The following is a 124,370-nucleotide window of genomic DNA, read 5'->3' on the forward strand; positions in this document are numbered from 1 at the left end:
AAAGTAGAACAAAAATGCAAAGATGATTTTGACGTAAGAAAATTAGAGGATGCCGTCAGGGATCTGGGACATCCAGCTGATAGCAGTGTCAGAAAAAGCAGGATAAGGACAGTGAGGAAGAAGTAACTGAAGAAATAATACATGGAATTATCCCGGCACCTTACAGCGTGAGCTTTCACAGGAAGGGCCGCAGAGTGCCCAGCACAGCACTGACAAGCACTTAGCTAAAGCACACCATCAGGAAATGTGGAAATACCAGGGATCGAAAGAGGAGAAAAGCTTCCAGAAGAAACAAACAGGCTAATTCCAAGGATTGGCAGAGTGCCACCCGCTTCTCAAGCAGCAATGGGCCTAGAGACCATGAAGAGATGTCATAAAATACTGAGGAAATGCGACTTCCACCTTGGAATTTTTATACCTAAACAAACCAGCTGTCAAGGGTGCAACACATAGACATATTTGCATGCAAAGTATAGCAGACACACATCCCAACCTTCTTTCTTACTCGCAGAACCCTGTTTTGTTTGAAACAACAATGTGTACAGCTATTTCCTTTCCTATCTTCCCATGTGGGTAGCAGTGGCCCTGTGCCACAATAAGGCCAAGAGAAAAATCTGCTACGAAGGTTTCTGGAAATGTTCTTATTCTCCCAATAAAATAGATTTCACTGACTCTGATTTTTGCCTCTTCTGCCCTATTACTGCCTGGAATACAGATATAATGCCAAGGGCCACAGCAGCCATCATGACACCAGGAGTCAGTAAGCATAAAGGCAAAAGTCAACATGTAAGTATGGCAGATGCAAACAAAAGTAAGATCCTGGGTCCCTGCTATTATCAGATCCTGACTCACTACACCAGCTTCCACACTGCTTACTTCACAACTGCTTCTCACGGAAAGGCAAAGAAAAAAAGGAATGAAAATTGCTGTAGTCAGGTTTTCTATTATTTCCATTCGAAGTCATTCCAAACAAGTTATGAAAAATTTTATCTCCCACACACTTCACACCTCAGGTAGTTACTAGAAGATGTGCTCCACAAAATTAAGGAATAAATTAAGAAAAAGAAAATTATGATGCTCAGAAAACAGGTGATGCAACTCAGAAAGGACACAGAGGCATTCCTAGCACCTCGGAGAGAGGGCAGTCCAGAGAGGGCAGCCGTATGGCATGCCTGAAAGTCCCCATTTTATATTGGAGCAGGTGGATAAAGGGCTCCAGGAGAGAGACTGCCAAGGAAAACAGATAATGGGTAATTCCCTGTGTGTCTGATCACACTGAAAAGAGTTTAACAATTCTCCCAGAAAGTGCAGAGGTAAAGATTGGGACACAGGAAACAAAGCCAAACAGGAACAAAAACAAAAACAGAAAGCAATTATTAACTGTAGGAAAAACAACAAGTTGTAAGAGGGATGAAATAGAATTATAGGACACTGCAGCTCAACTGTGAACAGTACGTGCAAAGTGTTCAAGTGCAAACATGGAACTTTGTTTTTTAAATTGTGGCAATATTACTCTGGAAAGTTGGAAAGAAGAGAAGCCAGTGTGGCTGGAGGAGAATGAGCAAGGGGGAGAATGGTCAGAAAGCAGATCATAGAGGAGAACAGAGACTGGGTTATCCAGAGGTTTGGATCACCCTAAGAACCACAGAAAGCCACCGGGGAGTTTTAAACAAGAAACCGGCAGGAGTCAACTCATGATGGACAATGATGACGCTGGCTGTGGTGCTGGCAAGAATGCGCTGGGCAGGGCAAGAGAGAAAGCCAGCAGGCCAGTTAAGAGGATACGACAACAGGGGTAAGAGGCTTCTGCAGAAGAGAGGAAAAGGAAAAAAACGTGGCCAAGATGGGAGAAATGGGGGCAGGTGGGTAGATAGAACACATTTTGGAGGTTAGTGCCTTACAGAGGGAAAGGGGAGCCTCCCAGGGATGGCTTTCCAGGTGTTATGAGGCAGCTTGAGGAGGCAGAGGACGTTGTTACTGAGGTGCGAATTCTGGGGGAGGAACGGGTTCAGGAATGGAGGGTCTGGAATCCAGTGTTCTGTTTTGGACCTGTTAGGACTGAGATGCCACTGAAGGGCACCAGGCAGGCGAATGTTCTGGACTCAGGGTAACACACAGAGAGACAAACCCAGGAATATGCTCTGCCTTCAACAAGTAGCCTCCTCCCTTGTCTCTGGCCAACATGAAGAATCTCTCATGAAATGCTTGGATTCTGAAATAATCTCAGTGATACAATCTGGTGCACTGACTAGGAGCTGATACTGAGAATCCAAGTGAATCCCGGGATGTCACAAACTGTGACCCACTCAAAACGTTTAGGCCTAACTGGTTTTCTATTTCGACTCATATTTATCCTAAGGGAAAGCTCTCTCCACCAAAGCTGCAGTCGTAAAATAATAAAGTCCCCCTCTATGAAATAATTTCCCATTATTAGCTTGATTTAGTAAACATTGGCTCTAACAGATAATACCGTCCAGGGTCAGTGGACTTCTGTTTACACGGAGAGCTTGTGCCCGGTTGGAGATCCCTCAGGCACACTCTGAGATTCAGTTCCAGGTTTTGAAAAGGTCTCTCTGAAAACACTTTCAAAAGGACCAATTTGTAGAAAAGTCTTTCAAAACACTTTGGACTACCACTATTTCCATTTGCAGCTCATCGACTTCTTTGATGGCCAGCGGTATTCTTTCTTGGCCTTCTTACTGCTCCTTCATTACTTTGTGCAAGTCTTACTTAATCATTAATTCCCAAATGAGTCTTCACTGCCCTGTGGATTTTAATGAGAGCTGGGTTTTAGCCACATTACTGTACGTGTGGTGGGGGCGGAGGGCAGCAATGGCAATTGCAAAATAAAATGTACCATAAAGTGGTACAGTTCGCGACTGAGGCCTGTCGTTGAAAAATAAACGCCTGTTACATAGAATCACAGAAATTGAGAGTTGGAGGCCAAAGCAAGTCATTCGTAGGTAGACCGACAGCGCCTCTAGCGGCAGAAAGGCGATGGCGGCGGTGGCGGAGATCCAGAGAAGCTTCTGAACTTTTAAAAAGGCACCTGCTGGGTCAGTGCTCATTATGCAAAAAGAAAGGATCCACGGGTGCCCAATTTTAAGGAGATACAACTCGGGAAAATTTAGATCTATAAAATAGCTATAATAGCCACACTTTAGTTTAATTTCGAAATGAGCTGTGGCTTTACACAAGGCTGATTTGACTTTATAGGTGAGAAACTGATGGCGTGGAGGGAGGCGTGAAAAATCTGCTAAATTTGGCCGCCACAGACAACTAGGGAGCAATTCGGAATTTAAAAAAGAGAAAGAAAAACTAAAGAAGTCGACCAAAGTGTCTATTTTACAAATAGAGAGCGTGGAACACACCTGGCATACCTGCGAAGAAGGGGACTGCTCACCTGCGTGGCTACTGCGCGTCCCCCAGGTGTATCTCTGGGGGAGACAGGGGTGGAAAGGAAACTTCCAGAGGGCCGACCCAGAGCCTGGGGGGCGGGGCGTTCACTCAGGGACAGGGTCAGTAAGATGACCCGAGGAGCATCAGCCAGGGCAACACTATAACTGTCAAGACATAGACAGACACCCTAGCGAATGACCCCCAGGCGGAGGGTTGGGAGGCGATGGGGCAGCAGCCTCGAGGCTGTGCCATCCGGCTACCCGCAGGCAGCTTCTGGGCCCGACCCAAGCGCTCCTTCTCCCGCCGGGAATTGGCATCTGGTGGGGGGCTGTCCCCTCCGCCAGGAGCCTCAGGACCCCCAGCTGCGCCCCAGTGCGCCCCCTCGCGGGGCAGCCCCGCCACTTGGCGTCGCCCCAGTGCTGCGAGTGGTGCCCCTCGGGGCGAGGTCCCCAGCAGCGGACGATCCCGGGCGGCGGGCGGGAGAGGAGAGCTGGGCGCCGGCGGGGAGCCGCCTGGGCTCGGCGACTTACCTCGGGCGGCGCGCTCGCTGCCCTCGTCCCTGGCCTTCAGTGCCGCAGCTTGCGGGCGGGGAGCGGGCGTGGGACCGAGGGATTCCCTGCTGCAGGGAGTCAACTCCAACCGCTCCGCAGCCCCGCCGCCGGTGAGCTCGTCTACGCCGTCATTTTTTCAAAGCTTTCCCCCGTGTGCGCGCGCGCTGTGCTGGCAGGAGCCAGCCTGAGCCTTAGGCCGGGAGGAGGAAGATCCCTGGTGAGAGAAGGAGGTCAGTGGTCTGGATCCCCGGCCAACAGTCACCGGCCTCATTACCAGGGGCAAACGATCGTCTCCCACGCACCCAGCTGCCGGCGACGTCCCGCGGGCTCTAGAGAGGGCACATGGTCGCGCCCGGGGCGGCTGGGGGCGGGGCTCCCTGGGGCGGCGCGCCCAGCGTCGCAGACGTGGCTTGGTGGCGGCGCGGGCGCCCGGAGCGCTCGCATCCCACCCCGGAGGATGCGGCCGCGGGGGCGGGCGCCGGCTGCCAGCGGCACGGTCCGCGGCCCGGCCCAGCTTCCCAGTCGGAGGCGGGGAGCGGTGGCTCACGGATCCCTCCCCCACTCCCGGCGAACCTGCAGGAGGCGGGTGGCGGGTCTGAGAAGCGGTCCACCGCCCACGTCTCAAAACCGACCCCGACGGCGGCGGCCTGAGGAATCAGCCTGGACTCAGGGGCGGGCGGCTCCGGGCGTTCGGTTCTGACGCAGTGCTTCAGGTTTCCGGGGGCGGGTTGACTCCCGTTTCCTTCCCATGGCCTGGACCCAGGAAAGAGCGCATGGCGATGTTTCCCAAACTTGCCTGATCCAGAGAAGCATCTGGGTTTGTGTGTGAGCAATACAGATTCCCGGGCGCCCTCCCACGCCCTTGGAATGGGACTCTCCAGGCCGGGGACCCAGGGGACCGCTGGGGGTGGGGGTGGGCAGCATGCCGCGCGTGGAGGGCCCTGCCCTCAATCCTGGCTCCTGGCGTCCCCGCCTCCTCCACTGCAGCCTCCCTGAGCTGTGAAGTCAGGACTCCAGTGCCCTCTGGGGACCATCCGGAGCTCAGCGAGGGGGTTACGCAGACTCAAGGGGCTGGCTGGCTGTATCAAGGGGGGCTGCGACCCACCTTGGGGGGCTATGGCGATCCCCAACCTTGGCGACTTATTAGAAGGAAGCGCGTTGAGATAAAACCAACCCACCCAGATTAATTAACTCGGAATCCCTGCAAATGGGCAGAGCCTGAGTCAAAGCCCCAGGTGCTTCCACTGTGCAGGCAGGCCAGAGGACCAAGCGCCCCGCCGCAGCCTGTCCTGTGCCCTCCCACCCAGTCTCAGGGGCCAAGAGCCCGCAGTTGAGGAAACCCCCTCCCTCACCATTCCTTCCTACTGGAAAGTGGCTGTTGCTCCATCTGCCTCCTGCCCCCACGTGTCTGCAGTGCCCAGGAACCCTCAACCCTCTCAATAAGGCGCAGGCCTTCTTCACAAACCAAAAGCGGGACCCACTGGCCCAGAGGCCCCCGTCAGTGCCAGGGCATCTCAACACTCCTGGAAGCAAGGCTAGGGTCCAGCCCCAGCTTCAGTCCAGCCCTGCCACATACCCGCTCTGCACAGCCTTTCCTTGTTCATTCGTTTGCTCCATCAGCAATTAGCAACGCTGTGTTAGGGGCTTGAGAAACCCGACTAATGAGAACCCCCGCTTGCCTCAGAGACTTTTCTGTCTGGTAGGACAGACTGACAAATCAGGACTATCAAACGAACCGTGTGAGCTGGCTACTTAAACTTTTTAATAAGCATTCAATTGTTTGTTAACTGCTACATCAATTATTATGTACTTCAAATAATCGTAGGATTGTGCTAAAGTGCTTCCCATGCATTATTTCATTTTAAAATCCTGACTATCCGAATGAGAACCTGCAGCACAGAGAGGTTAAGTAGCTTTCCCATAGTCACACAGCTAGGAGGTACGTCAGAGCCCCCACCAGAGCTGTCTGCAGACACAGCCTGTGTGTTTCTGACTGCCAGACTTCGGGGACACATCTGTTAGGGGAAAGTAAGAGGCAAACCTTCCAGGGGGCTGTGAGCATGGAAGGCTGATGTGACGCCTGAGCTATGGTGAGAATTCCCGCCCTGGCGTTTGCAGTGGCGATTCTCCCTAGGAAGGGTGGCCTGAGAAGGACAGTTTCACTGGGACTGGGGCGGTTCTGATCCCTGTGTTCCAGAGAACTTTCAGAAACGCTGCTCCTGAAACTTAAACACTGTTTCCTTTGAAGTCAAGGGGACGGACCAGCTTGGGGACAGTCCAGCTCCGGCCCCTTGAATCCTCCTGACTGGTCACCTTGTCCGCTCGTAATGGACCTGGTAGGTGCTGGGCATTACACACTTTCCCTCCTAAAGACCCACTTCTTTTCCATCTTTAATATCCAGCTGCTAGCCTTGACTGTAGGAGTCCAATTTTCTTTTTTTAAACCTGGAAGTTGCAGAGCTCTTTCCAAGGGGCTAAATGTGCCCCAGCACTGACCTTGGTTTGTTCCTGATGGAATGAAACAGAAGAGCCAGTGCAAGGGGAAGAGGACAGGAAGGGAAATCCACCCGCAAGCCCTGGTTCCTCAGCCTTCTAGTCCCCGTCTCCGTGCAGCAGGGAGCCCGGGCTGGCGCTATGTCCATGAGGACTCCACGCTCCTCAGTAACAGCCAGCGGGGCCGAGAGCAGACCTCCCCTGGGGCAGATGGTGGGCCCCTGCGTGGGAACCACCTCCTCGCTCACAGTAAGTGAGAGCCGGCATGGCATTCGGCCCTGGACTGGTAGGTGACGGTATGGGTCGGAGGCCAGGATCTGCTCCCTGAAATCTCAGATAGGTGGCTCCTTGTCCCTTCCTCTCCAGAACTGCCCTGTGCCTGTGTGCTATTTTGTTCAACAGCCTGGGCATTCACCACGAACAGGGCACTGATCTCTTACCCAAGCTCACATTTGGCTCCATCTGCTTTGAGTACCAGCAGGTGGAAAATGGAGGCCGATTTTCCTAAGCCAGGATTTTCCAGGCAGCCGATGCTGATCTCTGTGTAAGTGAAGGGCCGGCCTCCTTGTAGCTCCACCTGTTGATGGAGCTTCAGACATGGGCTCCCAGAACAGCTTTGACCTCTCCAAGCACAGCTCCCAAGGCTTGCTGCAAAAGGAAATGGACAACCCCCCATGATTACCATTTTGGAAATCGTGTCAATTCCATCTGTTGGGGAGATTGAGGCTCCTGATCCTCGCACCCGCTTCTTTTCCCAGATCTTCTCCCTTCAAGAATCCATGCCTTCACCTCCTCAGAAACCTGCTCCTGAGAGCCTCCTCTGGGCCGATTAACCCCTCTTGGCTCTGACACCTCCGTTACCACACAGCACAGACTCGGTACTTATGTGGCCCATCCAGATGCCAAAGTAAACATGTTCCTGGGGGGATCAGGAACTCATGGATGCTCTCGGTCAGGAGGGACACGGGAGGTCGCTTAGGCTAAATCCTCCCCATCTCTACTTATCTGTGTCACCTGCCGATTGACCATCCCACTTCCCCTTATATACATACCGTGATGGGGAACTCATTACCTCCCAAGAGAGCCCATCTTTGAAGTACCCCAAGTGACTGAAAACCCCAGGGAGGAGCGGAGAGCCAGCGTGGCCAGAACAGCAGCTTCTGAGACAGCCCTCCTGGCTGCACACGCCCGTGCTTTCCCGGGGTTCCCTGGGGCAGGCTGAATGAAAAGGCAGCGCTCGGAGAAAGGCAGACAGGAACTCACGACAATGGCCAAACACTTGAAGACTGTGTTTCATTCCACAAGGAAAGCTTCACCTCCGTGCCTCTTAGTGTGGGCTGGGCTCAGTGGCTTGTTCTAATGAAGGAAAAGTGGCCACAGTGGCAGTGCATGAGTCTGAGACGAGATCAGGACAGGCCTAAGGGACTCGGGTCACTGTCTCTGGGGACACCAGCAGCCCTGTGGTGAGGACACTCAAGCAGCCCCGTGGGGAAGAACTGAGGGAGAAGCCGAGGTCTCTTGCCAAGGAGCCCCGAGAGTGCGTCAGCTCGGAAGTGGACCTCCCAGCCACAGTCAAGCTTTCAGATGGTGGCAGCCAGGGCAGTGTCTGACGGAGGCCGACGGTCTGGCTAAGCCGCTCCCGCATTCCCCACCCACGGAACCTGCAGGACATCATGAATGTGGCTTTGAGCCACTAATATGGGGAAGTGACTTGTTAAGCAGCAATAGATAACTAATACACATTTGATAAAACAGATGTTCCTTTTCTGTATTTTCTTCTAGCTTCCAAGGATTCCTGAAGAATTTCAATACCGAGGGCACCTCCCTCTTATCTTTGAGCTTTGAATATGAGTGATAGATTGTGTGGCCATAGGTGGCAGTTTTGTTCTAGCGTGATTATCAACAGCACCCCTCCTTCACTATCACAAGTGTCCTGGTTACTAACAAACTGCACTGTTATCCTGTCTGTGGGTAAATACGTCTCCTACGTGGTGTTTTGGGGGCGGGGGGAGGCAGGCCCTCAGGCTTGGTTCTGTGTCTTGACTCGGTTCCTTCCGTGAGCAATGGGTGGCTGAGGGACTGAACTCCCAGTGGTGGACAGTACACGTGAGCCCGGTAGCAGCCATAGCCAGCAGAGCAGAGCTGCCCGGGAGCTGGAGCCTCCCAGGGTTCTCTGAGTATCTTCACTGTGCCGGGAACCACACACACCGATCAGACCAAACTGCCACTTGCGGAAGGTGTAAGACACTTCCTACCAGCTGCCAAAGAACCTGCAGGCACCTGCTGTTGGCTGTATCTCGAACACAGCAAAGAGAAAACGGGATTAAAGTCAGGCTTGTTCTTGGATCGGGAGCCCCACCAGGGGAAGCACAGATGCTCCCATGGTCCAGGCTGGCCACACCCTTGTCAGGTTTCTGCTCTGAAGAGATGCCAGGCTCCAGGCGCCAGGAGAGCTGGGATTGGTGGGTCTCTGGAGACAAGCCAGGGCCTCATATCTAGTCTCCAGCAGGCTGCCCCCAGGGAGAGGGGACAACCGTATTTGACATTTCCTCCAGGGCAGGCCCTTCCAAGAGGTACAGACATTTGTGAAACTCCTTCTTTACCTGATCTCTCTCGTGGCAAGTTAGGCCATTTGCCTGTTATTCTGTACTCTTGAAATTGGGAAATAACTGGACCCCGGCCCCTCTTCATGAATGTGAACGCCGTTCCCATTTCCTCTTTGCTGTTTTAGGCAAATCAGCCCCGGTTTCGTTAACTTGCCTCGTGGGTCCTCTTCTCACTCCCTGGATCATGTTTTGCTCTCCTTTGGCTCCACTCCAGTCCCTTGATTTCTCTTAGACTGTGGAGGCCCAGTGTGGCCGTGCAGCTCCGAGAAGGGTCTGCAGGAGGCCGTGGGAAGCAGCGGCTGGTTTGTTGCGTCTGTTTGTTGGTGGTGGGTCTCTGTGCGGTGGAGACTTGGAACTCCTCTTCAGAGGCTGGACTGGCTTCCCCTGTGGGGGTAAAGGAGCAGTTCCCAGTGGGTCTGCAGAGGCTGACTCCTCTGACATGGGTGTGTTGGGCCCCCAAGCCTCGCTACACAGCCTTGCTTGTGGCGTGCTCGGCCTTACTCCTTCACGGGAGTTATTCCAGCCCGCTTCCTGGGTCTCAGTGTTCTGTGCTGCTCTGATGAGCACTTTCACACAGAGCCCCTTTCTCCCGTTAACTCCTCGATGGACTTGGGCAGAAAAGCCAACTCAAGTTCCCAGGGCCTGGGGGTCCTTTGTTCTTCCTCCTGCACTGAGCTCTGGTCTAGGATCTGATGTAGCTTTAAATTTGTAGCAATTACCAAGCATCTGACACTTTTTCTCACCACCGCATCCTGACCAGCAGCATCCCAATGCCATAAGCCTCCAAATCCTCTCAGTGGGAACGTCCCCCACTGCCTCCCTGGCATAGACCCTGCCAGCATTCCTTTCCCTACTTTCAACAGTACTCATCACAGGCCCTCTTCCCATGACCCACCGGTCCTGTGACAGGGCATAGCTTTGAGCCTGCCTACAATAATCCTCACAGACAGCCTCCATCCTGCCTCGGATCTCTCTGCCCCAGGCCTCCAGGATCTCATCAGCTCCCACCGAATCCTGTTCATTACTCTTCTTTAAGGAACAAATGGAGGCTCTGAAAAGTGACCCGCCCATGAATGCATTACTTGATAGCAGGACAGCTGGGGTTGGAAGCTGGGTCTGTCTGGTTCCAAGGATCTCCGTTCCATTCCCCCCTGCTGATGCTGGCCCCAAACCCAAGTCACACCTGCCCCTTCCTTTCTCTCTCTCTCAACCAGGCCCTTCTGATTGGGTGTCACGTCCTGTCCATTCCACCTCAGAAATCCCTCCTGAGTCTGCACCCCTCAGCCCTGCCCCCCAATCCCAGGGCTGGGAATCCTGGGGCCTCCTCTTGGTGATAGTCACAGGCTCCTGAAGCTTGTTTTTCTGTCAGTCCAACTACTGCTACTGCAAGAGCACTTTTAAAATGAAAATCTGACAAAGCCTCACTGAATCCCTGTTGTCTCCACTGACATATTGAATGTCCTTCAGAGACATATGAGGTATGTGGGACCTGACCACAGCCAGCGTTCAAGCTGTGTCTCTCTCCCACCCCGATACACAGCCCCTCCTTTAGCCATCTGGGACAACTCGACATGCAAAAGTGTTGAACATTCCTGGTTTTCCACAGGCTTCTCCCGATGTCAGAATGCCCTCTACTTCTTTCCACCAGCTGATCCACCCTTCAGGGCCCAGAGTGGGGCCATTTCCTCTGTGTTGTCTTTTCTATGACTCCAGGCAAATTGGAGACTTCCTTCTTTTGCTTGCACACTTCTGTGTATCCACTGCTAGTGTCAGGCTCCACACTCTGCACTCTAATTATTGTTGTGTGAGCCTGTCTGCCTCGCTAGACAGGGAGTCCCTGGTGGCAAGGCCCCTTGACTTGCTCACGGTTATGTCTGCCGACCCATGCCTGGCCCAGAGCCTGGCAAAGAGAAGGGACAGCAATTTCTGGCTGAGCGTGTTCCCACTTGGGTCTCTAAGACTTCTCCTCTCTGTTCAGCTTTCCATTCCAGGCTCAAGAACAGTGATTCCGTGCGTGTGTGTTTGTGCTGAGGTGGAAGAGGATACGTAGACAATACTTCATTCCTCTCCCTGACCATTCTCCCAATAACCTCCATAATTGTTCCAACTAAGGCCTATCACCATTGCAAATGAAGTTAGAACTGGTTTCCACAGAGCTAGCAATCTGTACTAGGACATGTTTTATTTTCAATCTTTGACTTTTAACTAAGTCTGTTACATCTGATACTATTTTTAACTTGAATGGAATAAAATAAAACTCTTTTAAAACTCTGAACAATCTCTAACTGTGTTTTGTTCTGGGAATCAGACAATGGATGAGCATTGTGGTGACTGGGAGATATTACCAACAATGGGAAAAATAAGTAAGCATGAGTGAGAATCATCTGAAACCAGAAGTGTGGGCTGGTACTTACTCAGAAAGTCACATGGAAGGGACTGGGTCACAAAATCAAATTTGAAGGTTTTTTAAAAATTATCATCTCATGTACTAGAGAACCCCTTGCACCTGGTAGAGTGCCAAGTAATGTGACAAAATCTAATCATGGGAAATCAAAACCCTGTCCCCTCAGGAAAATGCTGTCTCTCTTGGGGGCAGGATGCAGACAGTCTTCTGTGCCGTGTGGACAAATGACCCACCGTGGTGAGCAAGCAATGAGGCAGCAAAGAGGAGACTGTTGAAGTCGGGTGGAAGCCGTGCCTGCAGCCCGAGCCGCTAAGGCACACTTCCAGCAGCCCAGGGAGCTGCAGCCTCGCTCTGGCTGGGCTGACGTGGAATTGGATTCCATGTCCCATGGCACTGCGTTGGAACACCAGCAGCAGTACCCAAAAGTGTGGTTTTGCTGTTCAAAACCAGCCACTGCTTCACCTGCCCGTGGAAGGAAGAACGTGCCCTGCGTCTTCATCCCTGAGCAGCATGTTGTCCCCAACCCCATGTTGAGCTTCCTAATGACCATCAGGCTTACATCTGCCAGTGTGGGCCCAATGGTGACCAGCAACACGATCTCCATCCTAGAGGTGACCATCCTGGGGAGAGAAGATGCATGCAGTCAGCGCTGAGACAATAGAGCATCTGTGTCACCCCCCAAATTGGTCCCTTAGTCCTTAAGAGAACAGACGCCAGCAGTCTCAGCACAAATTCTTTTACAGCTGAACCCCGCTTCCTTCTGGTGCTTATACTTATGGCAATTGACCTATTTCACGCTTCTTTCACCGACTTACGTTTGAGTTCTATTTTGGGAAGTGACACAAAAATCTCTTGTATCCTTGCAAAAGAGGAAGAGGAAGAAACACACACAGGCACACACATACACGCTCCCCAGAATTCTAGGCTGTAGTAATAGTCTACAAAGGAGCATTTGTTTTCTGTCACCAAAAAACCTTGTCAGAAAGCACTTAAAAAGTGTCAACAGTCCTTTCAGAAATAAAACATATATATGTTAACTTATTAGATGCTTATCTGGTAAGATGTCTGCGGAGTAATGTCAATACCTGTTGGTGGAAAGTCCCATCTCAGAAACAGGGCCAGACAGTGATGGATGAGTCCCTGCAGGTTCAGATGCCAAGGGCCCTCAGAAAGCCCCCCACTGTGGTGGTGTTGGTGCCCTCCACGGATGCCCACTCCCAGGGCACCCTGTGCACAGCAGAGGGGAGCCCTGCCTGGGGCCGTTGTGCTACCCTCTCACCTTCTGGCACTGTGTCAGACCATGCTTCGTGGCTAGCCACAGGGTTTCCTCTACGTAGTGTCACTTTAATCAGAGGTTGGATATCAGAGTACTGACCTGACAATGAGCCACTGGAATAAAAACTACATACCTGAGTATACAAGACAATTACATTCCGGGTGGCAGATGACCAGACACCCAGTTCCCAAGTGCTATCTTAGGCCTGACAGCACTGACACTATGACAATGGCAGTGCCCATTTGTTGAGTATATATTACAGTCCAAACACCTCACATATATTGTTTATAAACTTCCCTATTCCCTGTGAGGGATATTTTAGCTTACCATTTTAAAAACGAAAAACTACGCCTCAGTGATATTAAATAAATTACTCAAGACACCCCAACTACTAAGTAGCAAACCCAAACTAGGACTCGCACCCAGGTCTGCCTAATTCCAGAGACTGCATTTTCTTCCCCTAAACCAAATTGCCTCTTATAAAAGCAGATTCCTCCCAGATTTGGACTCAAATCCTGTGATCATCCCACTGCCAGTAAAGCATTTGGTTTCTTTCCCTTATCGCCTATAAGATGAGAGCACTCTTTAACCTTGGTAGATTTTTAAGGCAATTAAAAATGGAAAGACATTAAAAATGATATGGCATCCTGGATCAGATCCTGGAAACAGGGCATTAGTGGAAAAACTAGTGAACTCCGAATGGAGTCTGGCATTTAGTTAATAGTAATTTACCGATGTTAGTGTCCTGGCTTGGACACATGGACCGTGTGATTTTAGACGTTGACAATAGGGGAAACTGGGCGAAGGGTATGCGAGAACTCTCTGTGCTATCTCTGTCACTTTTCTGTAAATCTGAAGTGATTCCAAAATTTAAAAGTTTACCTTTTTAAAAAAGGGACACCTAAATAAATAAAAGGACAAAAATGGAAATGTGGTAATCCTCCTGTGGTTCCTGAGTCTCAAGATTTGCACAAGTAGATTTATCATAAGCTGAAGAGACAGGAGGACTAACAATTTCTACTTGTACATCAATGCATTGGGATTAATATACTTATTTAACAAATTTACTTAAAAACACTACCAAATGCATTGTTGTTTTTTGTCCTTGTTTATTTTATTAATCGACGAATGCCGAGTGGAACTACTATCCAATGTAAACATTTGTTTTCTAAATGAAAAGATAAGCCATAAATATTTTTAAATGATTCCATATAAGGGGAAGAAGGGATCGTGACAAGGAGGAAGGAAGAGGCTAGACTCCACTGAATATACTTTGTAGGTGTGATTTTGAAACCATGAATGTAGTCTTATACAAGTATAAAATGAAGTGAAATATTCAGGAAAGAAATCCCTAGAAGTCAAGAGCAAATTGAAATAAATAAACCTAGCCATCTACTGATTTGTGGCATGACCACAAAGACAGAAACTATTCCATGTGACTTTAAAATACTCATTTGACTGTACATCCTTAGTAAGACATACCCGAAGAACAGGAAGAACATACAAAAGAAAGAACAACTTAAAGGGTATTCACAATCGTGTTATTGACTCTATGGTTAGGGTTGTTCTTCTGAGACTTAAGATTGATGGGATCAAGTGAAATAGCTCCTGAATTTTAACCAGAAGCAGTCTGATCAACTCATTATACGTTGTATTTTAAAAAACGCTTTCCAGCTTTATGCACTAAAATGTCTGGAAACAATGACACACCCATCACTAGTGAAAGCTTCTAGTGTCTAGATTGTGGACTCCAAGCACCATTTCTCATTAACTGCAACCAGGGCTCCTGGGAGAAATGGCTGCTTCCAGGTCTGGGACAAGCAATGTAGCAGGTGAGCATGAAAATCTTGTCGTATCCAAAGATAGGAAGCCATCAAAGATAACTCGAGTCTTGTCAAAAGGACCCAGGAGTTGACCTGACTAGGCTCCCATTAGTCAAAGATGGAGCAATTTGAGCATCAAAAGTAATAACAGTGACTTGAAAGACACCAAAATATTTGTACAGTCATGCATCACTTAACGACGGGATACGTTCTGAGAAATCCATCCTTAGCCAGTGTTGCCCTTGTGTGAACATCACTGAGTGTACTTACACTAACTTAGATGGGATAGCCTCCTTCACACCTAGGCTCTATGGTACTAATCTTTCAGGACCACCAACATATACATGGTCTGTCGTTGACCTAAACGTCATTATACCGGGCGTGACTGCATTCACGAATTCACTAGGATAGATTAAAAAAAAGGCAAACAGAAAACATCCCTTTGGTGGCTCAGGATGCCAGAGAACCAACACAATCTTTGGAAAATGGGTTAATGAAAAGAGAGATTCAAGCATTTATCCTGACTTCTGTAAGAACCCTACCTTAGGGTATTCAAACAGTTGACGAGAGAAAGTCCCTTATAGAAATGGGCCAGGTAATGAATGAAAAAGGATCCATGGAGTGAGGGCATAACCATTTTGCACCCCCTAATGAAACAACAGATCTAGGAATGGTCATTGGTGGCTACAAAGATCTCAAAGAGAGATGGCCAGACATGGTGCCTCCTGATGAAAGTCTACAAATTTGATGTCTGAATCTAGCTGAGTCAATTTTAACAAAATGCCTGAGGAGCAGAAAAACAGATTCAAAGTCTCCGTGGGGACACAGCTAGCTAACTCTGGACTGTAGGAAACTAGAGCAGTGCCACCCAACGTGCCTTCACAGACCAGCATCAGCGTGATTCGGGAGCTTGTTAGAAATGCACATTCTCAGGCCTTAGGTTATTGTTAATTTTTTAAGGTATGGCGGTGCTTTGGTGGTTCTATTTTACAAAGTCCTTTCTTTTAGTAATGTGTATTTAAATATTTGTGCATGAAATGATATCCTATTTGAGATTTGTCTCTACTAATTTTGGGGTGGGAAGTGGGAAAAGAGGTGGGGTTATAACAGAAACAAGATGAGCCATGACTTCATAATGATGGAGGCCGGGTGCTGGCTACATGGCAATTCTTTCTACTCCTCTGTTTTTAATACTCAGCCTTTCCATAATAAGATGGATTTTAAAAGAGTCTAATTCAGGCAAACAATGTAGCAAATATAACAAAATGTTAATTATTAAATGGGTTGATGGATGTATTAGGGTAGCTATTACCCTTTTCTCTCTACTTCTCCATGTGCTTGAAAAGGTTTCTACTTAAAACTAAAAAGACTTTCACTGGGAAAAACTGAAGTAGGTGCTCACGCTTCAAAACATGGGAGTCACTGTAGAAAACACTGACGTCTTTGCTGTAACAATTATTGATGAAAGTGTATGTGCAGACACCATATTACACAAATTCAGATGTGATTACCTTGTTGTTAACACCAGTGTTAATCAGCAGGAAATGAGGTCCAGGGAGCTGTCGCCCAGAGTCACAGGCTGTGCCTGCGGTCAGTCCCAAGCCGATCTCTACCTATCCTGTGATCTTCCTGGTACTGGAACATGTACATTTCAGAATCACATCATTTTTCCGGTTTATTGTTGATCATTCCTATGACTTGGGGATGCTTTCTGTGTTCTAGGATATCAAGTGATAACATTCTGTGCTGTGTGTTTGTTACTTGATTTTTGACTTTAAAATGTGTCATTGGGTTATAACATACATTCAGAGAATTGCGTGAATATGAAGTATGCAGCTGCACGAGTGTCACCTATGTCTTGTGGACAGGTTTCTGGAACCCCTCTCCCTGGCCCGATGGGTGAATCTAGCCCACAAACTGCATAGGCGTTAAGTCAGTCCGATAACACCCACGCTGTGCTGCGCAGGAGCCGTGCAGGCCGTCTTCAGCCTGTGTCACACGACCTTGCGTCCCCACGTCTCATGACTGAAGACGCCAGTTGCACCTCTGCAGAGCAGGAAGAGGTGAAGGGCAGCTCGCTCTCACCCTCCCCCGCTGCATTGCTTAGAGATTGTGGGAATAGTTAACGACCCTGGTCCTCGTCTCCCTCCACACGTAGATAACGTCAGCGTCTCTGAACTTGTTTGATGTGTGACTGAAGATGCTTGTTTATGTCACCCAGATGCACTGTATCCTTTGTGACATAGATGAAATCTAGTGGCAAGTTTTTTCCCTCTTCTCCTCTTCCCTGCACGTACACTGTTGGTAAAAGAGACAGAAGCTGCCCTTCACCTCACACCCTCGGAGCAGTCCCATCAGAGCACCCTGTGGAACTGGTTCTCGGGGTCCCACTCCTCACCCCGAGTATTGAATGAACTCCATCACTAATATCACCTGCAGCTTTCTCTCAGTTGACACTATGCAACCTGTGTACCACCTCCCGGGGCAGGATGTAGAATATTTCCCATGCCTCCACCCCTTGTGCCCCTCCCTTGTCACAACCCTCCTCCTGGGAAATGGCTATGCTGAGGTCTACCACCAGAGATAGAAGTAGGATCCTAGTGGGTGGTCTTTTCTGTCCTGCTCTTTCACTCATCATGATGTCTGGGAGAGTCACACTGTTGCTGCAGGTGGCAGGAGCTTATTGCTTTTTGTTGCTGTGTAGTATTCCATCATGTGAATATACTCAAGTTACTTATCTATCCTATTTGATGGAAAGTTGAGTTGTTTCCAGTTCTCCACTATTGTGAGTAGACTGGCGATGAACATTCCCATAAGAGTCATCTGGCAGATGTGTGCAGCCACGTGTCATGGAATAAACCCTGGGTGGAATTGCTCAGTCAGAGGAAACCAACCATATGTTTACCTTTGGGAGGTCATGGGCAAAGCACTTCCAACAAGGTCCTCACAACTATGACTCCCGCCAGCAGCAAATGAGAGTCCCTGCTGCTTCATCTTCCCAGTGACACAGTTGTCACTGTCCTTGCCATTCTGCTATCAGCATTTAGGAACCTCCTCCAAACTGTCCAGTGTTCCTCTGCAGAGTCAGTGTGCCCTCCTGTGGCTCACACAGCATCTTCTCCATCTCTGCCACAGCTCTTGCCATCTCTGGTGGAGCTTTGCTTCCTCTGTGTCTCCCCTCATTAGAATCTAACTCCCCAGGGGCAAGGGCGGTGCTTTCTTCTTCTTCTTGATATTCCAGGAGCTTACACAGGGCCAGGGACACAGTCCTGGCTCAATCAGAGTTTGATTCAATGAGTAAATGAATGAGTGGATGAATGAATGAATCAGTCAATTAATCAATATTCTGAAGAAATTAAAACCTACTTACCTGGCGGGACATGGTGCACATTTTATATAAACAACTAAGCTCTTTGGGCCACGCGAACCTCTCTCCAGAGCTGTACACACAGGGAGAATTTTTGGCCTGAAATTCAGAGAGCGCTCAGGGATGGGGAGAAGCTTTCATCTCCAAGGCCTCATTTGCACTGGGCCTGCAGCACAGAGGAGCAGGACTCGGTGCCAGGATGGGGCTGCCCAGGCTGTGCTGAGCTTGGATAGTGTGGATCCGCTTTGCAAAGCCCACCTCTTCCCCTCGAGCGACCGGATCCCCAGGATCCCAGGAAACAGCATGTGCACGCCCTTCCGTTTCTCAGTCGCTGCCGAGACCAGCAGGCTCCTCCGTGTGCCGGCTTGGTGGGCTACAAAGGCTACGCCCACCCTGGCCCCACCTCTGAGTTCAGGGATTCCCAGCCGTGACCTCGGGGTCTAGACGCACGTGCCCAGAGGAGAATGATCATGGAGATGCAGTTTTGGTCTCCTCTAATAGACAGGTCTGCCTGTCTATTATGTATAATTTATTATATTTTTATATATATAATATATAAATTATATAAATATAATTTACAAATTATATTTATATAATTTATATAATATATATAATTTATAATATATAGTAAAATATAATAATTTATATATAATATAAAGGCTGCCATTTGTATAATGGGAGATTGAGAGTGCCCTGCTGTGTTACAATAACCTGAGAGCCTGTGGAGACAATTCTAACCACCAACAATTCAAAGGCAAAGCCCATCGTTCAGGAAAACATTTGGTTTTCATTGAACTTCTGCATTGTGATTACCCCAGTGGACTGATATCTGCGACTTTTGTTATGAGCTGTTTAGGAGCATTTTGACATGTAGGGGGTGCTGCCGAATGGAAAACAAATGTTCAAAGAGATGAGCACTGAGAAAAGCAGAGTTCTGAGAGAGAGACCGTGGGCACTGGCATGAACGTCATTCTAGTCTCACCAGGGTTTCTTCAAGTCACACCAGCCTGGAGGTGAGAAGAGGCAGAATTCTTACTGCATTTATCTAAGGGTTTACTGCATTGTCTCTACTGGCTCCTGAGGGCACAAGACTCAGCCCTTTACTTCCAGGTGGCCCCTAGGACTGTCACATGTACAACTTGAGCCAACATCCTTGGCCTCCGTTGTGCCCCACTTCCCCTGGCCCTGCCCTCAGCCCCATCTCCCTGAAGCAGTGATCAAGGAAACGGCAGAAGTGCCCGATGCCCAGGGCTGAGCTCTGGCAGCATGCCCTGGGACAGGTGACCACAACCAGCCTGCCTGCTTTCCCAATGTCCCCTGGGAGTTTTAGTGAAGACAGCAGCTGTCAATTCAGCCTGAAATGTCTATCACAGTGGCATACTCTCATGCTTACTTCCCCTGTTCCCCCAAGGAAAGACGGTCCTGTGTGGCTGTCCTCATTTCTCCAGGCTGCTGGACCATTTCTGCCAGGCAAATTCCCAGCTTTGTGTTACAGGAGGAGAGGATGGGATGGGGACGGCAGGAGAGAGGCCAGCGAGAGAGGCGAAGCTTCCTCCCGAAGTCCATTGACGCGATTTGTGTCCCAAAAAGAAGGTCTGGACTTCCTGTGGGTCTGCTTGTGGCTTTTGAACCATGCTTCTTGAACGTCACCCCAGCTGTGGCCTGAGTAGGCCCCATTCCAGTCCCCTCTTCTCCTAGGACTCAGACGTGAACAAATGTAAACGCGAGGCAGCCTCAGTCCTCAGAACAGCCCGTCCTCTTGGGTGACCCAGGCCCCCCGAGCAGACCTGCAGCCTGAAGGGCTGTCTCTTCTCCAGGATGAGTTCCATGCAGGAGGCTGCCCGCCTGTCTGCCCACCCAGGTCACTGCCCCCAGGGAGCAAGGCTGGGGGTTAAGCTGGTACGGGAGTAAATGGCCAAGAAGGGCTTCCTCCAGCAGCTCTTCCCATCCCCTCAGGCTGGGTCCTGCAGCAAGGGGCAGCGGACACACCCCAGGAAGGCCGGAGTCACTGTCCCCAGTGACAAATGTAAGCAATCAAAGCTCACCCCCTAGTCAATTATTCAGATAAATCTGAACAACATCAGATGGCCCATAAAGCTCTGTTTGTTTCATTTTACCCCAATTAGACTAGATTTATGGCACTTGGATTCATAGGTGCACACATCCATCAGTGTCGGGGAACATCTACATGTGGCTGACCAGGAGTGAAATTGTGGTGTTTGAAAGATGTTTCCAAGTCAGTGATGTCCTACTTTCCAGAAATAGTTAATGACAGGAAACAGTGCTAATTAGTGGTAATGAGGGCAAAACGCAAGACTTCAATTACATAACATCCTATAAATTCTGCATGCGTTTCTATCATCTTCCTGTTTCTCACTCTGTCTCTCACTCTCTAGCTACATAACTAATAAATGTAAAAATGATAGAAAACACACCAAAATATTCTCACTGGTTATTTTGGGTTGCTGGAATTGTTGGTGACTTTTCTTTGCTTATTAAAATTTTTTGCAGTTTCAAATTTTTCTTCACTTTTATATAGTTAGCCTTTGTTGTGTAACAAACTACTCTAAAACTTAGTTACTCAAAACAAAAAACAAGAAATATTATTTCTGACAAGTCTGTGGGTCCATGGGGCTGGTCCCTGGATCCAGGCCTGCTTGTTGGGTCTCTGCGGTCAGCTGAAATGGAGCTTTAAGTTTAATATATTTCATTTTCAATGATTTAAGCAGTATTTTTAATCACTTTAATGGTATTTTAAAAATCACTATTGTGTTCGGATCCCCTCTAAAACTGATTCAGGATATATTCTTATCACATTCTCACAAAACATTTGGTAGTGGCCTAGATTTATTACTATTTTGTAACAATTCTAGTCACATTGGAATCCTGCAAAAGATGTTTCAATAAGCTAATATTTAGAAATATTTAAGACTGTCCCTCTGTTAGGAGAAAATGTCGTCAATCACGGCAATATTCTCATTTGAAAACAAGATAAGCAGAGAAATGCATTTTACAAATAGTATAGATAATTTGTCTTTCTTGAAAGCCAGGAATGTAAAATTATAATAATTTCTGATTTTGATATATATAAAACATTGAAAATTAAAATAATGTTTATTAATACATCTCATCTTTATCTTTCAATATATTTTCAGCTACTTCCATGTCATAGGAAATTTAGCATTAACAATTCTTGCAGCGGATGTAGGATTGAACATTTTTCCCTTTCGCCCAGGAATTCTGTAGTCTCCAGGCGTGTCCTGTGTCCCCAGCTCCCTCCCGGGAAGGCCCAACATCTTGCACATCCTTTCACGAGGGCACCTGTGTGTCTGAATCTGTGCACGATTCCTCCCACAAACCTCACAAGCCTGTGACACAGCACAGCGGGCTGTGATTGCCCCATGAGCCCCATAAAGGGCGATCCTGTGCACAATAGGCCTCAGGAACACACGCCCTGAGGGAGTAGAGAACAAGCCCCAGGAACAGTCCAGACCATGCAGCTCTGTGCGCATGACCGAAGGAGAGTGTCAGAGGAGGCACACAGGCCCCTGCTGGGCCGGAAGCGGGCAGGGAGCATCCTCTTCCCGAGGGAGCGGCACGTCGATCCTGGGGACAGGAAGCTCTTGTCTCACTGCGGCCAGGAACCAGCATCCATGGGCAGCACACCCAGCACCACACCCTGGTCTCTGGGGCCCCGGTCAGAACAAGGCGGTGGTGTGAGCCCTGTGCCCCCGGCCGGGGAGCAAGCTGGCTACCGCTAAGCAGGGACTCCTAAGCTGAGGCACAGCAGCTCAGTGGTCACACTGTTCAGTCCCTTAATTTCTGAAGTTCAAATGGAATGGGCACCGTATCACAGGCCTTGATGAGAGTGGATTATGATAACAAGAAGTACAGGTCAAAGTGCAACACGTGGTGCGTATTCTCTGTGCTGCTAATGAATGAGGAGAATTTAAAAGAAAAGAAAATACCCTTCACAAAAGGGTACAAAATCAAAATAAATAAAATCCTTACATAAACATCTAAACAAGTAAAGACAAATCTGTATCCAGAAAACTACCAAATGCTGTGAAAAGCTAGCAAAGAAAACCTACCTAATAGGAGACGTATTTCACTTCCACGATCAGTAGACTCAGTATAATGAAGATGTCAGCTCTTCCCGACTGGACCTACAGAGTCAACACAACCCCAGTCAATGTCCCAGTCAGACACTTTGTAGATATCTACAAACCGTTTCTGCACCTGGAATATCCTGCACAACACTGAAGAGCAAAGTTGAGTAAGCCGCACTTCCCCATTCCAGGATTTAGAAAGGTACAGGGAGTGTGATGCTGGGGTAAGAATGTGCCAGGAGATAAATAGAAAAGAACACAGAGTCCATAGATAGACTCACAAACATGGGCAACTGATCTTTGTCAAAAGATCAGAGGCAATTTGATGGAGAAAAGTTAGTCTTTTAAACAAATGGTGATGGCACAATCGGGTGACCATATGGAAAAAACTTAACAAAGATGCCAACTTTTCACATGACACAAATATTCACAAAAATTGTTCATGGATGTAAACACAAACTGCGAAACTATCAAAATTCTAGAACTAGCAAAGGAGAAGATATGACCTGAGATTTCATAATGACCTTTTATCTTCAACATTGAAAGAACGAGTCTTCAATGAAAAATCCAGTTAAGGTGGACTTTGTTAGAATTAAAATTTTCTACTCTGTGACAATCACTGTTAAGAGAAGAAAAAGACCAACCCTAGACTGTGCGAAATCTTTGGAAGAAGCCTATCTAAGAAAGGGCTGGTATTAAAATGTACAAAGCATCATAAATTTAACAATAAGAAAACAAACATTCCAATGAAAAATGGTTAAAGATCTGAACAGACACCTCGCTAATGAAGGTGTAAGCATACAATAAGCATGCAAGAAGATGCTCAAAATCACTTATCATTAGAGAGAAGCAAGTTGAAACAAAGTGAGACGCCTCAACACACAAATAAACGAGATCAATTCATGGCTGGGGGGTAGGACAGCACAGACTCTCTGTCGTCACTGCTGCCCATGCCGAGTGGTGCGGCCACTGTGGAAGACACTTGGGCACTTTCTTACAGAGCTAAACATCATCTTAACACGTGATCCCTCAACCATCTTCCTAGGTATTTACACAATGTTTTCAAATAGAACGTCAACAAAAAAGCCAGCACACATATATAGACTGCACCTCATTTATACAGGCAGGGAACTTGAATGAACAAAGATAACCTTCCATAAATGAAAGGACACCCAAATGAGGTACATCCATGCAATGTAATGCTATCAGGTGCCAACACTGAAAGAGCTATCAAGATGAAAACACATGGAGGAATCTCAAATTCACCTTTCTAACAGAAAGAAGCATCTGTGAAGGCCAGGTAGAGTACGCTCTCATTGATATGGCATTCTGCAAACACAAAGCTATCAATTTGATCCACAGATCAGCTTCCCAGAGCTGTGCAGGGCTGGGGTCGGGGGAGAGGAATGAAGAGGTCAGGAAATCCGTGGGATGCTTTAATGGCGGATACTTGCCTCTCTGCCTTTGACAAAATCCCCAGATTTTTACAGTGGAAAGAGCAAATCTTGACTTACACAAATTAGTAAAATGATTTAGGTGGGTGGATCCTTGGATGGCATGCAGATGAGACTAGAGAGTCTAACCGTATTGAGAATGGAAGAAACAAACTCACTTCGAGTGGTGGGGGAAGTGGTGTTGACCTAAGGACCTTTGGAAATGACTGGAATCTGTACAACTACAGGAAAAGACACCGAGCAAGCAGAGAGCCCTACTTGACAAAGTTCTTTCTCAACAGTTACTGGTTAATAACTGTGAGGCCCCTATGCATCTAGACCGGGATTGGAGAAAGGACTGAGTGGTCGTCAGACGGCAGGAGCCAGGGTTCCACTACTGCAGGGGCAGGCTTCGGGGAGGGCAGGGCGCGGGCTGGAGGGCTCCATGTGGCCATGCGTTCGACTGGGAAGCCGTGCTCTGAACTGACGTTGACCTTAATCTAAACATGGCTATTTCCATATAGACACATATACAGCAGACAGTGTACACACGGTAAGGTCAGCACACCAGCCTAACTTAAGCATCCTGCCACCGAGAGGGCCAAGAAGCAAGGACACCCCGGAGCAACCAGCACACTGAGCTCACAGATGCACGTTTTTAATGCCATGGTCTCATACAAGGAGCCAGTGCTCCTTGAGGAAAAGGCTGATTCCAGGCTGAGGCTGAGAAGGCGCAAGACAATGCTGCAGAATCCTGTAGAAAAGTAAGGAGGCGTTATATCCCCAACTAAAATACACAGGCGCCATAGTTTTCCATCACATTTATGTCGTAAGAATATTTAAGCATTAAACCCAACCAGGCGGTGTAGTGGCTGAGTCAAATGCTTCATTTTGTCTGCCCAGGATTCACAGGTTCAAATCCTAGGCGCAGACTTATGCCCTGTTCATCAAGCCATGCTGTGGTAGGTGTCCCACAGACAAAAGAGAGGAAGATTGCCACACATGTGAGGGACGCTGGAGGCAGAAAGAGGCAGCGGAGCTCCGTCGGGACAAGGAGCGGTCTCATGCCCGCCAGCGTGGCTCTGAGAGTTTGAGAAAGAGGCCCCTTCAGAATCAGTGGGGGCATCAGTTGGACATTTGTTTAGTTAAGAAAATGGTCTATTCAGCTGAAACACTTCAAAATCAGAGCGATGTGCATGGAGCAAAGATAGTTGGTGTTGGTTTCTGGCCCGTGTGCGCTCACGCCCCCATCCATTCGCTGAGTGACTGAGCTTCTCCACATGAGCCGCAGCGGCTCCTGGGCCCTTTGCACTTCAGGTTCCCCATACAATGCACAGGTTATCATGGGATCTCTGTGCCTCCTTCCAGCTCCGTCTGCCTCATTGCTACATTCACATGAGGACACATTCCACTAGGGAACTATTGTTGCCGTCGTTAGGACACGAAAAACTCATCCTGGGCCCTCCTGAGAGGTGCTGCTGGGCCTCACATGCCTCCTGGATGCAGGGTTCAGTGTGGTTGGCATGCCCTCTGTGGGCCATGGTCACACCAAGCCCGTGCTCAGCAGCTTTTCTCACATCCCGGTCCCAGGCCACAGGGCGAGGAAGGGGCAGCAGGCCAGCAGGGCCTGGGGCCTGAACCACTCAGCAGGACAGCACTCCCGTTTGAATCCACGCTTGGGGTGGACACCAGGGAACAAGCACCCTAGGCTCCCCTGGGCTCCTGAGGTGTTTCGGGTGCCCCTTCCCTGCCCCCTTGCTCCATACCCCATGCCCTGGGAGCCCTTCCACCCAGGACATCAGGAGGCTTAGCCCCTCCAGCCTGGCTATGGGACCCCCGAAGCCTCGTGGTCATGTCCTCGTGGCAGGGAGCCTCTCTTTTTTCTGGAAATGAACTCCAGTCGTGCTGGCTGAGGGCTCCAGCACTGTTTGTTTGAGGCTCCATCCGTCGCCCAGGCTGCACGCCTGCTGCTCTCTGAGACGGGGCCCCGTTTTCCTTAACGTGCCCTGTTGTTCACCACAAGCTCTCTGGGCCTCCAACTCCTGCCCGCTCCAGGCTGTGTACTGTCTGCTCCCACCCCTCACACCCCTGTTACTGGGCTCTACCTTCTGCTGGGAAGCCCACCAGTTGGCTTTGACTCGTCTGTGGACACTCAGCACTGCCCTGGCCTCTGTTCACCTCTGTTTCCATCACGGTGGACACCCAGCTCTGTGTGACAACCTCACATCCTTCCAGCCATCCTCAGCTCCCAGGAGTCCTGGTCCAGCTCCTTCTTTCACACCTCCTACCATCCAGGATGCTTTTAAACAGCCTCTGAGTACCACAGCCAAGCTGCCACTCCCCCAGGCCACCTGCTCTGATGCTAGCCTAGGTCCCTGCATCTCGGCTGCTTCCAGGAGGAGGTGCCTCCTGGGCAAGGCCCTGAGTGACCACCTTAGTGTAGTCATGCTCAGAAACTCAAAACCAGGTCCTGCTTCCTGTGAGCTCGTGAAGATTCTGGAGACATGGTCGGAGAGCTGACGCTGACTTCCCAAATCTGCTCCCAGGCCATTCCAAAATGTCTGCCCCTGAGAGAAGGCCCGACTACCCAGCAGTTGTCCCCTGCAATGGGGTGGGATGGCACTCATGGCACGAGAACTGCGGGGAGCAAGGACATCTCCCATGGTCTGTTTCACTCTCTTGGCAAAAAGACCACAGACCAGTGAAGAGTTCTGATGATGAAACTTTGCCCAGTTCTGACTCCCACTCTCTGTGGTCAGGAGCAGCCTTGGGGGGATGCTTGTTAAGAAACAGCTAGTGAGACTACACGGCAGAACTTTGTGTCACTGAAGAACATCGTAAAGTCTCACACCAGGACCATTTAACTGTGTGACGCTATTCTTCTCTGGCACAAAATGTGCCCCCAATCCAACAAGATTCCAGTTGCTCCTTCGTTTCTGGGCCTGATGGTGGGTGGGATAGAAGGAAATTCATGACTTCAGCCTCTAATCTGGTAGGACAATCAGGCACACACTTAGCTCTCTCTGTCTCTCACGGCCAAGGGAGGGGGACCAACTCGGAACTGACCTGGGCCCTGGTCACATCGAGGACAACAGGTTCCCTGCGTCAAGATGGAGTCCCTGGCTAAGCCATCTGTCTGAGGGGGCAGAGATGCGGTGGGCAGGCATTCTAGGTGCGGGCAAGAAGAGCGGAGGTGAGGGAGCAAGAGAGCCCAGGCATGTTTGAGGAGGACAGGCCAGATGGTGTGGGTGACAACGGCCAATTACTCCTCCTTTCTGTGCTTCCTCTACGTTATTAAAAACCTGGGATATTACCCACAACACTCCAAATTATTCTGAGGGCAAAATGAGTGGATACGCACAGACTCTTAACCTAGACCTCTTGCCTTCCCCGGCCCTGCTCAGCCCTGGGTCCTGGCGCTTCTCTTGCTCTTAGAGGTAAAGGATGGTCTGCCGTGTAGCCAGTCACGTTCTTGGATGGCTGTGCCCTGTCAGGGAGGCCGTGGGCAACCAGGATGTGTGCTCCATCCCTGCTGCATGCTGAAGGCCACGCTGGCAGAGGCCAGGCCCCCTGTGTGTCTGAGGGCCACTGGCAGCCTCCATCCAGAGGGGAGAGCTCTGAACCGCTAAACAAGTCATCTGGGTGTTGCTGTGACTGGGTGTTTCCGTGGGAGCACGTTCACAATACTCGGCGGTGACCCCTGAGCTGCTGATCACCGGGTGGGGACTCTGGGTGAACTCAGCGCAGTGGCTCTTGTCCACCCATACTGCCAGCCCTTCAGGATTTAAACAGGCAAGGCCGTGTCCATGGATGCCCAGAGATCATAGTTGGGTGGCATTCCCCTGGAGGACATCCCTACACCTGCCCCTCTCAGCCTCAGCTTTCAAAGACCCCAACAGAAATGGCTCACACAGCCCAGGAGGTAACCACAGCACAAGACTGCGGATGAGAGCACAGCCATCCCAGGGGCAAAGGTCTATGGGCTCGGGCCCAGCCAGAACGCAGGACAAGTCAGGAATAACATGACTCAGGGTGTGACGGATGGAGCTCCTAGACCAAGGACGTCAGCACCACACAGACCCGGAAGTCACCTTGGTCAGCAAGGGACCGAGTGGGGGTTTCGTCTGGCCAGGTACATGGACCCTTATCCCGCCTGTCAGAACCCATCCTGGTCCATCAGGCCAGCCAGGAGTGGCTGTGAGGCACCTGAGGGAGGGTGGGGCCTTGAGGGGACTTCTGACTTGACAAGAGTGAAGAAGGAAGTGCAGGGGCTGGGGTCCTGGGTCACAGGGAGCAGGAGGGTGTCGGGAACGGGGCCCAGCTGGAGCCTGGACGGCTGCACCACAAGTGTTCCCCTGGAGAGGAGACGAGCAGGGAGAGGACTTCGGAGCTGGAGACAAGTTCCCAGCAGGATTCCAGGCCAGGGAAAGGGTGAGCATGCAGCCCCAGGGGGACACTGAGGAGGGGAGGTCCTGCCTGCCCAAAGTCCCTGCACAAATGACCTTCCCCTGGCCTTGTCCTCTCCACACGCACGGTTTGATCTCCTTACGTGTTTTCCCCACTTAGAGCTGATGCGTTTCCAGAGGCTGAACTAGAAAACTACAAGTTCCCAACATGGGGTCCAGAGACACGTCCACAAGAGACGCAGGAAATGTTTCCTCTCCCTCCAGAGTGTGGACGGGCAGCCCCACCCCTGGGGCACAGATTGGGCCTGGCAAGTGGTGGCTTTAGGGCCCCCCATATTTCCGTGGTGGATGCTCGGCCTGAGAAAACACCTCGACCTCCCATCTCAGGGGTCTGAGGGGCTGTCTCTGCTCCTGGCCCAGCTTCACGATGCTGACACGGACCTGTCCTCTGAGGAGGGGCACTTAGGGGTCTCCTTCAGCAGCCAGGGAGGGGCTGCACCTTCCCCCCTCTCCCACACACAATAATCGGATGACTGCAAAATTTCTTCCTCCAGTGAGGAATCTGAGAGTCTGGACAGCGTTTAAATTAGCACAGAATGTGAAAGAACCACCACTCCCAGGCTCTAAGAGAAACAGGACTTTAATACAACAGTCTGCAAATCTGGCATGAACTATTTACAAGCAGTGATTCTCACCCCTACAGAGATGGAAATTGGCCTCAGGAAGGGGTGGCAGGCGGTGGGGCCCTTGCACCCTGAGTGCCCCAGCTGGCTTCCCAGTGCTAAGGAAGAGGACATACGGCCACGGGACACTCACTCCCTCCTCAGCTTCATGATGGCCGTGCTCTCTGGGCCTGGAGAGATTTGCTGGCCAACTAGGAAGGGGGCTCCAGAAGGAAGGACAGGATGTAGCTACAGGACAGAGTGGCACCTGTGAGCCTCCCACAATCCACAGCCCAGGTGTCCCTCCCAGCATCTGCCCAGCAGCTGGAGTCCAGGTGCCCTAGCCATAGCCATGGGACAGGTCAGGGCTGACAAGGGAGCCATGGACTCAGGCTCTCTGGACTGGCCAGCAGGGAGAGTCCACCTGTTCCTCCTCATCTCCTGTCCAGCCTCACCTCTCATCCTCACTGAGCTGCTCCATGTCCCAGAACCAGGACCTGAATAGCTCCTGGGGCTCTAGGTTGTAATTCTCTGCAGCCTCCTGGAGCTGAACGATCTCAATCATCACGCTGTGTTCCTGGGACCAGAGAAAGGAGACGATGCCGACAGAGCCTGCTGGGGATGCTGCAGGGTCTTCAGGGGGTGAGGAGTGGGGCAGGGGACTTGTCCTGGGTCCTTGCTCCCTCCAATTCCATGCAGGTCCTACCTGTTCTCAGAGATGGGTATAAGCCCCTCCTGCACAAAGTTTCGCTTGATGCCCACCGCAGCCCCCACCCCCCTACTGGATGGGTCTCCTAATTCTCTGTCATCCAACACTCTCAATAAATGTAAGACACAGGGGGTGGAGCCCATGAGAGTTCTGCCCAGGGGTGTCTCTGGTTTCAACACCCCTCTCCTCCCTGACATGGAAGGCCACAGCTGCTCACCTTTTTCTTTTTCTCGTGGTTGATCTCATTGCCCTGGAAGGCAGACAGCGAAAGTCCATCAGAACGAGCCCCCTAGCTATGACAAGCCCCCGGGTGCACCCCTTCTCATGGTGCCCTGCTCCAGGTCCAGGAGGGGGCTGGGCATGACAGAAAACAGGACTTGGACCCAGGCCAGGCTCTGGGCTCCAGAGAAGGGAGGACATGGGGGCCGACACTCAAGTACCCTGTAGCCCAAGCCTCTCTGATGACAGACAGGGAGGCTGAGTCCTCAGGCAGGAAGGGACAGCTCCAGCAATGTGCTGCCTGACTTGGAGGCCGACTTCTCTCTCGCCTCCAACAAAACCCATGCGGCTCTGCAGGCGGGCAGCTCTGCTGCTTCGCCAGCCTGGGGACCCGGGACCGGCTCCACGTGGAACCTTCGTTCCCTCATGCCTAAGAGGGGCACACTGTCCCAGCCCACAGGGGAGCCTGGGAGGCTGTCATGACAGGAAGTTACCACATTCTGACCACTCAGGTCTTGGTGCTGTGACTGTGTCTTCCCAAGTCCCAACCTGGTCACCCCCTTCTGGCACCCAGGCTCACTCACATTTACATAATCCTCCATGGCAGTGTCGAGCATGATCAGGTCAGTTAGCATGGTGCCCAGGAAGGGGACGATGCCCTGTGCCATTGGGATTAGATGGGATGAGCCCCTGGTCTCAGGTGTCCCCATGACCCTCCCCTGAAAACTCCTCATGCTCAGCCTCCTGGCCCAGCCCGGGGTCCCCACATGGAGCAGCCTCAAATCCTTTATAGCCGGCCCTCAATCCCCACCCCTCACCCTCCAAGAACACCAGACTCCTCCTGGTCACCTCCCAGGGCCTGCTTTTGGCTGGTCACAGGGCCTTTAATCCTTGGCCCCTACACTCTCCCGACCCACCCTGCTGCAGCTCCCCAGGCCCTCCTCCTGGTCACTTCTAAGGGCGGGTGTCAGGCTCTGCGGCAACAGGAGGAGGGCTGCAGGAGGAAGGCCCCCTCTCTGGATTGGAGCCCCCAGCTGGGAGGGCAGAGTCCCCTCCTCTGACCTTGGAGCCCCTCCCCACAGGCGCACTCACCTTCTGCTGCTGCCTCTTCCGGCCTCTCTGCAGGGTCCTCAGCAGGGTGGCAAACTTGGAGGGCTGCTTCTGCCAGGATTGAGGACAGGGTCAAGGAGGCCATCCTCCCCTCACCCCACTTCTCCTCAGCCCCTCTGACCTCAGCCCTGGACGTCTGAACCAAGTCAGCTGGTACCCATGCTACTCCATCCTCCAGCACACTCTGATTCTAGAACAATCCTAGCTCCAACACTCTCGCTGTGTGACCTTGGGCCGAACGCCTGTCCTCCTTGAGTCAGCCTCCTCATCTGGAAAGTGTGACAACTCCCCCTACCTCGCAGGGGCTCCTGAGGACTCAGCGTCAGTCTACATGGTTCTGGCTCTCACCCCACCCAGCGTGAAAGGGTGGGGCGGGGCTGAGAGGACACTTCGGTTTCTCTTTCATGTGGAGCCTATGAGGTCCACTCAGGAAAGATCCACTGAGCACCACCAGTTTCCTGGACACTTCCCATAAGCCACCTGGGCACCAGTTACTGCTGACTAGGACCCAGGTGAGTGTTCCTGACAGGGACAGACTAGCAGGGACCGTGGTAGGGCCAGTGGGGAGTCACACATGCACAAACATCTGTCATGCTCCAGTCATTCAGACTCAAGGCTGGGCAGCCCATTTGTCCACCTGGCCTGGGGGAATGCCTGGCAGTGCCCATCCCGAGGGCAGGCAGGGTGCCCTCCTCGTGGAGAAGTGGTGAAGACAGAAAGAGCAGTGGGGGCCTGGCTTCCTAAAGACACACTGAGCTGCTTCAGGGAAGAAACATAAGCCCGTCCAACCCATCCATGCAACAGCCTGGAAGAATCTAAGTGCTGACAGCGTGGACCAAAATGAAAGGCAGCCCCTGCTCAACCGGCCAGCTCAGCATCCCCTCCGGGATCAGCCCAGACACCCCCACTTCCTGCCATGACCGGGACTTCCCACCCCACAGACACCTCCCCCACCTGCCCATGGACCAAACATACCCCATCTTCCTGTTCATCCAGGGAAGACTGGAATTGTACACAGAAACTCCAAGTGAGAAATGACCGTCCACATCCTGCCCCGTCCCCCTTCCACACACCCCGCCTCTCCCTCCACATGCCAGCCTCCACTCTACCTTGATGAGCAGCTCCCAGCTAAGGGAGTTGTCCTCATCACAGAGCTTTTTAAATTTTCGGCAGCTCTTCCTGAGGGGGGAAAGGAGAAAGGAGAAACTCAGGAACAATGGGGCAGGGGGCATAAGTGCAAGTCCCTTCTCTATGAGAATCTGGAAAATCCAAACTGCCTGAATGAGGATTTTCGTGGGGGTCCTCTGAGCACTGACGTCACCATGGGACTGCAGAGGGGGATCTCATGTTGGTCACCTGGGGCTGCCACTCCCTTTTCTATGCAGCAGCTGTATTTTGACCAGTTTGGTTTTCCACTGGGCACAGAGTTCTGCTGCTGTATGGCAAACACTTGAAAATCTCCACTTTGGTTCAACCTACTATGTGACAGCCAGGGAACCTGATTCCTGAAGCAGAACTGGGGGCCTAAGTTGCCAGTGAGGATCAGGGACACTGCACACCCACCCAGGCCCTGTGCCCAGGGCTTACTGCCACCCAGGAAGCTCCAGCCTACGAGAGGGCAATGGCAGACACGTGGGAGCGCCCTCCTCCCCCTGGTCCTCCTGTGGAGAGGCCTCCCCACCTGGAGACCTTCCCCCAGGTCTTCTTCAGTCTGTGTATGGGCACGCTCTGCAGAGCCGAGAGGACTGCGTGCAGGGAGGAGATGTTCCTCAAGGCTCGGCACTCCTGAGGAGGGAGAGGAGGAGCTGGGAGGGGGAGCAGGAGCCCTGTCTGCTCTGGCTTCAGTCCCCCTCCCTTCCACTCTCCCCTCCTGAGTGGGACAGAGGGCCAGGGCGCCAGGGTGGGCACAGGTGGACCAAAGAGTAACACTTCCAGGAGGAGGAATTTCGCTCAAAGTAGGAAGGAGCCAGGGAGGAAGTGAGCATCCCACCACTGGGACATGCGAGTCAAGGTCAGTGTGCCCTTGACAGGAAGGACCTAGCGACTGTGCAGGGGCTTAGAGTGCAGCCTTCAGTCCTGAGAGCTGATCAAGGAGAAGGGGCAGTTCCACGGCTCTGGAGAGGGTCTCCCCCCGCCTACCCTGGCCACCTCGATCCACCGCTCCAGAACCTTGGCCCTGCCCCGGGCCGTCACGTTTGGGTCCCCAAGGCAGGACGTCATGACACACTTTACTACTCTGTTGAACTGCACCACTGTGGCCCAGACGGTGGGTGCCACGTTCTCATGTCCGGGCCGGTTTCTTTTGCCCCAGGTGGAGCCCAGACACTCAGAGGGCTCGACGTTCTTGAACACTTCCTGGGGAGGAGGGGGAGTGTCACTCAGCCCTGCCACAGCCCAGCTGAGTGTCCAAGCAGGAGTCCCCGGTCTAAGGAGGGGCTCAGGAAGCTGAGGATGTGTTCTCAGCGTGGTGGGAGCCCCTCGCTTTCATTGTTCTTCCACTGACAGCACCCAGCACAGGAGGACCCAGGACTCCAGACTGGTGGGGAAAGGACAGGAGCATTTACACACAGCCCACCCCCACAAACTGCAAGCTCCAGAGGGCTGCTCCGCTTGGCTCCTCCCAAGGGGGCATCTCCCTGCATCCTGAGCATCCTTGGTCCCAGGCCCCATTCCGCTGCACATTCCCCTGTGCCAGCTACACCCACAGGCTTTGGCAGGTTGTCTCCCTTTTAGTGAAGTACACGTCTGGTGCATCACAAATGCTGAGGCTGCTGAGCATCCCGAGCAGATGGCTGGACCGCCTGAGTTCCTGGCTGCACACAGTGAGTTCTCCTCCCCGACCTCTCGGGCCAAGCCCCACCAGGCTTCCTCTGTGTTCTACTTCACTCCATGTGCTCAGCCCCTCTGTCCAGCAGGGCCTCTTGGTCCCCATCTCTACAGTGTGAGGGTGGAACACGAAGGCTGGGGAGTTGCCCAGATCCCATGGTTGGGAAGTGGTGGAGCTGGGATTGGGACCCAGGTCACAGGAGCCGCCACAGGGAAAAGCAGGTCTGGGCCAGCTGATGGCATAGGGGTGGCCTGCCCCACCCCGCCCTGAGAGCCCGGGTGCTCACCGCGTCAATGGCCGTCAGCTGTTCTGCCACGTCCCTTGGGGAGAAGGCCATGAGGCTAGGCTTCCCATCGGGCTGCTTCTTCCCGGTCACTCGACAGGGGTGGGAAGCCTCTGGAACCGGAGCTGATTCTGCGGCTGTTACTGGAGCCTGAGGTGGAAATCCCAGCAGACCCCTTGGTCCCGTTGAGTCCAGTTCAGGACCTGGCACTTGGGCTGGGGCTGCTGATGGCACTCGCTCGGGGTCTGGAGCAGCTGAGGGCGCTGCTGCCGGTTCCAGCGCTAGAAGTGATGGCAGAAATAGAACTGGAGTTCCGTCCAGCTCCAGATGTGGCCCCTTTTCCACCTCTGCACCTGGCAGAAGTGCTGGAGCTGGGGCAGGAGCTGGAGAAAGAGAAAGGGTCAGCTACATAAGTTGCTTTCCCCGTGCCTTTCCCCAAACAGGAAAGATCCCACTGTCTTTAAATGAATCCCCAGTCGTGACCCACCCACTGGGGTAGTCTTCCAAGCCTACGGTCTCCCTTACCCTCTGTCTCCAACTCAGTGGCCTGGAAAAGGTCCACCTGGATGAGAAGAGGGGTGGCCTGGTGCTTCAGGACCGAGCCAGGCAAGAGGTCCTGGAGATACGCCAACGTCAGGTTGATCCTGGAGTGGCGCAGCATCTGCCACATATCCTGGGAGTTCTCCTGAGGCCGGGGGCCCCAGATGGGAGAGAGGGCACTGGGGAGAGGCATGTGTGAAGAGAGTCACAGGCCTGGCCTGCTGTTCCACACTGTGTTCCCACAGCACCTTCTCTGTGCCTGAGCCCCAGAGGGTGGACCAGCCACTCCAATCCCTGGGTGGCTGTCCTTGCACTGGAAGGCCTGGTCATCAGCCAATCTAACAGAGAGCCTGTGTGAGTCTGGTCTTCCACCTGACACTCTTTTCCCAAAGGGCCTGGACATAGCCTGCCCCATCCTCCACGCTCGAGCATCAGGACTGAGGTTGGAGGCAGATTTGTGACCAGGCTGCTCACCACCTACTGTTCTGGGCCCCAGTGGCGGTGCTTAGGAGAGGTGCATGTGCAGAGGGCAGGGAGAGGGAGAGGGAACTGTGGAAGCGAGGAGTCTCTCAGTGGCCGACTCAGCCCAGCCTCTCCTCTGCTTCCCATGGCGGGACTGGCACACCGTGAACAGGTCTCTTTGATTCATTTCCTCCTGTAGGGAAGACCGCAGACCTCAGGCCTCCCACAGAAACCCCAAGAGGTGTGAGATCCAGGGTCTGCCAGTCCATCCATAGCCACAGTCCCCATGGTCTCCTAGCCCCTTCTGTGGACACAGGAGGCCCTCCCTCTGGACCCAACACCACTCATGGTCTTAGTTGGTCCTTGAGGTCTGTCATCGTGGTCTGACTATGAGAGCATGCGTCCATATCTAGAGGAGGCCAAGAGGGTGTGACATCTAACGTCCTCTGGGCATGAATACTCACGATGCCCAGAAGTGAGCTTCTAGCTCTCAGGCTAGAATTGAGCCCCAGGGATAGTGTCTGCTTCCTTCATTGGACATCCTTAGTGTGTAGGAAAGGGTATGAATGTAGTAGGAGCTTAACATATGGTATTGAATGAATGAACCCCAACCAGAGCCTTCCCAGAATTCTGAGTGGGCCGGCGTCTCCTCTGCTGCCCACAGAGACCACTGCTCTGGCCGCACCGAAGACAAGGACCAGGATCAGCTAGATGGACTCGCTAAATTGTCTTGCCAATAGGAAAACAGTTTGCTTTCATGTACTTTTCCACACTCAGGAAGGCCACAGGCCAGCGAGGGGAGAGGCAGGGAGTCTCCTCACTGGGGACGGAAGCTGTAAGCGTGAGGACACGCAGCATGAGCAGCAGCCCCTTCTGTGGAGTCCGGCACCAGGCAAGCGTCTGCCGTGCTTTCTCCCGTGATTTCCTTCAGTGACCCTGTGAGGTTCATCCTCTTACCACCCCACTATTTGGATGAGCAAGGTGACGCTCAGAGAGGTGTGGGGACGTTCCCAAGGCACACGTTTATTAGGTAGGAGACTCCCTGCTGTGCTGTGGAGGGGTGGGCACTCACCTCTGGAGCAGCTGGTCCAGGACCTGTGGGGTCGGGTAGAAGGCCTGGTACACACACGGGAAGGTGGTGACGGAGATGGATCTGCCGTGGAAAGATGGTTGCAGGCAGCCTACCACCTTCTGCACTGCGCCTGCCTTGAGGGTCAGCATCGTGCGGGCCTCAGCCACGGATAGGGTGGGTTCCTTGGCATACCACGTGGACAAGGAGGGACACAGAGTCAGTGGAATCACCATGAACCACCAGGAGCATCAGGGTCTGGAGCTCAGACCAGAACCTCCCAGCACCTCAGGAAGTTGTGCAAGAGGGACGAGAGCCCGCCTTGAAAATGGTTTTGGACTTAAAAGTACAATTTGATTTTTAGGGGAATGACAAACACTCAGTACCTTCAAGGCATTCTGTGACCTGAGGAACAATTGTACCTCTGTGCATTAAGAGCCTGAGGTAAGAGCATTATCCCAGGGAGTCATCAATGAACATCCCCACCACAGACAGGAGCAAAGAGATGATTAGTGACCTTCCGCCAATCTGCGGATGTATGTCATGGCAGACCTGGAAAACTTAGAGTCTATTCGGACACGCTTAATATGTGCCCTGCAGTGTTGGCTCAAATGGCAACAGAATTGGGTCATGTCAAGGTCCAACAGCATCGAAAGGCTGAATCACTGTGCAAAATGTCCTCCTCTGTGGAATATGGTGAAGTCACTTAAGCCCTCAGCTCCTGACCTGAGCGGCCTACAATGAGTTGCCGTGTTCTGTGCAATGACAAGTAGCAGAGAAATGTATAGGATCCTGTAATCCCACCGCCATCCTCTTTATGTGTAAATCAGCCTAGCAAGTGTGATGATTCGTGAGGCTTGGAGCAGGTGTGCAAGGACAGTGGCGCTGAGTGCTACAGCTTCCCAGCCGGGAAGTTACAGCAATCAAAACAGGAGCAAAATGCTAAGGTCCTCATGGCCTCGTGAAAAGTGATAACAACATTAAACATTTCCTCTATGATTCCAAGAAACGTGAAGAGTGTCTTTCCACCCTACCCCACAGCTGGCTCGGGAGGAGAGGAGGCCCAGACTCCTTCAGGAGCAAGGCCGTAGGACACTCCGTTGGGAAAGCCCTGTGAGGGCCCCAGGGGTGTGCTCAGATTCAGACCTGGGTTCCAGGCCGACGCTGAACATCTTGGGGGGGGTGGGGGTAAAGACCTTCTGCTCCTGCTCTCACCTCAGACCGGCACAGGATGCTGCTGGTGGCCTGCTGCTCCTGCTCCTTGACTAGGGAGGGAGAGAAGTCGAACCCAACACATAACTCTTCAAAGATCTCCTGAGTGGAGTTCTGGGAAGACAATGCCCGGCAGACGGGCCAGGAGGCATCAGGAGCCTGCTGGACATCGCCATAGGGGGACACCCCCATGAGAATTTCTGTTCCCTAGTTCAGGAACACAGGAACATCTGCACAGACATCTGACCAGGGAGGGAACTAGATGAAACTTCTAAGGCTCGGGATTAACACAAGGGCAGAGGAGCTTGATCCCCAGCACCCACCTGCTCAGGTTGCCAGCCTGGGGTATGAATATCACAGACTCACCAGTTTTACAGCACGTAACAAACTGCTCTGATTCGAAGTGTTTTGTGAGATGACAAGGTGCAGAGAAATGTATAGAATCCTGTAATCCACGCCCATGCTCTTTGTGTGTAATCAGCCTAGCAAGTGTGATGATTTGTGAGGCTTGGAGCAGGTCTGCAAGCACAGTGGCGCTGAGTGCTACAGCTTCCCAGCCAGGAAGTTACATCAATCAAAACAGGAGCAAAATGCTAAGGTCCTCATGGCCTCGTGAGAAGTGACAACAACAGTAAACCTTTCCTCTACGATTCCAAGAAACATGTGGAGAGTGTCTTTCCACCCGAGCCCTCAGCTGGCTGGGGAGGAGAGGAGGCCCAGACTCCTTTGGGAGTAAGGCCGTAGGACACTCAGTGGGAAAGCCCTGTGAGGGCACCAGGGGTGTGCTCAGATTCGGACCTGGGTTCCAGGCCCAACCTGAACATCTTGGGGTGGTGGGCGGGGAGACCCTCTGCTCCTGCTCTCACCTCAGACCGGCACAGGATGCTGCTGGCGGCCTGCTGCTCCTGCCCCTTGACTAGGGAGGGAGAGAAGTCGAACCCATCATGTAGCTCTTCAAAGATCTCCTGCGTGGAGTTCTGGAAAGACAGTGCCCGGCAGATGGGCCAGGAGGCATCAGGGGCCTGCCTGCACATCGCCACAGGGGGACACCCCCATGAGGAATTCTGTTCCCTAATTCAGGCACAGAGGGACGTCTGCACAGACATCTGACCAGGGAGGAAACTAGATGAAACTTCTACGGCTCAGGATTAACACAAGGGCAGAGGAGCTTGATCCCAGCACCCAGCTGCTCAGGCTGCCAGCCAAGCCCCGGGGTATCAATATGACAGACTCACCTGGCTGACAGCACATAACACTCTCCTCCTGCCCAGGAGGGACCCACTCCTCACCTGCTGCCTTCCCGCACAGCGCCCACGCGTACACACGTATGGGGCTGCTCAGGTGGGATCCGAGTTGTGTCCTGCCCTACAGTGGGCTGCCCTGGGCTGCCCCACATTACCTTTGGGTACCTCCTGCCAAATTGGCCATGAGGCTTGATCCGATGTCCACAACAACACAACAGTCTCACACTCTGGGTTTTCCTGAGCCTAGAGCCTCTGAAAACTGGTACACAACAAGTAAACATGTTTTACTCCGAAGTGTCTCCAGTCAGATGAACTGGCTAGGGGTCTGTCTCTAGAATTAACTGCCTGGTTACCAGAGTTCTAAATCTGTTGGGGTCTATCGCCAAGGAAGTGAGGTCACTTTTTCAAGATTCCATTACCTGGGCTGCTTCCTGTAATCGGACCTACCCAAACCACCCCCATGTCTTCTTCTTAACTCTACATGAGGAGCTTCCACAGCCCCAGCCACAGCTCCCTGGGAATGTGATGAGGGTCCCAGCTTTGAGGAGGCAGAGCAGAATTCAGACCTCCTTTATCTTACCAGTTCTCTGTCCTGGAAAACTCATTGTGCCTCTCAGGGCCTCCCCAGTCTCCAAACCTGCACAAGGGGAATCCGCCTAGAATCTACTTGCTAGGGACATCATCAGGTGTATATGAAATAATATCCATACCACCTGTGAGGTGGTGTCAAGTGCAAGGAATGCACAAACAAAGAGATGGAAGAATTACGAGAAGGGATGTAGCATGAACACCACTCAAACCAGGCCTGGGTTCAGCAATGCGCTATTGCAACAGGCACTTCCTCTCTTGGCCTCATTTCAATGTCAGCACAAGGAGAGGGTTGATGAATGAAATCCAGACACTGTCATCCTCTGGATTCAAACCTCTCCATTGTTTCCTCTTCTGTTTAGAAAGAGACCCAAGAGCCTCATCTTGATCTGTGAGGTGGGCAGCCTTCACCGTGGCTCCCAGAGATCCCCACCCGTGGTACACACATCCCTCACAGATTCCTGTGTGACCACTGAGTGCTTAGTGACTGGCTCTCGCCAATAGAACACAGCCAATGTGGACGAGTGTCATGTCTAAATTTTAAACATAGAAAGTCTCTGACTTCTTTCTTATTCCCTCTCTTAAGTTCCGTCTCTCTCTCTTTCCCGTGCCTCTCTCTCTCTCCTGTCCCTGAGCTGTGGAATCAAGCACACACGTTTTGAGCTGCCATACACAGAGGCCCACATGGGAGAGAACCGAGGCAGCGCCCAGGCCAACAGACAGAAAGGAACCCATGCTCTGAGTCCAAAGTGCACCTCGACTCCTTTGAGTGAACCTGAGAGGAAATCCTCTGCCAGTCGAGCATCACTTGAGGCCGCGGCCGCGGCCTTGAGGCATCTCGAGCAGAAGAACCAAGCTAATCTCTGTCTGATTCCTCAACCACAAAAATTGTAAGATATGAGGCATTTGCCGTTTACAGATGCAAGGCACTGGAACCGTGATTTCAGGCCCCAGGATCTGGCCCTGCCCTCCGCCGCCTCCTCTCTCCCCCCAGGCTCCCTCCAGCCACACTGGCCACCTTTCTCACATCCTCTGGCCAAACCCCCTTCTGCCCATGAGCGACTACAGCAGGGGTGCCTTCTCCCTGACACGCCGCTCCCAGACTTGTGCAGGGCTGGCTCCCTCTTGTCATTCTGGTCCCAGGAAATGTCGCCCCAGTGAGGCCTTTCAGACCCCTACCCGGTGACCCCTGGCCCTCCCTCACAGGCCCCTGAATGTCCCCTCAGCGCTGGCTCTTTCCCCTCTCATGTCTTTGCTTTCATGCTTTTGTCCTTGTCCCCTCCAGAGTGTGAGCTCCTGACCGGCAGGGACCACTCAGTCACTGTCAGCCCTGCACTTACACCCACCTGAGCACCTGGCACAGGGTGAGTGCTCGGTGCACAGTCGCTGAGTGAAGAATTGTGAAACTCGTGTCCCCTCCTCCTGCTCTTCACCAAGTCAGACTGTGGAGAGGAGCGCTAGTACCAGGAGGAGTGAGTTCTCTCTGAGGCGGGGCACAGCCGGAAAGGCCTCTGCACAGCTATTCGCTGCTCCAGCAGCTGAGGCAGGCTGAGTGGGCGCCGTGTAAGTTTAAGAAGTCAGCACAGGGACTGGATGCACACAGCCTGCGCAATGACACCACCAGTTCACTTAACATCCGTCACTGAAAACAGAAAAGTAAGTGTTTGCTTGTGATGAGAAGTTTAGCTTCTTGGTTCTTAGCAATTTTGAAATGTACCACACAACAGTGTTAACTTAGGCAGTGCTGTGTGGCAATTACATCCCAATAGAAGTGACAACAGTGAAAACGCAACCTCATTGGGCACCACTGAAGCTGGAGGTTGCCTGCCCCCTGGTGGCCAGCACCAGCACTGCAGCCCTGGCAGAAGCCACCCAACAGGAAGTCTCTTTGGGTGTCCTCAAGGCAGAGGCTCCCCACTGTCCCAGGGGTAAAGGAGCAGGACCTGCAGGCTTCCAGGCCGTGGGAGGAACCTCAGGAGCCTCCCTCTCCCTCATCTTTCTGTCCCTCCACTTGGGTGTCCTTTTTTCTCAGGAAGCATCCTGACCTCAACCAAGGCAATGATTCTCCTCTCCAGCCAAGTGAGGACCTCGGGAGTCCAACAAGGACTGGTCTTGTCCCTGGACTCTGGCCTTAGTTCACAGTGCTCTGGCATGTTCTTCCTTATCCCAAGTTCTCATCCACCCGAACCCCCAAGCCTCTCTCAGTTCTAAAGGATCTCCAGCAGGTGGGAAAGCATTTTCTCAGGTGCTCAGAGCACAGGGCGTCATCGATGGAGAACCAAGGGCCACAGACCCTTCGTGAGCATCATACGGAACCCAGGGAGTCACCCACTGGACGCACTCCACTTGACACAGGAGGACACCAAGGTCTTCTCTCCTCTACCCAATGTCTACACAAGAGGAGAACGGCTCCTCAGAGTAGCAGGTGCCCACAGAAGTGGACTCCAGCTCCCCAGTCCTGTGCCCTCCAGGCTGGGTCAGGGATGCCCTTGGAACAGGTACACACCTAGAAACCTCAGGGATTCTTCGGTCCGTCTCGGGCCTTCTGGTCATGTAGGCAGGAGGACGGATGCTACTGTTCATGGCAGAGCTGCCTCCAACTGCCTTCTCCTCGGCGTCTTGTCACTTCCCTGGTGTCTGCTCTTTCCTGGGGTCCCTGCATGGTCCACACAGGAGAAATCGGTGTGAGTGTGCCTGTGCATGATTGGATGCGAACAGGAAGATGACCCCCCCATGGACGGGGTGGGCAGGGCTCCCCTAGGACCATGAGGTCCCTGTTTCCAAAGAAAATCCGAAGGGAAGGGGTTGAGCCTTGGCCGAGGAAGCCAGAGCCCTGCCGGATTCTCTGGATTCTGACCCCCTCCTGAGGTCTGGGTCAGTCCCTCCAACTTCCTGGGCCTCAGATTCCCAAATGGACAAAGAACACGTTTTGTAAGAGCAAAGTCAAAATGGACCCTCTGCAAATGAAACAAGTACCATGCTTTGCCCTCCCCCCACTGCTTATCCTCCAAGGAGACTTCGAACCTACACGGTGTCTATTACTGGGTAAAATCACCCTCAGCATACAAAACTGATAATGGTTAAAATGGCACACGGTGAACTTTATCAGTGACTAAATATCGATGGAAGAAGAAATACATCCGAATATATTTTGATATGACTGATAAGATTCAGGAAAGTTTACTTGCTAGAAAGAATAACACCTAAACAAAACTTAAAATGTCAGAACCTGTAGTCAGTACATTGTGATGTAAATTAAAAGAAATTCAGTCATTTGCATAACAATTAATTGATTCTGAGAAAAAATAGATTCAGTGAATTAATAACAAAATGGATACACTGGAATTGTTTTATGGTGCTTATTTTATAGCAGTCAAGGAATTAATACTACTATATTGCATTTTGAAAGTCACTAATAGCGTAAATCTTAGAAGTTCTCATCACAAGAAACACATTTGTAACTCTTGATGATAGACGTCAACCAGACTTCTTATAGTGATCATTTCACAATATACACACATATTGAATCATTCTGATGTAGACCTGAAACTGATATAAAACAAACTTAAGTTTAATATTAAAAATGTCTTACTATGTTTTCTCTGAAAAATACATGGTCACAAAAATTTTGCAGAGTTTTGTATAATTCTGATTTCAAGGTTCTCTTAGGCCCAGAATGAAAACATTTGTCTGATCAAAGTTGCCTCAGGTACAAGGGCTGAGACAAACACCAGGGTCAGAATGGAAGAGCACGAATGGAAACACTAAATCATCCTCTGCTCATTTCTTTGTATTTGCACTTTTAACAGAAAATATATTTGTATTGGCTTAAAACGCACATAATGTGAAACTTACCGTCCTGCCCATTTTTCTGTGTGCACGCCATCAAGCACATTGACTTCCTTACGCGCACCTTCAGTGTGTTGGCCACAGTCGTACGGTGGTGCAGCCATCACCACAGTCCATCTTCAGAACTCTTGTCACCCCACAGAACTGAAGCTCTGTCCCCACTCATCGGTCACTCCCCTTCCCCTGCTCCCGCCCCTGGCCAACAGCATCCGCTGTCCGTCTCTCTGAATCTGACCATTTCAGGAATGCCATATAAGTGGAGTCACACAAGGCCAGTATTTTTGGGACTGGTTGATTTCATTTAGCATAATTTCCTAAAGGTTCATCCCTGTTGTCTCATATCTCAGAATATCCTTAGTTTTTAAGGATGAATAACATGCAATTGTATATATATACATGCCCATGTTGCTTCTCCATTCATCCCTGGATGGATCCTTCGGCTGTTCCACGTTTCAGCGATCATGAACAATGATGCCGTGAACATGGGTGTTCAAATATGTCTTTGAGACCAACTTTTCAGCTCTGAGGTGTATATATCCTGTAGTAGAATTGTTGGGTCATTTAGTGATTCTATTTTTAATTGTTTTAATGAAATGCCATGCTGATTTCCACAGCAGCTATACCATTTTACATTCCAGCCACAGTGTACGTGGGTCCAATATCTCCACATCTTTGCCAGCATGCCTTTCTTCACTGTCTGTTTTTTGGGGGTGCCGTCACATGGATGTGAGGTGGTGTCTCATTGAGATTTTGACTTACATTTCCCCAGTGATTAGTCACATTAAGCATCTTTTTAGATGCTTGTTGACCATTTGCGTATCTTCTTGGAGGAAAAGTCTATTCAAGTACTTTGCTCATTTTTGATTTGGGTTGTTTGTTTTTTTGTTGTTGAGTTGAGAAGTTCTATGTCTATTCTGGAGATTCAGCCCTTGTCAGATAGATCATTTGCAAATATGGGCTCCCATGCTGCATGGGTTGTGTTTTTACTCTGTTGAGGTTGTCTTCAGAGGCAGAAAAGGTTTTAATATTCACGAATTTTGGCGTCTGTACTCTGTTTTTTATTGCCCATGCCTTGAGTGTCATATCCATGAAATCATTGCCAAGTCCTATTGTGAAACGTTTTGTCCCATGTTTTCCTCAAAGTGTTTCAGTTCTTACATTTGGGTCTTGATCCATTGAGAATTAAGTTTTATATCTGGCGTGAGGTCAGAATCCAAGTTTAGATTTTGCATGAAAATATCCACTTTTTCAGGAACCACTGGTTGAAAAGACTGTCTTTTCCCCGTTGAACAACCTTGGCCACCTTATTTCTGGGCTCTCTATTCTGTTCCGATGCTCTATGTGTCTGTCTTTATGCCCTTACAATGCTGTTTTGATATCGTAGGTTTGTAGCAAGTTTTACATCAGTAAAAACAGAGTCCTCCAACTTAGTACTTCCTTTCAAGACTATTTTAGACATCTGGGCATACTTGAGATTCCATATGAATTTTAGGATGGGTGTCTTTCAGCACAAAATGTCATTAGGATTTTGATAAGGACTGCATTTAATTGGTTCATCTCTTTGGAGGAAGCTGACATCTTAACAACAAGGAGGCTTCCAATCCACGATCACAGGACACCTCTCATTTCTGGTAGTGCCGGGTGGTTGTTCAGGTGGAGGGGACAGCACTCTTCCAAGTAGTCACGCAGGGTCCCAGAATTCCTCCACACTGTGCCTTCAGCATTTCCTCAGAACTCATCGACATCTGCATCCAGTCAAGGGAGAGAAAAATGCGTGTCAAATGCATGTGGGAAGTTTTCAAGGACTGGGTGTGGATGTAGCACACGTCTGTGCCACCCTCTCCCCTGGCCAGAACTACGCACGGAACCAGCAGACCCTAACAGTCGGCACTGCAGGCAGAACCAGCGGACCCCACCAAATTTGGGACTGTGGACTAACCAAGGGCTAGAGACTCAGTGTCTCAGGGAACCATATGCCAGCTCCAGCTGCCTGCTACCACTCTGACTGGCACTGTGGACGAACCCAGGGCTGAGACAGATGCTCTGCTAGAGCATCCTGTCAGACTACACTGGCCCGTTAACCTGCGCCTGGAAAGTCACTTAGCTCAGGAGCTCAATGCAAGGAGAGTGGAGCTGAGATGCACGAGACACTTACCCACAGCCCTCAGAGACAGCAAAAAAGATGGAGAATCCAAAGGCTTCATGGGTACCAATGTTTGTGTTTCTCATCCCCGAAGCCATGAGAAGTGTCCTTTGAATCCCGCTGCTGCCACCAAGCCGTTAAGAAAGAAAATACAACTGTGTAAGTCTAAAGAACTTCATTGCTTTATTCACCAATTCCTGCATCCGGAGGCATCCAAACTAGCAGATAGAAAGCAGCTCCAAGGAGCTGTACAGAATGAAAGACTTTGAAAGGCAAAAGGGAGAAGAAAAAGAAGTCACAGCAGGCGGGAAGATCGCTCGGTTATTGCAAGGTTACTTTCCTCAGGGGACAGCAGCAGTCTATGATGTGGAATACCTACCTAGGGCTGATTGGGGGATTCCTAATCCACTGGTTTAAGATTCTGTTTCCGGGAGAGTCGAAAATCTAATGAAGTCAAGACTCAGTTTGGTGAGGTGGGGCTTAGCGTAAGAGGTTCCTCTTGGGGCCCGCCGTCTGGTTTTGACACTTGACTCTGCTGGCCCCCTGCTGGCCCCGGGTACACCCGGGTTTCCCTTCCTGACCATTGTTGGTCACACATCCACTGCACCTGCCTCCAGTTCTCCCCCTTCCACACCGCAATCCCCGCCATGACTCCCTCTGACACTATCACGACTTCTCCCACCACACTGCCCTGCTTTCCACAAGGCCAGCAAGAGGCTTCGTAAGCACCACTTCATCAGTCCAGTGGGCTGAACGGGCTGCCCAGCATCGGGACTCAGAAACTGGTGAGCCTGTCACACGGCCTCCAATCACCGGTACCCCAGCTGAAGTGCCTGCCCTGATGAGAAACTCAATTTTAGCCAGCTCCATCGAACAGCATCTTTGCCCCAAGCTTCCCTTCAAAATACTCCACACATTTTCTGCCCCAGCTGTTTTTTGAGGAGTCATTTTGGGGGAGCCTTTGAGGCCACCTTGGTGATTCTGTGCCCGGGCACAAGCAGCTCTTGGCCCACACACGCTTTGATTGTATCACCTGGAATCGTAGAGCACAGGGAGCCACTAGATGGGCACCAATCACTGGTTTGACCACCAAGAGCCCTGTGAATATTTTAAAGTGGGAACGTCCACTTTCGGGTCTTCCTGTGGGCGCACGTCACAAGGCGCTCCCTGGTACCCCGCTCTCCCCGACATCCTCTGACCAGCTTTCCCCAGGCGATGTTCTGCAGTACATCATTGTCTCCACCGACCTGCCCCTAGAGGTGCACCCCACAGACCAGGAGTCCCTGGGTTTCCTGCCCTGACAGGCTACCACCGACCCAAAGAGATATGTCTGTTCTACTAGGATGACTGGACTGGCATAGAGGAGTGGCCCTAGCCACAGAAAAGCAGGTAACTGAGGCCACCCAGAAGTGTGGACAAACAACCCAACACGGACAGCAGCTCCATGAGACTCTATTCTACTCCTTGTAGGACAGTCGTCTAAGTCTCTGCCAAATGGTTTTAGGAAACCACCTGGCCTCAGACTATCTCTACTGGCCAAGGAAGGAGGGGTCGGGGCCCTCCCATGGTCTACCACCTGCATGTACATCAACAACTGACAAGTTCAAACCTACCTACACCAGAGGGTCCAAGAGGTGAGAATATTGTCGAGTATAACCGAGATCTCTGAACAGATTCCCAGGGCCCCCAAGACCACTGACCTATTTTCTTGGCTGGTCTTTTCAAGGTGGAGACCATGACTATGGACTGGATCTCAGACTGTTGCTTGTGTGATTTTCGTACTTGCTACTAGACCCTAATCAGATGTTTACTCTCAGGGCTACACCGTGCCTTACCCCTAATAGCTGCATGAATTACCCTAATTTCAAATTTTCACTGAAGAAAATCTGCTCAACATAAAATACACCATTTTAAGTATTTGAAAGTACACAAGTCAGTGACGTTTAGGACAATGAGAATGTTGTGTGGCTATCACTACTATCTAATTCCAGAACAGTTTTAATACCTTGAAAAGAAACCACACTCACTTCCTCTGTGCTTTGCCCTAACCCAAGGCCATGGAAGCACCTCATCTGTTTCCTCTCCCTGCGGATTTGGTATTCTGGACATTTCATTCAAATGGAATCAAAGAACCTGTGGCTTTGTGTACCACTTCAATTAGACACTTTTTTTAAGGATCATCCAGGGCTGAGCACGTCGCAGTGCTTTCTTCCTTTTTAGGGCTGTGTTATATCCCATAGTATCAATATGCCACATTTGCTTTATGTGTTCATAATTTGGTAGAAAGTTGGGTTTCTTTCACTTTTGGACTACTGTGAATACTGCTGCTTTGAATGTCCATGGACAGGTTTTCCTGTGAGTGACCATATGTTTTCCATGTTCTTTTGGAGCTGCCTCACAATGGACTATCCAGCTCAATGGTACTGATTGCTCGAAGATCTTAAGAAACGCAAGGCTATTCTCTACAGTGGCTGCATCATTTTACATTCTCACCAGTGATGTATGAGGGCTCCCCTTGCTCCTCATCTTTACCAACACTTGTGATTTTCCTTAATGTTGAATACAGCCTACATACTGAGTTCGAAACAGTAGCACATTGTGGTTTGAATTTCCGTTTCCCTAATCATGAATGACATCGAGCATCTCTCTTGTGCTTATGGGCCATCTGGATATCTTCTGGAGAAATGTCTATTCCAACCGTTTGCCTATTTTAATTGTTTTATTTCTCTTTTATTACTGACTTCTAAGAGATATTTATGTATTCTGAAGACTACATTATACAAGTTGAAAGTCGGAGAATTCAAGACCCCACTTTCAACAATGGATAGAACATCCAGACAGAAACTAAGGAAATGGCAGAAATAAATGACATTAAATACTAAGGACATTGTATTGAAGAGCAGCAGAATACACATTCTTCTCAAGAGCACACAGAATATTTTCCAGAAGAGATCATGTTTGAGGTCACAAAACAAATCTTAACAAAATTAAGACGACTGAAATTATACCAAGTATCTGTCCTGAACACAATGGCATGAAACTAGAAATCAACATCGCAAGGAAACCTGCATCATTCCTGAGAGATGGAAATTAAACAGCAGCCTCTTACACAGACATTAGGTCAAGGAGGAAATCAAGAGGGAAATTTAAATATAGCTCAAGACAAAAAGAATTAAAAACACAACAAAACTACGGGATGCAGCAAAAATAATACTAAGAGGGAAGTTTACAGTGATTAACTTGTAACATCTTAAAGAACGATCGCAAATTAACAACCTGACAACACACAGCACTAGAAAAAGGGAAAACTGAACCCAAAGTTAGCAGAGAGATGGAAGTCACAAAGGTGAGAACAGAAAAAAGGAAATAGAGGAGGAAGGCAAAAGATCAAAAGGATGAGCTAATGTTTTGAAAAAAGAAAATGGACCAATGCTTAGAAGATAGAATGCCTCAGAAAAGAGAGAAGAAGCAAGTAAAGTAAATGAGAATTGAAAGAGCAGGTCTTACAACTGATGCTTCAGAAATAAAAAGATCATAGAGATGCTTCTGAGCTCTGGCTCACTAACACAATGGGTGACCCAGCAGACTGAGTAAGTTCCTAGAAGCAACCTACCCAGTCTCACCCATGAGGAAACAGACAACTGAAGAGACCAGTGACAGAGAAGGAGGCTGAGTCAGTGATCACAAATCTCCCACAAGGAGGAGAGGGAGGGACCGACTTCATCGCAGACGCAGAGCTGGCCTGCCCAGCAGCAGGCTGACTCCTATGCACCTGCTGGTGCCCTGCATGCTCCTGCAGACGCAGGCCCCTGGCTCACCCTGGCGCACGCCAGCTCTAGTGGCCTCAAGCAGAGTCCTTGGCACCAGGGACTCAGCAGGCTCCAGAAACCCAGGCCCCCATCTCAGCCTAGTGCCTGCCATCTTCAGCAGCCCGAGGTGGCTCCCGTGACCCCAAGTTTTGTCCCTGGGACCAGGCTCCTGGTGGGTAGTGGAGGATCCACACTGTGGCTGACGCAGTGCCTGCTTTCTCCCGTGGCCTCAGGCAGCTTCCATGGCAGGGCTCCCAGTGGGTTCTGACAAACCAGGACCCCAGCTCACTTCAGCATTTACTGACTCCAGCGACCCCAGGCAGATCCCAGGGCGCCAGGCTCCCGATGGGCTCCTGGGAACTCAGGCCCATGTCTCACCAGGGCACCTTACAGGTCCAGCAGCCCCAGGCAGCTCCCAGGGAAACAGGCTCCTGGCAGGCCCCTCCACAACCAGGTCCCCAACTAACACATGTGCTTGCTGACTCAGGTGGTCCCCGACAGCTCCCACGGCACCAGGTACCAACAGCTTCCCAGGAACCCAGGCTTCCACCTTAAAACGGCACCTGCTGGCTCCTGCGACCCCTGGCTGATCCCATAGCTCCTGGCTCCCAGCTGGCTCCCAGGATCCCAGACTTCTGACCCACTCCAGCACATGCTGTCTCTCATGACACCTGGCTCTGTCAGACTCCCGTGAACAAAGACTCCCAGCTCACCTCAGCACCAACCAACTCCCATGGCCCCGGATGACTCCTGCCGCCCCCGGTTCTCAATCACCACGTGCAAACCCATGCTCCAGGGCTGGTACTCACCAACTCAGGTCCCAGCTGTGCCCAGGACCAGACTGGATGACATGCACCAAGCTTTCCACTCACCCCAGCACCGGGCTGCCCAAGGACTCCAGCAGCAAGCCTGCCCCGGGACCCCACCAGATGGCCCACATGGAACCCCAAGATGGGCTCACTGTGCCCAAGCCCGTCAGTAAAGCCTGGGAGAGGCACCCACTTCCTCAAATTTTCTGACCTCACAGCAACGCCACAAAGATCGTGAATAATCAAAGACCCATAACACCACCAAAGAGAATTATAAAACTCCAATGTCTGAAGAAGAAATGGGGATATAAGAACTATCTGACCAACGCTTCAGAACACTGCTCTTGAAAAATTCAGTCAGCTCTTGAATTCAGATCCCTACTAACGGAAGTTAGGAAAATCGTGCAAGAACAAATGAGATGATCAACACAGAAATAGAAATCATTAAGGCAAAACAAACAGCAATACTAGAGTTAAAGACACAAAGACTGCACTGAAAAATTCCATAAACAGCTTCAAAATCAGATTCAACAAGGTAGAAGCCATAAGTAGTGAAGAAGAAAACATGATGTTTGAAATCATCCAGTCAAAGGAGCAAGAAGAAAAAGCATGAATGGGGTGAGGAAAGCCGATGTAAATTATGGGATCCCATAACCAAAACAGCTGTGCATTATTGGATCACCAGAGGAAAAGAGAGGGAGAACGGAAAACAAAGTTGATTAACAAAAATAATCGCTGACAAGTTCCCAAATCTGGAGAGAGATTTAGACATCCACGTTCAGGAAGCTAATACGTCACCCCAACATTTCAGACTCAAATCATCTTCTCCAAGGCAGATTATAATAAAACTATCAGAACTCAAAAAAGGATCATACAACATGATCAAGTCCAACATTTGCAAATCAATAAATGTGACATGCCACACTAATCGAATGAAGGTGAAAATCAGAAAATTAACTCAGCAGATGTAGAAAAAGCATTTGACAAGATCCAGCACCCCTTCAAGATAAAAACTATCAATACATTGATTATTGGAGGAACATACACAAACTTAATAGAAGGTGTACACGACAAACACACACGTAAGAGCATACTGAACGGTGAAAGGCTGAAAGCTTTCTTGCAAAAGATCGAGAGCAAGCCAAGGGTGCCCACTCTCAACAAGACTTAGGAAGGCTTAATCAGAGAAATTTGGCAAGAGAAAGGAATAAAACGCATCCGAACCTCAAAGAAAGAAATATAAGTACCTCTGTTTGCAGACGGTATGATCTTATTTAGAGAAAGTCCTAAAGACTTTCCCCTAAACTGTTAGAACTAATAAATGAATTTAGTGAAGCTTCAGGATACAAATACACAAATCAGTGGCGTTTCTGCATGCTAGCAATGAGCCATCTAAAAAAGATATGAATGAAACAATCCTGTCTACAAAAGCATCACAAACAATGAAATGCTTAAGAATAAATTTAACCAAGAAGGTGAACCATCTATACACTGCCAGCTATAAGACAGTGATGAAACAAATTGAAGAAGACACAAAGAAATGGACAGACATCCTACGTTCACGGATCAGAAGGAATTAATGGTGTTAAAACTACCACCCAATGCTATCCAATGCCATCTCAAGATTCAACGCAATTCCCATTAAAATTCCCAGGGTATTGTTAACAGAAACAGGAAAAACAATCCTAACATTCTTATGGACCCACAAAAGACCTCAAATAACCAAAGCAATGCCAAGAAAGAAAATCAAAGCTGGAGACATCACAATTCCTGATTTCAAACTTTATTACAAGGATATGGTAATAAAAATGGTAAGGTACAGGTTTAAAAATAAACACATAGACCCACACAACAGAATCAGGAGCCCAGAAGTAAAACCACACACATACACTCAGCAAACAGTTCACATCTGAGGTAAGAAGATTCAAGGCAGAAAGGAAAGTCTCTACAATAATTGGTGTAGGGAAAACTGGGTAAGCACATGCAGAATGAAATTGGACCCCAATTTCACACCACTCTAAAAAATTATCTCTAAAGGAATTAAAGACCTAAATGTAAAACCCATAACGGTACCACTACTACAAGAAAACATAGGGGAAAAGCCCCTTGAAATTGGTCTTGGCCATGATTATTTGGATGGAACACCGAAAGTTCAAGCAACAAAAGCAGAACTTAGCAAGTGGGATTACATCAATCCATAAAGTTTCCTCACAGCAAAAGAAACAATCAGCCAAAAAAAGGGGGTTAATATCCACAATATATACGGAATTCTTACACGTCAAGAGCAAAGAAACCAAAAGTATGATTTACAAATGGTCAAAGGACTTGAATACTTTTCCAAAGAAGACATAAAAATGGCCAACAGGTACATGAAAAGATGCTCATAATCACTAACCATTGGGGAAATGCAATCAAAACTGTAATGAGCTATCACCTCACACCTACCAAATTGGTTATCCAGAAGACGACAGACAGAAAGCACTGGTGACGCTGCATAGAAAAAGGAACCCTGTGCACTGATGGCATGAAGGTAAATGGCTATAGCCACAGTGGAAAGTAGTGGGGAATCTTCTCAAAGAAATAAAAACAGAACTACTCTAGGATCAAACAGTTCCATTCATGGGTGTATATCCAAAGGAACTGAAATCAATAAGTTGAGGAAATGTCTGCATCCCCATCTTCATTTCAGCATTATTCACAGAGCCAGGACATGGAAATGATCCAAGTGCACACCAATGGATAAATATGTAAAGAAAATGTGATATATAGATATGTAACTACAAATATAATATAGAATGCAATATTATTCAGCCATAGAAAACAATGAAATCTGGCCTTTTGCAACAACATGGATGGACCTTGAGGGCATTATGCTAAGTGAAATAAGTCAGACAGACAAAGAAAAATACTACATGTTCTCACTTACATGGAATCTAAAAAAACTGAACTCAGTGAAATAGACAGGAGAATAGTGTTTGCTAGGGTCTGCAGGGTGGGGGAAATGGGGACATGTGGGTCAAAGTGTACAAACCTCCGGCTATAAAATGAGTAAGTTCTGGGGATCTAATGTACAGCATGGTGACCATAATTAACAATACTGTATTACATAATTGGAAGATTATAAGACAGTAAATCTTAAAAGTTATCACTAGAAAAAAAAAAGCTAATTATGTGATGGAATAGAGGTGCTAACTCACCTTATTGGGGCAATCATTTCTCAACACATACCTGTATCAAATCATCGTCTTTCACACCTTAAACTGACATATGTTTTACGTCACTAACATCTGAATAAATCTGAAAAAATTCTCCGAACAAATGAAAACTTAGGAGTAGATAACGTACTGGTGAATTCCACCAAACTTATAAGGAAATATTAACAACAAGCCTCCTTACACTCGTCAAAGAAGTGAAAGAAAGAGAATAGTTCCACACTCATTTTCTGAGGCCAGCATTACCCTGATAGCAACACCAGACAGGGACAACTAAAGAAAATAAATTTGCAGACCATTACCTCTGACGACTAGAGTTGCAAAATCCTCCACAAACTATTTCCAAACAAAATTCACCAGCACATTAAGAGTATACGATGTGACCAAGAGAGATTTGTTCCTGGAATGCAAGGATGGTTCAACATACAAAAGTTCATCAATGCAACAGGCCAATCACAAAAAGGAAGGGAAGAAAAAACACGATCATCTCCATCGATGCAGAAAAGCACTAGACAAAATACAACACCCTTTCATGATAACACCATTCTACACATAGAAATAGAAGAAAATGACCTCCACATATTAAAAGCCATATAGGAAAAAGCCGCAGTGAACAAAATACTCAATGCTGAAAGACTGAAAGCTTTTCCTGTCAGATCAGGAATAAGGCAAAGATGTGTGATCTCATCACTTTCATTCAACATAGTACTGGAAGTGCTGACCAGAGCATTTAGGCAAGAAAAAGAAATAAAAGCCATCCAAATTGGAAAGGAAGAAGTAAGACTATCACTGTTTGCAGATGATATACTCTTATACAGAGAAAATTCTATAGAGACCACTGAAAATCTACTCAACCTAATAAATGAATTCAGCAAACTAGCAGGATACAAAGATGGCACACAAAACTCAATGGCATTTCTACACATAAATCATGAAAACTCTCAAAAAGGAAGTTATCAAAAAGACAGTCCCTCAGGCCCCCGCCCATGAATCCATGAGAGAACACGAGGGATGAGAGACACAAGGCAATCAAGCAAGATCCTCATATTTATTGATGGTAAAAAACAGATCTCTATAAGGAGCTTGAATTAAAAAACATAACAAGGCCATGAACCCCATGTAAAATAGCCTTTACGTGGAAAGCAGTTGATGCTCCTTATTTCTTTAAGCCCATTTTCCCTCATGTCAATACCTTCATGAAAAATCTTCGCCTAGGGAGATGTTATTCCAAAGACCACCCAAATACTGCTTTCCTTAAGACTCTTCATACTCTCCTCAAGCCTCATTTCTATGGGCATCTTCCAGACTCAAAAAAGGTGATGGAGAAAAACCTGCCAACCTTCCTTTTCATTCCATGCAGGAGGAAGAGAATTCTTTAGATGTACTGATCTCAAGTCAAAGGGCAACAGGTATGGACTACAAGGGGCATCTCAAAAGGTACGGAGAAAAAACATCCAAGAATGACGGAAAGGAAACCACAGGTGGTACCACTAAAGTTGTGGAGGGCCATAAGCTGCCATTCCTTGAAAACAACGGCAGAGCAGGTCATGACAGCAGTAGGGAGAAGGAAAGATGACATGGGAATGACTGCAGAGGGACAGATAACACCCAAGGCCTTGCTCAGACTGTGCATTTGAATCAAGCTCACACAAGTCACAGGCAAACCCAGGGTTCCAGCCCAGGGCTGCGTTCATGATTGGCTTCCCTAAAAAAGCTGCTTCAAGTCAACGCCCAAACTGGATGCCGGACACAGAAGGTGAGCAACAGAGGAGTGGGTGTGGACAGACACCGGGAGGTCACTGTGGCATCTCCAGGTCCCAGGATGAACACAAGCGACTGGGACTGATCACTACACACGGGGCCAGAAAGATGAATCCTGCGATAAAAGCATGGAATTACTATTGTTAGTACTTTTACAAAAAATGCTAAAGCAATGAGACCAGTGAATCTTTACAATCTGTAACAGCTGAACGAGCGAGCAGCACCTGAGCCGTTCATCATGTAATGTACGAACAAGTAAAATTCGTGTTGTGTATCTAGAGCTCCCTTGACCCTCCCATGAGCACTTAGAAATGTCACTGCAGCAGCCACATGGGAGTTGGACTGAGGCAGAGGACAGTGGTTAGGGTACTTCTCCAGTCCAGGCAGGAGACCGAGGAGGACTGAACTCAGAGGGTGGCAGTGGGGCCGGGCAGGAGGGGACAGAGGAGCTCGTGGGGGAGCTGTGAGAAAGAAGTCTGCAGTCAAGTGGAGAGGGAATCAATGCGATGCTAGGAAAGGAGGTCAGATGGAGAGTCACGTGCCAATGAGAGGAAGCCTTGGGCTTCAAAGGGCGCACAAGTGACCAGGAAGAGAGGAAGATGACAGACCTGCTGGTGTTGAACGGGCTGCGGAGTGGAAGCGATGCAAATGGGTATCCCAGGTCCAGAGCTCCAGTGTCTGGGGACCCCGGGAATGGTTTATTGCCACCTGCTGATTCAAGGACCATAAGCACACACCTACAGTCAGAAACACTTAAAAGATTACTCACAAACGCAATGTTCTATGAGTTTTAACAGAGAAATTGAGAAACAAGCCATGAGAAACAAGGCTAAGCTATCATTTGGCTTTGAACACTGGACTTTGATGAAGAAAGGAGGAAGGAGTAGAAAGACAAAAAGGAACGAGAAGGACGGAGTGGGGTCAGGGACTCAGCAGCACTTGTTAACTGGGCTTCAGACCTTTAGTCAACTGCTTCAGACTCAGGCCGTCTGCTTCCTAACGTGACTGACCTGTATCCTCAAGCAGTGTCATTCAAATTAGAAGTACCATGTGGTCAAGCTATTGTAGAGGCACCTTCTCACTACACAGGGACCTTATCAGCACTGCCTGGCGCTGGTTCTGAGCAGCTGTCCTGCATCATCGCTGTGTGGCAGGATGTCCCACCAGGTGGAAAGTGCCCATCCCCATTTCTCTAGCACTTTCTTCCTTGTCCTTCCCTCAGGCAGGTCCAGGATGCTCTCTTTTCTGAAAACTGCTCCCACGCTGGGATTCTTCGTCCCATCAGATTGACTCTTGTTCCCCCTGTGCTCCATTCTCCTGTTCAAGACAAGCACAAGGGCCCTCTGCACGGTGAGGGTTTTGCTTTGACTCACTCTGGGGAGACAGACAGAAGACAACACAAAGAATAAATCTGGGGAATTGCGAAGGTCATGGAGCTGTATAAATTCCTAAGAGGCACCTCTGATTCACGTTACCATCCTCAGTGATATGGCGATTACTACGATCCCCCTGGGCCTTATTCCCGAGTGGGGTCTCATCCAGCTTCCCCACTTCACACAAAGCTCCGAAGCCATAAAATAAAAGCGTGTTCATTCTGTCTACATAAAAAATCTCAAACAGCAAACACTTCCATGAGCAAGGTTTAAAAGAAAGACAACACTTGGGGAACAAGTAACTGAAACTTCCCTACAAAGGACCAATTTCCTTAGTATATAAAGGGCTCCTGCAAAGCAATAACAAAAGACCACTCATTCAGTAGACAAACGGGCAACGGATATAACGAGGCAGTGCAGAGAAATGGGAATATGGATGGCTCTTGAACATGTGAGGTGTTCCTACTGAAGAGAAATTTAAAACCCTACCACGAGATGTCCCTCACCCCTTAGACTGGCAAAGCAGGAGTCCGGCCACATTCTGTGTGTGTGCGTGTGAGGAAACACGTGCTCTCTTACACTCCTGCTGGGAGTGTAGACTGGCACCACCTCCACGGACAGCTGTCCAGCAATATCCACCACACTACGGATGCACAAACCTTCCATTCCAGAAATCTGACTTTCAGGAATTCACCCTCCAGATATCCTCACGTGTGCAAAATGACATAGAAACAAGGTGACTGACAGCATTGCTTCTCACACAAAGGGACTGGAAACAACCCACGTGTCTCTCAATAAGACAGTGCTTAAATACTGTTTCTGCGCGATAATGTTCCTACCAGCTATAAGAAAGACCGTGGGGTCAGCCCAGTGGCGCAGTGGTTACATTCGTGGGCTCCTCTTTGGCAGCCCAGGGTTCGTAGGTTCGGATCCCTGCTCTGGACCTGCTCACTGCTCATCTGGCCATGCTGTGGCACTGTCCCACAGACAAAATAGAGGAAGACTGGCACAGGTGTTAGCTCAGCGACAACCTTCCTCAAGCAAAAAGAGGAAGATTGACAACAGATGTTAGCTCGGGGCCAATCTTCTCAGTAAAAACAATAAACAAAACAGAACAAAGAACAGAAGCTGGGGCCGCGCCGATGCTGTAGTGCTTAAGTTCATGTGTTTGCTTTGGCGGCCTGGGATTTGCAGGTTCGGATCCCAGACGTGGACCTCCACACCAGTCATCACAGCATCCCACATCAAAATACAAGAACACTGGCACAGACGTCAGCTCAGGGACAATCTTCTTAAAGACAAAGAGGAAGATTGGCAAGAGATGTTAGCTCAGGGCCAATCTTCCTCATCAAAACAAAAAACAACCAGAAGCTTATCCTAAGAAAGTGTAGACTTTGGTGGAAGTCCTAGGAATCTGGTGCAACTTCAATGCAAGGCAGACGTTGGAGAATCTCTGGAGATGAGAATCGCAAGCTAGACACGGACTATTCAGTGACGCTGTGCTAAGGAGTTTGGATGTGGTTCTGAAGGCCATGGGGAAGCTCTAGGGAATCATAAGGAGGGGCTTTAGAAAGATGCGACCACACCAGTGCCCAGGACGGAAAGGACAAGACGCAAGGACAAGATCGATGTTCACTGCACAACGTCATTCCGAGGGAGACAGGCTACCTGTCGACGACTAAGGCAGAGAAGCAAGAGGAAAACACGGGGATGACCAACCACTTACAACCTGCTCTGTGTCTGCATCACAGTACACGATTGTTTCTGAAAGGCATGAAAGTAAATTAATTACACTCTCCTTTCTAAGAAGCATGCCAAACAGCTTTTACGTTTGTAGCAGGGCTCATCAAAAAAGTTTGGAATCATTACTCTGGTCATTTTCCTCATTTTATAAACGACTCACAGGGCCTGACCCGTGGCCGAGTGGTTGAACTTCCACGTGCTCTGACTCAGCAGCCCAGGTTCAGGGGTTTGGATCCTGGGTGGAGACGCACACCACTCGTCAGCCATGCTGTGGGGGTGACCCACACACGAAATAGAGGAAGACTGGCACAGAAGTCAGCTCAGGGCTAACATGCCTCAAGCAAAAAGAGGAAGATTGGCAACAGATGTTGGATTAGGGTGACTCTTCCTTGGCAAAAAAGAAAGAAAAATAGACCCATTCATAGTGTATCTATAAGCACAGATGTGAGATGCATCCCTGTCCTCACCCTCACTAGAGTCCTTTGCAAGAAGCTGGCAAGAAACCTGGCTTCTTGCCAAATGTGCCGGGATTAGGATGAAAAAACGAAACAGGACACAGCAGAGCACAGGTAACCGGAAGGCTGACAGTTTTGTTTTCGTTTTTAGGCAAGCAAAACTATTTAAAGATGAAGAAATAGAGCAGAAAAAAATCCACTGACATTCTCCTATGAAAGAAACAGGATGGCCTTCTAAAAGAAAACAATTTCTAGGCCAATGTTGCCTGACACCCTAAGACTATTTTCCCTTAAAAATAATCTTTGGGGTCCATTTCCAGTAACATGGGGGCCAAAATCACCTGAAACTCCTCCCACAGAGTGACACACTTAGAAATAAGGACTAAAAAACGTCAGCCTCTTTAAGTAAAGCTGAGTTTGCAGGTAATTGAAGAAACTCCTAGGGGTCCACGCCCAGAGCATTTAGCAGACGTGGAGTTCAGCAGCTCTGAGGCTGGGCCACGGCAGCTTGGTCATCTCCCTAGTGAGGTCCTCAGGTTCTGGTGGCCATGTGGAGGCAGGAGACAGAGCCTTGGACCTCAGTACGGCCGGGGTTGGAATCGAGACCCCTGTGGAAAGTTGGAGCCTTCACAGGCCCACAGCTTCAGTGAGGGCGAGCTAGACAAGAACCAGCTCAGGAGCGTGGAGACAGCCTCGGCCTGGTGAGGTGGAGGGAAAGGTCCCCCATGAGGACGCGGAGCTCCAAGCCTGCTTGCACGCGGGCCTGGGCCTCAGGATGTGTCTCTCCTGCAAGGTCCAGTGATCCTCCAGGTCAAAGTCAGCATGAAGGACCCCTCGCTGTTGGTCTCCCTCGAATCCAGGCAGAAGCAACAAACACGGCTCTAGAGGGTCATCTTTCCCACAGGATCCACACAGGCAAAGCCGCCCCGAGCACGATGCACAACAAAAACTCACAGAGCACACGAGAGCACCACCACGAGCCCCTGTGAGAACCAGGAGCTGCATTCGACACCAGCCCTTCAGACAGTGGAATCATCTGACCCACAGGCTAAAACGGCCGTGTTAACACGATTAACGGTGTAAGTGAAAACAGGGAGTAAGAACAGACTTTTGTTTTTAGAAAAAGACCAAGTGGTTGTGAAAGAGAATTCCAGAAATTAAAAAGAAAAACGTTTTCAAGTTAAAAACTCAATGGAGAGGTTAAACCACAGATTGAGCACAGCTAAGGAGAAAAGTGGTGAAATGGAATACGGACACAGAACACAGCACAGAGAGAGAAACAGAAATAGGAAAGAGAGGGAAAGAGACACAGAGAGCTAAGGGAAAAAAGTCACCTTCACAGAAGCAATGGGGAGAGTGTTCCCAGACAGATGGAGTGCGATGCGAATGCTCAGCTCAGGAAGTGAGTCCTGAGCAGGAAGAACACAGCTGCCTTCACACCCAAGGCACTTAGGTGAGTCACCAGAACACCAGCACAAGTGATCACAGCGAGAACACAGCATCTCCTATGTGCTCAACGCTTTACTCAAAGATCATCCTTTTAATATGTTGGCCTATTTCCTTCCAGTCTTTCATCTATGCATGTTTAGTACACATACAAAAATTTCAGGGGAAAATAAGATTGATACAATACATATAATTTTGTATGTACTTTTTTTACTCAGCGTTTTCCCATGAGCATTTTCCCAGGTCATTATGCAGCAGCAGCGGAACTGCATCAATAAGAGCGAAGAAGAGTTGAGTTGTGGTTACGAACGTGGGATGTGAAGTCAAGCGTTCTGTGTCTGAGTCCCAGCTCACGACTCACCAGCTGTGTGACCTTGGGTAAGTTACTGGTCCTCTCTCTGCTCCCATTTTCTCATCTGTAAATTAGTGTGAGTTGCTATTTACTAAGCTATCTGCCAGGCACTGTGCTAAAGACTTGAATAATCCCATTTGATTTTCACAAAACCCCTATGGATTACATGTGTTATTGGCATTATTTTACAGACGAGAGACTGGGCCTTAGAAAGAATGTGAAGTGATTCGCCCCAAATCACACGGCTGCTGATGGTGCTTCGACTTGAATTGAGATGTGTCTGCAAAACCTGCGCCCTTGATGCCACACTCTTCTTCCATACGTTTGAACAGCCTCAGAGTACGCACAGACTGTGAAGCTGACCACGAGAGGCCCCGAGTGCTGCTCATCTCCACTTATTTCCTTATTTATGTGCTTTGTCCATGTTTCTTTAGACATGTTCATTTTTCTAATTTCTATGTTGTATAGTTATATATTACATTATGTCATACATTACAGTATATGTTATGTGTGTATATATGCATATATGTTACATATATTGTCTATTAGGTTTTATATAGTTATATAGTATAGATATTAGCCAGTTTTATCAGGAATATGTTTAATAAACTTTGATTTTAGAACAGCTCTGGAGTTGCAGAAAAGTTGGGAGATAGTAGAGCGCGCTGTCACATGCCCCACACCCAGTTTCCCCGCTGTGAACACCTTCCGTGGGATGGTACGTTTGCCGGTAGTAGTGAACCAGTACTGACGCGCTATTGCGAGCTACAGTCCACACGTCACTCTGTTTCCTTGTTCCCACCTAAGTCCCTCGTCCCAGGGTCCCACCCAGGATGCACCCCACGGTTAGCCGCCAGGGCTCCCTGGGCTCCTCTCGCTGAGGTGGGTTTTGCCTAGCATTCATTTTTGCAAATCCTCCTTCCAATTTATAATCTCCCTTTCTCATTTGTGTGTGCTGTTTCCTGATGTATATGAAAAATAAACTCTATATTCGAATGGATCAGTCTTTTGTTCTGTGGTATCTTCTGCTGGATTTATTCTTAGAACGTTCTTCCCTACATCAGAATGGCAGAAATGTTTACCTATAGAAATTCACACTGTTTCACATTTTCACTTTTTATGTATATCTAATTCACCAAACCATACGGGATTTCTTTTGGAATATGGTATGAGGGGGGTCTGATTTGCTCTTTTCCAAATAGTTACCATTCCTCTGAGCACCACCTCTTACAGAGTCCTTCCTTGGCCCCTTGATGTGTGATCCTCTGTTCCCTGTGAACGTTTGCTCTTCTGAGCTGCCCGCTCTTTCCCACGGCTATGCCGACCACTCACCCCAGTGTGCTCAGGACTGTATCAGTTTTAGCGCTGGCAGCCCCGGTCCTGGGCACTCTCAGTCCCGGGCAAACTGGGACAGTTGGTCACCCACCCACCACCCAGCCTTGCACCACTGCCATGCTGTACTGCTTACTGTTGTGCGCCTGTTGTGCTCTCCCAAAATGGGCTGTTTCTCTTTCATGAAATACAGAATATTTCACCAAATTGCAGCATAAGAATCCTACGGGAGCTGCAATCCAGGGAAAAATAATTTGAGAGCAGACAGTGTTGCAGTATCGAGTCTCCTCCTGGGAACACGCAATGCCTCTGTCCAGCCTTCTTTATGTTTCTCAGTAAGACGCAAAGTTCTCTACACACAGGCCTCTACATCCACCTCATTCCCGGGCAACCTAAAAGTTCACACTGCTATATTAAATGGCAACTTTTCCCCCATTATATTTGCTAAATAATTTTTAAAATATTCCATGTATATTCACACAGTTTTTCCTAGATGCACCAGTGTGAATATGCGCGTGCTTTATTGATCAACCACAGCCTTTTTTTCTTTTGCTTTTTCTGGGTTACCCTAAGTCTTCTCCACTTCTACCCCCGCCCCACATCTCAACAACCTAATACGTATCTTTTTATTTTCCCCATACAGAGATACACCTAGACAGACAGATGGATAGATAGATAGACACATAAAGTAGTTACGTTTTTTTGATCATTCACTGTTTGGAAAGATGAGACGTTATTATATACATCTTTAAAATCTTCAATACCTCTCACCAGATTGCTTACCATGGCTGTAATACTAAATATTTCTCCCATCAATGTGTGAGAGTGCCTGCACAGAAAAAACACTCTTCCTCCCGGGTGCCTCCTGACTCTCACTCCACTGCCACACAGCACTCCTGACGCCAGATGTGTGGGTGCTCTGCTGGGAGCCATGGCTACATCATTTGATCGGCTGTTTGACAGGGTCCAGCCGATTAACGCCGAGGGGTGCAGGGTCGCCCCTTGGTGAAGAATAACTGGCCAGCCCCTCACATAGTTCTGAAACCTGTGCTGCTTCTAATTGCCCTTCATTCCTTTTCCTTTCTTAACCTCCAGTTTTCACTCCTTTGGGTGGCTGCTTGGGAGGCACTACCTCCTAGGAAAATTAGATATAGTAAGAGAATGTGACCACCTGCAGGTAACTTTCAAGATATTTTTCAGTTAATTATTGGAGGAGCACACAGTCCCATCTGAGACAATCAGAAAGGAATCCTGCCCAGATAAGATGTCGAATTAGGTTTATGGCCTCTGTCTGCTTAATGTTTCCTTCTCCCTCCAGTTCTTTGTCTAAATATATATGCATCGTCCTTCTAAGTTGGTTGATTGGATGATCAAGAAGTATCTACATATTATTCTGGACCTTCTGCTTTCTGTTAAAATGTTATAGAGGTTTTCTCCTAAAAGCAATAAATAATAAATGATTGATGAGTAGAATGGCCGAGGGGTGCAAGAATGCCCCTCGGTGAAGAATGGCCAGCTGACACCCCTGATATTTTCTGAATTATATGCACGCTTTCTAGTAAGGTTATGTTTATACTTATTTCTGTTTTTTATTCCTGAAGATATATAGTTTAGCTTAGCTTTTCAGCCCTTTACTTTACTAACAAAATGATACTTTCTCTGGCAGTGTGCTTAAGGGACTGTTAGCTCTACAATCTAAAAGACAAAGGAATGCTTCCACCCCCTAAAGGGCACGAAAAAGTAAAGATGTTTAACTGCCCACTGAGAATGCAGATAGCCCTGGGGATAAGACACCCTGGAGTCGCCTTTTGTTCCCATTAACCATCTACACTAATGGCGTAAATGATTGAGGGAGGCAGGGATGGCTCCACCAGGATGCAACCAGACGGACTGCTGTCCTGTCCGGAGGCCTGGACCTTCTCTCTTTGATTTAACTTTGCCATGAATTACAACAGGTGTCTAGGTACCTATCTCCTTTAGCTTAGAGACAACAAACACTAGTTAATTGCGGAGAAGACTACCATTAACCTTATGCTCTATAGAATAGAATGCTAATAAATATTCTTGTGCTCGTTTTTTACTTCCTTATCTCTCTGAGAATATTTGTAGAACCATTTCTGTACTAATCCTGAAAAATATATAAACGACACTTGTGCACAGTAAAGGCGGACTTGCTAACACCAACCCAAGTCTCATGTCCTCTTTATTTCCCCCTCCCTCAGGTTTTCGCCGGCGCCATCTCTCCCGTGGGAACCTGGACTCTGCCAAGGCTGAACCCCGTCAGTGCTCCACACACCAAGCCATCCTCCAACCCCAGCTGGGTTTCCCCAATTCAACTCCGTTCTAACGCTGACTACTTAGAGTGGGCACCACAGCTCACAAGTTAAGGGCTCAGTCCCACGAGACTGGCCCCACTGAAGACGCTAGTTGAAAAGGGCCAGGTTGTCACCTGCACTTCGGACTGACCAGCTATCAACTGGGGCACACATGACCCCCTCCCTGGGTGTGACAATTTGCTAGAATGGCTCACAGAACTCAGGGAACACTTACATTTACGGGTTTATTAAAGGGCATAATAAAGGATGTGGATAAAGAGCCAGATGAAGACATTTATAGGGCGAGGTCAGGAAGGGCCCTGAGCATAGGAGCTTCTGTCCCCGTGGGTTTGGGATGTGCCACCCTCCTGGTGTGTAAACGTGTTCACCAACTCAGAAGCTCTCCAAACCCTGTACTACTGGGATTTTTATGGAGGCGTCATCACATAGGTCTGACGGACACTAATTCCATTTCCTGACCCTCTGCCCTTCCTGGAGGATGGGGTAGGACTGAAAGTGCCAAACTTCTAATCACCCCTTGGCCTTTCTGGTGATGAGCTCAGATCCTGAAGTTATTCAGGAACCCATGAAGAGTCACCTCGTTAGAACAAGGGATGCTCTTATCACCCAGGAAATTACAAAGGATTCAGGAGCTCTGTGTCAGGACCCAGGCTCAAAGAACAAATGCTAGAACAGAAGATGCTACTGGTGCTTCCATCATTTAGGAGAGCACAAGGTTTCAGGAGCTCTGTGCCAGGAACTGGGAGCAGAGGCCAAAATAGATATTTCCTATTTATTTCGGAGTACTTTTTTCCCACACACCCAGCAGCAATAACTTTTGCCAGCAAGAGTCACATCATAAAAGATTTCCTGGATAAAATATGGTGCATTGGAGCAATGGAACCCCATGCAGCTGTCAAAGGAAATGAGGAAGGTTTCCATATACTGCTACGGACTGATCTCCAGGACACACCAGGACGGGAACGAGCAAGGTTCAGGACAGTGTTACAGGAGGTACTTTTCACGAAACAAAGGGGCAATATAAGACCAGATATGACTACTTGTTTATGTTTTCAAAATAAACAATGGAAGTAGAAACTAAGACCTAATAAAAATGGTTACCTCTAAGAAGAAGGAATAGGTGGTTGGGGGTCAGGAGGGGAAGCTAGACTTCTCCGAATGTGTTTCATCATTTTCACTTTGGAATTATTTTCATAATTATAAAAATTACACCAAAAAATTCCTAAAACATGAAAAAAAATACAACAAATGACTCTTAAATATAAATCAGCTGTTGGCAGGAGCAACAGAGAGAATTATTCCAGGTTTCTTAAGGCACAGGAATTGCACAAAACTGGTAGGAGATACCCCAAAGACAAAAGGAATCCAAAAGAAATTGTAAATGACATTCAATAATCATATTTGTTAGTAATAATACTGGAATTGTTATTTTTAAACTGTAAGATATATATCGTAGAAGAAAGTAAAGAAATAATTATGTTAATGTAATTAGCATCTGAGATTTCAGCATAAAAGAGAGATGAATATAAAATTAAGGAAGTTGAGAACAAACTCTTTAGTCTTAATGTTGAAGTGGAAATATCAGAATAAATTGATTTATATTTCTCTTTCTAAAATTACACTTTTAATGTTTATAGTGGAATAAGTCTCTCCTCTTTTCTGGAGCTTCTGGGTACGTGGTCTTCACTAGAAAGACTACAAGGCGATGTTTTGATATATGTATACTTTGCGAAATTATTACCAGAATCAAGCTCATTAACATATCCACACCTCACACAGTTATGATTTTTTTGTGCTGAGAACACTGAAGATTAACTCTCAGCAAATTTCAAGGACACGATTCAGGATTGTGAGCTGCAGTCACCATGCTGGGCATTAGATCACCAGCACATGTTCATCCTACAGCCCTGGAACTTTGTACCCTTTGACCCACGTCTCCCCATTTCCCGCCAACCCCCCTAGACCCAGCCACCACTCTACTCTGCTTTTATGAGTATGACTACTTTAGATTCCACACATAAGTGAAATCAGGCAGTAGATCTATTTCTGTGTCTGGCTTGTGAGTTGTTTTTTCAGCTCTTGTAAATGTAATGTTTGTCTCATTTCCCTTTCTAGGTGTATACAGCTATAACACAGAAAATTATTCATTGTGTGTTTCTGTTGGATCTAAATTGGCTCGTTCATTATACATTTTGGTTACTAAAATCTCCTGGGTTGTCTACGTATATAAACATATGTTAACCAAAAGAGATGGATCATTTAATCTCATCTTTCATACTATACATACAGATATTCTTCTCTGACTTCATTCTCTAGAACAGCATGGCCCATGGAGTTTTCTGATGATGCAAATGTTCTACAGCTGTGCTAACACAGTAGCCACTAGGCACACGTAGCTGTAGGGCACTTTCAGTGTGCCTAGTGAGACTGAGAAACCTTTAAATTTTATTGAAGTTTAACTACTTTAGATGTAAATAGCGACATGTGACTAATAGCTACCCTATTGAACAGATCAGATCTAGAATATCTGAAACAATGTCAAATAATAATGAAATCGTAGGAAAGTCTGTATAGTCCCGGCTTTACTCAAAATAGTTTCAGTCTTTTGCTACTTAGCGTACCCTTTGCTGACAGTTTTTTGGAAACCGAGTATTACATTGAGGTATTTTTTTTTTCTATTTCTATTTTACTTAGACTTTCTATTAGAAATTCTGGCTAAAGTTTACCAAATTACTTTTCTCTATTTATTTATGTAATCGTGGGACTTTCTCCTTCATTTTGGAGACACAATGGATTACGATGATAGATTTTCTAATATCTGACTAGCCTCATTGCTGAAATAAGCCATATTTGGTCATAGTCTAACTTGATTCATGTGATTTTAAAATACAAATTAAAAAGTGACGTTTAACTGGAAATTACGTTCCAGCTTCTTCAGCAGCACCTGGCTCTTTCCGTTTCTTCCCCATGGGTGACAAGGGAGGACTCTGCTCTCCCTGTTGGGCAGAGACCACCCTCACTGCAGAGCCCAGACTTAGGCTAGGCAGTTCTTATAAAAATGCTTAGGAGGACCAAGTTAACTACAAATTCCATGTGCCACAAACACTTTTTTCTAGTGTTTCAATAGAAATAAAAATGGCTAATTAGTTCAATTCTACTGGGTAACTCCTAGGAATAAAGTAAGGAGCAGCAAAGCGCATGTAGAACATACAAATTAAAGAAAAATTTATTTTCTCTTTATTGCAGAGGTACCAATTTAAGCAATGTTAGATGGCAGGCTTTATATATGGGGAAATATTCATAGAAATATACAGTATTTTCCAAATACTCTAAAAAGTAAAATATCTCCTAGATAAAGAAAGAGGTCAGGGAAATAAAAGATCATTCTCAGCAGAAGTAAAACATTATCACCTAGAACTAATTTGGGAGTATCCACATTAGAAACAGGAATGAGAAAGATAAAGGAGCACTTATGACAATACTAAGAGGAGTCCCAGAGAAAGCATCTTCAACCTGTGTACCTGACTCCCACTCAGTCCACCCAGGGCTTGTGAGGACAAAGGCACAGGCTTAAAAACCGGCAGCCTCTCCACTTCCTATGGCAAAGAAGACATGAAGTCCACGGTTAAGTGAGGGAGGCGACTATAGACTAAACCTGGCGTGTCTGTAATATTCTTTACATAGACTACACTTCCGAAAGTTCAGTCCAGCCCACGTAAAGCATCAGAGCTCTTAAACAGAAATACGTGCTGTATACACCCTGAACCCTTACCGAACTCCAGTTTAGCGCTACCTGTTTTCCTGATGCAATAAATCCCACGGCAGCTATAAAACAAAGAAGTTCTTACTGATGCCCTGGTGGTTTTTATCATCATTCCAGTGAGCCAAGAGCGAGGTTTGTTTTTTTTTTAGATTGATAGTTTCTAATATGTTATGACCCACTAATGAAAGCAGAAAAGCCACAAGGTACAGACCATATGAAAAAGTTCATAAAGAAGCTCAGGGCAAGAGAGGAGACAAAAAATAAGGACATTAGAGGAATCTGATGCCCTGTCATGTACAGTGGCCACTACAGTAGAGACTAGACACACAGCCAGAACGCTAGCCAGGTTAACATGACACCTCAAGCTAAAGGCCTATTTACCTCAGTTTCTATTATCTGGTACATCATGTCCACCTTTCAAAAAAAACAAGACATGCTAGAGACAAGAGAGAATACAGTCAGAAGAGACAGAGCAAGCATCAGAACCGTGCTCAGATATGGCAGAGATTTTGGAATTATCAGACTTAGAATTTAAAATTACTGTGATTAATATGCTAAGGACAATAATGGAAGAAACGGACAACATGCAACAACAGATGAGGAATGTAAGAAGAGAGAGGAAGTGGTAAGAAAGGAACACAAGAAAATGCTGTAAACCAGAAACACTGTAAGAGAGTGAAGAATGCCTTTGATGGACAAGGCTGAGGAAAGGATCTTGGAATCTGCACATACACCAATAGAAACTTTCCTAACTGAAATGCAAAAAGAGAGAATGGGGGTGTGTGGGGGGAAACAGGATATGGAAAATTTTGGACAATTACAAAAGTAATACCTATCCACAATGGAAATAACAGAAGGAAAAGAAAAAGAGAGAGAAGAAGAAAAATATGTGAAGTAACAATAGCTGAGAACTTTCCCAAAGGGATGACCGATGCCAAAACACAGATCCAGGGAGCTCAGAGATCACCACAAATAACCAATACCAAAACATCTACATCTAGGCATATACTCAAACTGCAGAAACCCAAAGACAGAGAGACTCTTGAAAGAGCCAAGAGGAGCTAAAGCCTTTAGTGCAAAAAGGGTAAGAAGTACAGTGCCCTTCTCATTAGAAGACACGCAGGAGAAGAGGAGAATTCTACATCCAGTGAAGCCATCCTTCAAAAGGAAAGAGGAACTGAAGAGTTTCTCAAATAAACTGAGGGATCTGCTTGCCAGCAGACATGCCATACACAAAATATTAAAAGAAGTGCTTCAGCAGGAAGAAATAGAGAATCGGAATAAACCAATCACAAGCAAAGAAATCAAAACAGCAATCCAAAATCTCCCCAAAAATGAAAGCCCAGGACCAGACTGCTTCTCTGGAGAATTCTACCAAACATTCAAAGAAGATTTAATACCCATCTTTCTCAAACTATGCCAGAAAACTGAGGAAGGTGGAGCATTCCCTAACACATTCTATGAAGCCAACATCACCCTGATCCCAAAACCTAACAAGGACAACACAAAGAAGGAAAACTACATGCCAATATCACTGGTGAACATAGATGCAAGAATCCTCGACAAAAGTTTGGCAAACCAAATACAGCAATACATTAAAAAGATTATAGACCATCATCAAGTGGGATTTATACCAGGGACACAGGGATGGTTCAACATCCGCAAGTCAATCAACGTGGTACACTACATTAACAAAATGAGAAACAAAAACCACATGATCATCTCAAGAGATGCAGAGAAAGCATTCGACAAGATCCTACATCCATTTATGACAAAAACTCTCAATAAAATGGGTATAGAAGGAAAGTACCTCAACATAATAAAGGCCATATATGACAAACCCACAGCTAACATCATACTCAATGGGCAAAAACCGAAAGCCATCCCTCTGAGAACAGGAACAAGACAAGGGTGCCCACTCTCACCACTCTTATTCAACATAGTACTGGAGGTTTTGGCCAGAGCAATTCAGCAGGAAAAAGAAATAAAAGGAATCCAAATAGGCAATGAAGAAGTGAAACTCTCGCTGTTTGCAGACGACATGATCTTACATATAGAAAACCCCAAAGAATCCATGGGAAAACTATTAGAAGTAATCAACAGCTACAGCAAGTTGCAGGATACAAAATCAACATTCATAAATCAGTAGCATTTCTATACTCCAACAACGAAATAACAGAAAAGGAACGCAAGAACTCAATCCCATTCACAATAGCAACAAAAAGAATAACATACTTTGGCGTAAATGTAACCAAGGAAGTGAAAGACCTATACAACGAAAACTACAAGGCTTCCCTGAAAGAAATGAATGACGACATAAAGAAATGGAAAGACATTCCATGCGCATGGATTGGAAGAATAAACATAGTTAAAATGTCCATACTACCTAAAGCAATCTACAGATTCAATGCTATCCCAATCAGAATCCCAATGACATTCTTTACAGAAATTGAACAAAGAATCCTAAAATTCATATGGGGCAACAAAAGACCCTGAATTGCTAAAGCAATCCTGAGAAAGAAGAACAAAGCTGGAGGCATCACAATCCCTGACTTCAAAGCACACTACAAAGCTACAGTAGTCAAAACAGCATGGTACTGGTGCAAAAAACAGGTGCACAGATCAATGGAGTAGAATTGAAAGCCCAGAAATAGAACCACACATCTATGGACGACTAACCTTTGACAAAGGAACTGAGGGCCTACAAGGGAGAAAGAAAGTCTCTTCAACAAACGGTGCTGGGAAAACTGGACAGCCACATGTGAAAGAAGGAAAATTGGCCATTCTTCTTCACCGTTCCCAAAAATAAACTCAAAATGGATCAAAGACCTAAAGATTACACCTGAAACACTAAGTCTTCTAGAAGAGAATATAGGCAGTACACTCTTTGACATCAGTATCAAAAGGATCTTTTCAGACACCATAACTCCTCAGACGAGGGAAACAATAGAAAGAATAAACAAATGGGACTTCATCAGACTAAAGAGCTATTCAAGGCAAGGGAAACCTGGATTGAAAAAAACAAACAGCCCACGAGTTGGGAAAAAATATTTACAAGTTATTTATCTGACAAAGGGTTAATCTCCATAATATATAAAGAACTCAAACAGCTCAACAACAAAAAATCAAACAACCCAATCAAAACATGGGCAGGGGACATGAACAGACATTTCTCCAAAGAAGATATATGGATGGCCAATAGACACATGAAAAGATGCTCACCATCACTAGTCATCAGGGAAATGCAAATCAAAACTACACTAAGATATCATCTTACACCTGTTAGAATGGCAAAAATAACCAACACAAAAAGTGATGAATGTTGGAGAGGTCGCGGAGAAAAGGGAACTCTCATACACTGCGGGTGGGAATGCAAACTAGTGCAGCCACTATGGAAAACAGTATGGAGATTTCTCAAAAAGGTAAAAATATAAATACCTTACGACCCAGACATCCCACTACTGGGTATCTATCCAAAGAACTTGAAATCAGCAATTCCAAAAGCACCATGCACCCCTATGTTCATCGCAGCATTATTTACAATAGGCAAGATGTGGAAGCAACCTAAACATCCATCAACCTCATAGATGATTGGATAAAGAAGATTATGGTATACATACACAATGGAATACTACTCAGCAATAAAAAAGATAAAATCGTCTCGTTCACAACAACATGGATGGACCTTGAAGGTATTATGTTAAGTGAAATAAGCCAGATAGAGAAAGTCAAACTCTGTATGACTCCACTCATACGTGGAAGTGAACATAGAGACAAAGAGAACTGATTGGTGATTACCAAGGGAAGGGGGGGTGGGGAGAGGGCGCAAAGGGTGAAGCGGAGCACCTACAACATGACTAACAATAATGCACAACTGAAATTTCACAAGGTTGTAAACTATCATCATCTTAATAAAAAGTAAAAAAAAAAAAGAAAAAAAAGAAGTGCTTCAGGGAGAACGAAAATGATATAGGTCAGAAACTCGACTCTATATAAAGTAAAGAAGAGCATTGGTGAAGGAATCAATGAAGGTAGATAAATCTTTTCTTTTTCTTATTCTTAATTGACCTAATAGGTAAAAGTTTGTTCAAATTAATAGTAATGATGTGATTACAGCATAGGCATGAGTGAAATGAACGACAACAATTTTATAAGGAATGCAGGAGCGGAATTGCCAATATCCTGTTACATGGGACTTGCACGACCCATGGAGTAGTATAGCGTTATTTCAAAGTGGACCTAGGTTAGTTGCAAACATACAGTGCAAAGTCTAAGACGAACACTAAAAACGTTTTAGAAAGAACTATAATTGATACTCTAAGAAAGGAGACAAAATGAAATAAAATTAAATGTTCAGTTTAAAGCAGAGAAAGAGAAAAGAAGGAAGTAGAAAGCCATTACAAACGTGACAGATATTAATTCAAATGCAGCAATAACCAGACTAAATGTGAATGGTCTGAGTACACCATTATGAGATGGAGACTGTCAGAGAACACAAAATAAACTATATGTTCCCTATAAGAAACCCACTTTAAGGATATACACAAATTACAAGTAAAGGGATAGACAAAGATATATCCTGCTAACACAAATTAAAAGAAACCTCGAATACCTATATTATTTCAGACAAAGCAGACATTAGGACAAGAAAAATGATCAGGGATAAGGTATTCCATAATAACAAAGGTGTCAATACTCCAACACGTAATAATCCTTACTATCTACGTACCTAACAACAGAGCATCAAAGCGTGTGAGACAAAAACTGATAGAACTGCAAGGAGAAATAGACAAATCCGCCATCATAGATGGAGACTTCAGCATCACTCTGTTAGCAATGAACAGATCCAGCAGGCAGAAAATCAGTAACAACACAGTTGACCTCAACAGCACCATCAATCAACCAGATTTCAGTGTTATCTATAGAGTCACAAAGACCCCAAATAACAGCTAAGGCAATCCTGAGAAAGAAGAACAAATCTGGAGGCATCACGCTTCCTTATTTGAAACTATACCACAAAGCTATGGTAATCAAAACAGTATAATACCCGCATTAAAACACACCCAGAAAACAACAGAACAGAATCAAGAGCCCTCAGCGAAACCCATGCATATATGGTAAACTAATCCTTCACAAGGAAACCAAGAATACTCTATGGGGAAAGAATAATTTCTTCTGTCAGTGGTGTTGTGAAAACTGGCTAACCGCAGACAAAAGAAGGAAATTGGACCCCCAGCTTAGACCACTCCCAAAAATTAACTCCAAATGGATGAAAGACTTAAATGTAGGACTTGAAACCATAAAGTTCCTAAAAGAAAACATAAGAGAAAAGCTCCTTCACATCGGTCACGGCAATGACGTTTTGGATATGACCCCAAAAGGAAAGACAAGAAAAGCAAAAATAAACAAATGAGACTACAACTATCTAAAAACTTACACACAGCAAAATAAATAATCAACAAAATGAAAAGGCAGCTTGTAAAATGGGAGAAAATATTTGCAAGTCATCTTCTGACTTTATAAATAACTCATACTACTCAATAACAAGAAAACAAAAACAAAACAATCTGAGTAAGAAATGGATAGAAGGGCTTAACAGATGTTTTTCCAAAGAAGACGTACAAACGTCCAACAGGTACATGAAAAGATGCTCAACATCATTACTCGTTAGGGCAATGTGAATCAAAACCACAATGAAATAATACCTCACACCTGTTAGAATGGCTATAGTTGAAAACTGGTGTGGACAAGGATGTGGAGAAAAGGAGATCCTTTTGCACTGCTGCTAGGAATATATATTAGTACAGCCATGATGGAAAACAGTTTAGAAGTTCCTCAAAACATTAGAAGGAGTTACCCAGTTTCCCAGTACCATTTGTTCATGAGAATATGCTTTCCGCCATTATGTGTTCTTGGCTCCATTATCAAAAATTACATGACCTCACATGCAGAGGTTTATTTCTAGGCTACCTATTCTGCTCCCTTGTTCTCTAGGCCCATTTTGTGCCACTATCCCATTGGCATAATTTACTATAGCTTTGCAATATAGTTTGAAGTCAGCAAGTGTGATGCCTCCAGATTTATTCCTTCTCAAAATTGCTTTGGCTGTTTGGGGTCTTTTGTGGTCCCATCCAATTTTAGAATTGTTTTTTCTGTATCTATGAAAAGTGCCATTGAAATTTTGATAGGGATTGCACTGAATCTGGAGATGGCTTTGGGATTGTGGACATTTTAATAGTATTCATTCTTCCAGTCCATGAACACAGGATATCTCCCCACGTGTTTCTATCTTTTTCAATTTCTTTCACCAAAGTCTGGTAGTTTTCATTGTACAGTTCTTTCACTTCCTTGCTTAAATGTATTCCTAAAAATTTTATTGTTTTTGATGCTACTGTGAATGGGAAAAGGATAGTCTTTTCAATGAATAGTGGTGGAAATGTTGCATACTCATAGGCAGAAAAATGAAATAGGACCCCTAAATTGCACCACTCACAATATTACCTCAAAGTGGATTAGAGACTTAACCCTAAGTCCTGAGATCCTAAAACTCCTGGGAGAATACATGAAGAAGCTCCTGACTCAGGTCTTGGCAATTGCGTTTTGGATATGACATCGATAGCACAAGCTACAAAAGCAAAATCAACAATTGGAACTATAAAGCTATATAGCTGTAAACTATAACTATAAAGCTTCTTCACAGCATAATCACAATCAAGAAAATGTAAAAACAACGTACGGAATGGAGAAACAATTCACAGACTGTAGAGTGGAGAAGGGGTTAGTACCCGAAATATAAAAGGAACTCATACATCTCAACAGCAAAAAAACCAAAATAATCCGATTTAAATATGGGCAGAGGATCTGAATAGATATTTTTCCAAAGAAGAAATCCTAATGGCCAACAGGTACATTAAAAAAATACTCAACATCGCTAGTCACTAGGGAAATGCAAATCAAAACAACGTTGAGCTATCACCTCACACCTGTTCAAATAGTTGTCATCAAGAAGACAAGTGGAAAGTGTTGGCCACATTGTGGAGAATAAAGAAGCTTTGTGCACTGTTGGTGAGGATGCTGATTGGTTCAAATACTATAGAAAATAATACGGAGAATCCTCAAAAACTAAAAGTTGAACTACCGTATGCTCCAGTAATCCCACTTCCTGTTATACATCCAAAGGAAGCGAAAACAGGATATGGAAAAGATATCTGCAGGCACATGTTTATTGCAGCGAGTAATATAGCCAAGCTATGGAAACAACCCAAGTGTCCATCAATGGATGAATGGATAAAGCAATGAGGTGTATGCACACACAAGGGAATATTATTCAGCCATGGGAAAGAAGGCTATCCTGCTAATTGCAACAACATGGGTGGACTTTGAGGGCATTCTACTTAGTGAGATAAGCCACATAGAGAAAGACAAATATCGTATGACATCATCATATATGGAATCTCACATGTTGAATTCATAGAAACAGAGAGTAGAATGGTGGCTACCAGGGGCAGAGGGGTGGGGGAATTGGGGAGATGTTGTTAAAGGGTAAAAACGTGCAACTAGAAAAGGAATAAGTTCTCAAGATCCAGTGCATAGCACAGTGATTACAGGCAAAAACACTAGATTATATACTTCAAAATTCTTAAGAGATCTGTTCTTAAATGTTCTCACCACAAAAGAAGTTATAATCATGTGATGTGATAGAAGTGTTATCTACAGCTATGATGGTAATCATATGAAATATATAAATGGATCAATCAACACACTGGACACCTTTAAGAAATTGCAAGCAGAACTACCATGTAATCCAGCAAACCCATTCTGGGTATATATCCGAAGGAAACGAAATCAGAATCTTGAAGAGATTTCTGCACTCGCACGTTCACTGCAGCATTCTTCCCAATAGCCAAGACCTGGAAACATACGAAGTGTCCAGCAACACATGAATGAGAAAGACCATGAGGTATATACAGAAAAGGAAATATTATACAGCCATAAAAAAGAAGGAAATCCTACCATTTGTGACAAGGAAGGATCTGGAGGGCATTATGCTGGGTGAAATAAGTCAGACAGAGAAAGACCAATACTGTAAAATCTCATTTATATGTGTAATCTAAAAGAGCCAAACTCGGAGAAACAGAGAACAGAATGGTTTTTGCCAGGGGCTGGTGGTGGGAGTCTAACAGCTAGATCTGAAGTTAGCATGAGGGAAGCCAGCTTAGGAAAGGAAGCAATTCTGTAACCAGGACCCTGACTCACTAGTCTCTGGGAATACCTTCTCGCCTGCACGCAGCCTACGTGATTAAGCACCTCTCCCTGGTGCAAAATACATCACCTGCTCATTCTGAGACTCTTGCTTATGTACATCCTCCAGCTGTGACAAGACAACTTTGTTCTCTGAGTTCCCCAGGAACATGACAACCTCCAGAAAGAAAAATCCTGCACTGCTACCCATCATGAACGACAGACCAAAGAGATAACTCGGCGCCTTGCAGTTTGTCACACCGGATGGTCGACATCCCTAAACCCTCTCTTTCCCTGCCCATCTCCCCTCCATAAACTGCCTCAAGGTTCTGTAGGATTGGAAGGTGGTTCTTTCGGACACTAGTCCGCCATCTTCCGATTATGCTAGCTAACTGCATAAATTTTCCTTTCTCAGCCACAGGCCTGTGTGCAATTGACTGGCATGAGATTGTGGTGAGCAGAAGGCGCCCCTTTTGCTTAGTTACAGAGGAAATGAGGAGATGTTGGTCAAAGGCTACAAATTTCCAGTTACATGATGAGTAAGCTCTAGTGAATCTAATGGACAGGATGGTGACTATAGTTAACACACTATATTGTATACTTGAAAGTTGCTAAGGGAGTAGCTCTGAAATGTTCTCCCCACAAATAAATGGTAATTATGGGAGGTGATGGAGGTGTTAACTAACCTTATCATTTCACAGTGGTAATCATTTCACAATATACATGTGTATCAAATCATCGCATTGTACACCTTAAACTCAAACAATGTTATATTACATCAACTATATGTCAATAAAACTGTGAAGTAAAAAGAATTTCAAGATGACAACAATGGAGCAGGAAATCAAGGAAGGGCTTTTCTGCACGAAGGACCTTGTGTGACAGCACAGGTGTCACACCTGTGAATCTGGCAAAAACGCATCTAAAATCTGAGCACTTGTCGCCATCTCCACTGCTGACAACCTGGCCTGTGCTCCCACCAGGGTTACTACTGGTGCCCCAATGGTCATCAAGATCAAATGCAACCAGCCACCGTCCCACGAAAACTAACGACATTTAGCAAATGCTGAAATATGTGTACACATATGTATAAAACATGTTAGTTTATAATACATACCTGAAAATCACATATTATCTTATTAGAATTAGATGTAATGTAAAATGAAATTGGGAAATACCCCAGGCTGAAAGCAGAAGTGTCCTGGTGCAAAGAGACCACAGATCTGTACGCAGTTCCCATGACGGGATGACTGTGTGCAGCAAGTGGAAACTGTCCAGGGAGCTCTCAGCGAAAACTCCTGATCCAGATGGAGACGCGCCGAGTACAAGGCCGCACCCCTTGCCCACGGCCGCCGTGAGAAAGGAACTGAAATCTGCGAGAGAGACGCAGAAACATACTTTCTGATTTACACAATAAACAACAAGAAAATAAAGGAGTGAGCAAGGAAGAAGCTACAGATAAAAATATCAATTCTGCTGGGAAAGACGTTTATAATAAAAATAAGGTATAGATATCTTACTTTTACCTTTTGAATGGACATACACAAACATAAAGAAGATGTCTTCAGATTTTACATTTTTAAAGGAGAAAATCTGTTTGCAATGAATGTATCTAATTTACAAAACTGTCATTGTCTTAGGTCTTTAATATGATGAAGCTTTAAGTTGAGTATATTTCATGTTAAATGCTTTAAGCAGCATGCAATGCTGTTATTTTAAAAATCACCATTGTGCTTGGATTGTCGAAAACTGATTCATGATATATTCTTATGAGATTCTTACCAACAATTTGGTCGGGGCCTGGATTCATTATTGTTGTTTAACAATACTGGCCACATTGGAATCCTGCAAAAATGTTTCAACGAGCTCATATTTAAAAATATTTAAGATTGTAGCTCTGTTATGAGAAAATGCCAATCATGGTAATATTCTCATTTGAAAGCAAGATAAGCAAAGAAGTGTATTTTAAATATATTATACATAGTTTGTCTTCCTTTAAAGCCAGGAAAGTAAAACTGTAATAACTCCTCACTCTGATATACTTAAAATATTGAAACAATGTGTATTAATACGTCATCTTTACCTTTGCAATATTTTTTCAGCTACTTTCTCGTTACAGGAAAAATTACCCATCAACAATTCATGTAGTGCGTGTGTATCTGTACACTTTTTCCCTTTCGCCCAGCAATTCTGTAGTCTCCAGACGTGTCCTGTGTTCCCAGCTCCTTCCCCGGGAAGGCCCGACATCTCGCACATCCTTTCACGAGGGCACCTGTGTGTCTGAATCTGTGCACGATTCCTCCCACAAACCCCGCGAGCCTGTGACACAGCACAGCGGGCTGTGATTGCCCCATGAGCCCCGTAAAGGACGATCCTGTGCACAAGAGGCCTCAGGAACACACGCCCTGAGGGAGTAGAGAACAAGCCCCGGGAACAGTCCAGACCATGCAGCTCTGTGCGCACAACCAAAGGAGAAGGTCAGAGGAGACACCCAGGCCCCTGCTGGGCCGGCAGCGGGCAGGGAGCATCCTCCTCCCCAGGGAGCGGCACATCGATCCTGGGGACAGGAAGCTCTTGTCTCACTGCGGCCAGGAACCAGCATCCATGGGCAGCACACCCAGCACCACACCCTGGTCTCTGGGGCCCCGGTCAGAACAAGGCGGCGGTGTGAGCCCTGTGCCCCCGGCCGGGGAGCAAGCTGGCTACCGCTAAGCAGGGACTCCTAAGCCGAGGCACAGCAGCTCAGTGGTCACACTGTTCAGTCCCTTAATTTCTGAAGTTCAAACGGAAATGGGCACAGCATCCCAGGCCTTGATGAGAGTGGATTATGATAACAAGAAGTACAGGTCAAAATGCAACACGCGGTGCGTATTCTCTGTGCTGCCAATGAATGAGGGGAACTTAAAAGAAAAGAAAATGCCCTTCACAAAAGGGTACAAAAGGAAAATAAATAAAATCCTTGTGTAAAAATATAAACAAGTAAAGACAAATCTGTACCCAGAAAACTACCAAATGCTGTGGAAAGCTGGCAAAGAAAACCTACCTAATAGGAGACGTATTTCACTTCCATGATCAGTAGACTCAGTATAATGAAGACGTCAGCTCTTCCCGACTGGACCTATAGAGTCAACACAACCCCAGTCAATGTCCCAGTCAGACACTTTGTAGATATCTACAAACCGTTTCTGCACCTGGAATATCCTGCACAACACTGAAGAGCAAAGTTGAGTAAGCCGCACTTCCCCGTTCCAGGATTTAAAAAGCTACAGCGAGCATGATGCTGGGGTAAGAATGTGCCAGTAGATAAATGGAAAAGAACACAGAGTCCATAGATAGACTCACAAACATGGTCAACTGATCTTTGTCCAAAGATCAAAGGCAATTTGATGGAGAAAAGTTAGTCTTTTAAACAAATGGTGATGCCACAATCGGGTGACCTTATGGAAAACAATTAACAAAGACACAAACTTTCCACATGACACAAATATTCACCAAAATTGTTCATGGATGTAAATGTAAACTAAAAAGCTATTAAAATTCTAGAAATAGCAAAGGAGAAGATATGACCTCGGTTTTCATGAGGACCTTTTATCCTCAACATTGAAAGAATGAGTCTTCAAAGAAAAATCAAGTTAAGGTGGACTTTGTTAGAATTAAAATTTTCTACTCTGTGACAATACTGTTAAGAGAAGAAAAAGACCAACTCTAGACTGTGAGAAATCTTTGCAAGAAGCATATCTAAGAAAAGGCTGTATTAAAAGGTACAAAGCATCATAAATTCAACAATAAGAAAACAAACATTCCAATTAAAAATGGGTAAAGATCTGAAAAAACACCTCACTAACGAAGATATAAGCATAAATTAAGCATGCAAGAACACGCTCAAAATCACTTATCATTAGAGAGAAGAAAACTGAAACAAAGTGAGACAACCTTTACACACAAATAGACGATATCAATTCATGGCTGGGGGGCAGGACAGCACAGACTCTGTCATCGCTGCTGCCCATGCCGAGTGGTGCAGCCGCTGTGGAAGACACTTGGGTACTTTGTTACAAAGCTAAACATCATCTTAACTCGTGATCCCTCAACCATCTTCCTAGGTATTTACACACTGTTTTCAAATAGAACGTCAACAAAAAAGCCAGCACACATATGTACACTGCACCTTATTTATAGGGGCAGGGAACTTGAATGAACAAAGATAACCTTCAATAAATGAAAGCACACCCAAATGAGGTACATCCATGCAATGTAATGCAATCAAGTGCCAACACTGAAAGAACTATCAAGATGAACAGACATGGAGGAATCTCAAACTCATCTTTATAACTGAAAGAAGCATCTGTGAAGGCTGGGTAGAGTATGATCTCATTGATATGGCATTCTGCGAACACAAAGCAATCAATTTGATACACAGATCAGCTTCCCAGAGCTGTGCAGGGATGGTGTGGGCGGAGAGGTCAGGAAATCTGTGTGATGCTTTAATGGCGGATACTTGCCTCTCTGCCTTTGACAAAATCCCCAGATTTTTACAGTAGAAAGAGCAAATCTTGACTTACACAAATTAGTAAAATGATTTAGGTGGGTGGATCCTTGGATGGAATGCAAATGAGACTAAAGAGTGTAACTATATTGAGAATGGAAAAAACACACAGCAAGTGGTGGGGGAAGTGGTGTTGACCTAAGGACCTTTGGAAATGACTGGAATCTGTACAACTACAGGAAAAGAAACCAACCAAGCAAAGAGCCCTACTTGATAAAGTTCTTTCTCAACAGTTACTGGTTAATAACTGTGAGGCCCCTATGCATCTAGACCAGGATTGGAGAAAGGACTGAGTGGTCACCAGACAGCAGGAGACAGGGTTCCACTACTGGAGGGGCAGGTTTCGGGGAGGGCAGGGCGCGGGCTGGAGGGCTCCATGTGGCCATGCATTCGAGTGGGAAGCCGTGCTCTGAACTGATGCTGACCTTAATCTAAACATGGCCGTTTCCATATAGACACATTTATAGCAGACAGTGTACACACGGTAAGGTCAGCACACCAGCCTAACTTAAGCATCCTGCCACCGAGAGGGCCAAGAAGCAAGGACACCCCGGAGCAACCAGCACACTGAGCTCACAGAGCCATGTTTTTAATGCAATTGTCTCATACAAGGAGCCAGCGTTCCTTGAGGAAAAGGCTGATTCCAGGCTGAGGCTGAGAATGCACAAGACAATGCTGCAGAGTCCTGCAGAGCTGGAAAGTAAGGCGGTGTTAAACCACCAACCACAAACGGCATTTTTCGATCACTTTCACGTCCTAAGACACATTAAGCATTAAAAATAAAGAAGACACTTATACGATTGCAACCATTTCCCCTTTCACCCCAGGCTGCCATCTGCCAGTCCCCATCACTCATGATTGAAAAGTTCCAATATCTGGCATATTCACTTCACAGTCATGTAGGTTTCCCTTCTCCTTTAATTTGTATCAGAATTTCTCCCCAGAAACAATCCTGAATATGCAACAAATACCCAGCATGCTGTGATTCTGAGCCTTCCAACACCTCAATGAAGAGATACTTTTATAAAGTAAGTCTTCTTAAAACATGACTGAGAAAGTAGAGAATAAACCACGAGGGAACAGCCCAGAAAATAAAGCTTCTGTGCTGACCGTTTAAGAAAAACGTCGCGGGGCCCCGAACGCAGCCCCCTCGTCAGCCATGAGGGCCAGACAGGAGGTGTGTTCTTTCTGAGCAGGAGACCCCAACATGACCGCAGCTGTGTCTCCTCCATCCTCCTGACAAGCGAAGCACCTTCCCCGCTGAGGATGCAGCTCCTGCGGCCTCTGGCAGAACCCGCAGGCACCCCACGCTGCTCACAAATGGAGGTCCATGCGCCCCCTGCCGGACACCGGGGGCAGAGCAGGAGGCTCAGAACTCACAGCTGGAGGTGGATGGCCGCCCCTTCCGGAAATGGTGCTAAATTACTCAAACCCGAGTGCCCTAGTCTCTTTGCTGATGGTCCCGAGGACGCTCTGCTGCAGCCAGCGCTGCTCTCTTGCCCAGGACATGCCCCACCCCTTGGAGCCATGGCCTGGAGAACAAGGGAGTCACCAGGCTTTGGAGTCCTTGAACAAGACCGCCTCGATGCCACGGCACAATGAAAGCACCCATTTCAAGTCCCTAGAATACAGCCACCCATTTTCATCATCAGAGTCTCCACAGGATGTTAGGTGTTAGACTCAAAGGACTGCAGCTCTGCTTGTGATCAGACCCTCTTTGATAAACTGCCCTACAGACTTGATCACAGTCACAGAGAACTGAAGCCAAAGATGAGAGCTGAAAATCCGTTGGCTCGTCCTCATTTGTGGTCCTGAATTGTGGTCCAGAGGTGCTTCCGAGGAATCCGCAGCTCTCTGAAGCCCTGGAGGACAGCTGGTCTGCCTGAGAGCTTGTCGGGGAGGGAATCCAGCTGTGTAGCAAGTGCATCCAAAACTGATGAAGTGAGGAAGAATATTCGGGTCCTGACTGTCTCTGTTCGATTGTATTTTTAGGCACAAGAAAGTAATCTGCACTCCTACCAGCTACAAACTATCTGAAAACAAAAGAATGGTAATATATTTAAAATGTGATACATCTTTAATATCAAAAAATTGTTGGGAGAGAATGTGATTTTCGTTTTTTAAATAAACTTATGCACAGGTGGCAAATTATCATGCTCTACACCTGAAACTTATACAATAAGAAAAAATAAATAAATAAACTTAAGAATTACATTTTTAATTTACCCTTTCAGCTCTTCAAGGGCTATTTACTGTTTCCAGATTTGGAAACATATTTTTTCATGGAAAACTTGCTTCAGAACAATTTTTGTTACAGACTTCTTTAAAGTCAAGTCAAGTCATCTGCTGGCCCAAAGATAAATGAAAATATCAGTTATTGGAACATTATATAGATTTGTTTCCTGCATATAGCATCTCAACACAAGCTTTCAAATAGCAAGTGACTCTGCCTATTGATTTTCCTCCAGTCAGAGGGTCAGGACCCAGCTACCTTCAATTTGGGGATTTGTCCTCTTCGACATGTGGATTCGGCTCTGGGCGTGTCCTTGGGTTCCTTCCATAACTTTGCAAAGGGGAAATGTATGGCACATCCTGAGGCACGTTTTCATGGACTGAGCCTATACATGCAAACAGCACTTCCAGCCCATTTCCTTGCTGAACACTACTTCACATGGGCACAGAGTGAAGAGAGCAAAGAGGCTGGAAAGGAAATATTATTGTGGTACTAGTGGAAAAAGAGAGACTTTGGTCTAGAAGCCTCTTTTGGGGTTGTTTGTTTTATTTGTTTTGTTTTTTGATGAGGAAGATTGTCCCTGAGCTACCATCTGTTGCAAGCTTCCTCTGTTTTGCATGCAAGTCACTGCCACAGCCTGGCTGATGAGAAATGGGTACGTCTGCACCCAGATCTGAGCCCAAGAACCCCCCCGGGCCTCTGAAGTGGAGCACATGAACGTTATTAACCACTATGCCACCAGGCTGGCTATTGCTTTTTCAATATGTTCACAAATGCTATTTTTAGAACAAACAACCAATTTTCTTGTTTGCACACATTTTATTCAGTAAAAAGTGTGACTCAGTGTCTGATTACCCAAACTAATCACAGGGAACAAACTGATGGAACAGGACAAGGATGTCACTCATTAAAGTTCATGGCATCACTGGCTCTTTGAAAGGGTGATTCCCGTTGATTATCAAAGGGCCATTGTTTTCTAAAATGTCAGAAAGATACGATAATAGCTGTAGTAGCAGGTGTGGGTTGATGTGAGTGCCATCACTCAGTCGCGACGAGACGTCTTATGCATCCAGGATGGTCTGTGTTGCTGTCACTCAGTGTGCGGAGAGGTGGGCAGAGGACTCAATCCCTGTGCTTGGAGCACTTCGTGCTGCCCTGCAGTCTACATGTCCTCCGGTGCATGGACACACAGGTTACATTCTCTACCTTCACAGAAATTAATCCTGACAAAATGTACAAGAGGCTGATAGATATTCCTGAGAAGAAACACTTAATCGGCTTACTTCCAGATGTACAACCACGATGTGAGTGAGAAAGTAGCCAAAGTGGTCCTTTGACTGTGAGGAGGAATTCTCCTTCCAGTCTCCCAGTGCCTGGGGAGCAGCATGCCCCTAATCAGAGCCCCTGAGAAGTCAGCCAAAGTCCCGTTATGGAGAGGACTTGAAACGTAAGTATGTGGGTTTTTCTTACCTTACATTTTCTTTAAGTGTGGACTCTAAAAAAGCCAAGCTCATGGAAACAGAACAGCATGGCGTCTGCCGGGGGCTGGGAGGTGGGGGCAGTGGGGGGATGTAGGACACAGTGTACACACTTTCCTTTAGAAGATGAATAAATTGTGGGATCGACTCGACAGAATGATCACTGCAGTTATCAATACTCTATGATACACTAGAATGTTGATAAGACAGCGGATCTGAAATGTTCCCACCTCACACGCACACAAAGGTAAATATGGGAGGAAAGGGAGGTGTTCACTAAGCTTACTGTTGAATTCATTACACAATATGTGCGTGTGTCAAAATACGGCCTCGCAGTCCTTAACCTCACCCAATGTTACATGTCAATGATAACACGATAGAGCTGGGGGACGGCACCTCAGGATGGCAGCAGGAGAGCATGAGAGCAAGCACCAGGCTCTCCTGAGCGAGGGGCCTCGTATGACAGCACAGTCACATGCCTGCAGAGCCAGCCCTGGTTCTCCCTGCAACTGCACATCTCAGCCCTGAGCACGTGTCGCCTTCTGCACCGCTCACACCCCAGCCTGAGCTCCCCATGTCACTCCTGTGGCCTCCTGGCTGGCCCTGCTTCTGACTTGGCCCCTGCTCCTGCCTCACAGCACCAGGGCCACAGTAAGTGGGATGGCGCCCCTCCTTACTCCAGCCCTCCCCTGGCTCTTCATCTCGCCCAGAGTCAAACCAGGCTGCACAATGGCCGACAAGTGTTCTCATCCCCCAGGAGTCTCTCCCTTGCTCACTTGGCTTCAGTGACACGGAATTCCCAGCAGTCCTCAGACAAGCCAGGCCTGTTCTTGTGGCGTTTGACCTTGCTCTGTGTCTGCCTGGAACCTCCTGGGCATTGGGGGCCCGTGTGTGTGCTCCCCCCACACTCTTAGGTCCCATTCATTCACACGTCTTTATCAGGCCCCAGACTCTATTCTAGGCACAGATGGCTGGACCCAGCCTCTCTCTGATCAATATGAGGTGGAACTTCATTGCATAAGCGTATTGACTATTTTATAGAGATTTTGCTGGAAAAACAAACGAACAAACAGAAAAGTAATAGGAAGAGAACTAGTCTCTCCTAGTCCCAAATAATTGACAGAGTGAGATATCTAGAACATGCAGCACAACGCACCATCCTTAATTAGGGGTTGGGGTCAGGGTTAGGGACAGGCTTAGCCATCCTGCAGAGGAACCCTGAGCGAGCAGACACGGGTAGGTGGCCGGTCCCTGGGGGCCAGGCCTCGGGGAGGGCGGGTCTGGCACTTGTGTGGGGGACGCCTGGCAGTCAGGTCTCAGAGGTGCGGGGCTGCGCCCTTCACCTTGGCTCAGGGCGGACCTCTCCTCATGGTGGTGATGCTGAGAAGGAAGAACGCAGTCAGCCTCCTGGTCCGGAGGGAAGTCAAGGCACGAACTGCCCGCCCACTTGTCCGACACATGAGGGACGCTGGAGGCAGAAAGAGTCGGCGTAAGTCCATCAGTAGAAAGAGCGGTCTCATTCCGGCCAGGGTGGCTCTGAGAGTTTGAGAAAGAAGCCCCCTCAGAATCAGTGGGGGCGTCAGCTGGAAGCTTGTTTAGTTAAGAAAATAGTCTGTTCACGTAGGATTTGAGCAAAATGGCGGGGTGAGCTGACCTGGGACTCTCTCCCCTCCAAAGTACAACAAAGGACTGACAAAAAAACCCTGAATTGCAGCTAATGAACCTAATGCCAGGACTCAGAGACCTACAGTATCAAAAGACAGAGGATGGACCCCCTGCTGCCCACCTCGGAGGAGCTGGAACGGGGTAGGAGAGAACTTTGCTCCCTCCCCTAGAAACCGGGATTGCTGCACGGGTCGGGAAGGAGCGGGGGCGGGGACGCATGACGGGGGATCACCTAGGACTCCCGTCCACCGGTACAGTGGAAACCCGCTGACGGGGGAAAGCCTCCGTGTGCGCGGACCCCATAAACCCAGGGCCCCGGGAGACCAGGGAACAAAACTGATGAATCCACATTGGTGCGCAAGAGAAACCGCCCCCACCTCCCCACCCCCACCCAGCAAAGCGCACTGGGCGCCGCCATCTTGCCCGAAGGCAGAGAGCTCAGAACACGCGGCACTAGACCCCCATCTAGTGGCGACGGGCTGTAACTGCAACCGAATTCTACCACCATGCGAAAAAACCACTCCTCTACCACCCAGCAATGTATAAAAGCCCCAGACCAGAAGGAAAACAATAAAAACACAGAATTAGGTCCTGAGGACTTGGAAATAGGTAAACTAAGTGATAATGTTCTTTCGCAGTGAGGAACATATGTAGGCATTTCTATTGGGTGTTTATCTAAGAGAGGAATTTTGGGGACCTAGAGTATGTGAAGCTCCATCTTCAGGAGATCTTAAAACAGCTTTTGAAAGTGGCGGACACCCTCAGCAGTCTGTGAGGGCCCAGTTACTCTCCATCCTCACCGACTCTTCATATTTTCAGTGGTTTTGTTTTAGTCATTGTGCATTAGTATCACATCTTGGTGTTACTTTACATTTTCCCCACCAGTAACAATGTTATGCACCTTTTCAAATACTTGTTGGGCATTTAATTTTCTTCTTTGTGAAACGCCTAGTTGAATCTTTTGCCCATTTTTTTCTGGTAAGTTGTCTGTTTTCTTAATAATTTATGGGAGTTAGTTACGTATCTTACATGAGGCTTTTCCAGATAAAATATGGCAAGTGTTTATTCCCATTCTGTTCTTGCCTTCTCACTCTCTCGAAGATATCATTTGACGAGGAGATGTTCTTAATAATAAAGTCCAATTTATACATTTTTGTGTTTATGTTTAGTGTACCCTCTGACCTGCCTAAGAAATCTTTGCTTGCCCCAAAGTCATGAAAATATTCCCCTGTATTATCTACTACAAATGTCATTGTTTTAAACATCCACATTTGGATGTAAAATCATCTGGAATTGACCTTTGTTTATGGTGTGAGGCAGGAGTCAAGGTGAATTCTTTCCCGTCTGGATAGCCAGTGCCCCTGGACCACTGACTGAGAAGACTGTCTTCTCCCCAATGCTCGGCCTGACTCTTCTGTCACATACAAATGTTCACGTCTGTGGGTCTCAGGGGGACTCTCTCTTCTTCTTCCTTCTCCTTGTGGCTGTCCTTGCAGTAGGACGGCACGCTGCCCTGATGCCTGTAGCTTTATACTAAGGCTTCATATCTGGTAGTGGAAGCTCTCCGGGGTTGTTCTTCTTCTAGATTGTCTTGACTATATGTGGCCACTTGTATTTCCTGCGCCAGGTGACGTAGAGGGTCAAATTTGAGTGCTGAAAATGGCCAAGTGGTCTCCGTCCTCCAGGAGCTTTCAGTCTGGCTTAGAAATGGAGAGCCATGCCAATCTTCTCTGGATTCCAGCTGGAGCATCTAGAGCCCATTGAGGCAGAGCGAGAAGGTGAGGGCATGCAGTCTGGAAAGACTCTGCTTGGGTTCGTGGGCTGGAGTTCCCTTAAAGGCACTGGAGTCCTTCTGTTCTGGTGGGTTCTGGGGGCACCTTGGTGAGAGGAGGGACGTCTCCAGAGACTGAGACATTGGTGGGGGCCATTGTTCTGAACTGGTCCAGGCATGCTGACACACAGACCCTGGTGGGTGCTAAAGTTGATGATTTCTATTCCTTTCTAAGGTGTTCCCACACCATCAATAAACTGTTTTCTGTTCTGTCATGAAACCTACTTGATGCCTCTCTTCTTGACTGAGTACAAACCAGGAAGGTCTGGGGTGCAGATCTCAAATATATGAATCATTGCTTCTGCCCCCAGGCAGCTGAAACTGTTCACTTATATTTCCTCACTCTTTGATACTCACTAAATACTACAGATAATCTTATTTCACATGACGCTTTTGGGAGGGAAGCTACAGATTGAACTTTTTTTCAAGTGAGTCTAGGACACGTTCTTTTGTACTTACATTTGGAAACTGAGGCATGTCTAACATCCTATAATCCATACACCCCTAATCAAATAACTGAACCACCTTTTCAAGGGCAGACTGAGTTCAACCTAAGAATGTTGCCTAGCTTCCTCTGAGAAGCTAGCCTCACTTCTCAAAATTCCTGCCCTACAACCAGAAATCGAGTTACCTGTCAAACTGACAAAAACCACTTGCGTAGGCTAACCTTCAGAAACCTATATACGTAATCTGCACTTTCCTTGGCCATTATTTAAAGGGCTTCTGAATGGACTATACATTGCACAAACCGTGAGAGTCAATGAGAAAAAGAGAGTAAATACGAGTGAATGGTGTAAATGAATTGCTTTATCTCCTCAACTTAATTCCATTCCCATGTACTTGAAACATTTACCACAGATAATCTGACATCTTAGAAATGGAGTGTTAACAGTACCTCAGAATAACCCCCATATGAAGGCCTCGCCAACCAGGCCTGCAAAGACTATGGTACAGGGAAGAGAAGGTTTGGGAGTCAGACAGACAGGGGAAATATTTTAATCCCAGCTCGGCCACTAAGCAGTTGCGTAGCCCTGGGCATACACGGGTGTAAGCTTCAGTTTCCCCAACTGTAAAATGGGGATAACAACACCTGCCTCAAAAGACCACTAGGATTCAGCATGAGGGAATCCGTGAGAGCACCTGGCACATGGCAGGCACTCAACAGTCAGAATGAGTGAAATCTTTTGGTTTCCACCAGATATCAGTGGTAGCAAATGCAGTCATACAACCCGGTGTTTCCTCTTCCTTTGTCAGGCATCATTATTTCTAGAATTATTGTAAGGCATCATTACGATTAGAACTCAAGCATCTGGAAGAGTGCACGCACACCACAGGGACTTAGAGACTTCGAACTCAGGGAAATTGAATTCTGGTTAGAGAAGAAAAGTTCCTTAAAAATGAACAATAACACAAAATGTTCAACTGCCTGTCACAGACCATAATTTCAAAGGGGAGAATGATTACTTAAAGATGACACGACCAAGCAAGACTTCAGGGAAGAACTGGAAATAGGAAAACCTTGAAATAAGGCCAAGACATAGCTATGGGGAGGAGGAATGAGAAATCTCTTAGAGAATGGAACAGATTTCACAGAGTAGCAGCAGTGGGCATGTGTATCCATCAGCTAGTCAGGGAATAATAAAGAGACCAATTCTGCTGTAGCGCAGAGTTTTGTGTAGGTGAGTGACAGAACATAAGACCATAAAGTAGTCAGGGATGACATTAGGAGAACCCAAAAAACAAATTTCAGATAAATAAATCATGTTTGGCAGAAATCATAGACTTTTTCAAAACAAACCATGAACAACCCAGTGAGCTAACAAGACCGATCGATCAGAGATGTCAGTGAGTAGACTGGAGAGGAGAGAGACAGAGACTAAGTGACCAGTTAGGAAGCCACTGTCACAATCCTAGCAGAGAGTGATGAAAACCTGAATTGGCATGATGGTGGCATGACGGTAAAGATGGAGACAGAGATAAGAGGTATAATACAAAGTCTCACAGACCTGAACGCAGAGGGAAGAAGCATGGATGACAGGGTAGACTCAAGAGTGGGAGCCTGAGAGAATGGCAGCACCATGAGAGGAAGAGGCAAGTCTGGAGTCATCTAGGGACACAGGAGGCAAATGTGGTTTCAGATGGGTTGTTACCAAGGTGATACCCAGAAAAAAAATACTAAAAGTCAGCACACAAAGACCTGAGTTCTAGATGGGAAGGGAAGCCCTCTGCTCACCAAGCGTGGCTGAATCCACGCAAGGTGCAAAGATTCCAGCGCAAAGAAACAAAATGGGACCAGCACACTGAGTATGGCCCTCCCTGAAACCCAGGTTCATGAAACAAGTGAAATCCTCAAAGAAATCAGAGAAGCAGCAAAAAAAAAAACCCAAAATTTAGTGGTGTCACTAAGGCCAAGGAGATGAGTCTCAAGAAGAGAGAGGAGGTCAAGAAAGCCGCATCCCACAGAAAAATCTAAGATGAGAGCTTGAAAACAAGTCATCACACATGACAATTATGAGGCCCCTGGAGACGTTCAAAAAACCAGGTTCAAAGAAGTCTCAGACGGCAGGAAGAAATAAGGAAGTAGGAAGAAAGCAGGAGCAGTATCTATACTCTATACTTTCAAAGGCACTTTCCTAGTAGAAGTCTCATTCAGATTTGTAATCTGGAATAAAGAACATGTGGTTTTAAGAAAATGAGAGGCCGGCCCAGTGACACAGTGGTTATTTAGTGGCCCAGGGTTCGCAGGTTCAGATCCAGGGCAAGGACCTACACACCACTCATCAAGCCATGCTGTGGCAGTGTCCCACATATAAAATGGAAGCGGATGGGCACAGATGTTGACTCAGGGTGAATCTTCCTCACTGCCCCCCAAAAAAGAAAAAAAAAAAGCAAATGAGAGAATCTGATACTACAAACTTCCTTTAGTGGTCACAGGCCCTAATCTTTCCCTTCCACTCTCCTTGTTTCATCTGATTTCCTTACCTTGTGTAGCCTCTCGACAACCCTATTTCTAGGCTGTACTTCTGAATCTCCTTTCAGTAAGAGAGGGCCAGGTCTAGTCACACCTGCCCTTCTCACCTCTCTCTTTTTTTCACTCACATCATATAGGCAAGGACAAATGTCAGATTTTACAAGAAAACCAAGATTTGATCAACATTTCTCTTTCATGTTTTCAAAAGGAGGCCATTTTCCAAAAAGTACATAGACAGATACTCAACATTATTAGTTATTAGGAAAATGCAAATTAAAACCACATTGAGAAACCACTTCACAACTACTAGAATGGCTAAAATTAAAAAGACTGGCCAGGATGTGGAGCAGTCAGAACTCTCAAACACTGCTGATGGAAATGTAAAATAATACAACCACTTTGGAAAACAGTTGAGCAGTTTTGTTAAAAGTTAACATACACCTACCCTACAATCCAGTCACTCTACTCCCAGGTATTTACCAAGAGAAATGGAAGCATATGTCCATACAAAGACTTGTATGGCCAAACACTGGAAGCAACTCAAATGTCCAATAACAAGTCAATGGATAACCAAGTTTTGGCATATCCATACATTAGACTACTAAGCAATAAAAACGAGTGAACTATTCATAGGTCCAACAACATAGATGAATTTCAAAATGAGTATGCTGAGTTGGAAAAAAAAAAAAGCCAGAAAAAAGGGCATGCAGACTGCATATTTCCATTTATATAAAATTTTACAAAATGTGAACTAAATCTACAGTGACAGAAAGCAGATTCATGGTTGCCTGGGGATGGACGGACGGATTGGAGAAGGACATAAGAGAGGTATCACAAAGGGCCATGATGGGGGCTGTTCCCGTGGTGCAGTGGTTAAGTGCGCACGTTCCACTTTGGCGGCCCGGGGTTTGCCAGTTCGGATCCCGGGTGCGGACATGGCACCACTTGGCAAGCCATGCTGTGGTAGGTGTCACACATATAAAGTAGAGGAAGATGGGCATGATGTTAGCTCAGGGCCAGTCTTCCTCAGCAAAAAGAGGAGGATTGGTAGCAGTTAGCTCGGGGCTAATATTCCTCAAAAAGCAAAAACAAAGGGGCATGAAGGAACTTTTGAGGGTGACGGATATGTTCATTATCTTGATGGTGATGGTTTTATAGGTATATACCAAACTGATCAAACTGCATATATTAAATATGTACAGCTTATTTTATGCCAATCATACCTCAGTAAAGCTGTTTTTAAAAAATGAAAGTTGAGACAATTGGCAAAATTTGAATGAGGACTGTGTATCGTATTATAAAGCAAAGTTAAATTTTTCTTTTTGAGGAAGATTAGCCCTGAGCTAACATCTGCCGCCAATCCTCCTCTTTTTGCTGAGGAAGACTGGCCCTGAGCTAACATCTTTGCCCATCTCCCTCTACTTTATATGTGGGACGCCTACCACAGCATGGCTTGCCAGGCGGTGCCATGTCCACACCCGGGATCCGAACCAGCGAACCCCGGGCTGCCGAAGCGGAATGTGCGCACTTAACCGCTGCGCCACTGGGCTGGCCCCAAAGTTAAATTTTTAAAAATGAAGAAAGTGGATGTCCTAAATCCCCATAATATAAAGTCACCATGAAGGCTGGGGACAAGGGCTTCTCTCTGATAAAGTGGGAACATCAGTTGCGCACTCCCACTGCTATCCTATTTTTGAGAGAAAAACAACCAGCTGTGCCCTTCATCAAAGAATGCCCTCTTAAGCAATCTTTCCAAAGTACATGCCTGCCTGTACTCTTTCATGTCTAAAACTGTTTGCACTACGTCATCCTCCGAGGACAAACAAGTTCCATCTCCCTGTGGCTCCGCAGACCAGAGCAGGGCCCGTGGCCCTAAAAGGAAGGTGTAGAGAGCTTCTCTCGCCAATGTCAGGATCCCAGTTCTTTACCTGCGTGATTTCTTCATCAGCAGCCGCGTGGATCCCCCAGACATTACAAAGACGAACTTCCTCTCCGAGAAGTCCTTGCTGCTCAAAGAGTCTCACTCTTAGACAAACCAGAACCAGACATTTACCAAACAGTTTAGGCCTGAAGGTCCCATTTTGGATGCTCAGGAGGGGTGCCAGGCAAGCAGGAAAGGTCAGAATCCCCAGTTAGTCTCTCTTCGGAAATGACTGGAGGATAAAATCCCCCAGGTCTCAAGCCACACGCAAGAAAAAAACAGCAATTGTGAACTTTTCCTACGTATTTATGAGAATAATTACCAGGCTGAATGCCCATCTCTACGTTCCTATCCGGTGTCAAAAAGATATGGCTAGCACTTAGATTAAAAACAAAGCATCCAGGGGCCAGCCTCGGCCGAGGGGTTAAGTTCACATGCTCTGCTTCAGCAGCCCAGGGTTTGGCCGGTTTGGATCCTGGGTGTGGACATGGCACCACTCAGGCCATGCTGAGGTGGCGTCCCATACAGCACAACCAGAAGGACCTGGACAACTAGAATATACAATTATGTACTGGGGGGCTTTGGGGAGAAGAAATCAAAAAAAAAAGATTGGCAATAAATGTTAGCTCAGGTGCCAATCTTTAAAAATAAATAAATAAATAAAGCATTCAATATGGCATTATAATTATCGTTCTAAAACTGACTTTAAAAATAATCAGGATAAATAAATGTTAACTTCAAAATAGCCACATGTTTATTCTGCTTTCTATCTTTAAAACTTTAAGAAACTAAATTTTCTCAAAGTAATCACACACAGAAATATATAATATGCTCTATTTAAAACATAAAAGAGTTCCTGTCGCCACGTGAAAATTTCAAAATATTCTTCAATTTCTTATTCTAGTATCTTACAGAAGGTACAGTGAAATGATACCATTCACAAGTTTACACAAACTCAAGATACTCTCTTATATCAGTTAAAACACTATAAAACTGTATTTTACATGCACATACTTTATTCTGTACTATACCTTAGTTCAGATACTACACATCCATAACTACATATTGCTCTACAGAATAAGAGGCACAAAATCCCATACGTGATTCTTTATGGGCGATTTGGGGGGTCTTTCAAGGGAAATTGTGGCCATATGTGATTCTGTCTTTATACACCAACCTAGGACCCGACCCCACAGTATAGACTCTCCTGGAAGCAGCTGCAGTTTCCTTACAGGACAGGTAGTTGAAATTAGGGCAAGGATTTTATGCACAGGAAATCCACAAGGACAACCTTCACCAAAACCGGCAGAAGAGCCCAGCAAGAAGGCTCCAGACCGCCCACTGCTCTGGAGCCAGAGGGACAGATTCCTGTGTGTGTCTCACTAGCGCCTCCCCAGCCTGCAGAATCGTATCCTGTCGAGTCAGATGTTTTGCCTGTAGTTCAGATAAATGCTTCCCGGACATTTCCATGAGATGGCTCTAGTGATGATAGTTTTTTCCCAAAGAAGACAAGACAGACTTGGTTCTTCCTTTCACGTGATCAATGCACGCTCATCTCCATTATGTTCTAGTCCATCCTCGTGATCATTAATTCTCTATATTACTATATCTTGAATATCCTTTCTTCTTTGGCTCTTACTTTAGCACTGGTTTCCATTTTTCATTATATCAGCAAGGAAACTTTAGCCCTATTATCCATAAACTGAAGCCACCTCATAGTCCCCTCATGTCAAGCTTTTTAACTAACCTCAAATACAGGAACATGATAACACTCATTATCAATGAGAATTCAGAACATTGTTCTGTTCTAGTTAATGAAGTGAGGCAGAAAACAAAAAGTCTAACTAGAAAGGAGGAGACAAAATCACATTATTTGTACACAACATGATAGCATATCTTTAAAAAAAAAAAGTAGAGAAAGAATGAATCGCCAGAAAAGCTACTAAAACTAAATGGGAATTCAGTCAGTAAGCACTGCTATAGTCTGTCAATAATGAGCGAGGACAACACAATGAAAAGATGCCCTCATTTTCATCCACTTACAGCACCAGCAGCAGGACGAGTACTTCATCCTCACACGCAGAATCTACTCCAAGTGCGTTCACTTGGCCCACAGAAAAATCCGAAGACTTTAACATCCTCCCCCTCCCACTGTAGCCTAGACCACTGCCAGGCTGTCCCCCTCCAAAGCGGGTACAAAAATTCTGAACCTTCCAGGAATCGCTTCTCTTTGGCCTGGAGGAGATTTGAATCTTTTAAAACAAAATAATAGAACTTAAGATACGTAGGGGACGGCCCTGTGGCCAAGTGCTTAAAGCTCCGTGCGCTCCACTGCAGCAGCTCAGGGTTCGTGGATTCGGATCCCAGGTGTGGACCTGCTCCACTCCTCAGCCAAGCAGTGGAGACATCCCACATACAAAGTAGAGGAAGGCTGGCACAGATGTCAGCTCAGAGCTAATCTTCCTCGGGCAGAAAATAAAGGAGGAGGATTGGCAACAGATGTGAGGTCAGGATGAATCTTCCTCAAAAAAAAAACTTACGATATGTAAACATTAAGAAATAAAACTCCTTCTAAGTTTGACCAGCAAATTCATTGTCTAAAACAAGAAGAGAGTAAAATCAAAATGAATAGCCAACAAAAGAACTGCTGTGACACTCCCACGTTCATCAGTAGCATTAGCTGTGCTGAAAACTGAGTTAGAGAGAGAGAAAGACCACACGCTGTTGTTCTCAAACACTCAGGCCCCTGCTTGTGCTGGTTTACACAGAACTGAGAGAAAACCTGAGTGAGAAAACTACCTACTAATAGCTTCTTAAAACTTGTTGGGACCCTAAAAAACCACATTTACATCTCAGCTCCTAGGCAAAGTCATCTCTAAGCCAATCCAAAAATAAGATGGTTTACTCTTTTCTACAGCCTTGTTAAGCTAATTTTTCCCCATGTCAGTGGTATATACTTTACAGCAACATTCTTCAATGCAGTTGCTAACGTGCAGACAGGAAATGTTCCAGGCCATCTTCTCTGAACTCCCTTCCCACCTGTGTGGCCCACCCAAAAACCATTCCTCTTCTTCCTAGCTAACACAACTCTAGTCTTTTTCACCCTCCTGTGCTGTCATGACCTCCAGAGAAGGCGAGACTCCTCCCCAGTCCAGAGTGAATTATGTTGGGTCAGAGTTCATCACAGTGATGGTATTTCCACGACCAAGCCACTGGTTTAGGCATGGACACAATTCTGGCCTGGGAGATGGGAGGCGTAGTTTCTGGAAAGTTTTCCTCAGGCTTTAAGAACACAGAACGGGTACAGTCTCTTTTTCACGTCTCTGGATGTGTAGTTACATAAAGACTTGAAGTCACTGAGCTGCTGGACCAACCAGCCTTGGAAACTCCCACTTCAAGACCTTTTGTTATGTGAGATAAGAAATGCCCCCGGTGTTCAAGCTGCTTTTGTTGAGTTTTCTGTCACTTACTCCCAAAAGCTTCCAAATAAAGCACCATCTAGTCTTCTAGCTAGTATTACTCCACCTGTAGAAGAAGCCTCTGACAGCGGACAGAAAAGACAAAATCAACCAATCTGTGAAACTGGAAGAGGATCTGTCCTTTACGGCCAAACTAGCTCTTCACAAAGAGGAGCTATTATTGATCATTTGGAAACTATTCTGTCTTTGGTAGCAATTACCCTCTCTCTTTTTTTGAGATGAGTGCTTCTCCCATAAATCAAATGTCCTTATTTAATATGGGGGGAGGCAGGGAAGAGATTTTGATTACTATAATCTTACTAATTTACAAACAGTAACAACCTAATCCTAATTTATCTCTCTTGGGACCAGACTAAGAAATAGGCCTAAATCAAAGGGACCTAGTTCACACATAAAGATGAATTCCCTGAGAGAAAGGACTATGGAGAAAAAATTCTCCAGGGACAACGTGGAATCTCCTCGATGAAAGCCTGTAGAAACAGAAGATTCATGCAGCTGTGAAGCCTTAGGCACTATACTTGGATTACACGGCAATTCAAGATCCCTGCCACGCTGATCTAAAGAGAACATTTATCTTCTTTCTAAACAGAAATGTAGAAAAACATCTAAGTGTTAAAATAAAAGCAAAAACTTCTTAATCTCAAACTCTACGACAATTATATATACTTATGCAAACCATTTGCTATGGCAAATCCACCTCATTACTCTAGGGAGCAAAAAAGGCAAACAGTATGACCAAAACTCCTACTATGTCTCAATTCCCGTCAAATCCGGACGGTGTCAGGAAGTGCCTTATTCAGCCAGAAAATGTCCAGTGACTAATTTAACTGAAAGGTAATTTATTTAATTAAAAAGAGAAATGGAAGTACTTACTGGATTAAAAAAGAAATGGTATATATACTTATCAGAATCAAACAGTTTCCGCCCTATGGCAATTCGATAACTAAGTGAATACACCTTTTTAAATGTTTTTAGATTAAGAACTTTACTGTCCAGGAGTAGTGCTGACTATAGACTGTCCTATTAAAAATACAGTTTGAAATATTTAACATTTATGGCTCCAGGGCACTAAATCCCCACTCACATTTATAATGACCAAAACGTAGAAGATGAACATTGAAAAGCAACTGCAAATAAGTGTTCACTTCTCCAGGGAAGTCGTAAGGTTTGCCGACATGATGTGCAATGGATAACTGGTCTTCGGTTCAGCAACTAAGACATAAATTATGTGTCAGCTGCTCACACAGGTGCAGGACAAGGAGGGCAGTGATGGTATGGGAAAGAACGTGAGTCTCAGAAATACAGCCTACTGCTATCGTCCCTTTCCCGCTTGTACACATTACATTCAGGCACCATTTCCAAGTGATTACAGACCCAGAGATGCCTAGCCTGGGGAGCAGACAGTTCTTCTGCACATGTTAGGAAATGGAGACTCTATCTGGTTTCGCTGTACAATGCACATCTTGCACCATCATACGTAGTGGCCCCAAACTCACCTTCCGGAGCCCCGTGCCCGGCAGCAGACGGGAACTCCCAGGTCTTTTAGGAATGGGGGAAAGGAAGTCTCATTCTTAACAAATTCAACCACCAAAGCCATCCCTCATTCTAGAAAAGTTGGAGGCAGCAAAGGTTCCATTAAATTGGGCCCTATTTCTCACTAAACAGAGAAAGAAAGAATTCTCCAGCGAGATCAAGGAGTCAAGATTTATAGGTTTGTTGCTCAGATGGAAAGTAAATCTTCACTTTTTCAGCAAGGCTTTTTACAGCACACACTTCAACTTTATTGAGAGGATATTAATATATCTGTATTATGATTTTTCTGTATATGATTATTCACTTAAAATGCTTTGTATTTTTCAAAGGAGGGCCTATAACTATAAAAGAAGCTATAAAAGGTACAATGTGCCATTAATGATTTTTTTAAACGATGGCTTTGTTTTTTATTTGTTTATTTAAACTTTGCCTTTGAAGATTTATATGAAAAGCACATTATAACTGGGGCCAGCCCAGTGGTGTAGTGGTTAAGTTCTTGTGCTCCACTTCCGTGGCCCATGGTTTGTGGGTTTGGATCCCAGCCACAGCCCTACACACCGCTCAGCAAACCATGCCGTGGTGGCATCCCACATACAAAATAGAGGAAGACTGGCACAGATGTTAGCTCAGGGCCAATCTTCCTCACACACACACACAAATATTATAACTAACCATCACCAAAGCTTGAACTTGACTTAGGTTAATTGAGGGAATAATGTAATAAGTAGTCTTCTGGAATAGAAATACAAGACTAGCATCTACTAAATAGACCAACTCAGTATTACAAACAAATGAGAAAATATTTTGCTGTTTAAAACTGGCAATCATTTATATATTAGGAAATTACTTTGGTCCTCAAAAAAAAACTGCTTCAGCATAAAAGAAATTATACAAATACATACATACCCCTACATACTTATCCTAAAGTCAAGCCTTTGGTACTTAGAAGTAAAATAAAACATAAATCACTATTGCTTATTGAGAATGGCTATGTTAATGCCACTCTAAGTTCTATGCAAGCCTTTCACGAGCCAACAGGCAAAAATGTTAGAGATTCTCTGTAGCGGGATGGAGATTCTGCCAGCAAACAAGGGGAGTGGGTGAGAACAGCTGTTTGAATGTGACTCACCGTCTGCTCTGACTTCTGACCCCACTATGTTTTTAACTGCAGGGCTTTCTTAAGTAATTGCGAGATCCACCGACTAAGGTTTCCAGCATAGAGTTTTCAAGACCACCACCACATGTCGCAGGGACACAACCATCAGAATCAAACAAGAAACTCCCAGTCCTACTGAGCAACATGAGAAGACCAGGCAGCGTGCACCTAACAAGGCCGTGCACGCTTCATGACTCAGATGATGAGATCTGCGAGCTTCAACCAGAAACTGATAGCACACGCTCTGGAGACAGGCGGCTCCAAGTCTGAATCCCAGTTTCAAAGCCTCCTTTCACCACCTGTGAGCTGTGAGAGATCCTGGGTAAATCACTTCACCTCTCAGTGCCTTTATTTCTACAGAGACACAACGGGGACAACATGGCACCTACCTCAAAAGCTGTTACGACAATGAAAATTAGGTGATATATATCAAGCACTTGGAAACACTGCCTGGCATTTTATACATAGTCGATAAATGTCAGCCATTATTATTATTACCAGTAATAGTGGTTTCTTTACTTCTTCTCCAATCCAGAAATCCCACTTCTGGAAATCTACCCTGGAGAAATAATCCAAACTACAGTAGAGGCACAAAAATACTTAGTACCATGTTATTTACAATGGTGAAAAGTTAGAGAAACCTAAATGTACACTAATAAGGAAGCAATTGAGTCATTTATCCAATATCCATCCAGCAAAATATTACTCCGTAACTAAGAATACATTAGAAACACAGTAAAGAATTATGGAGCAAAATGGCTATGTGTTTATACAATTATACAAAGCGAAAAGAGCCAAAATTTAAAACTATATGGACATCATTATAACAATCTAAAATTATACTTAAAGTGCATACTAAAAAAACTAAAGCAAGTAATACACCAAAATCATCACAGTGGATGTGAAGATAATATTTGGGGTGAATTTTTTTCTTTTCTGTACTATCACATAGTCATATTACTTTTATAATTTTAAGATTATTTTTAAATGTTTAACTTGCTACAGACTTATTTTAAGACTAATTAAATAGGGTTGGGAAAATGGTAACAAAAGTTAAACCACAAATATATTACTGAAATGGTTAAGAATCAAAGTAGAAATTAAGAATAAAACAAGTGCTTGAAATATTAACACTCAAAATAAAAATATTATTTAAAAAACTGAGTCCCTAATGAGTTACCCAGTATTTAAACTGGACAGAGTCCAGGGACCACTTACATCTGAGACTGAATGATACACATATTTTTTATTGTAAAATGACTGTCAGGGAAACGAAATGATTTAAGAGAAATGAAGACATTGCGCTGTTTTTTAGTCTTGGAAAAGCTATCTCCTGTAACAAAACCTAAATTAGTCTCGGTAACAAAGTAACATAGTAATAAATGCCTTTCCATTGAATAAATCAGACCTTATATATAACATATCTTTTCATTGTTTTAAAATGAGTCCATTTAGATAAGGTATGACAGAAATAACGTTTTACAAATTGGGGAGGAAATGGTCGATGAACATTTTATGAATTCCAGAAAATATCTAAATAGAAGGGAGGAAGGAAACAAATTTCTAACCAAACTCACTATTGTCCAAATCTGTTAGCTCAGGGCTAATCTTCCTCACCAAAAAAAAAAACGGGGGGGGGGGGAGGGGGGGCGGGCTCATCTCTCCAAGTAGATGGAATGCTCCCTGAGGGCAGAGAATGCACTGCTTGATCTTCAGGCATCAGAGAGAGTTTAACACTGTTTTCCACACGTGGCAGACTATATAGAAAATGCTGGTTTAACTGAACTGAACATCTAAATAATCCGTTCAGAAGAGGCACCAAGGTCAGCAGTCAACTCAAAAAGGTTCCTAAACACAGGATGGGGGCAAGGGGAGGGGGCTTATTAAGGGGGAAGTGCTCCTTGCCTTTTGGCAGAAATCTTAATGTGCCACTTTAAACCAAAATAATGTGAATTTTCTCTTAAACCATAAGGCATTTGTCCATACTAAATCCACAGGCCTCTTGTACATCAGTAATGTGGGAACCCAACATTTACTAAGAGCAGCTGTAACGTCTGAGAGCAGATCACTCGTGCCACTCATTATTTATTTATTCAGAGCTATATCTAATTTCAGAAAGGATCCAGTGAAACGTACATAAGTACATATACCACAACAAGATAAAATGACATACCTAAGAGCAGAAAGAGAAAAATGGGACAAAAGAACGCTGAATGCAGGAAAGAGAGGCTGTCCTGGGAGTAGGTTCATGCACCAAATTAATGTATTCTATAAAATTCTGCACATTTGCTCGAGGAAGGTCAGAGGTTTGGCTCTAAGAATTCTAGCAGCCAACAAAAACAGGACGATCCAATCAGTTACACGAGTCAGCATCTTAAGATAAAAATAAAAGCTATCAGAGAACTCTCTCCCCCTTGGTCTTCATAAGAGGAAACTACATCGTGTAACAAATCAAATACTCAACGACATCCTTGCAGCTGACTTGTCACAGCTTCGGAAGACCATCCCTCATAATGACCCTCCCAGGCACATGACAGCACACAAGTCAAATCAACGCAAATGATGAAGAGGAAGGCAACCCACCCAAGGAAAGGGTCCACTACACAGCCCCTGCAGGTCTAGCTTTATCAGAAACAGATTTCATTCCACCTACACTAACCTAAAATCCAGAGGCTTCATGCATCCACTTACCTTGAAATTATAAACAAAACTTGATGCACAAGTCCATTTCTCGGAGGGATACGTTTGTAGTTTCATAACATCCTCAGAGAAGCATGACTCAAGAAAGGATAAGAGCCCCTGATCTACAGCACTAGACTGTGTGCATCCTTCAGGCATCCCTCCACAAGCACTTTCTCTTTGGAGATTTGGAGAACTGCTGAGCCTCAAGACCGCAGCTCCTGACAAGCATCTGATGGGTGCTCCTCTCTGATGTCAATGTGGAACTCTGAGCTTAACCACTGGCGAGGCTGTGTCTCAGCCGTACAAGACAATGATACGTGACCTTTCAGACCATAATGCCCACAAGCACATGGAGCACCTAACAATCTGCTCTTCTGGGCAGCTTTCCGCTATAAGCATTCACAAAGTTACCTCAAAGGACTGGTGATATTTTCTCTAGATAACATAAAAAGTAAAAACAAAAACCCATCTTTTGCTTGCGGATAAAAAACTACAGGTAAGCACAAAAAAATCGTTTTCCTACATAAACATTATTTTTTAATTTTAAAGATAACCTTCCCACATCAGTTGATACAATTTGAGCTATGTTCTTTTTTGCCTTTTTGTTGTCTTCATCTTTTGCTATACCGCAACACAAGCACTGCCATAGCCTTAGACACACACACACACACACACACACAGTCAACCATCCACCCATAGTATCGTGGTTAGAATGTCTCAAGGGCCCAAGGCCATCAAGTGAGGAAGCTGGCCTGTAGGGCCACCGAGACAAGGCCCTTTAAGATCTCACCCATCTAGAAGTCACAGGCATCCAGAGTCTGGTCCTCAGCATAACAAGGCCAAACACATATCTTTATCAAACATACACACTTGAGTAGACTCAAGAGAACTAACTCATCCTAACCCAACTAGAAGGGACTGAAATGCAAATGAGAATACCAATTTACTAATTAATCAAAGAGAATATCCCTTCTCACTAATCAGAAAATTCACATCTGAAGCCACAACGCTGCTTGCCTAATGCTAGGATACGAGGTATCCTGGATTGATAGTCAATTCACCACAAGTTAGACCAAAGAGAGACAGAGAGTTTGGGGAATACCCAATGAATTATCCAACCTACACCTTTTTAGGGACAAAGTTGTCCCTTTCACATGCAGGTCTCCTTCCCTTGGACATCATCGCCCTAACACTGCAGGCTTCTTGGTCTGTGAGCTTTCTTCCTCCACAGCCTTCTCTCCATTAGGAACTTCTCTAGAGAGGGTACAATACAACTGATGAGGGGGTGCCGTACATGCATCATTAGCCTTGTTTCAGATCAAAATCTCCCAGATAAAGCTGCTCAAGCCACCCACCCGAGGCCACAGCTGGATAAGGCAGAGCAGAGATTCAAAGCCAGATCTCAAGCCCAAGCCCCCTTTCGAGCTTGCAGTAAATCACTGCTTTCAAGTGTCTTCCCACGGCTTCCACCTCCCAGCCTGATTGAAATGCCCCTCCTCAGGGTCCCCTAACACCCTAAGCACCCCATGGCACTAAGTGCTGGTACACAAATCTCTCTCTCACTCCACTGAAACGTTCTGAGGATGGGGATCATAGCTCACTCATCTCTGTATCCCTCGTGTGCTATCCATCTATCCAGATAAATATGCAAACTAATTTGTCAGTGGTTTAATATGAAGGTCACCAAACTGAAGGCCTTGAACTCGCTGTGTAGGCTTAGGAAGGTCACAAATTCTCCAGCCATCAACAAACATCTCATCTAAAACATGGGATGAAATGGATATATGAGGTGGCTTAGGTCCCTTCTGGATCTAAAAAGCACTAGCACTATAGACGGGCCCTGGTTTTTTATAGCCTATCTTAGCAGTTTGAATTATTAGAAATAAGTTAACCTCGTTGGTCTTCTGTACCACTCAACAGAAGCATATACATAAATAATAGTTCAGAAAAAGCTTCCTCTTTTCTGAAAGGAGATAACTATCATTTACACCAAAATCAAACAGTGGCACCCTCCTCTGGTGAGTGTTCAAGGAGCCGAACACCACAAAAGGCAAGAATTTGATGGTGGGATTTTCTTTGAATAAAAGAAAAATCAGAGGGAAATTACCACCTAATATTCTTTGTTATTATCATATTCCCAATAGCAACTAACTCACTCCTTTTTACAGCACTTTCCTTATTTTGCTCTAAAACAAAGCCAAAATGAATGAACTGGCTCCATACTGCAGGAGGTTAGAAATAGAAAATTACTTTATTTTTAAGGGTACTGATTATATTAATTATTTTGCAAACAGCAGGCTTTCTAATGTAAGGCACAACGGAAAGCATTTCATAGTTTGGCTAACAATGATCATCTTCTTGTTTAGCATTTAAGAACTTAATGAAAAGCCCTGTACATGTAAAACACTCCTAGTTAAATAAGAGCATTTATCATGTCCCTTTTCTGGATGGTATATTTACTGGAGAATAGTACTGGAAATTTTTCAACCTGAAATCTGCTTGGGTCTGAAACTTTCAGGTTTTAGAATATCAACTTAATAGAAAACTTAAAATACCCATTCACTTACACGTGCGGGCTCAAAATATGTCAATATAGCACAGCCAAACAAGTACAACCCAAAGTTCCACAACATTAATAGTATATCCAGACCTTTCAATTAAACACAAAACTGTGCTAAGGCCAGAAGCAGACTATCATCTGCCAACAATTTTAATGTAAAAAGTATATAATAAATATAAGTTTTGCTGAATGGTTTACAACAGGCCAGGCACATAAAATGAAAATACGCACATTCTAACTCAAACCAAGGAAACAAATCAGTCATTATACTGGCGACCTCATCATTAAGGTGTGTCTTCCTCAAGTACACAGCATGTCTGTCAATCAAGTTCACATCCTCCTCCTCCTGTGAGGGGAAAGGAAGCCCACACTACACCAGAGGCTGCGAATCACAACCAGCAAGAAACCCTGAGTAGCAAAGCCAGAATACAGAAAGGGCTGGGGCGGGCGGAAACAGGAGAAACTGACTTCAGCTCTACCAAATACATTTTCCAACTAAGTTTGTCACTCCTGGCAAAGTTGGTTCTACAAGGCAGGAAAACACACTGTCCTGGAAGGAGGAGCAGAGCAATGGGTGAAGTGATTTTGCATCGAAGATGCAGATAAGCTAACCAATTGAAAGCTTTCTCAACGTCCACCCAAAACAAAGACTGAAGAACAAGCAAGCCCTTGAAAAGGAGTGACATGCCCTACCTCCCATCCAGACGCCAGAAGGGCAAAGAAGAGAGGTGGGGGAAAAGCTGGATGGGAGCATGGGGGTGTGGGGGAGGGGGAAATGGCGAAGGAGGGCGAGCATGAGTAAGAAATTATGCTGCAAAAAAACAAAAAAAAAAGTATTCAGCAATAAACTGTCACAAACTGTCAAACTGAGAGAGATGGGGCCGGCCTGGGGCTCTGTGGAGCGCGGCGCTGAGGCCACCTGTGCCACTCACCCCGCCTGAGCCCACGCCCGAGGACCAGAGCCAAGCCCCGCCTCCACCTCCAGGAAATCCGAGCCCCGCGCACAAGCAGGGCGCCACAGAAATGCGGGAGAGAGACCTGACTCGGCCTCTACCTTCGCCTCTGGCTCCGAGAAAACCCCAAATAAAGGGGTTTAGCAGCAAGGACACCTCTTCGCGCTCACGCCGGCCAGGGCGTGGGGGTAAGATCCGAGCGCCGCCACCCCTGCAAAAGACCGGAGGCAGCTCGGTCCCGCTCCCCGATCCAGCCAACGCGGGCGGCCGGCTGTCACCTGGCCGCACTGCACCCGCCAAGTTAATGGAGCCGGGAAGCAGCGCAGAGACGCCCCTCGGGCGCCTCCTCGGGGCGCAGGCAGGGCACGGAGTCCCAGCTCCTTCACCCACCCTGACTCGCCTCTGAAGATTCTGTCCCTTTCCCCAACGAAGCATCACAGACACTTTCTTCCGTCTTTGTGCCCAGCTCAGCCCAAACCTCAGAACTGAAGCTCTGAGGCCCCGGGCCAAAGGCCACCCCAGAAACCACTCACTCTTCCCGCGAAGCCCGCACGGACACTGCTGGGCTCCGGCCCTGGGGAACCTCACAAGTCACGAGGCACGAACCCGGCTGTGGACGGCCCTCCCTCCCCCAAACGGGATCCAGCCGTGTTTTGGGCAACTTGAGCCGCATTTGAACGAGTGGTCTTGTCCAGCCGGCACCAGGTCATCACCACGCCCCTCGCACCCAGGTCCTACCCCGCGGCGCAGGCAACGTCCTGGTGTACACACACACTCACACTCACACAAGCACACCCTGTCAAACAAAGCCCCGGAGAACTCCTACCTCGCCCCCGTGTCCGTCGAAGATCCCGAAGATGGACGGGTGCGACTTGTTGGCCAGGTCCGTGAGAACTTCGAGGCGGTCCTCCACGTGGTCTCTCCGGCCCTGGATGGAATACCCCGCCACGTTGTGGCTCTTGAACTCCCAGGTCTTGGAGAACTCCGCCTCCAGCACGTCGAGGCCCCCGAGCCGCTCGTTCTGCACCATCTCGGCCACCTTGCCCTTGACCATCTTCACGCCGTCCCGGCTGGACTTGACGATGGTCTTCACCTCGTCCGTGTGGAAGAAGTAACTCCACAGCGCCAAGCTGATGCACAGCAGGAAGAACGTCTCGGGTCTCAGCAAGAAGTAGCGCATGAGGCGACCCAGCAGAGACAACAAAGTCATTGTATCCTCGCTAGAGCCCGACCACCAGCACGCGCGCGCCCCGAAGGCTCGCCGGTCCGGAGCGCGGGGGGACGGCCCGCGGGAGGGGCAGCAGGAGGCTGCGGAGCCGGGCGGGGGGCGGACGCCGGCGGCTCGGCGCGGCCCGGAGAGCACAGGCAGCCTCCATTTTGTCTCCCGGCCTCGCGGCCCGAGGCCCGCGCCTTGCGCACCGGCGCCCGCGCCCGCCGCACGCGCCGCCGCCCCTTTCTGCGCCCCTTTGTTAGGCGGCAGTGGCAGCGGCAGCGGCGCCCGGGCTGGGCGGCGGCAGTCAAGCGAAAGTTGCGCCGGGCAGCTCGGCCGCGGCGGGCAGGAGAGTCCAGGGGCGCCGGCGCGCGCGCGGCCCCTCCGCGGGCCCCTCGCCGCTCGCGGAGCGGTCAGCAGGTGAGGCGGCGCGGGTCGCGAGAGCCGGCGGGGAGCGAGGCGAGTCCCCTCGGCCGCCGCTGTAAGGGAGCGCTGAGCCGCGAGCCCGCCGACCCCTTCAGACGCCGGTCCCCCGAGAAAAAAAGTTTTGCGGGAGCCTGGGCAGAGGCGGGTTCCGCGGAGCCCGGCGACGCAGCACGATGGACCCGGAGCCGCAGGCGGCCGGCGGCTCTGCGTGCTTCTCCCGGCAGCTCGCGCTCCGCTCGGCTTGACTCGGCTCGGCGTCGCCCGCGCTCGCCCCGCCCCCGCGCTCGCCACGCCCCGCGCGCTCGCCCCGCCCCGCGCGCGATCGCCCCGCCCCCGGAGCCGGGACTCGAGGCCCCGGGGCTCCGGGCGAGCTGTCAGAGGCCAGGGAGCCTCGGCGGGGGCTGGCGCACACGCAGCCCCGAGCGGCCCAGCGAAGCGAGGGCGAGGCGAGGGGCGCGTCCACGACCGAGCTCGAGCGGACGCTGGTTCCTCCTCCCGCGCGGGCTCCCGGGACAACACGACACTGACCCTGGTCGTCGTCACGCTCCTTGCCCGGGAGCCGCGGCCGCCGGCTGGAAAGCAGAAGCCCGGGCGTGAGCGCCCCCCTCCGGCAGGCCGCGCGGTAGCGCCGTCCCCGCGTCGCCCGCATAAGGCAAGCGAGAAGGGACGCACGTCTGCCGCCTCGCAAAGCGGGGCGGAGCGGGCCGGCCGCTGGGGTTCGGTGGCGGGGGCCTGCCCGGATCCCCCGAGGCGAGGAGGATCGGGGCCTCGCAGCCTCCTCGCGAGGGGCCAAGACCCTCTGGAGGAGGACAGCAAGTGAGGACTGGGGCGCCTGGAGGTCGCTCAGATTCTCGCCCCCGGAGGGCGAGGAGGGGCTGCCTCTGCGAGCTGCCACCCGCGAGCAGGGGACTCCGGCACGGAGGCTCCCCTGGGCGCTGCCGTTCCCCGGAGGGACAGGGAGCCTCCCAGCGTGGCCGGCGCGGCCAGTCTTCCTCAGCAAAAAGAGGAGGATTGGCGGCAGATGTTAGCTCAGGGCCAACCTTCCTCAAAAACAAACAAATAAATAAATAAACTACATGAGATATCAACACTTTATTGTAAAATAGGCTTCGTGTAAGATGTTTTGCCCAAGTGTAGGCTAACGTAGGTGTTCTGAGCACATTTAAGGTAGGCTAGGATAAGCTAAGATGTTCAGTAGGTTAGATGTATTAAATGCATTTTCGACTTACGATATTTTCAACTTTCAATGCGTTTATCGGGATGTAACCCCACTGTAAGTCAGGGAAGATCTGTAGTTCGTTTGTGTGAAAATCAATAAAATGATTTTTCAAGCAGACCCTATAGGCATCTTCTTTCTGCTGAGAAATTCATGTACTTTACATAGTAATTTTTAAAAGGCCTAAATATGCTTTTTTTAATATTTTACTCTGAATCTTACTATGTTTGATTAATAAAAAACACCTTCCTCTAGTGACAAACTAATATTTGCATATTCCTTGAGGTTGTAAAGTCTTTTCATGTGTATTGACTTCCAGCCTCCTAACAATCCTATGAGGAGAATAAAGGAGCTTTTATCACTTTATTAATATGAAGAAAATGAGGCACAAAGATGTTAAATGAATATCACAATTCAGCAAATAACAAGTTGGAAACTCAAGCTCAGTTCTGACCACCGATTCAGTACTCTAACATCCACTGATTGCCCGGGGATGCTGAGATGATTAGTCTAATTTTTGTATTTCTCTAATAACATTTCAGTAGATCTCTGTTACAGAAATCTCAGAAAGAATACACGGGGTCCTATTCCACAATTCTGGCGTCAGCCTTTGGGACCAGCACTGCTCTATAAATATTGACCGCATCCACTAAAAACTCTTGTGGGGCAGAAGACAAGTGTAGGTAAGCTCCGTCTCTATGTAAAGCCTAAAAGATCTGTTGCTAGAGTAAAATACTGTCTGAATTTCACAGGGAAGAAAGAAGTGCCATGGGATGTACATTATGCACACATTTTACCATTACAAGCGACGTGGTAATGAATAAAGAGCTAATTGCAATCCTAAGTTTTCATGAGATATAATAATAAGGACAAAAGAGTCACCAGGTAATTATCATTTTCAATTACGCAACTTATGTTAGCCTTCCAAGTATACAAAGAACATAAAATATAGCTTTTAGAAGTAATATATTCTCAGAAAAACTTTCAGAGTTGTAGCTCTTAGGTTTAAGAAATCTTTAAGACACAGTTTAATAAAAAATAAATCTATTTTCCAGTATGATGTTGTCCCATGATGTCCTCCTTTCTTTTTGTTTTTGCCACTTATTACAAAGTTATAAAACTCAAATGTAAGGTGCCTTATCGTCTGAGCCTCTGAATGTAATAAAAATCCCCTGAATTAAATTTTAAATGAACCTTTCATACATACAGAAATTCTCTGCACATTTTTCAATCTCTCAATTATCAGTGTGTTAGTGTTCTTATATTGTTCCTGCTATCTGCACGTAAATATGCGTTGAGTATCGAGTAGGACTCGTACTAATATTCTCTCAGTATATGCTTATGTATGTAAACCTTTGAAACTCTACATACAGAAGAGCACATGGAAGTGTTGGGAAGCGCAGCGACCGTGAGTGCTGCACCCACCAACCGCCACCTGACCTAGAAACTGCACTGTGACCAAGATCCTTGTCCCGGCCCAGGAGCTCTTGCCCTATCCCACCTCCCTGCCTGCCCACCACAGGTACCACTATCCCGAATTTTGTGTTTTATCATCCCCTCCCCTTGTCTTTTTAAAAATAACTTCATCACATATCTCTGTATCCCTAACTAGTATGTTTTTCAGTTTTGCTTCATTTTGAGCTTATAAAAATGGTGTCTTACTGTAGATAGTTCTCTGGTCCGTATATTTTCACTCAATATTATGTTTCTAGATCCTTCCATGTGGTTACACATAGTTCTATCATTTTCTATCATTTCTATCACTTCTATCTAACATTCCACTCGGTGACTGTTCTATAATTTATGTATTCATCTTCTTTCTGTGGATGTTTGAGTTTGTAGTTTTTTGCTATTATGGTCAATGATTTCATAAATTAATTTTGTATTCTCTCTTGGTGCATGCCTGCAAGAGTTTCTCTAGTATATACACCTGGGAGTAAAATTACTGGATAGTAGGGCATTCCAGGCCCCTTCTCTCCACAGGCACAGACCTTCGAAACCACTGCCGGGGTGGTCTGTGGAATAAGCTCCCAGCACTGAAGAGCTATCAGTGCCCTCCTGTGTGATTTTTGTAGTATCTTAAATCATTTGTAAAACCATAGACATTAGAGAATATTTTATACAAAAAAATTAAATTACAAAATTATGAGTTCATCATTGTATACAGGAGCTATTATAGTGCTCACTTGTTAGCGTTGGACCAGTTCTTACATAAACGACCCACTGTAAATTCCTTCACTGCAAATTACCTGTCCCCTAAGTACTCATATTCTTTCTTTACTGAATTCAGGAGAGGAACCAGCCTCACGAACAAGTGGTCATACTGTAGGAGAGGCTGCTCTCCTGTAGAGGCAAAAAAGGGGAGTCAGTGAAGGGGATTCAAAGGCAGCGGCTGCCGAGCACGTTCCTCCCTTCAGGGTCGCTGATGCTGAAAAGGCACCTGTGTGAGTGCCACAGGGCAGGCTGCAGTCAGTCATGCTGTCTAGCTGCATCTTGCCTTCAGACCATGGTTCTGTCCTGTTCTGTTCTCCCCAGGTCTAGCCTAAACGTTACAGTCTGGTCCAGCAGTTCTCCTGGGGTTTGAGGGCCCGCCCTCTGGTTGCTGAGTTAATAAAGAGCTGGCACTCCACTGGGACTAGCCTGATGCTGGTGACGGCAATTAGAGAGGCACCCAAAATGGGGAGGCAGAGGAGTCAGAGCTACAGGTCCAGCTGTGTCTAGGGGACATTTAAAGAGCCACAGCCAAACTATACGTGATGCCTATGGCACTCAATGAAAACCTCAGTGGCTGTTTTTCTGAGGTACTAAAGGTACTACATAGAAACACAGACTTTTGAAACTCAAGTGATAAACAGCTTTAAAATTAAATGACTCACCACAGAAAGACCACTATTGTCTTTGTTTGTGAATGTGTCTCCACTAGCACAGTCAATGCCAAATAATGCACAGATGCCTCCAGCAAACACTTCCTCAACATCCTAAATAAAGAAAGAACACAAAATGATACTCGCAAGTAATACAAATCAGGGCATGGTAACTAAAAAGTAACTGCAGAATAAATACATTGTTCATAAATAAACATGGCAGAATCTCACCATGAATTCTACAAAGAATGAATTAGCTACAACCACTGCAACACCGCCAATCAACCACAGCAAAACACCTTAAACAGGGCCCCTCTTTAAACCACATCTCAGTCGACAAGAAACTCAGAGATACGGCCTCATGACTTGGAGGATCTGCAGCACTGACAGAACACAGAGCCTCACAGTTCTAAAGCGATTTCTATTGAATTAAAAAGCATGTACTATATGTGCTGCCATAGTCCAATGAGATGTGTATGGCAAAGGCTTACACGGAAAACCTGCAAAGGAAGTTTTGAAAACAAGGAGAATGGAGCCCATTGTACTTAAAATAATCAATTTCTCACAGGTGTAAGCAGTTAAGAAAACACAGGAACTCTAAGAACAAAGCATTGGTGCCTCTAAGCTTTCTGCTTTTTGTCCTTTTATACTAACAGTTCATTCTGAACAGCTGTGAATGAGCTGCGACTGACTGTGAAGGAGCAAGTGTGTGTGTCTGTCTGTAACGGTTACACAGCTGTACAGATCGCCTAGCTTCTGGCCCATGAAACAGCAGTGCCAGCACTAACCCCTCCAGCCTGCCCCTGTTGCCCATCTCAGAAAACAGCAATGCTGCCCAAGATCGAGACTGCCTATTTATGTTCCAGGAGACACAAAAGTTATGGCCACCAAAAATTTCTGAACGTCAAGATTTTGCTTAGACAACTAAATTTCTCCAGGAATACAGAGCTGAACTGGGAAAGGCTGAGAGTAGAAGACAATCACACACACTTGGTACTCCTGCCAAGGCCTAACCCCGTGGACAAGAGAAGGCCAGGACAGACTCAGAGCCAATTCAAGCATTCAAGCCCTAAGCCGAAGTTCATCTTCCAGACCAGATCTCAAAAGGCTTTCAATCTTCAGAGAGATTCCAGCACCAATGGGACCTGTCAAGGGGCTGGTTCTACGAATACAAAACTCTAGGGTTAAAAACAACTTTCACATCCACCATATTTCAGAAAGTAAATCCACTAAACAATGTGGGAAATTATGTGTGAATTTATTACTCTCACTTACCTTTGAGAACCACAGTTCCACTGTCCTAAAAACCTATTATACTCTTTGTAATGATAGCTCTTAAGGGCTGAATCTTGTGTTCTGAGTCTCAGGGACCAAACTGTCCCTTCTCCTTAACCTCGGCCATTGAGGAAATACAGCTAACTCACAAATAGTGGTGTGGAATGTGTTCTTATCATCTGCTGATTTAACCTTTACCAAAGTGCTCCATCAGACCTGTAGCACAGCTAATTAAAAAGAAAGAAGCCAGGAAAACATGTTCAATAGAAGTGATTTCCCCATGGGGTTCAGGATACCAAGAAGGTAGATGTATTTCACGGACATCAGAGAAATTTTGGACCTCACAGCAATGACTGTACTTGCCTCCATCATGTCGGCATGCATGCGAACGAGCCTCTGCACTCGCACTTTCTTTCCTGTCCTGGTGTTATAGATGGTGTCACCCTTCTTCAACTCTCCTTGATAATTGCGAACATAAGTTAACTGTCCAAAACGACCTGCCTAGAAGTCAAGATTGGGTAAGGGTAGAAAGAAATGAAAAAGAAACAAAAAAATCAAAATTAGGAGTGATGTCAGTATCATGGCAGAGTGAGCTGTTCCCATTGTGTCTCCCCTCTAAGTTACAGCCAGTAGGAGATCGAATGACAAACAAAAGGTGCACAGCACACCAGAAACCCTGAGAGATCCAGACATATAAACACCTGAAGGTGGGTGGACTGGACCTCTGGGAGGCAGTGGAACTAGGGAAGCAGCCCCGGTGTCCTCCTCTAGTATTGGCAACTCCAACACCAGCCCTCCCAGCAGCAAGGGTGCATCTAAAATGCAGATACCCCTTGTGGTGGTGTCCTGACCTGAAGTTTCAAAAAGCACAGTGGCACTGGAGACCAGAGGCTGCACGAGCAGCAACAGCAGTTTTGGCTCAGCCCCTGCCCCTCTCCCAGCAGTGGCACTTGTGACTTAACCCCTCTCCTTTCCCCTGCAGTGGCGGGTGGCACCTGCAACCTGAGGCTCCAGGAGTCACAGCAGTACCTGTCACCCATCCTCTAGTGGCAGCACTCCTGACACCAGCCCTACCAGCAGCAGGGGCTGCACACGAGACCCCAGACCTCAGTCACTGGCAGTAACACCTGTGAACTGAGTGCCTCTGGTAGTAGTACTGCCAGCATCCCCAGATAACCTGGGAGCAGCAGCACAGGTGGTGCACGGGGCAGCAGCACCCGAGCCCGTGGAGAGCCCACAGAGAGCTAGTGGAGGAACACGAGACCCAGCAGAGGTGCTTGCAGCCTGGTGACCCCAGTGGCAACACCCACGACTGTGGGGACATCATAAGCAGCAACCTCGCAGGCACAAGCAGCACAAGAGAGCACTGACGATGCCTCTAGCAGAGGCAGTGGAGGGTGGAAAGTGCAGGCTCTGAAATGCAACCAGAAGCACCTCAGAATCAAAGTAACCAAAGCCGTGCCCAAACAAGAAAGGTGGGTACCACCATGAATGCACTGGCAGGGGATGAACTCATCACCCACCATGAGGAAGCACAGCAACACACAGAACAGAAGGAAAACAACAACCCTCCAGAGACCAAACTGGAAGTCACGGAAGATTGTGATCTAACTGACAGAGTTCAAAATAGCTGTCATGAAGAAACTCACTGAGTTACAAGAAAACTCAGAAACACAGTTCAATGAGCTCAGGAATAAAATCAACAGAAGGAGCACTCCACCAAAGAGACTGAAACTAAAAACCCCCCAGAAATTCTGGAGATAAAGAACACAATTAATGAGATGAAAAAAACTAGAAAGCATTGGAAATAGAGCAGACCATATGGAAGAAGGGATTCGCAAGCTTGAAGACAGATCTAGAAATGATTCAGGTGGAAGAGGAGAAAGAACTAAGATTTTTTAAAAATGAAGAAAATGGAGAAATATCCAACTCAGGAAAAGCAACATAAGGACAATGGGTATCCCAGAAGGGGAAGAGTGGGAGAAAGGAGCAGAGAGCTTATTCAAAGAAATAACAGCTGAGAACTTCCCAAAACTGAGGAACGAACTGGATATACAAGTCCATAAAGCTAATAGAACCCCTACTTATCTCAATGCAAAAAGACCTTCTTCAAGGCACTTTACATTAAAACTGCCAAAAGTCAACAACAAAGGAGGAATATTAAGAGCAGCCAGAGAAAATAGCATACGAAGGAACCCACATCAGGCTATCAGCAGATTTCTCAGCAGAAACTCTACAGGCCAGGACAGAGTGGAATGATATATTCAAAATATTGAAAGATAAAAACTGTCAGCCAAGAATACCCTGTCCTGACAGCAAGACAATAATAGTAGGGGACTTCAACACCCCACTTACACAATGGACAGATCATCCAGACAGAAGGTCAACAAGGAACAGTAGCCTTAAACAAAATGCTAGGCCAGATGGACTTCATGGATGTATACAGAACATTCCATCTCAAAGCAGCAGAATATACATTGTTCTCAAGGGCACAAAGAACATTCTCAAAGACGGACCATACATTGGGAAGCAAAACAAGCCTCAATAAATTTAAGACACCTGACATCATATCAGGCATCTTTTCTGATCACAATGCTATGAAACTAGAAATGAACTACAATAAGAAAGCTGAAAAAGTCACAAATATGTGTAGACTAAACATGTACTGAACAACTATTGGATCAATGAACAAATAAAAGGAGAAGTCAAAAAATACCTGGAAACAAAAGAAAATGAAAACACAACATAGCAAAGCTTATGGGATGCAGAAAAGTGGTACCAGGAGGGAACTAAATAGCAATACAGGCCTACCTCAAGCAACAAGAAAAATCTCAAATAAACAATCTAACACTATACCTAAAAGAACTAGAAAAAGAAGAACAAACAAAACCCAAAGTCAGTTGAAGGAGGGAAATAATAAAAATCAGAGTGGAAATAAATGAAATAGAGACTAAAAAGACAATAGAAAGGATCAATGACACTGAGAGCTGATTCTTTGAAAAGATAAACAAAATTGACAAACCCTTAGCCAGACTAAGAAAAAAAGAGAGAAGGCTCATGGGCTGGCCTGGTGGTGTAGTGGTTAAGTTTACGAGCTATGCTTTAGGGGCCCATGGTTCGCAGGTTTGGAACCTGGGCACAGACCTACACACTGCTCATCAAGCCATGCTGTGGTGGCAACTAACATACAAAATAGAGGAAGATTGGCACAGATGTTAGCTCAGGGCCAATTTCCCCAACAAAAAAATTACAAAGAGAGAGAAGGCACAAATAAATAAAATCAGTTTTAAATATTTTATTTAAATATATATTTAAATGAAAGAGGAGAAATTACAGCAGATACCAAAGAAATACAAAGGATTATAAGAATACCATCAAGAGCTATGCACCATGATATACATGATATACATTATACATGATATACACTAACAAACTGGATAACATATAAGAAATGGATAAATTCTTAGACTCTTACAACTTCCCAAAGCTGAATCAAGGAGAAATAGAGAATCTGAATAGACCAATCACAAATAAAGAGATTGAAGAAGTAATGAAGAACCTCCCACAAAACAAAACTTCAGGACCACAGGGCTTCTCTGGTGAATTCAACCAAACATTCAAAGAAGACTTAAGACCTATCCTTCTCAAAGTCTTCCAAAAAGATGAAGAGGACGGGATGCTTCCTAACTCATTTTACAAGGCCAATATTACCCTGAAACCAAAACCAGACAAGGGCAACACAAAAAAGGAAATTACAGGCCAATATTACTGATGAACATAGATGCAAAAATTCTCAACAAAATATTAGCAAATCAAATACAACAATACATTAAAAGGCTCATACACCACGATCAAGTGGGATTTATTCCAGGCACATGGATGGCTCAGCATCCACAAATCAATCAATGTGATTCACCACAATAACAAAAAGAGGAATAAAAATCACATGATCATCTCAATAGATACAGAAAAAGCACTTGACGAGATTCAACATCCATTTATGATAAACCCACAGCCAACCCATACTCAATGGCGAAAAACTGAAAGCCATCCCTCGAAGAACAGGAACCCAAAAAGGATGCCCATTTTCATCACTCTTACTCAACATACTATTAGAAGTACTAGCCAGAGCAATTAAGCAAGAAAAAGAAGAGGGATCCAAATTGGAAAGGGAGAAGTAAAACTGCCACTATTTGCAGATAACATGATTCTATATATAGAAAACCTTAACGAATTCACCAAAAAACTATTAGAAATAATTAACAAGTACAGTAAACTTGCAGTGTACAAAATCAACATTTAAAAATCAGTCTCATTTCTATACACGAACAATGAACTAGCAGAAAGAGAAATTAAGAATACAATTCCATTTACAATTGAAACAAAAAGAAGAAAATACCTAGGAATAAATTTAACCAAGGAGGTGAAAGACCTATACACTGAAAACATAAGACGTTATTGAAAGAAACTGAAAAAGACATACAGAAATGGAAAGCTATTCCGTGCTCACGGATTGGAAGAATTAACATAGTTGAAATGTCTATATCACCTAAAGCAATCTACAGATTCAATGCAATCCTTATCAAAATCCCAAGGACATTTTTCACTGAAATAAAACAAAGAATCCTAAAATATATGTGGAACAACAAAAGACCCCAAACAGCCAAAGGAATCCTGATAAAAAGAACAAAGCTGGAGGTATCACACTCCCTGATTTCAAAATATACTACAAAGCTATAGTAATCAAAACAGCATGGTACTGGCAGAAAAGCAGACACACAGATCAATGGAACACAATTGAGAGCCCAGAAATAAATTCACACATCTATGGACAACGGATCTCTGACAAAGGAGCCAAGAACATACAATGCAGAAAGGGAAGTCACTTCAACAGATGGTGTTGGGAAAACTGGACAGCCACGTGAAAAAGAATGAAAATAGACCATTATCTTACACCATACACAAAAATTAACTCAAAATGGATTAAAGACTTAAATGTAAGGCCTGAAACCATAAAACTCCTAGAAGGAAACATAGGTAGTACACTTTGACATAAGTCTTAGCAGCATCTTTTTGAATATCATGTCTACTCAGGCAAGGGAAACAAAAGAAAAAATAAATGAATGGGAGTCCTTCAAACCAAAAAGCTTCTGCATGGCAAGGAAACCATCAAGAAAATGAAGACAACTCACCAACTGGGAGAAAATATTTGCAAATCATATATCTGATAAAGGGTTAATATCCAAAATACATCAAAAAACATTTAACTCAACATCAAAAAAATGAACAACCCAATCAAAATGTGGGCAGAGGATAAGAACAGACATTTTTCCAAAGAAGATAAACAGATGGCCAACAGGCACATGAAAAGATGTTCAACATCATTAACTATTAGGGAAAGGTAATCAAAACTACAATGAGATATCACCTCACACCTGTAAGAATGGCTGTTATTAAAAAGACAAGAAATAAGTGTTGAAGAGGATGTATAGGAAAAGGAATCCTCATACACTGCTGGTGGGAATGTAAATTGGTGCAGCCACTACGGAAAACAGTATGGAGATTACTCAGAAAATTATAAATAGAAAATACCATATGATCTAGCTATTCCACTTCTGGGTATTTATCTAAAGAACATGAAAACACTAATTTGAAAAGATATATGCACCTCTATGTTCACTGTAGCATTACTCACAATAGCCAAGATTTGGAAGCACCCTAAGTGCCCATCAATGGATAAACAGATAAAGAAGATGTGGTATATGTATATATACACAATGGAATACTACTCAGCCATAAAAAAAGATGAAATAGTGCCATTTGTGACAACACTGATGGATCTTGAGAGTATTATGCTAAGCAAAATAAGTCACACAGAGAAAGACAATTACCATATGACTTCACTCCTATGTGGAAGATAAACACACAGATAAGGAGAACAGAGTGGTGGTTACCAAAGCAGCAGGTGGTAGAGGGCTGGGGGGGCAAAAGGGGTAAAGGGGCACACGTGTATGGCGACAGAGAGAAACTACACTTTTGGTGGTGAACTCAATGCACTCTACATAGAAATTAAAATATAATGATGTGTACCTGAAATTTATACAATGTTATAAACCAAAGCGACCTCAATCAAATAAATAATAATAAAAGTAATCAAACTTAGGAGAACTTCACACTACCTCCAAATATTTCCTATCAATCTTAGTAGTACATCTTATATACATGTTTTGGTTTGTCATAAACTACCTTAATACTAGCTTTGAATAAGATAAGTTAAATGGTTGTTGTTATTCTTTTTGGTATCACAATCCAAGATACTACTTCTGTTTCCTCCAAAATAAAAGTTATTAAAAGAAAATTTTAATTATTTATATAATTAGGAAGTATGCTTTTGCCTTCTAATATTATTTCATAAGTTCAGTTTAATAAAATAAGACACAAAAATAAGGTATAATTATTGGAAAGACAACAAAAACATCATTAGAAATGGTAAGATTGTACTATACATCTAAAAAACCCTTTGATAATCACCTGGAAAGCTATCTAAGTAAGAGTTCTGTGAAGTGACTGAATATAAAATGAGTATTCAAGAATCAATTCCTCCTGAACAGTAACACTAATCAATTAGATATATATTTAAAAGTTACCAATTTTTCCCACATTAATTTATGGGTTTAACACAATAGCAACCAAAATCCCAAGAGGAATATATAAACATTTGATAAGTGATTTAAAATCTACTTAGAAAAATGGTTAAAAATAGAAACTTTAAAAACTATGGCAATGAGAAGAAACTAACCCTGACTAATATTTAAAAAAATTAAATACTCCAAAACTTAAAAAATATGGAACTAGCACCAATTAGACCGAAGAGTCCATAGAGCATAGTTAAAAATCTAAAATGTTTGGGGCTGGCCCCGTGGCCGAGTGGTTAAGTTCGCGCGCTCCGCTGCAGGCGGCCCAGTGTTTCGTTGGTTCGAATCCTGGGCGCGGACATGACACTGCTTATCAAACCACGTTGAGGCAGCGTCCCACATACCACAACTAGAAGGACCCACAACGAAGAATATACAACTATGTACCGGGGGGCTTTGGGGAGAAAAAGGAAAAAATAAAATCTTTAAAAAAAAAAAATCTAAAATGTTTAATTCATTTGTCAATAATGATTAAAAAAACATGACAATCAATGGAAAAGTGTAACGTTGTTCAAAACCTGGTAACGAGACAATGGGTCTTCTCTTTGGAGGCAGAGGAGATCCACTTAGACCCTACCTCACAGCACACAGCAAAACAAATTCCAGCCGGTTTAACAACCAATAAACAAAGCAGAGGAAACTAAAGAAATATTTACAAAATATATTCAAAGAGCAGGGCTTCTGCAGTTAAAAATGAGAGAATGACTCAAGATAAAGACATATATTTGATTATATAAATTTTAAACCGCTAATTGTTTTAAAAGAGAACTTTATTAGGGAAAGCTCATACCAATAAGTAAAACACTTTGACTCTAATTTTAAAAAAGGAAAGACAAAAGAAATAAAGAAACAATTACAAAAAAGGAAATGCAACTGCATAAACAGTATATGAAAAAATATTCTCTATCATTAGGAATTAAGGCAAGATGAAATATTAAAATGCCATTTTCATGTATGAAATCAGTACTGATTTTTAATAAATAATACTCAATTTGAACAAGACTCATTGAAATAACCTAGTACATTAATTCTGAGAGTATGAAAGCAATCTGGCAATACAAACCATTAAATATTAAAACATTCCATACTTTAAACTGAATAATCACTATTCTGGGATGCTAAGAAAGCATTCCTAAATACCTATTTTTAAAAGCTTTATGCATAAAATTGTCACTGCACAGTTATTTCTACTTTTGAATTTAAAATTATTTTCTCATTTTAGAAGTAATAAGAAGTAGATTGTAAAAATTTAAAAATAAAAACTAGGAAAAAGTCCCCAAATAAAATTCCATCCCAGAAATAACCACTCTTCACACTTCTAACTTATCCATCATTTTTCCCCACTTAAAATATTAGGACCAGAAGCAACAATATCCCAACAAAAAGCACACTCCATGCTCAAATCTTGGTTCCTAATACTATTCTTGATTAAAAGGAATCAGGGCTCCTAGAGAAATGGCTGATTCTAGGGCTTGGGCCATGTAATGCCACAAAGTAAGGAAGTATTCAAAAAAGCAAAACATTGAAGAACGTCAAAAAGACACAGGAGCCAACGGAAAGAGCTCCACTGGCCAAAGCTGGGCAACAGAATAAGTGACATACTACTGGATTACAACTCAAACTACAAATAAATATCCATGAATCCATACTGATATAAACTAATGACTGAATAAACACATAAACGGGGGTGAAGAGACAACTCTCCCATATAGAAGAATCCCAAGTAAGTTAATGTAGATGCTGCTCCTTCCAGGAGGGGGAGCTGATGCCCCACCCCTTAACTGTGGCTGTGCATAGTAACTTCCTTCTAAAGAGTCAGTATCAAAAGGGGGAAAAAAGAGTAACTTTATAGCAGAGAACCCTGTAACCAAATCTTTTAGGAGTCAATTTATAATAGGAATAAAAACCTAAAAGAAAAGAAAATCTCTACCTACAGCAGTTAAATACATTAGAAAGCAACTTACCTCCAGTTTAAAAGCCAGGCCTACGAATGGGTGAGAACTGTCTCTTTTGGAGTTCATTAAGATTTTGGTTTTTTCTTTTGAATCACTTAAAATAAAAGAAACATAAATCTATGAGATGCAATATTTAATACTTCTTTTATATCAATTTATTTCATCAGAGTATTAGCTAAGAAAATGCACGTGTGTTAAACGTTTCTGACCTCACATAAATGAAATTTCTTTGAAAGAGATCAGTAAGAATAACTTCCTTGGGCTTAGTTACAACATGGTGACAGGACCAGAGCAGACTAAAAAATACAGAAATTATCTGGGAGTGACAGGAAAGAAAAATAATCAATGCGTGCTTAAAAAAGTCTGTTTCTTAAAGGAACCATTGCTATCATATTGCGTAAGTGTTAACGTATTTCTGCAGAAACTAGGAGTCAGTTTGCAAGACTTACTCCTCCTGATGAAGAAGAGCATAATTCGGGACTTCAGATGGATTCGGTAGATACTCTAAAACAGCATCTAAGAGAGGCTGGACGCCTTTGTTCTTCAAGGCACTTCCCAAAAAGACAGGAGTAAAGGACCTATTTAGAGTAGCTCTTCGGATTGCAAGCTGCAACAGAAAAAAATTTAATGATTAATCTTAAAAATTACATTTTTTGTTTCAGATCAATTATAAACCAACAAATGAATGAAATGCATTGATACTCTCTGGAGTACTGGCTCTAGCGGAGACTAGCATCAGGTTCTCTATAACTTAAGGTCAAAATATAAAGAAAAAGAAACAAAATCAGTTCCTTTTTCAGGCTTGGAAGCTACGTACTGTACAACGGCTTTCAACATTCTTGGAATGTCACTAATTTTCAATTTGGCAAAAAAAGATACATACACATAGAAAATAGACACATACACAGAAGAGTGTGAACAGTATGCTAACAATTGCACAAAATAGAGGGAAAAGTTATACATACGCAAAAAAAAATCTCTGGAAAGATACAACAGAAACCATTTACCAGTAACCTGCTTTAGGGAGGGGCAGAGAACTGAGCAGAGGGGAGACAGGTGGGAGATTTTTTACTGTATATCTTTGTATACTTTAAAAAATTTTAAACCATATGAAAGTATCATCTATTAAAACACTTGGGGCCGGCCTGGAGGGGCAGTGGTTAAGTTCGCACCCTCCACTTTGGCAGCCCAGGGTTCACCAGTTTGGATGCCCAGCAGGACCTACACACCACTCATCAAGCCATGCTGTGGTGGCATCCCACATAGAAGAATTAGAAGGACTTACAACTAGAATATACTACTATGTACTGGGGTTTTGGGAGGAAAAAAAGAGAAAGATTGGCAACAGACGTTAGCTCAGGGCCAACCTTCCTTACCAAAAAAAGGCATACCTTAGAAAACACTTGATTGTTTATTTATTTATTTTTTAAAAGAACATACATACAGGAAGTCCAGCGGTACGGATCACTCATCATAAAGGGCAATGAGAGTAAGAGGCTCTACAATAACGAACACCAGGCTTTAGTGCAAGCCCTATCAGTGGGCCTCAGGCTGCATCCCCAGGTGCCCGAATGGCCCAGGAGGTCTCCAAGCGTCAGCAGTGGAGCGTCAGCTCTTGCAGCTGAAAGAGGCCAAGGGCAGTGCTGTGGCCACAACCTACCTCTGCAGAAATACGGAGCCAGCATACAGTTATTTGTCAGTCCTCATGAAAAAAAAAAAACTACCCTCAAAAAGCTTAAAGCAAAATATTTATAACCAAAATTTTTAAACATCACGAAAATGAAAAGTAAGATAACAGCTAGCATGATAAAACAGAGCAGAACAGGGGAAAACATGCACGGCAAAAAAACAATTACTATTTGAAACTACCTTAGCAACTTGATTTTGCCATTGCTAGGAACCAAAAATGTCTAGGTCACTAACCACCGAGGCTACCCAGGCCACATGGTCACATCCTTGACCTTCCACCCCTCCCTTATACGCAAGTAGGGGCATATAAGAATCTTACCATGCTTACTTTACATCCATTGGATAGAGAAACAAATGAGAGTGGTAGATAAATAGAAAAACTATTCCTATACCAGCCTAACAAAAGCTGTACTTTTCCAAAATTTTCCCTTGTTTTCTTAAGAAACACTTTGTTGACTTCCACTGTCTCTAATAATAATATATCCAACAATACAGAAACTAAAGTTACCCACGCATCCTGTGCAGAAAACAGTAAACACAGCAGGACTGGAAGTGCTATCCTTAGAATGGCCTGCTTGCAAGGTTGGCCCCTGGCTGGTGTCTGGGAACCAGGATTTCAGGAGGGTGCCCAGCATTCCCAGAAGTGCTAAGACTGGTTCACCGGGCCAAGACTGTTTGTACAATGTGGTATATGCTAAACACCTGCTTTCCCTCTGGGAGTCCAGGAATTGGTGCATGCCAGGTAGAGGGTGTCATGTGACCAGCCCCCAATAAAACCTTAGGCACCGAGTTTCTGAGAAGCTTCCCTGGTAGCTATTTCACAGGCGCAGGCACAACTTGCTGCTGGAGGAGTCAAGCACGCCTACGTGACTACACTGCGAGAGAACTCGTGGAAGCTTACACACGGTTTCTTCTGGACTTCACTTCACGTGCCTATTCCCTGTGCTGATTCTGCTGTATGTCCTCTCTCTGTAAGAAATCACAGCCTTGAGTGTGACTATGTCCTGAGTCCTGCGAGTCCTCCTAGTCAACAAACCTGGGCGTGGTCGTGGGGACCTCTTCCACATTCTGTTCAATAGATAAAAACCTAACTCTATTGTGGTTCCCAGGACACAATACTTGACTTTATTTATGGCCAGACCTATCCCTTCCTACACTGTGTTCCCTACTCATCAGAGAACTGAGGTGGTGAGCTTTGTGAGCGGTAAAGGACTAAGTTATGAGATATATTAGTAAGCATCCTCAGCTTCAACAGTTCTTTCCTTGGCATCTGACCTGGAAACTCCATGAGTGCAATGTTTTACACACAATAATTACTTACGTGATTTCTGCTAAGTGCATGAAGTGGTTAGACAAAATGAATATCAGTCATTTTTTTATAATGATAAATGTCCATAAAATAAAATTACCATTTTAACCATTTTTAAGTTTACGGTTCAGTGGCATTATGTACATTTCACATTGCTATCTTACCATTCCACTATCCATTTCCACACCTTTTTCATTATCCCAAATTGGAACTCTGTCCCCAGTAAACTCCCCTTCGGCCCCTCCCCAGCCCTGATTAGCACTATTCTACTTTCTGTCTCTAGGAATTTGACTGTTCTGTGTACCTCATATACGTGGAATCAAATATTTGTTCTTTTGTGTCTAGCTTATTTCACTTAGCATAATGTCTTCAAGGTTCATTCACATAGTATGTATCACAATCTTATTCCTTTTTAAAGGCTCAATAATATTTCATTGTATGTGTATACCAATTTTGCTTATCCATTAATCCATTGGCGGACATTTGGGTCATTTCCCCCTCCTGGCTACTGTGGATAGTGCTGCTATCAAAACTGGTGGACAAGTACGTTTGAGTCCCTGTTTTCAGCTCTTCTGGGTATACACAAGTGCAATTGCTGGATCATACAGTAGTTCTGTTTAGTTTTTTGAGGAACCGCCATACTGTTTTCTACAGCAGTTATATCATTTTACATTCCCATCAGCAATGCACAAGGGTTCCAATTTCCCCACATCCTTGCCAACACCTATTATCTGCTTTTTTGTTTTTGGAAATAATAGCCATCCTAATGGATGAAGCAGTATCTCATTGTGGTTTTGATTTGCTTTCCTCATGGTTCACAATCTTAAGAATCTTTTCATGTGCTTATTGGTCATTTGTTATCTTCTATGCAGAAACATATAATCAAAAAATGGCTACCAGTCTTAGGCAGGGATCTTCTCTTTATTTGTAAAGAGTTGAGCAATGAAGTGAAAGACTCTATACAGCCTTCCAAACAGTACAACAGTGTAAGTACCAACATACAGTCAGCAAACACTTAGCAGCCTTGTCTCTTAACCTCTCTTATTGCTGTAACATTTCTCTACATATCTTCTTTCTTTCTAATAAGGACATACCCAAGAGGTTAGCTATTTAAGTATCTTTTTTTCTAGAACAAACTATGACTCCTTTTCCATTTAAAAATATTACATAACTCATTACTTAAAAAAAAAGAGTACGAGACCATGTCAAGTATTATTTTTTTCCTGAGGAAGATTCGCCCTGAGCTAACATCTGTTGCCAACCCTCCTCTTTTTTTTGCTTGAGAAGACTGGCCCTGAGCCAGTCTT

General features: G+C 46.0%; 2 protein-coding genes, 2 long non-coding RNA genes and 1 other non-coding gene across 7 annotated transcripts; 3 read left to right on the forward strand and 2 right to left on the reverse strand.

The window, feature by feature from the left end:
- Nucleotides 1–5,690: 5,690 nt before the first annotated feature.
- Nucleotides 5,691–105,367, reverse strand: LOC111771770 (ral guanine nucleotide dissociation stimulator-like). Of its 3 annotated transcripts, XM_070259079.1 has the most exons (19): nt 105,251–105,367; nt 44,797–44,907; nt 42,648–44,386; nt 41,299–41,448; nt 38,360–40,434; nt 37,827–37,937; nt 36,964–37,074; nt 35,752–35,933; nt 34,203–34,396; nt 33,681–34,060; nt 32,707–32,922; nt 32,249–32,352; nt 31,677–31,746; nt 30,550–30,618; nt 30,042–30,116; nt 29,456–29,488; nt 28,985–29,106; nt 12,013–12,073; nt 5,691–7,091 (listed from the first exon to the last, which is right to left on the reverse strand). In XM_070259079.1, the coding sequence occupies exons 5-19, from the start codon at nt 38,483–38,485 to the stop codon at nt 7,035–7,037; spliced, it is 1,911 nt and encodes a 636-aa protein (XP_070115180.1). In that variant the 5' UTR covers nt 38,486–40,434; nt 41,299–41,448; nt 42,648–44,386; nt 44,797–44,907; nt 105,251–105,367; the 3' UTR covers nt 5,691–7,034. The 3 variants fall into 3 exon arrangements, with proteins under 3 accessions (XP_070115180.1, XP_070115181.1, XP_070115182.1); XM_070259080.1 differs by lacking the exons at nt 5,691–7,091; nt 31,677–31,746; nt 32,249–32,352; nt 32,707–32,922 and having other exon boundaries at nt 11,215–12,073; nt 36,964–37,937; nt 40,139–40,434; XM_070259081.1 differs by lacking the exons at nt 5,691–7,091; nt 30,042–30,116; nt 31,677–31,746; nt 32,249–32,352; nt 32,707–32,922 and having other exon boundaries at nt 11,215–12,073; nt 36,964–37,937; nt 40,139–40,434.
- On the forward strand, nt 6,169–8,195 carry LOC138922380 (uncharacterized). Its single transcript, XR_011435467.1, has 2 exons — nt 6,169–6,286; nt 7,202–8,195. It is a non-coding gene; the product is annotated as an uncharacterized lncRNA (long non-coding RNA).
- On the forward strand, nt 33,876–34,000 carry MIR8923-2 (microRNA mir-8923-2). Its single transcript, NR_127930.1, has one exon. It is a non-coding gene; the product is annotated as a microRNA 8923-2 (primary transcript).
- Nucleotides 57,711–71,116, forward strand: LOC138922379 (uncharacterized). The gene is made up of 3 exons (XR_011435466.1): nt 57,711–59,399; nt 59,611–59,770; nt 59,936–71,116. It is a non-coding gene; the product is annotated as an uncharacterized lncRNA (long non-coding RNA).
- A 1,770-nt stretch (nt 105,368–107,137) lies between the features above and the next one.
- LOC111767475 (elongation factor G, mitochondrial-like) lies at nt 107,138–120,824 on the reverse strand. Its single transcript, XM_070259082.1, has 5 exons — nt 120,515–120,824; nt 120,075–120,159; nt 111,779–111,916; nt 110,153–110,254; nt 107,138–109,619 (listed from the first exon to the last, which is right to left on the reverse strand). Exons 2-5 carry the CDS (start codon nt 120,129–120,131, stop codon nt 109,581–109,583), a joined length of 336 nt encoding a protein of 111 aa, XP_070115183.1. The 5' UTR covers nt 120,132–120,159; nt 120,515–120,824; the 3' UTR covers nt 107,138–109,580.
- Nucleotides 120,825–124,370: the final 3,546 nt, after the last annotated feature.

The sequence above is a fragment of the Equus caballus genome, unplaced genomic scaffold, assembly GCF_041296265.1.
Source record: "Equus caballus isolate H_3958 breed thoroughbred unplaced genomic scaffold, TB-T2T haplotype2-0000778, whole genome shotgun sequence".
Lineage (NCBI taxonomy): Eukaryota > Metazoa > Chordata > Mammalia > Perissodactyla > Equidae > Equus > Equus caballus.

Excerpts from the sequence above, each read along its gene's own strand:
- LOC111767475 (XM_070259082.1), bottom strand. The coding sequence starts at position 120,131 with ATGAACTCCAAAAGAGACAGTTCTCACCCATTCGTAGGCCTGGCTTTT. Across the intron at positions 110,255-111,778 it reads TGCATGCCGACATGATGGAG|GATGTTGAGGAAGTGTTTGC; the intron begins GCAAGTACAGTC and ends TTCTTTATTTAG. Across the intron at positions 109,620-110,152 it reads ACAATAGTGGTCTTTCTGTG|GAGAGCAGCCTCTCCTACAG; the intron begins GTGAGTCATTTA and ends TTGCCTCTACAG.
- LOC111771770 (XM_070259079.1), bottom strand. The coding sequence starts at position 38,485 with ATGTTTACTTGTTGTGTACCAGTTTTCAGAGGCTCTAGGCTCAGGAAA. Across the intron at positions 34,061-34,202 it reads CACTGAGTTGGAGACAGAGG|CTCCTGCCCCAGCTCCAGCA; the intron begins GTAAGGGAGACC and ends CTCTTTCTCCAG. Across the intron at positions 30,117-30,549 it reads GGAAGAGGCAGCAGCAGAAG|GGCATCGTCCCCTTCCTGGG; the intron begins GTGAGTGCGCCT and ends CCAATGGCACAG.